Source organism: Leucopleurus acutus (genome assembly GCF_964270905.1).
Source record: "Leucopleurus acutus genome assembly, chromosome: 3".
In the NCBI taxonomy this organism is placed as follows: domain Eukaryota; kingdom Metazoa; phylum Chordata; class Mammalia; order Artiodactyla; family Delphinidae; genus Leucopleurus; species Leucopleurus acutus.
Window position 1 is genome coordinate 38466229 of NC_139145.1, and position 144179 is coordinate 38610407.

The window sequence follows — 144179 nt, forward strand, 5'->3', positions numbered from 1 at the left end:
AATAGAGAGAGAGGGGAGGAGAGACAAAGAGAGGAAGAAAAGGAGAGGTTTACTGGAAGATTGATAGATGATATTCTTTCAAATTTGAAGAGTTCATTTAAATTGCAACAGTGTGTCAAAACTGCCCTTACAATCAGATTTCCTCGATCAAGAGTAAGCTTCAGTTGTAAAAATAGCTCATTTTTTCCCCCTTTGAGGTCAGCTTGTTAAAGATGGAACAGCACAGCACAATGTTTATGCTGAAATGGGTTTTTGAGCTGTGCAGGAGCAGAGGTGGTAATACATGGCATGATTACATTTAATTTACATTTCAATTCTATGTCTCTTGAGCCTGGGATCTGCTTTCTCATTTTCCTTTTTTGTGACAGTGGTGCATAGCGTGATAACTATAGATTTCCATGAGTAGCTCCCAAATCCCTCCTCTCATTGGTATGCTACAGCAACCTTCTCTCTAGAATGTTTCTTTTTCTTCTGTTTTGGAAATTTGGTGATTTTCTTTTTACCTTGTTCATCCCTCTCTGTTCCCAGAACACAAAATTATCTGAAATTTGGGCTGCCGTTATACTAACTTAACATATAAAGTTATTGAATTAATTTAAATCAGACTATATCAAAATTTATTAACATCCATGTCTTCCAATTAATTGCTGTCAAATTCCATGTGCAGAGGAAATTATTTCTATGTTCTCAGAAATGGGTAAAGAGCACTAATGTGTTTGTTACAGTTGGGGAAGAGAGAGAAGCTGAAATCTAAGCTTTGTAAAACTGCTGTCGGTACCAAACCTAAATTTTTAGGACATTTATGACAATTACTCTTACATGTCCACTTACCAAGGTTTGTTTTTTTTTTTTTTTTTTTTTTTCGGTACGCAGGCCTGTCACTGTTGTGGCCTCTCCCGTTGCGGAGCACAGGCTCTGGACGCGCAGGCCCAGTGGCCATGGCTCACGGGCCCAGCCGCTCTGTGGCATGTGGGATCTTCCCAGACCGGGGCACGAACCCACGTCCCCTGCATTGGCAGGTGGACTCTCAACCACTGCGCCACCAGGGAAGCCCTTACCAAGGTTTTATACCTTCTTAAATTTTAAGCAACACCTGCAAGTTTGGAAAGCTTTTTTTTTTTTCTTCTACATGTTCCCTTTTCTTCTCAGATGGAGATTCTCTTTGAAATGAAATAATTTCATTCTCCCTATGAACCACTGTGTACTACTTACAATTAGGCAGCAAAACTATAAAATTGTGGAATTGAGTCATACAATAAATGATGTGAAAAAGTTGAAAAAATTCAGATATTGTGATGCACAGAATATATACAAATGTCAAAATGTACTAAGCACCTTCTAAGCTAGATTTCTGCATTTAAGTCTTGTCAATAGATATTTGCTGAGCTCCTGCTTTGTTCATGGAAATATACTGGCTGCTGTGATACATATAGTATCCCCTTGCCCTTTTCATTCTACAGGACTCATATCTCTTAAACCAATTTTCTTTCCTCTGTCCCTTCTACGACCTCCTTTGTACAAATTTCCATCCATCATCTCACACCTGCATGTCTGCAGGCCTCCAGGAAGGTCCACCCCTTAGCCATCCTTCCTTGTACTTTTCCTTAAATACAGACCTGCTCAGAGCATTCTTCCATTCAGTGCCAATCCATTGCCCTCAGTTTAGCATTCAAATGTTTTATCATGACATAGGAGGCATTTCTTGAGTTTGTTGTACTTTATTGCTTACAGCTCCTTTGGCCAACATAGCACCCTCCTGTGCATATTTGTTTTGGCGTACACTGCCCCTCCCATTTCATAGTGTTCTATTAGAACAACCACCAACTGTGTCTCTCCAAGGAGTAAGTACCTGACCCAAACTAGACCAATCAAAATCTTCTAAGAATTGAGTCCAGAGTAGAGTGCCAAAAAGGAACTAAGGTGGTTGTAGTTGAACCAATGCAATGACTGTGCCTTAAAGAAAATACCATAAATTCCTGCTACTGAGTTCCCTGGGAATATTATAGTTCTTATATTTCTTGTATACTGGCTATATAGCTTTTCCATCAGTTTTGTGATTTAACCATTTCAATAAGTTCTTTCATTTTCTAAAAAGTTATCCATAGTTGATTTTGATTGCTTTCAAGGACATTTATTAGTAGACCCCTTCATAGACCTTCAACCTTATCTCTTAAAATGCCCCACCTTGCATCTGGGACTTACTGAATTCAGTGTTCTTCATTAATTTACCAGCCTTTTTGTCTTATTCTCACAATATACCATGGTTGTTTCTCATCTGGTTCTAGATATTTGCCCCTTATGCCCCCTTTCCATGGAAACCCCCTTCCTCATATCTATACTTCTCTAATTTCTACATACCCTCTAGAACTCAACATTATTTTCTGTATGAAAACTTCCTTCATGTCCCAGATGCTGCTACTGCTACTATGTGTGCCTATATCTTGTTTAACATCTTTTTCAGTTGTTGCTTATCTGCTGTGAAATAGGAAGTTTTATAAGTGTAGTCTATGTCTATCTTATTTATATTTTATTCATAGTACCTAGCTCAGCACCTAGTATGTAAAAACAAATTTGCAAATATTTGTTGAATAATGAGTAAATGAATGAACCTAAGAAAAACTTATTTAATTTTATAAAACATTGTATAATCATGCTCCAAATTAAATATAATCCAAGTTGAGGCAGTAAGGCTTCTGGCAAGATAGAAAGCAAGAAAGGAAGGAAGGAAAGGAGGGAAGGAGGAAGGAAGGACGGTAGGAAGGAAGGAAGGAAGGAAAGAAAGAAAGAAAGAAAGAAAGAAAGAAAGAAAGAAAGAAAGAAAGAAAGAAAGAAAGAAAGAAAAAGAAAGAAAGAAAGAAGGGAGATTGGTTCAAAATGGTGGAATAGAAGGACGTGTGCTCATTCCCTCTTGCAAGAGCACAGGAATCACAACTAACTGCTGAACAATCATCTACAGGAAGACACTGGAACTCACCCAAAAAGATACCCCATATCCAAAGACAAAGGAGAAGCTGCAGTAAGATGGTAGGAGGGGTACAATCACAATAAAATCAAATCCCATAACCACTGGGTGGGTGACTCACAAAATGGAGAACAGTTGTACCATAGAAGTCCACCCACTGAAGTGAAGGTTCTGAGGCCCACGTCAGGCCTCCCAACCTGGGGGTCTGGCAATGGGAGGAATACACAGATGTAGAGAACCAACTTATGGACACCAAGTGGGTAAAGCAAGGGGGGCGGGTGGTGGGATGAATTGGGAGATTGGGATTGACATATATACACTAATATGTATAAAATAGATAACTAATAAGAACCTGCTGTATAAAATAAATAATAAAATAAAATTCAAAAAAAGAAAGAAAGAAAAAGAAAGGAAAGAAAGAAAGAGAAAGAAAGAAAGAAAAGAAAGAAAGTAAGAAAAGAAAGAAAGAAAAAGAAAGAAAGAAGGAAAAGGTAACAGATGGAAGCAAGGAAGGAAGGAAGGCGAGGAAGGAATGAATTAGTGCTGGTGAGGTTACTAAGGAAGGATGCAGGAAAAACATGGGGCTTGATATGGTCCATGAAGACAGATAGCATCCAAGGAATTGAAAAAAATGAGAACAGTTTGTCCCCAGCATTGCAGACTTGGTACTTCAAAATGCTGTTTGTGAAACCTGCAGCACTTTTCTAGGGTAGCCTTTCATCACTGTGTAGATGTGTTGACAAATAAGTTTTATTTCACATGTCAATTCTGATTTTTAGTGGGATAATGTGGCCAGTGTTGGCATGAATGAGTATGGTGATTGAATGGCAATAGCTCTCTTGGAAGAGGAATGAGGGAGTTTGAACAGGAGTGACAGGTGTTTTCCATTCATGTGCTGGTATAATCCATTATCCTCTAGTTACCTTTTTGAATTAAAATTTCCCATAAATTTCCCACGGAGATGTAGAAAATGCTCATCTGAGAAATGTATTGAGGGCTCATATAAAATCATAGAAACATAGAATTGTTAAGATGTCTCAAACCTATCTATTCATTTTACAAATTTGGAAGTCAAGATTTGGAGAGGATAAGAGGGCTTGCCCAAGAATGCCCTTCCGTTGATCAGCAAGAAATTATTTTTTCTATTTCTTGGTTTGGAGTTTTCAGGTTATATAATCAAATTTAAGTTTTCTTTTAAATTCAAAGACTCTGAATTAACAAAGTTCACTTATTAGTTGTGATGACCTGCCCAATTTATTTTCACTCCTCCATGTTTAAGTAAGTAACAATTTGTCAACAGTTGGATCACACCATATCACATGTAAAGTTATTAGCCCGTACCTGGCACAGAGTAAGAAATTAAGTGCTAGCTGATACTTTCATTGTGATATTTCAGTTCAAACATAATATTTAAGTGACTCAACTTCCAAATTTCTTGAAAGAACTTGGTATCAATTTTCAAGTCTTGGTAAAATCAGCTGTGTTTAAAGGAGTAGGGCCCCATGTTATATATGTTTAAGGGAGTAGGGCTACCCATTCCACTATGACTTCGTTATGAAACCTTTTCCCCTACTTCTTAGAGCACAGTAATGAAGACAGTCTAGGAAAGTGTAGCTAGGACTTGGGTCACGAAAGCAAATGGTGAAGACAACTGGAGGATAGCAAGTCTGGAGAAAGAGGAAATGTGAAAGAGAAACCAGAGTTATGATATTTTAAGCCAGGTTTTCTCTAATTCCATCTCTTTTGTAACCTGGAGTTCCACCTTCAAGGTTAAGTTTTCCTTTTCTCACTATAAATTTTATGGATTATTATACTTTTATTTGTACAAGCAGAGGTGGTGACAGCAGCAGGCATGGCTTTGGAACTCTGTCTAACATTCTGAAGCCAAAGTTATTATCATTAATAAAATAGTCAGTGATAAGCAAAGCTAGCCAATACAGAGTCCTGGTTATAGGCCAGGCACTGAACTAATTGCTTATTTACATTATCATTGTTAATCACCATAGTAACTCTATGAGAAATACTGTCTCCATTTTACGGATAAGGAAAATGAGATTTGCAGCAGTTAACTTGCCCAGAGTCACAAAGGTGACAACCAAGTATAAAGATACAGAACCGCCGTGTCTCCAAAGTCCATGCTTTGAACCCTCACAGCAGATTGTATGAAGCACATTACCTCCCTCCTCGTTCCTTGTGATTTGTACACAGAAGGTAACATCTGAGCCTGCACCATCCCCACAGCAATCAGGGTGGAACAAAAGGCAGATCCTTGGGAAACCCTCCAGTCCCAGCTCCTGTCCTGCCTGGGTGTGCTCCAGGTGCGTCATTTGGCTGGGCCGTTATGAACCATGTGAAGCCTTGGCACCTGCTGTTCCTTCTGCCGGGAAGATCCCTCCTCCATCTTAACAGCTTGTTATTTCTGTATCTTGGAAATCTTACCTGACCTCCCAGGTATGAATCAGGTAAACTCTTCAACCCCTCAGCCCCAGGGGCTGCTTACTCCACCTCAGCAGATCCAGGGCCTTTGTACTTACTTCAGTCACACTATGCATGATATGGTACTGAATTTGTTAGCTAACTTCCCACTTTCTTCCATAGATAGTGAAATTAGAACAGGAACTCAATTTTATTATACCTTTTTTAAATTGAAATATGGTTGATTTACAATGTTGTGTTAGTTTCAGGTGTACAGCAAACTAATTCAGTTATTTATTTATATTTTCATTCTTTTCCCTTATAGGTTATTATAAAATATTGAGTATAGTTGTCTGTGCTATACAGTAGGTTCTTATTGGTTATCTATTTCATATATAGTAGTGTGTATATGTTAATTCCAAACTCCTAATTTATCCCTCCCCCCACCTTTTCCCCTTTGGTAACCATAAGTTTGTTTTCTATGTCTGTGGGTCTATTTCTGTTTTGAATGTAAGTTCATTTGTATCAGTTTTTTAGATTCCACATATAAGCAATAGAATATATTTGTCTTTCTCTGACTTACTTCACTTAGTATGATAATCTCTGGGTCCTCCCATGTCCCTGCAAATGGCATTATTTCATTTTTTATGGCTGAGTAATATTCCATTATGTATATTATATATAAATATATATATATTATACATATATATATAGTATGGTGGTGTGTAGATAGGTAGATAGATAGATAGATAGATACCACATCTTCTTTTTTCATTCATCTTTTGATGGACATTTAGTTTGCTTCCATGTCTTGGCTATTGTAAATAGTGCTGCAATGAACACTGGGGTGCATGTATCTTTCCGAATTATGGTTTTCTTCAGCTATATATTCAGGAGTGGGATTGCAGGATCATATGGTAATCCTACTTTTAGGTTTTTAAGGAACCTCAATACTATTCTCCAGAGTGGCTGCACCAATTTACATTCCCACCAGCAGTGCAGGAAGGTTCCTTTCTCTCCACACCCTCTCCAGCATTTATTATTAGTAGACATTTTGATGATGGCCATTCTGACTGGTGTGAGGTGATACCTCATTGTAGTTTTGATTTGCATTTTTCTAATAATTAGTGATGTTGAGCATCTTTTCATGTGCCTTTGGCCATTTTTATGTCTTCTTTAGAGAAATGTCTATTTAGATCTTCTGCCTATTTTTTGATTGGGTTGTTTGTTTTTTTGATATCGAGCTGCATGAACTGTTTGTATATTTTGGAGATTAATCCCTTGTCGGTCACATCATTTGCAAACATTTTTTTTTCCATTCTGTAGGTTGTCTTTTCATTCTATCCCTAGTGCCCAACACAACAAAGAGAACCTAATAGATTCTCAAAAAAAAGTATCGCATGATTGAAAAATTAATAATAATCATATAATTCCTGAATAATTCTGTGTGCTAAGCAATGTACTAAGTTCTTGCATGCATTAACTCATTCAATTTTTTCAGTCAATCTGGAAGCTAGATAATATTTCCACCCTAAATCAGAAAACGTAAGCCTAGGTAGGATATGGGGTTTACCTTTGTTCACACAGACAGAGGAAATTTGGATTTTGTTTTCTCTAAAGTAGAATCCATACTCATAAGCACTGCACTTTATTAGATCCCTTCATGAATGGAAATAACGCAAGCATCAAGACACATGACTTTAGAACATGGTCTTACAATGTAGGCTTCCACTCTTGCTTTCCCATTTTTCTCATCGTTCTCACAGTATGCCCAGGCTGTTTCTAACTTGGCACCTTTGTCCTTGTGCAGTCCTCTTCGTGATGCTCACAACTTCTGGTCTGCTTATTCACACCTAATCTAGCCACTTGGGAAGAAGGAGCATTCTTCCCTGATGTTTTGAGCTCGCATGGGTATACTCACCTCTGAACTCATAGTGCATTTTGTCTCTTCTATTTACTCTTTTTCTTGTGGTTTTAGTGAAATTCTGTTGAGGTTAAGAGGAGAGTCTTTGCAGTCAATCGAAGCTGAGTTTGTAGGTGACTCAAAGCAGACTAGCTTTGCCGTTGGGTTAATACTGATTTTACATGTCGGATCCCTCCATGGTCGGTCTCTGGGCCAGTAAGAGTCTCAGGATCCAGGGACAAGTGGAGGAGTGAGCGGCTAGTGAGGCTGTGGATGCCTGGCAAGGCAAATGAAGGTTGCATTGCTGGTGAAGAGAATAAGGAGAATAACAAAAGGCAGACCTGCAATTAAATGGGAGGAAATAAGAATTAGAAATTGATCTGAAACAAAATTCCTGCCATAGAGGTTAGAGAAGACTTTGGGGTGGTGGAGGTGTAACCCATAATGCACATATTTACAGGGAAGTTAGGTTTAGCCCAGGGACCTAACCAAGCCCATGCAGGAGGCAATCCTCTCCAGGGGAGGTAGAGGTGAAAACCACACATTCTATCTGTAATATCTGTAGAAATCTTTGGCTTTGTGGCTCTCTGCCCTTGTCTGCTTCTGACAAACAGGATCTTTTTTTTTTTTTTAATTTTTCCCCTTAGGTTTTTATTTATTTTTTTATTCTTACAAATAAAAAAAAAATGATATTGGACCTGTCCTTAAAAGCAGGTCCCTTTTGCTCCCAAGGACATTTGTACTGAACGAAGAGAAGCCAAATGGAACAGGTGGAAAGGGAGTATTCACTTATTTCTCCCACGTCATACCAGGATGCCCCAATCTCCATGCCACCTGCCTTGTTTAGCAGTCCTCATTAAAGAGAACAGGGCCTGGCAGTCTGTGAAGGCTGCTACCTGGCACTGCCTGGACTGCTGTGGGCTGGTAGCAGCCTTATGGTCTCCAGACAATCTGTCATTTCTGCTTTGTCCCAATAACCTTTGGCAAAACAAAAGCAAACAGGTACCTGAAAGCCAAGGATGCCAATACAGAGAATTTGCCCTTTCTTTATTTTAAAAAGTGCAGGTGTCATTGACCCCACAATAAGGCATTAGCTCTTCAGAAATTTCATTTAGAATCTAGATCACCTATGTGCTTGTTATATTTCTAGACCAAAAAAATCCCCACATTTGGTTACCATCTTTGTTATACTTTTTACCCTCTCTTCACCAGATTCTGCAAATAGGATGAAATATGTGGGGAGATAATAACTACATATGTATGTGTGTGTATGTATCTGCATGTGCCTATGTTTTTATCTGTCTACTTCTGTATTTTTCTCTCTACGTATGGAAAGAGAGAGAGAAAGAGAGGGAAAGATATAAATAGACACATACTGCATGACACATATATGTACACATACATAGTTATTATTTTCCCAAATATAAGAAAGAGAGAGAAAGTTATAAACTAAAATATATGGAGAAGGCATTGCATCAAAAAGTCTAACAGCTCTGTTTCCACTGAGATGTGCAGTGTTGTAGACTAGGTAGGGGCCTCCAAATGCCTACAAAACTGAAAAAAGATAATGTTAATGAGTGAAGCTGAGTCTCAATTTCCTACAACCCTCTGATAAGCCCCACTGGTTTTCAAACCAGCCACTCCTCACCCCTTAGGCAGGATTCTTTAGCCTGTGATATCCCGCCTCCTCTTTTGGGTCACCCACCAGGGGTGTGGGTCTAGACTAGACTGTGTCTCCTTCCCTCCTACCAGACTCTCTGTGGTTGTTTCTTTATAACCTTGGTTATAGAAGAGCTGTCGTAGTTCTCAGAGAAAGTGGCTCCATACATGGTGGTAGTTGTTTTTTGGGTTTTTTTTTTAGGGGGAAATGAGCTTTATTTGCTCCTTACAACAATGAAAAGTAGATAGGAAAATGTTAGGAATTACCTTTGTTTGATGGCAATATTTCTAATAGTTTTGATGTGTTTGTGGGGCGAGGTGAGCGCAGCATCTTTCTAGTCCAATATCTTGATCTCACCTCCACAACTGGCCCTTCCTAATTTACTGGTGGCAGTCTTCTTTACTAAAAAAGACAAAGCTTATAACAAATTCCAATCTGTACTTGCAATTTTCCATGTTTCCATTCCCCTCCCCACCACTTATACCACCCCCTGGCATTAGACAATCAATAGGAAATGAATAAAATTCACATGTTAAAACATACCTAAGCAGAAGACACACTGTTTAAATTATTGTTCCAGGAAAATTAGATTTCGTTGGCAGACCCAATAATCTCATTGTTGGGTTTTTTCAACTATTTTTCCACTTGGAAAAATAGGTTTTTTTCTCATATTTTTTTATTGGCATTCAAAAAATGTGCACTATAATCTTGAATCTACCTTTAACAGGGAGTTTATCCATGATGGCTTTCATTATTTTTTATTTATAAAGTAAAGGAATTAATTTAGAGAAAATTTAAGCCCATTTAAACTCACAAAAAGTGACCTCATTCCAATCCTGTTTCAAATTGTGGTTTGGCATTTTATAGCTACACAGCAGTGGGTTAGTTCATTCATCTTTTTAAACTTCAGTTTTCTCATCTGTAAAATGGGATTGTCATCACAACATCACAGGGATATGAGAATTAAACAATATATGAAAATGATACAGTGTAATCCCTGTCACTAAGAAAGCAGTACGTTACTGGGAGCTATAGATTAGTGATGATTATCCCTGTTATATCATACAGTGGTTTATTTTCCTATGGAAAGTTTTGTTTAGCATCCATAGAATACACAGACACTTTTCAAGGGTGCCCTGGCCAAAATTTGTCGGGGAGAAAAAGTCCCATTTCTTTGGGCCACATGGCACTTTAATCTTACCTTTGAATAATCCTTTGCTCAAGAAAAAGTTTTTGAATCACAAATGTTCCTGAGAATACTACCTAAGGCTTGAATTTAAAAACAGTTTTGATATTTCTGTTTCTTTCTATTTTTTGCGGTGGCCATGAAGGAAAAAAGCTGAATTTATGTGGACAACTGACCTACCTATGTGTGTATTCAGTTTCCACATGTTAATTCACCAACTCCCAGTGGTGGTCTGTGCAGAAATAGGGCTGCTGAGGAACAGAGACTCACCAATATTAATAAAAACAATTTTAAATGTTTACCTTTTAATAGTTGAATAACTTTGTTAAAGAAAAATACTCAACAACATTTTGAAGAGACCTTATTGCACCCTTCACCTTGAGATAATTGTGATGCCAGAAATCCAAATTACATTCAACAATGTCGTTTTGTAACCACGAGTGTTATAAACATCTAGGCAGTGTTTCATTATTTCATGCCAAGCTCTAAAACTAGATCATTCTGAGCATAAACTATACTTCATCTTTCAAGATTATAAAAATTTGTAATAATATCCACAGACTTCTCCCTGCTCTTATATTAGTTGAAAATTAGAGCTAGTGGGCAAAATAAGATAGCTACAAACAGCAGGAACGAATGTTTCTGCTTGACCTACAAATAGCTGTGCTATAATGTAGAGGGGAGAGTATAGTCTTATTTATGATGTCTGAAATTGAATTTCCTCTTTAAAGGACAAAACAATTTAATTTTCAAAAAATATTTGTGTTTTATTATGAAAGAAAAAACCCTCTGATTTAACAGTTCCGTCGAATTTTATTTTTCCATTGCATTTATACTCACTCTTCCATTTATGGAGGGAATTTATTATAGTTACTGGTTTTATACTGAATGAGACAAAATCTCCAAGATTTATTTTAATGAAACTTTGAATTCCTTGTCATTGACAGCAAACTGTATAGATTTTCCTTAGTAATGCCACACTTTATTGCTTAAATCCCCAGTCATCCCTCCTTCCTCACCCCCCAAGTAGTGTTACTTTAGTTTCTGAAATAAAACCAGTGAATCCGTAAACATAGGCTGTGGGTAATGTTGATACAATATGCAAATAATAAAATAAAATCTCAAATCTGCTTCTGAGCTCCTCTAGTAACTTAATCACTTAAATTATCCTTATTTCCAAGTCCAGATTCTCCCTTTAGATTTACTTTTTTAATGATTTCTTCTCTTTATTGAGATTCTGTATTTAATGTATAGCATTGCTATAATACTCTTCTTTATTATTTGAACATAACTTTTTCATCCTTTGAACATGCATATTATACTGATTTGAAATCAGCCCACTACAGATGACTTTTTTTCCTTATCCTCCTGTTAAATTTCCATTTCTGCCTCTTTTGCCAGTCTTTTGTTTGCTTCAATAAGGATTGTAACTTCTGGTTACCTTAAGTATTGGCTTTCCTATTCATTTGCCTACAAGATTACTACTATTTCCATGGGTATAGAATTTTTGCATACTTTGGTCCAATTTAAGTAAGAGCCCCCATCCCCCCAGTGGTGAAGATGCATATTTATACAGCTTGTGCTTCACTGGTAGCATTATTGCAAAAATGGAGCTGAAGGGGCCATGAGTGCAATTGCAAATTAAAATGTTACATATGAACATTCTTACAAAAGTTTCAGTAGTGCTTTTTTTTTTTTTTAAATAAATACCCCTTACATTGTTGTTGATTTCTAGAATCTGGAAAGTTTTGCTTTTAGAAAACCTGTCAAGTTTTATTATTGCTTTTGGGGAGAGGAATTGTTCAGGTCCTCACTGCGCCACTCTAGAAATGTCTACACTAACTACTATTATTCTTGTTTTCTGCATAAATGAGGCTCAGAAGGAACTGTGCAATGGGTCAAGTCAATATTTAAAGTGGGGTCTCTGACTCCAGTGGCCATGCTCTTTCTGCTTCAATGGATACCAGAGTGTTTGTGCTGGCCATCCCCATCATCTCTAGTTTGTTTAGGATGACTTTTCCTTTTGACCTGAAATGCCAATTTTTTTCATGTTCTCATACTTTATATGATGATTAAGTTTTCAAATAAAACATAGACCAAGGAGATCCAGTGTAAGATTTTTAAAGATGAGTTTTGAAAGTATCTTTATAATTAAGTACAAATTATTTTTTTAATCTGACAAAATCACTTACACAGTGTTGTAAACGAATCAATAGACCTATATGAATTTCTTCTTTTATAACTACTCTATGGTAAGATCAGAGAAGGTAATATGCATAAATTATACTTTGATGGACTATTAATTAGGACATGATCTTTTCTATAATAACATGTTACAGAGAAAGACAGGTGAATTATCAACGAAAACCAAAAAGAATCTTAATATTTTACAATCCTATGGAAACTTTGATCTCTTTTTAGACTATAAATGTTTTATTGAAAAATAATGTGGCTTTTGAAAATGTAGTAAATCAGCATTCTTTCAAATAGAGTTTTGATGTTTGCTAAGTAATACAGAGGACAACCTTCCCTTTCTCTGTGAAATAATCTTAACGCCAAACATAGTATAGCTATTCAATTAATGATTACCCAATGAATGTGTGGATTTGTATAGATATTCTGAAAAACAGAGATCACTAATCAGCTGTATTAGCCAAATTCAACTGGCTGATACATTACATGTGACAAACAATAGTTTCAAAATTGGAGTTAAAAAGAAATTCAGAATCAAGTGTTTGTTTTTTTTTGTCGTAACACTGTAATACATAGCAATATGAGGACCCTTTCCCCACATGGCACCAAATAGCTGGAGCTGAGGCTAAAGAGACTGGGGGCATGTACTGTTTTTCACAGTCCCCAGAGCTTCACTTGATGTGATATTGTCTGCTTTACATATACATGTTAGTTCCCTGGCAGTAGACTTTGTGACTGAGTTAAGTTTTAACGTGTTATTATCTTTGAATAAAAAATATGTCCCTTATCATCAGCAGCCTCCCCAACACTAAAGTGCCTGATAAATGTTGAATCATCTTTCAAAACGTAGCTCAGCCAACACTTTCATCTGAAGACCTCCCTCATACCACTTCCCAAGTATAAATGCCCTGTACTTTGTCCCTTTACATCTTTTTTACTGTTATAACTTTAGGTTCACTTGGATTGTCTATGAAATTATGATCTTTCCAAGAGCATACTGTTATCTTCATCTCTGTAATCTCAGTAACTACTATAATACCAGAAGGGTTCTAAGATGTCCCAACTGTTTAGTCAGTGGTTAAATGGCTAACACCTCATAGATTGGCCTTAAATCCCAAGGCCACTGTCCCATGGTGCAGGACTACTTCATTTCCTCTTATATTTCAAGTTTCATCTTAGACATTATTAGTTCCTACAGATTCAATAACCTAACCTTATGAAGAGTAGCAAGGAACCCCTGTTATGTGTTTCATAGCATCCTCTACTTTTCTTACAATATTTTTATCATTATTTTTGCCTAATTCTTTGTTTTCCTCCCCAATGATAGCATTGATTTCCAAATGGAAAAAGGCCATGAAATATTTATCTCTACATCCCTATTGACTAGCACAGTACTTAACACAGGGTAGAGACTCAGCAAATGTTAGTAGAATTTAGTTTAATTAAATTAACATTTGGAGTTAATTTATTTGACTGAATAATGGCTATAACATAATCAACTCAGATGACTGCTCTTGTTGGTCACAAGAGCTGGATGGATGTTAGAAAACTCCAACAGAAGAGATTAACGAACAGGTATAATTAAATTCAAACAGATGGTCGGTCATAATGCCAAGTCCATTCTTATTCTGATTCCTTTGATAATTGTTATGGTTAGCCTTGACATGGATATAGTTTGATAGCCAAAATAATCATTCACTACGTTCATTTTTATGAAAGCCAACAAATCAATGAATGTTATGGTTCACCTAGTTTTCACGGGTAGTTTTATTTGGCTTGAATAAGTCATTTCACTGGAGGATTTTAAAAGTATTAATTTTCCTAAGTCCTGAATCATTTTTTTAAGCAGATACATGTTGTATTGTAGAAATATAATTTACTTTGTTTTCACCTGGCAACCATTGACATAGAAAGATTTGGCCTCACATGGTCTTGTCTGTAGGAAGCAGGTACAGTTTTGTGCCTATTGTTGAAATTTCTCCGTTGTCTTTCAAGCAATTACAAGTATTTTGAACTTTTATTTTTTACAAAGGTAATTTTTATTTTTTTAACATCTTTATTGGAGTATAATTGCTTTAGAGTGGTGTGTTAGTTGCTGCTTTATAACAAAGTGAATCAGCTATACAGATACATATATCCCCATATTTCCTCCCTCTTGCATCTCCCTCCCACCCTCACTATCCCACCCCTCTAGGTGAACACAAAGCGCCGAGCTGATCTCCATGTGCTATGCGGCTGCTTTCCAATAGCTATCTACCTTACGTTTGGTAGTGTATATATGTCCATGCCACTCTCTCACTTCATCTCAGCTTCCCCTTCCCTGTCCCCGTGTGCTGAAGACCATTCTCTACATCTGCGTCTTTATTCCTTTCCTGCCCCTAGGTTCCTCAGAATCATTCGTTTTTGGTTTTTTTTTACATTCCATATATATGTGTTAGCATACAGTATTTGTTTTTCTCTTTCTGACTTACTTTGTATGACAGTGCCTAGGTCCATCCACCTCACTACAAATAACTCAAACTCGTTTCTTCTTATGACTGAGTAATATTCCATTGTATATATGTGCGACATCTTCTTTATCCATTCATCTGTCGATGGACCCTTAGGTTGCTTCCATGTCCTGGCTGTTATAAATAGAGCTGCAATGAACATTGTGGTACATGACTCTTTTTGAGTTATGGTTTTCTCAGGGTATATGCCCAGTAGTGGGATGGATGGGTTTTATGGTAGTACTATTTTTAGTTTTTTAAGGAACCTCCATATTGTTCTCCATGTGGCTATATCAATTTACGTTCCCACCAACAGTGCAAGAGGGTTCCCATTTCTCCACACCATCTCCAGCATTTATTGTTTGTAGATTTTTTGATGATGGCCATTGTGACTTGTGTGACGTGATACCTCATTGTAGTTTTGATTTTCATTTCTCTAATGATTAGTGATGTTGAGCATCCTTTCATGTGCTTGTTGGTAATCTGTATGTCTTCTTTGGAGAAATGTCTATTTAGGTCTTCTGCCCGTTTTTGGATTGGGATGTTTGTTTCTTAGATATTGAGCTGCATGAGCTACTTGTATATTTTGGAGATTAATCCTTTGTCTGTTGCTTCATTTGCAAATATTTTCTCCCATTCTGAGGGTTTTCTTTTCTTCTTGTTTATGGTCTCCTTTGCTATGCAAATGCTTTTAAGTCTCATTAGGTCCCATTTGTTTATTTTTGTTTTCATTTCCATTTCTCTAGGAGGTGGGTCAAAAAGGATCTTGCGGTGATTTATGTCATAGAATGTTCTGCCTATATTTTCCTCTAAGACTATTATAGTGTCTGGCCTTAGGTTTCTAATCCATTTTGAGTGTATTTTTGTGTATGCTGTTAGAAAGTGTTCTAATTTCATTCTTTTACATGTAGCTGTCCAGTTTTCCCAGCACCACATATTGAAGTGACTGTCTTCTCTCCATTGTATATTCTTACCTCCTTTATCAAAGATAAGGTGACCATATGTGTGTGAGTTTATTTCTGGGCTTTCTATCTTGTTCCATTTATCTATATTTCTGTTTTTGTGCCAGTACCATACTGTCTTGATTGCTGTAGCTTTGTAGTATAGTCTAAAGCCAGGCCTGAGACCTCCAGCTCCGCTTTTCTTTCTCAAGATTGCTTTGGCTATTCAGGGTCTTTTGTGTTTCCATACAAATTGTGAAATGTTTTGTTCTAGTTCTGTGAAAAATGCCAGTGGTAGTTTGATACGGATTATATTGAATCTGTAGATTGCCTTGGGTAGTATAGTCATTTTCACAATGTTGATTCTTCCAATCCAAGAACATGGTATATCCCTCCATCTGTTGGTATCATCTTTAATTTCTTTCATCAGTGTCTTATATTTTTCTGCATACAGGTCTTTTGTCTCCCTAGGTAGATCTATTCCTAGGTATTTTATTCTTTTGTTGCAATGGTAAATGGGAGTGTTTCCTTAATTTCTCTTTCAGATTTTTCATCATTAATGTTTAAGAATGCAAGAGATTTCTGTGCAATAATTTTGTATCCTGCTACTTTACCAAATTCATTGATTTGCTCTAGTAGCTTTCTGGTAGCATTTTTAGGATTCTCTATGTATAGTATCATTTCATCTGCAAACAGGGACAGTTTTACTTTTTCTTTGCCGATTTGGATTCCTTTTATTTCTTTTTCTTCTCTGATTGTTGTGGCTAAAACTTCCAAAACTATGTTGAATAATAGTGGTGGGAGTGGGCAACATTGTCTTGTTCCTGATCTTAGTGGAAATGGTTTCAGTTTTTCACCATTGAGAATGATGCTGGGGCTTCCCTGGTGGCACAGTGGTTGAGAGTCCACCTGCCGATGCAGGGTACATGGGTTCATGCCCCAGTCTGGGAAGATCCCACATGCCGCGGAGCGGCTAGGCCTGTGAGCCATGGCCGCTGAGCCTGCGAATTTGAATGTTGGTGTGTTTAATGTTGCCCTAGAGGTCTCTGAGGCTGTCCTCAATTCTTTTCATCCTTTTTGCTTTATTCTGCTTGCAGTAGTTATTTCCACTATTTTATCTTCCAGGTCACTTATCCGTTCTTTTGCCTCAGTTTTCTGCTATTGATTCCTTCTAGAGGACTTTTAATTTTATTTATTGTGTTGCTCATCATTGTTTGCTCTTTAATTCTTCTAGGTCCTTGTTAAACTTTTCTTGTATTTTCTCCATTGTATTTTCAAGATTTTGGATCACCTTTACTATCATTACTCTGAATTCTTTTTCAGGTAGACTGCCTATTTCCTCTTCATTTGTTTGGCCTTGTGGGTTTTTCCCTTGCTCCTTCATCTGCTGTGTATTTCTGTCTTCTCATTTTCCTTAACTTACTGTGTTTTAGGGTCTCATTTTCACAGGCTGCAGGTTCATAATTCCTGTTGTTTTTGCTCTCTGCCCCCAGTGGCTAAGTTTGGTTTAGTGGGTTGTGTAGGCTTCATGGTGGAGGGAACTGGGGCCTGTGTTCTGGTGAATAAGGCTGAATCTCGTCTTTTTTTGGCAGGATCGCATCTGGTAGTGTGTTGTGGGGTGACTGTGGACTTATTTTGATTTTAGGCAAACTCTCTGCTAATGGGTGAGGTTGTATTCCTGTCTTGCTAGTTTTTTTGGCGTAGGGTGTCCAGCACTGTAGCTTGCTGGTTATTGAGTGGAACTGGGTTTTAGCGTTGAGATGGAGATCTCTGGGAGAGCTTTCGCCATTTGTTATTACATGTCGCTGGGAGTTCTCTGGTGGACCAATGTCCTGAACTCGGCTCTCCCACCTCAGAGGCTCAGGCCTGACACCTGGCCAGAGCACCAAGACCCTGTCAGCCTCATAGCTCAGAACAAAAGGGAGAAAAAAAACAAAGAAAATAAATAAATAAAATAAAATAAAGTTTTTAAAATAAAAAATTTGTTAAAAATAGAAAAGTAATAAAAAGAAAAGAAGCAAAGAATGAAGGAAGAGAGCAACCAAACCAAAAACCAAATCCACCAATGATCACAAGCGCTAAAAACTATTTTTAAAAAAACCCCGAAAAACAGAAATGGACAGACAGAACCCTAGGACAAATGGTAAAAGCAAAGCCATACAGACAAAATCAAACAAGGAAGCCTACATGTGCATACTCACAGAAAGAGAAAAAGGAAAAAAAAAAAAAATATATATATATAATCATTTTACAAAGGAAGAGAACAACCAAATCAATAAACAAATCTACCAATGATAATAAGCTCTAAATTCTCAACTCAGATAAACATAAAACCAGAAGCAAATTAGATGCAGAAAGCAAACCCCAAGTCTACAGTTGCTCCCAAAGTCCACCACCTCAGATTTGGGATGATTCGTAGTCTATTCAGGTATTCCACAGATGCAGGGTACATCAAGTTGATTGTGGAGATTTAATCCTCTGCTCCTGAGACTGCTGGGAGAGAGTTCCCTTTCTCTTCTTTGTTCGCACAGCTCCTGCGGTTCAGCTTTGGATTTGGCCCCACCTCTGCGTTTAGGTTGCCTGAGGGCGTCTGTTCTTCACTTAGACACGACGGGGTTAAAGGAGCAGCTGATTAGGGGGCTCCGGCTCACTCAGGCCGGGGAGAGGGAGGGGTACGGAATGTGGGGTGAGCCTGCAGCGGCAGAGGCTGGCATGACGTTGCACCAGCCTGAGGCGCGTCGTGCGTTCTCCCGGGGAAGTTGTCCCTGGATCCTGGGACCCTGGCAGTGGTGGGCTGCACAGGCTCCCCGGAAGTGGGGTGTGGATAGTGACCTGTGCTCGCACACAGGCTTCTTGGTGGCTGCAGCTGCAGCCTTAGTGTTTCATGCCCATCTCTGGCATCCACGCTGATAGCCGCGGCTCATGCCTGTCTCTGGAGCTCGTTTAGGTGGTGCACTGAATCCCCTCTCCTCGTGCACCCCAAAACAATGGTCTGTTGCCTCTTAGGGAGTTCCAGACTTTTTCACGGACTCCCTCCCAGCTAGCTGTTGTGCTGTGTTCACGCAGCCAACCCCAGTCCTCTCCCTGGCATCTGACCTCCCAATCCTGAGCCTCAGCTCCCATCCCCCACCCACCCCGGCGGGTGAGCAGAGAAGCCTCTTGGGCTGGTTAGTGCTGGTCGGCAGCGAACTTCTGTGCGGGATTCTCTCTGCTTTGCCCTCTGCACCCCTGTTGCTGCGCTCTCCTCCGTGGCTCCAAAGCTTCCCCCCTGCCACCCACTGTCTCCACCAGTGAAGGGGCTTCCTAGTGTGTGGAAACCTTTCCTCCTTCACAGCTCCCTCCCAGAGGTGCAGGTTCCATCCCTATTCTTTTTTCTCTGTTTTTCCTTTTTTCTTTTGCCCTCTCCAGATATGTGGGAGTTTCTTGCCTTTTAGGAAGGCTGAGGTCTTCTGCCAGCGTTCAGTAGGTGTTCTGTAGGAGTTGTTCCACATGTAGATGTATTTTTGATGTATTTGTGGGGAGGAAGGTGATCTCCATGTCTTACCCTTCCACCATCTTGAAGGTCCCTCTCAGTGTTTTGTACTTTAACTTTGTGCTTATAGAAACGTTAAGGAATGTAATAGATCTGTGGGAGGTTTAAAAACTATAATGCTGAGACTCTTCCTCTAAAACAATTAAACCAGTCTCCCGGGAGTAGATCAGAAAACAAATCTACTGTATTAACAATAGATATGAACAAACTACTATTGTTTCAGTATGTTGACTCTTTTGTATTTATGCTTTACAAATTTTGCGTTGAGGTGCTACTGGCAGCACCAGATACCAGGTGTTTAACAATTCCTCTTTTTGAAAGTGATTCATTTAAAATCATAGTTTAGGATCATACTATTGATACATCTTCAAAACTCTTCTGAGTAGCCTAGATTCTTATTAGCACTCGGCACTTTTAGGTGCTCCTACTTAAAAATATTTTAAAACAAGGCAATGGTGGGTCATATTGATAACATGAAAAGAAAGTCAAGCATTCCATTTTTTACTGAATAATGTTAGCTTTATTATTAGAATAGAATACAGTATGACATAAAGTTAAGAGCTTTTGCTAAACTCTGTAAAGCAATACATGCATCTGCCATAAACAATCTCGATTCATGTTAGGTTTTATTGCCACTTCACTGCACTAAGGTGCAATAAACATTCAGTGTCATCTTTAAAAAATTTTTCCTGGGAGTTTACAGGAACTGTCCTCTATAAGAGTGTATCTTTATTTTCAAGGAAGACTTAACTAATATTACATGGTTTAGCAAAGCACTGTAGAAAAGCTACATAGAATCATTTGTCTTTGATAAGTTGTGCAATCAATTTATACAATAGAATACTGTCCACATATACTAACAAACTAAGAAATGATAGAAATGCAGTCATTGCATAGCAGAAAGCAGACTAATAAGAAATATTCACATCTAATGAGCAAAATACAGACCAAATGTTAGCTATGAGGAGTCTGGAAGATAAAATGCTCTTAATAAACACATTAGATTAACGCCCCAAAATAACAAGATTAACAGCAACACAGAAGTTAGAGCCATATTTTACTTTATTTCTATACATGATATCTACACATGATACCGAAGGATGAAATATCCTGGTTCACACTTTATTGGGCTAGCTCATTGAATTTAGGCAGGACCATATCAAACAATAAAGCACATTTAAAAACAAAACCAGAGTTTGTTTAGGAAAACACAAACTGTATTTTCCTGCATCATTGGATAGCAGCTTTTTGAGACAAACATTGCTCAAAACTTGGGTATGGATCCCAACTGTCTTATTTGGTAATTATGATGACAGGTTTATGTCATAGTATTCTAAATGTGGTTAGACCATAACCTGTGGATTCTGGACACTAATTTTAAATATCTCTGAAATTCTGTCAGACAAAAGGAGGCTTCAAAAATACCTTCTGCATAAATATTTATTTCTAAAACATCTGGGAAGTAATGAAACAGACTAGAATTTTCATAGGGAGTATTAATGGACCTCTTGTCATTAAAGCCCTTACGTAGTATGCCTACAAATATATTGCTACAGTATAAATGAAATGTAATATTACTCAATAAAAGCTATTTCCTGTACATTCTTTCATGTATTTTTATATTTAATGCTACATATGGTACAACACTTATTGAAATAGTTGGTATCAGCAAAGATAGCAATAATATACAGTTGATTTTCTAGCTCCCACTAGTGCTTTTCCATTTTCTTTCTATATTACAAGAGCTTAAAATAGGGAAATGTGGGATGACTTGAGCAGATAGCAACTGATTTACTGCTGTACACTGGACAATTACAAGCTTTCTCTCCATAAGTAGATTTTATACCCATATATTGGAACTTCCATCTGATTCCTTCAGGCTGTTCTGGTCTTAAATGCAGGCTCTAAAAGTATTTCCATAGCATTTAACAACATTCTAACAGCTAAGAGCGGTGAGTCCTACACAGTATTTTAAGAACACAACCTTTAAAAAAGTAAAAAAATTTACAATCTCATGCCGTATATTTACATATATAATTTATATATTCTATATTTGTTTACTAGTCATAAATTTCAATCTAAAGCTTTTAATGTGCTGTTATATAAAATAATACATTCAACAATTCTAGAGCTTGCAAAATATTTTTGCCCCTCTAAAAACATCTTCAGAATGAAAATCCAGTGATTATTGGATGCATGTGCTATCTGGATATAGACAGGATGGAAAATAAATCTTTTAAAATTGTTCTATTTAAATTTATTATTTCTTTTTTTAGTTTTATTGAGTGTGTATCTGTTAAAATGACTCCTCATTGAGTCTAGTGGTAAAAGCTCAGATGATAGTAAAGCAGCCTATTTAAAGCATTTGTCTCCATTGGATTAAATGTGCTCTACAGTGAGGAACTGCACATTTGCCAATGCAATTTCCATAAATTTTAAAATAGCATTTAACAACAAAATAATGCATTAGGCATTTCTTAAAAGGAGAAAGAGTGGGGATCTTTAGCTTTGGAAACAGAATGTTAAAGCTATACATCGGTTTAAAAAACAAAACAGAAATGTAAGAAGCACATTGTAGTTTGTGCAATAAAGACATAGATTTTTTAAAATGCTTCTTCTTTAAACATTTATAATTTATTCTTTTAAACACCTCCACATAAAAATATTTTTGACATATACAGTATCTTTTTCTCTAGAATATTTGGAAATATATATCTACAAATGACCCAGAGTTATAGAGTTAAGTTTGATTTTTCTTCTACTTTTCCTCATGTCTTTGGACCTACTTCCCCCACCTTTCCTCTCTCTTCCCTTCTGTCTCCTTCTGTCGTGATTTTTCTGTCTTGCTCACTCTTTCAGAATCCTGTCTCAGATGTATGCTCTGCTCTGGACTGCCAGACAGGGGTCTGTTGTTCTTATATGAATTATGGAAATAAGGAAATCTTCAAATTCTTTAAGATAGAGGCAATAAAGCAGATGGGAATTACTGCGTTGAGAACAGAAAGCAATTCCCAGCGCAGAGGACTGAACAACAGAATGTGAATGACAGGACCTATTGATGTGGGGTAGGGGCTTTTAGCTGAGGCTCTCTGTTTAAATATGTAGCCCAATAGACCAAGTTAAAGATTCCGAATAACAGCGGGAAGGCTATTCTTGACAGTCGGTCAATTTTGCTTACACTGTTAAAGGTTTTCTTCGGTTCTGGTGGTTTTGTTTCCGTCTTGACTTCTTTTGGTTCTATGGTTGCACTTTTAGCAATGGTGGCTAAGCCGGGGTCACCCCTGGCCAAATTAGGTGTGTAGCTTGTTGCTGTTGGAGCATAAGTGTTGTTTTTCTTAATGAGAGGATCCTTCATTTTCTTTGGCTGTAGAAGGAAAGAGTAAAAGTATTTTGTTTAGTAAACTGTGGGAAGCACGTTTATAAGTTGCTGAGCAAAGGGACCTTTAGAACTCAAACATGTGCTTTATTTAAAATCTAAGGAACGTAATTTACAACTGCATTTTGGGGAGAAATGAAAAACGCAGATACAAACGTCTAGTTATAAGATTGACAAGTGACCTTGCAGGACATTTGTTCCTGTCCAAAATGTCCATAAGACAGTTGGTCCATGAGACATTTGGTTTACGCCAAGTCCTTGAAATGTGGTCCTATCCAAAATGTCCATGAGCATATCGGGTCCATGCCAAATGGTTTTGGACAGGATGAAATAACAAAGTCCTTTGGTGTGGACCAAACATCTTATGGATGTTTTGGGCAGGACCAACTATGACCACGTATCAGGGACTTTTTGGCATGAGCCTAGGTCAGACTAATAGAAATACCGTCAGGTTTTTCCCAGCCCAAAATGCTTGGTCGTCGTTTTAGGTCACTAAATTTTGGGGTAGTTTGTTTTGCAGTGAAAAACTGCTGAGCTAATTATTATTTGTTCCTTCTCCCCATGTTTCCAATGGGCAAATGGCAAAGCAGGGGTAGTCAGGATATCCTGAATTCAATTCTTGCTCAGTGTTGGCTGCTTATCAACGTTATCTGTGCAGTAATTGACAAGTGCGGTATTTCTTAGAGTTTCTGTTTCTCAAAAATAAAGTGTATCATTGTTTAGAGCTATGTGCTCTGATAGAGTTGCCATCAGTAACTTGTGACTATTGAGCACTTGTAATGTGGCTAGTCTAATTTGAGATGTTCTGGAAGTATAAAGTACACATAGGATTTCGAAGGCTTAGTATGAAAAATAAAAAAAAGTACAGGGCTTCCCTGGTGGCGCAGTGGTTGCGAGTCCGCCTGCCGATGCAGGGGACATGGGTTTGTGCCCCGGTCTGGGAGGATCCCACATGCTGCGGAGCGGCTGGGCCCGTGAGCCATGGCCGCTGGGCCCGCGCGTCTGGAGCCTGTGCTCCGCGGTGGGAGAGGCTGCAGCGGTGAGAGGTCCGTGTACCGCAAAAAAAAAAAAAAAAAAAAGTACAATATTTCTCCTAAATAATGTTTAGAATTATTTATACGTAAAGAGGATATTTTTGACATATTGGCTAAAGTATATTATTAAACTTAATTTCACTGGTTTGTACTTTTTAAATAAGGCTACCAGAAATATGTTAATTATATATACGGCTCACATTTATGGCTCACTTATATTCCTGCTGGATATCACTAGTCTAGAAGAGTGAGCCTTTTTTTTTTTGTGCACACTAAATCACCAGTTAAATTTTTTTTAAGTGTAAATGTCTTGGGCACAATCTTGCATTTTGAATCAGAACTCCTAGGGAGTGAAGCCTGATTATTGACATTGTGAATAAACTACACAGAGAATGTTCATGAGCAGCTAAACTTGACCAACCAGACTCGATTGGTCTGTATTATTGGTAGATTTTGTCTCTCCTACTGCCAATTTATCATAATACCCTGATACTAAATTTTCTCAACTTAAGTGTTTTATTTCTTTCTTTCTTTCTGCAGCATCATGTTGAAAAGGATATTTAGAAATATCTGGTTGGTTTCTCAGGAAATAATATAGTTTTTTTCATTTCTGAAAATATTGAGCTCCCCCATATTCATTAAGAAGTTGGGGGCTTCCCTGGTGGCGCAGTGGTTGGGAGTCCGCCTGCCGATGCAGGGGACGCGGGTTTGTGCCCCGGTCCGGGAGGATCCCACATGCCACGGAGCGGCTGGGCCCATGAGCCATGGCCACTGAGCCTGCACGTCCGGAGCCTGTGCTCCGCAACGGGAGAGGCCACAGCAGTGAGAGGCCCGCGTACCACAAAAAAAAAAAAAAAAAAAAAAGAAGTTGGTATTTCTTTCAACAATTAAACATATAAGGATGGATCTTGAGAAGGCTACTGTATGCTTGCTTGAAAACATGATGCCCTATGTGGATTTTCTTTTTTTTTTTGAAGTTATACCATGTCAGAGATTGAAATTTTACCTCTCCTGAAAAAACTCACCTGGTCACAGGAAAAATATGTTATTTATTCTCTCTGAATGTCAAAATGAGACCTGGATCACACTGTGATCATGCTCCTTATTATAAGCTAATCAAACTGGCAAAGCCCTGGGGAAGATTTTTACAGAGACATAGATAAATTATAAAAAATATTCTCTTTCTCATTAGGATGACAGATATAGGCATTATGTATATGTATGTATCTATCTATCTATATATACATAAAATATATAGATATGACCATACTTATAGCTATATGTGTACACTGAATAACACGCACTGTAGATTGATAGAGATTGAAATATTTCATTTGAGACACAGCACTTGAAAGACTAACATACGGTCAGAAAGAGAGAAATATAAACTCAACTATGAGCTCACCAATGCCTCAACCCAAATTCTGTGCTTTCCAGATCCAGTTCAATTCATCTAACAAGTCATTAACCACTGATACTGATGAGCCACAATCAGAAAGACATTGGCCTCTTGCAGCATGCAAAGAAAGGATTAAGATAGAAAAGCAACTTTTCCCAGTGCTTGCATTTCATTTTTCAGTTGCATATCACCGATGTTTGCATATAATTAATTTTGAAGAACTTTAATAGAATATGCCAGTGATTCTAAGATGTGCATTTTTAAAATGTCCACATCTATGACTTTGGGCTATGTCTTACAATTGGTAGTGTCTTATGATCACTCATCTTCAGTTTTGGTGCTCTTTCCTTTGGGACTGCCTTTTTGTTCTAGGACAAATGGAGGCCATCAATGGCTAAGGTAAGTATTGGACACAAACTCTGTCTCCACTCTCTCACCCCTTTCTCCAACTGGTAAATGCAGTCCCTTTTGTCTTGTCTCCTCTTTACTGAACCTGAGCCTAGGTCCTTGATTTGAAAATTCAGAGATTTTTTTATACTGGGCAAGGATGTTTCAAGGCAAGGTGAATTTTGAGGACTGGTTCTGGCCCATTTTGGTTGTGATAGTGCATCTGATGCAGAACCTTCTATGCTGTTGCTTGTGTACAAGATCATTGAGGTGTTCAACTGATTCACCTGTGGCTGAAAGGTAAAGCTCAAAGAGCTTTTGCTTGGCAGCATATTTTCTTTCTTATGTATACGTGTATTAGTGGTACATCGTATAAGCAGTAACGCTTTAGATTCTATTAAATGCGGTAGATGTTTCCAACACAAAGGATCCTCTTTTCAAGTATATTTGTGGAGCTATGGGAAAAACATCATTAAATGGATTTCTTTACTATACACCCTCTCAGACTCTTTACTATACTGTGACTTGGTGACAGTATGCAGAATTATTCAGGTGTATTTGACCACAGAACTGTATTTTTAGGGACTGACTCAAGACATTAGAATTCTGTATTTGCTGTAGAGTGATTCCTCCTAGATTACTTCTAGATGTCTTAGAATCTCTGTGTCTCTGACTTTGCCCTTCTTTCCACCATCCCAAGGCTCCCTTGCATTTTGACATATTTTTCCTTCAAACCTCAGAAGTAGAAATATCCTCCCCAACTGTGCTTTATTTATTTACTTATTTATTTTGGCTGCATCCTGCAGCATGCAAGACCTTAGTTCCCTGACCAGGGATGGAACCCTCACCACATGAATTGGAAGGAAGAGTCTTAACCACCGGACCATGGGGGAAGTCCCTCCCAACTATGCTTTAAAATTCACTCTAAAGTAGGTTCTAATTGAGAAGAACAGTGATATTCTTGACTTGATAATTTTCTACAGTGAAGAATTTTTCTGTGAATTCTGTGTGTTATGATTCTTAAAGCAAACCTCTATTTTGGAAAAAGAAAATGTGTTTCCTACCCTTTAGTGAAAATTAGAGATAATGCATTTTGCAAGCTCAATTCAATTGAGCCATTAAAGTAATAACATTTCTGACCAAAGTTATTAGGCTTGGAAAACAACCAGAAGACTATAATTTTCAAGTTACAAAAATTATAATGGCATAATTGCTCCTAATGTAAGGTTTGTTAAAACAGTTCTCACGTCAATGGGGACCATAGGAAAGCATATTTGAGGAGACATGTTTACCTTTGTGTTTCTCCTTTATCTCATTCATTCTACTCTGAACATCTATCCACTGAAACAACCTTTGCTTAGCAATAACAAAATTCTCATAGCACGTAATCATTTGTGACATAAGAAACAAAGAATCCTCTTTACCCTTTCTCTGCATTCTTCATCCATTTCCCCAAGTCCAAACATGCCATCCTATATGTTTAAAAAGACATAATAGTGCTATATCACAGGAAATATTAAAGCATTTACCTTTTCTGGAACCACACTTTTGCCATCCCATGCATAACCTCTTTTGGTGAAATAGTTTACTGTGGCAAACTCAATTAGAGCTGAGAATACAAAGGCATAGCACACTGCAATAAACCAATCCATAGCAGTTGCATAAGCCACCTTAGGGAGGGAATTTCTGGCACTGATACTCAAAGTTGTCATGGTGAGCACAGTTGTTACTCCTGTAAAGAAAGAAAGTGAATTTGTAGGTTCATACTACAAACTTTCATCACTGAGGTCAGCCTACTTATGTAAAGGGAAACACAGACAGAGTGTGTTTTCAAGTTCATCCCATTTTGGTTTGGGATGGATGAGTTTTAATTTAACCCCAGTGCAGTTTGCAGTTCATGGTATGGCAGTATTGATGGAGAGCTCTTGGAGGGATAAACTCCTCTGCTATTGAGAAGCTGTTAATAAGATAGTGAACTCCCGTAAATAGGTGTCTTGAACATGGTGTCCTGGGTAGGAAAGGAAATAATATTCCTTCACTGTCCCCAACTGTAGGAAAAAGAAAGCAGGTATCTTCACTGTCCTTGAACCATAAGTAGTCTCTGGATCCTCAGCTCTGTTTAATATTCTACCTGTGTACTTTGAATATACAATCCAAGAAACCAATAACTTTTTGATAATTCATCATTGATAGATAATTAAATTATTTTAGGATAATATCTTGTTACATTATTAACTCTTTGGCCTTTATACTATATTTTCCTGATTCTTCAAATAGATACTCTTTTGAAGATGTTCCTGAAATAAGTTGCATGTAACTTGCTTGAGGTCACATAGCTCAGAAGTAGTAAAACCAAATTTGAACACATTCATCAGATTCAAATGTCCACAGTCTTACTCTCTCTGCTAATGCTGCCCTATCTTCCCTATTCTGTGAATCTATCCCTACTGATTAAAATCACCTACATTCAAAGCAATTTTCACATCAGTTGCTTTTAGTTTACTTAGATTATTATAAGTGTTGGTATGTGAATGATGACATCCATTAATGTTCATTTAACAAATTAATATTATCAACCTACTCTATGTAATGCACTAAACTAGTTAGAATACTGTAAGTTCCCTTTTAAGCCATTTGAAAATGTATGAAAAAAATCACAGGAACCCAGTGGGGGTGGCTTAGGTTGCATGATGTTGAAAAAATCTTAACCTCTTCCAGTAACTAGTTCCTCACTACTTAGCTCTATAGCCTTGAGGAAGCGAGTTAACTTCTAGGGCCCTCAGTCTCCATGACTTTAAAAGTGATGATTTAAACTTCATTCTCTTGATTGTTTACATCATTGTTGAAATTCTAAGAGAGGAAAAGTTCTGCATATTTACAAGATTATTTGAGGATTAAATATAATAATATGTGAAAGCATTTTAAAGATAAGTAAATTATTGCCACAGAAGATATTGTCATCCCATGTGTCTAAAACTCATACCTATTATTCACCCTTTTGATTAATTTTAGAGAATCAGCAGGGTTACACAGCTGGTCGGTGGCTAATTTTTCTAAGCTGCTTTAAACCGTACAATATTCCCTAGTTTCCATGATTTTCAAGATAGATGATCTTTAACTCTATTAGAAAGTGTTAGGACTAAGAAGAAACACTGAGATTTTTATTAACTCATATTTTTGATACATGGTCACAGTTGTAGGAAATAGACTTACTATGAACATTGGAGGTGTTGCAGAAAGTTCTGGGGCATTAACCATATTATGTAACCAACAAATGGTTTCAGGAATATTGGTGGGAAAATAGCCCCCAGATTTACATATCAATATTAACTTGAGCAAAGAGCAAGGTAATTAAATGTCAGTATTTGGAAAACAGAGCAACCCAGTCTCAAATCCCAGCTCTGTAACTGCTGAGTGACGCTGGGAAAATTGCCTCACAGTTCTGAGCTTCTGGATGTTTCGTAATTATTTCCTTATAAATTAATTTTACTAAGTCTAACTCAGAGGGCTATTGTGAGTATTAAATAAAATAATGTAATAAAGTGTTTAGCACTTAGCCTGATACTCACTAAGGACAAAGTTAATAACATTTTTTTTATTTTTTGGCTGTGTTGGGTCTTCATTGCTGCGTGCAGGCTTTCTCTAATTGTGGTGAGCAGGGCTACTCTTCGTTACGGTGCATGGGCTTCTCATTGCGGTGGCTTCTCTTGTTGCAGATTACGGGCTCTAGAGCGCCGGCTCAGTAGTTGTGGCACACGGGCTTAGTTGCTCCGTGGCATGTGGGATCTTCCCGAACCAGGGCTCGAACGCGTGTCCCCTGCATTGGCAGGCAGATTCTTAACCACTGTGCCACCAGGGAATCCCCAAAGTTAATAACTTATTATGATCAACTTCAGTCCTTTTGGATAAATCCCCACTAAAGTGAATTCCATTTTTTATTTGAATTTTGGCTTATGTGGGCCACCAACTGTTAAAAGTAATTGGGGAATGGGTGTTCTTAAAAAAAATGTATCCATAAATTAAAAACAGTTAACAATAACATAGAGAGAGGTGTGTGTGTGTGTGTGTGTGTGTGTGTGTGTGTGTGGTCTTACAATTCCTGCTATAGGGAAAGGGAAAAAACCAAAAATATGCTGAGTATCTATTAAGTTTCAAGTATTGAGCCCGACAATTTACAAATTTTATTTTATTTTTCTCACTTAATCTTTTAAATGGCACTATTTTATTTTAATTGTACTCTCATTTTATAGGCAACTGACACTTAGAAGACTGAAGATTGAACCTAAAACTTGGGTCTGTCTGGCAGCAAATTTACATGACCACAGCCTCCAAATGAGAAAGAGCATGGAAGGTTAAGAAGATGATGTTTTAAGACATGAAATGGCTCCAGCTTTGTTGCCTTTTGGATGCCATTTACTAAACTGTTATAAGGTACAACTTTTGCTTTATTTTTTCCCTCTGGTATTTTTTCTTTAAATACCCATGACCCTCTCAGGCATTCCCCACAGCTCAGAGGAATGTGCTGAGCACAGACTAGAAAGAATAGAGACGTGTACTAAATAAATGTTAGAAGGCTGAAGGTCTCAGAAAATTGTATTTGTGATTTTATTGAACTTAAAACATTCGAAATATATAACTTGGTACACAGAAACACTTGCCAGGGTTGAGTTTACAGATATGCAGTTATGTTTACCAGAAGGGCATGAGTCAGCTGAGATAGCAGACTGTTGAAAATGTTAAGAACAAGGTTTTTGACTTATAAAACATTCCAAAGTGCTTTAGAGGATTTCCAAAAAGGAAGGGTAGGATTTGTTGGGGACCAAGGCGGGGGAAGTGAGCATTTTAAAAAATCATTTTCACTACAGTGCTGGGCTCATTCTACAAAAATAAACATAAAACATAAAGCACATGTCTTTTGTTCTCATTTTAAAAAAATTCAAGTGAATAAAGGGCTCAAACTACCTACACATATAGAAGTGAGCATCTGACAAGAGTTCAATCTTCAGTTCTAATAAGTGGTGTAAACACTAATTAATATTTACAAATTGTGTTAAGGGAAAAATAGAGTTTTAAATGAACTACTCTTTTGCTCTGCAGGTGAAATCATTCTGGGTCTTGATTTAGCTGTTCTTAGGCTAATGTCACAGCAAAGATTTCGTGGTTTCCAACCCAGAAGCACCTTGCTAAGTTCAGAAGAAAAGATGTTTTTCTGTGCCCTTGTAACAGAGTCTTGCTTTTTTTCCTGAGATGACTGATGCCACAGGGGTCTCTGCATAAGAATAATCCTCAGTTTAGAATGTAAGCACCTGAAGGCTTCTGTTTTGTAGTAAAGGGTTTTAAACATAGCATGTGCCTAGTTGATATTTTTGGAATGAGCCTTGATAATTGTACCTTTCACCAATTAAATATGTGGTTATAATTTCCAGATAAATTATGTTGCCCACGACAACCCCGTTCCATGCCTTGTCATTGCAGCAGGAAGTACATGGGTAGTTGTACCTCATCATCATTAAGTGCAGACTCTAGAGCTAAGAGTCTGGGTCTTACTCCAGACTTCTTCACCTCATAGCTTCTGAACTTGGGCAAGTTACTTAATATCTCGCTCCTTAGCTTTCTTGTCTATACCACAGGGATAATATTACAGAGGATTCTTTTAGTGTTAAATAAGATAATATAGGGTTGTTTCATAGAACAAAGCCTGATATAAAAGCATTCAATAAGTATTCTGCATGATTTTATTGTTATTCAAATTTTAAGCTCCAGAATTTAACATTCATGAAAAGAATGGTTTATGTTAAGGTAACAGCTACATTCCATGCATAGAACATAGTAGGACCTCATAGTAGATTTCAAAGAAAAAGTCAGTTATTGAATGAGTGAATGAATGAATGAATCAGTAAGTTTTTGGTGATGAAATCTTGTTTTCATCAGCCTGAAAAGTACACTTAAGACAGTGTACTATGACACAGGCAGGAAATACCTCTTTATATGAAATACAAACTTCTAAAATTATAAATTAGGGAGTGAGTTTTCCTATTAGTAAAACGTTATTACCCTTTAAACATTTTTCCATTAGACTGACTTAAAGCATCTAAGGCATTTAAAATATTTTCATAGAAAAAAATATTTGTAACTCTTCAGAAGTGCACACATTGGGTAAAATGAGATATTCCTGTACTGGTGTCATGGTCATCAATGAGTTCTTTCTACATAAGGACCCCTTGCTTTCATATATGTAAGGAAGTAGTTCTGCTGATATTATATTTTCTCAGATTCTCAAAAAATACACTGACACATGATTCTAAATGTATGATTTAAGTATTAATGTTTTAGAATCATTAGATTCTAAATGATTCTAAATGTATGATTTAAGTATTAATGTTTCTATGTGTGTATTTTAATCACAGGCATTTCATACCTGCTTCATTCCATTTTTCCCCTAAAATAGCAAATCACGTGTTCATTAATCCCATCAATTAACATGCACTAAAACAGCTTGCTATTTTAAAAAAAGAATTTTTTTACAATCATGTCATAATGAGAATGGTAATTCCTTGAACATTCCTATTGTATTAACTTCAGATTTTAACGTATTATTACTTTTTTCATTCTATCTGCAATGTCACAGATATGATACAACTTGCCCTCCAGACCCTTGCATGTGCATCTTGATTGGCACTTACCAAAGACGGTCCTTGCTGGTACAGACTCTCTGTTGAGCCAGAACGAGACTTGGGAGAGAATAACCGTCATTATGCATGGCAGGTATGTTTGAATAACAAAATAGCCAATCTTTCTTTTCAGGTGGAAATGAGTGGTCATAACAACATATTCTCCTGGAGGGTAAAACAGACAGTAAGGTGAGCAATTTGACCTTGAAAATAAATTATCTGTGAGTTTTTCCATCAGCAGCAAGAACCTGGAGGTTAGACATAGCCTTTATCCATGTGACATCTGGTTCCTGGAGAGAAAAGCTTTTATCCAGGAAAGAAAAGAGACATTTAAAAAACACACCATAACACATTACTGTATATAAAATAGATAACTAATAAGAACCTGCTGTACAGCACAGGGAACTCTACTCAATACTCTGTAATGGCCTGTATGGGAAAAGAATCTAAAAAAAAAAAAAAGAGTGGATATATGTATAACTGATTCACTTTGCTGTACACCTGAAACTAACACAACATTGTAAATCAACTATACTCCAATAAAAATTTAAGAAAACCAAACAAACACCAAAATGGCACTGAGGTTGAGATTGATGTGCCAGAGATCTCATCGATTTTCGTATGTCCTAATCCCGGTACCTGATACATTTAAGAGACAAATCTGAGCATATGTTTACAGATTGGCTTTAATAACCCTGAAGGCAATGCGCTAGATCCTGATGATGTACACCAGTGGATTAGAAGACACCAGTTTGTCCTCTGCAGAAAAGAGTCAGGCTGTCTAATGGAGGAGCTTTGGTGTCCAAGTCAGGGGAGCTGAATTCCAGCTCTTGCACTTTCTTTCAGTAGCTCTCTGACCTTGGATTTGGCTTACCCTGATTATCAAGATGAGAAGAGTGTGATAGAACTCTCAAAATTTGTTTTGAGGAACACCTTCATCACCATCACCTGGGAAGGTTTCGAAACATGCAACTCTTCAGGTCCCACCTATTCACACAAACCATTCTTTAAGGTAAGGGCAGAAAAATCCTATTTGTCACTAGCTTTTGAACTTGTCTCAATTCCTAGACCAGTCTGGGAAATAATGGAGTAGCTAGGCACTCTCCATGGTCTTTATATATGTCAAAGTCTGATTTGATTAGAGGCCCAAAGAAATAAACACACAGCCCAAATTGTAGGAGGTGTTTTCTGTTTTTAGTTGATGTTATTTCTTAATTGCAAGTCTTAGAAGTTTTTAGCTTTACTCACTCTGAATATATACTTAGTTATCTGTGTGTGGGTAGGAGAAAAATAGGTATATTCTTACTAAGAAAATATTGCTGTCTTCGGTATTCACATTTCTCTATCTTCCTCCTTCCCTTCAACTTCAAACTTTTCCCTCCTCAACCTGTGATTTATGTCTCAGCTCATGGCCATCCAGCTTCAGCCCCTATAATGTGGTTAAAACTGCTCACGATCTCTTAATATCCATAACTGAACATCTCAGTCTTAAAGATCTCAATCTTCAAACCCACTGACCATCTTCTTTGTAGCACTAAAAATTAAGCAATGCTGACTGCCCCTACCATCCTGATAGCACTCTCTAGACTCACATTCTCCTTTTAGCTCTCATTTTCAGTTTCTTTTGCTAACTCACTGGATATTTCAGTCAGAGAGTTATGAGTTCTTCCTGTCTCCTGGGCACTAATCTTCATCTTTCTGCAAAGCAAATGCAGAGGTTCCTGTTATAGTTCTGTCTTTAGCTGTCATCATCTCTATTTTTTTTTTCTTGACTCTAATAAGGAATTTTCCTTCTCACCCCTGCTCTTAATGTCATTTTTATCCAGATGGCTGCGGGAATCTACATCTCTAAGTGACATTGCTCTCAAAAACCACTGTATTTCCAAATATCTACTAGACATCTCATAGATACTGATTTTTCATTGATATCACCAACTAAATATGTTCAAAAGTGATATTACTTAAACTTTTCCATAAAAAATAATGACTAGCATATAGCAGGGCTTCTTTTCCACTTAGCATCCATTTCTAAATTCATGGCACTCTCATCTGTCTGTTCACTCAGGCTATTGATAAAAACCTGGAATTAATCCTTGGTTGTTAGTAGGACTTCCAAAAGAGAGAGAAAGGCATCAGTTGATCATCACAATTTTAATTTCACCTGTGCAGTATCTTTCAGTCTATCTCTTATCTCATGGTCATTGCTCTTATCTCCTTTGCAGATTTACAATGTAAATCTACCATAATCTATGAACTGTCTTGTTGGTCTCCAGTCATGTCCTAAACTACACTTTTCCCTAAATTTGAGGTCAGAGTGATTGTTTTAAAGCATACGTACATACCTTAAAACACCTTAATGGATTCCCATTATCCACATCAGGGTTTGTCAACCTCAGTACTACTGACATTTCAGAACAGAGAATTGTTTATTGTGGGAGCTGTCTTGTGTAATGTAGGATATTTAGCCACATACCTTGCCTCTTGCCCGCTAGATGCCACTTGTAGCCACTCTCCCTTCCCACAATGTGATAATCAACAGTGTCTCCAGTGTTACATACTAACAAGCAAACTCCCTAACCAATACCCAACACTCTCCACATCCTAGCTCTGACACGTGTTTCAGTATCACATCTCATGTCTCACCACACATTTTCATATCTCAGTAATCTGATCAACAAAATTCCCTACTTGACCTCTTCTATAGCCGAATATTTTGTTCATATATGGGTTGGGCTCAGTCCATAGTAGAAGAGGAAGAAATGTACTGTATGGGGACACTTTATTAGCTTTAGAAGCAAATGAATTAGGGTTCAAAACCCAGATACGCTATTTTCTTGCTGTGTAGCCTTAAACTCTCTGATCCTCAGTTTCCTCATTATAAAATAGTGATAAGTATATTGTGGGGAGGATACAGAATAAGGGCTCTAGTGAAGATCATTCTACATAAGAGTTTTTAAATAAATTTTAGTTGCTTTCTCCATTTCTTTTCTTGTTTCTCCAGTCAGAATTGGTAGAATTATTGGTAGAAGAAATGCTCCCTGTACTCTCTATAGTAGGAAATCATCGATACATTCAGTTATGTTTTCATGATTGTTATTAATGATAACACCTGCCATTTACTGATCAATATTAAGTAACTTCAAATTTATTTACAGCTTCTGTTTACACTTATCAATATATTATATACTTTTAATTTTAGTTATTTATGTACTTATACACCTCCACCAAACCGAAAGCTAATTAAGAAGCGAGAGAGTTCTTTGAGTATAGCATGGCTTTACATATCCTCAATATTCAGCACCTACCTATGGCGAAAAGGAATGAATGAGGCTTAAGAATACTCATTGCAATTAACATCCACTAGCATCTCTTTTTTGAAAGGTAAATAAAATGTTATCTAATTTTTTTCTATTTTCTGTAGATAACTTGGATAATGTCTCCAAGGTCATCTGAAATAAACAAGTGATTCAAATTTGAGAAAAATGCAAAAAAACACATTTTTTTCCTGGGACTCTGCTAAAATGTAGCCTTGGGTAGATATAATCAGGTTACATCTCACCTCCCAGGAGTACGCATTATCATTCCTAACCATTCATTCAATTGTAGCCTGCAAAATGTCATCAGCTCAAAGAAAAAATTCCATCTGTCATATACTGCCAGAAAGGTGAATGTCTATATATATTCCATTATCATCTTTTGTTGTTCACAATGTGACATTTTGGGAAGATTCTGCAAAGATTATTTTTTTGGAGGAGCTATCATGTGACATTATATTTGTTTTATAAACCACTTCCTCACTAACAAATTAGAAAAAGTAGAGGAAAACTTCAAATCTTTTGACATCACCTTCCTCAATTAAACAAAATCTAAGAAGTTTTGGTACAAAATGTTGATGGAAGAAATTTTCACATGTTGAGGCATGGGGAAGTCATTCTGGCTTATACATGAATTGGTTGATACTTTTTGCTAACCAGAACAGCCTGTCTTGTGGCCTGTCAAGCATGTATTGTACATCGACTTTAACCATTAAAGAAAAGAATTCATTTAAAAATCTAAATGGAATAACTGAGGTTCAGGCATCCAAAATGGATCTGGGTGGCCACTGTGGATGTGGTTTCAGATATATTCCTGTATCACTGAGAATTTCAATTTTCTGAGCTCTACCAGACTCAAGGACACCACCAGCCATTCTCAAAATAATATCTGCTAGCAGCTGCCAGCTGCAACCTTATGGTCTCAATTTCTCCCCATGTAACTATGCATCCATTTCGGACCCCAACCAGCCCTTGCTTAATAAACATCCTTACTTCTTGCCAGCTCCATCTATAATTTCTGACAAACAGCTTATGTAATTTTGCAGTTTTTGCCTTTATAAGCCTTCCCTGTTGTTGTAGTCTGGTAGAGCACAATTTGAGCACTTCTGGAATCTGTGTCTGCCAGGCTATAATCCACAGATTGGCGCAAATAAAACTTTTATCTATTCTTATTATATATTATTTATTGATTATTTCCATCAATAACATTTAAATAAGGAGAGCAAAAGGCGGCAAAATCAGAATCACATTGTAATCATTTAAAAATGAAAGAAAAAAAAACAAAAAGTCATGTAAATTGGATTGAAAGAGTATCTCTAGACATCAAGTGCTTATGTGCTAAGCATGTCAAATTATTTCCCTCTGATTTAACAGTCTAGAAGAATTGTAATTCAAATATCCTTTCACATCATGTAACCCTGAGGGAAGCTTGTAAATTAGATGTGACAATATTTCTTATACATCACAATACAAAATTAAAGAGAGAGAAGAAAAGAAGCAGGAATATAATTTTGTAAAGCAGCATTGAGGGTTTCTTTAGATCTGGCTTCCATCCTTTACTTTCTTAAATGTTGGTTACTTAGAGTAAATTCCTTGCTTAACTTTATTTGACTTCAGTTTTCTCATTTATTCAGTAAAAATGATAATGTGCTACTTAACTGTTTCCTGGGATGCTGTGAGGATAATATGAAATAACAGATGTGAAAGTTCTAAAAAAGTCTGAGTCACATGCAGATTTACAGTGTAAAGGCAGAAAGGATAGAAATGGATTCTCTAGCTCCATTCATTTCTTTAACAAAATTGTAGTGGATACTTATTCCATGTAAAGCTATCACTTTCCTTTCAAGTATTCTAAATTTTATGTTTTCTAAGATGCTACCTTTTTCAAAGGAATGAGGAATAAAAAATGTCATTGAGAGAGGGGCTGGTATTTTAATATCTGCTTCAGAGAATACTGAAATAGAAATAAGGAAACAATGGTTATAGTTCTAGGCCACTTAACCCCTCTGGACCTATCTCCTCATCTGAAATATGATTAGGTTGACCAGATGACTATGCTTACATAGTCCCTCTCCATCTTCCCTCCTACAAATCTGTTTTCACGTCTTACAGTTATATTATTTCTCTGGAGATCATGTATTAGGCTGCAAAAATAGAAGTCCTGAGGCTCCTTTGGTGAATGTCGATCACCACTATTGCTCCCTGGTCAGTGAAAACTGTTGCTTTCCTCATTCATTTCAGCCCTGCAGAGTCACCTTTAACTCATCCAGAGAAGACTGTTTCTAGGAAAGAGGATCCTATAATTTTCCCTGGTCATCTGTTCTAAGGATAAACAAAAGTCATTCACAAAGAAGAGACATTCTTTTTTTTTTTTGCAGTACGCAGGCCTCTCACTGCTGTGGCCTCTCCCGTTGCAGAGCACAGGCTTCGGACGCGCAGGCTCAGCGGCCACGGCTCACGGGCCCAGCCGCTCTGCGGCATGTGGGATCTTCCCGGACCGGGGCACGAACCCGTGTCCCCTGCATCGGCAGGCGGACTCTCAACCACTGTGCCACCAGGGAAGCCCAAGAAGAGACATTCTTATTAGACAAAACTCACCTACGTTTCCTTTGATCACACCTGTCTATTGACTTAGGCAAATATGACGGCTTTCCAGTCATCATTGTGTTTTAAAAAAAGCATTTTATATTATATTCTTCTTATTTTATAGCCGTGATATTATTCTTATACCTAATGCCAAATTTAATAACTTTGCATTTCTGTATAAGTCACATTGTCATGTCCCTTAATTACAGTTATAATTTTTGTGTGGGCTTTCCTTAAAGAATTCCTTAGGAAGCATATTGTGGTATATTAGAATGAGTCAGGGGGCCATGGCTGGGGTCTAGTTTCAAACTGCCTTCCCTTATACTTCAAGAAGAAATGACGTCTTCTTAGGTGTCATCATGTAGCTTTCTTGTACTAACTTCATCATTACTATTAATAGTAATATCTAATATTTATTATATAATTTTTACATGTCAGATACTCTGGTAAGCAGTTTACATGCATTTTTCTCATTTCAATTTCACAGTAACTCATGAAGTAGATCCTCTGATCATCTCCAAGTAGTACAAGAGAAAAGATGAACAGAGAAAGGTCACACAGTTAATAAGTGGTAAAACCAACATTCAAAACCTCACAGTATAACTCCAGAATCCACCCCTTAAGCTCCATGCTATACCAGATTGTTGCATTTCCACATGTCTATCTTGCCTATTACTAGTGTGTCATGTGGTTGAGAGCACACACTCTATAGCTAGACTTCCCAAGTTCAAATCCCAGCTCTGCCACTGCCTAGCTGTGTGACCTTGGAATAATTATTAAACCTCTCTGGGCCTCAATTATGTCCCATCTGTAAAATGGAGATAATGATAATACTTACAACCTCGGCCTGTTGTAAGGATTAGAACAACGCAATGCATATTAGCTACTTACATCACTCAACCATGAGCTTCTCGAGTGCAGGAACTACGGGTCCTTCACCTCTCTTTTCCAGGCCCGATCACAGTGTCAAACAGAGTAAATGAGCAAATGGTTGAAGGAATAAATGAATGGATAACAGAGAATTGCATCGGATGTGAAAACTGACTAGACTCATCCTTCTGTGTCCTTGTAACAAGTTTGCTCTGCCAGGTGAATAAGTGCACTTCAAACTAAGTCTCCAACTCATTTTTTCCCCCAAACTGATGGCAGATTCCAATGAAGGGACTGTCCCTCTAATATGTTTGCACTGAGAAAAATCCAAGTATTGGATTGAGCCTCATATCTTCCCTCCTATGGCACTGAAGTGATCTAGAGGTATTTGACCTGAAAGAGGTCACTGGTAGTGTGTGTGAGTGAGTATTCACACGTGTGCTGGTTGCACGCAAGCGGGGAAACACCTTCTAACCTTCTAGAAGGTGACCTGAATTGCTTCTCTCCCCACAGAGAATTTTAAGGTAAGAGAAGATGCTTTTTATCTAATCATTCTCAATGTGTGTGTACTTTTCTGCCACCATTCCTAGTCTTCTGGCAGAAACAGGGAGATAATAGCACTCAATGTCATTTATCTTAATGTTTTCAAGGCTCTGTAGGAGTTGTGAAATATGGATTGAAGACCTTACAAAAGATCTTTGTTTCTTCTCATAGAAATGTAACAAGGTGGATTTTTGATGAGCTAAAGGAGACCCAGAGGAAGGGTAGTTCAGGGTTTTAGTGTGGAGAGGAAAACATACATCAAACTGAGCTCCCACATTTGAGAATTTGCTCTATTCTCCTCCCCACCTCCCCCCATATCCATTATTGGAATGACAAGGAAAAGCTCTTATTTTGTACAGATAAACTTGCAGCTCTAACACGAAATGATGACTTTTAATGAGCCTAACTTATGAGGTCTAGCCAGCTTGGTGGTGGTGGGTTGGACCACTCTTTCTCTCCTATTGCCCTTTTGGGACTGTATATCTTTTCTAAGTAACAAGAATGTAGGTAGGCTGACTTAGGAAACCAAAAGTGAAACAGGTCTCCAAGTTCATCAGACTAAGCCACTCATTTTGCAGACATGGGAACTAGAATATAAAGAGGGATACAGTGACACACCAAGTTCACTAGCGTTAGAAGAGAATGGAAGCACTCCTTCCTCCCAGCAACCATAATATATATTTGTCCTATTGCATGCATGCTATTGCACTTGAATTACTATTTCCCTGACATCCTCTAACCTCCATTCTAATGATAGTAGGGAGAGAATTTCTTGAGGGGAAGTTCTTTGTCTATTATTCTGAATGTCCTGGGCCTAGAATAGTGATTACTTGGATCCCAACAAATACAGATTGACAAAATGAAAGTCAACCCCTGCAGCAATCCTTCCTTGATTACCCAGGCTGGATTCATTTATTTTTTATTCATTAATTCAAAATATTTATTTAGTGCCTCCTGTTTCATCTACTGTAGTAAATCATAGGGATATGGAAGACGGACACGTACTTGCCCTCACAAAAATGTTAATCACAACACTTACCACCCATTTTGATAACTATAGTTTGTGTTTGTCTTTCTTCCTTTAGACTTCAGATTTCATGAGAGCGAGATATGTCTTGTCTATCATTGACTGTAGCACCTGCCACAATATCCAGTTTATAATAGCATTCAAGTTTTAAAAAGTAAGTACTGCTCATTTTAGTATCTTTTCCAACATAACTTGGTGAGGAAGAAAAATTTTCGGTATTTTTCACGTTTGGGGATATTTTCAGGACAATAACAACAGCTATTGCACACCATTTTGAGCATCTATTGTATAACACTCTGTTTAGCATTTTATACTATCTCATCTTTAATGCAAAATTACAGACTCGCCATTATTAGAAGAGAACAGAGTTTCTAATTGGATAAATGACCTTCCCAAAGTCACCAGGCTTCTAAGAGGCAGGACTAGGACTTGAGCCCACATCTTTCTCACTGCAAAGCCTAAGACATTCCCACTATGCCATGTGAATTTCTAAGGTAGGCAAAGCTGAGGGAAAATCTTCTCCATTTTTCAAAGCAAGAAACATAAATATTTCAACTTCTATAGTAGCCATGGATGCTATAAAGTAAGCAAAAGACAGATCCTGTTAAGCAGCAATTATCCAATAATCAAAGTAAGATATATTGACCTATTACTTGAATTTAGAATGGTCAGATTATAATGATCATGGTCCTAATATAAAGTCTGAAATGTAAGGAAGAAATTTTCCTGAGAAAAAGAGCAATTCTGCCTTTACATATCACTTAATTGTCTTTTTTTTAGGAATTACAAATCAAAGTGAATGAACTAATTTCAAATTTTAGATACAGTCATAAAATTATTGATCCTTGCTAAGCTTTCAGTAATTGAACATAATTAAAAATATTGGTATTAAGGGAGTATATTTTCCTAATTGTTAGAATCCAAATTTTATTTATAATTATCTGACCCTATGATCACATATCCCTTAGTCACAAAAGGGATACATGCATAACTAAACTCATCTTATTTCTTGAAGCAACTTCAAAAGTTTAAAATTTTAGATACAGCTGCTTCATAGTATCTGATCTAATTCTGAGTATTTCATTGGTAAAACAGTTACAGTACCAAGAAGGATGGTGGTCCATCTACTTTTAATTCCAGAATGGAGTGATCAGTGTAGATTTTAGCTGTAGAAGATCCCTGGCTAGAGTTACAAATGGATTTGTGGGGAAAAAAAGGCTTTTTGGTATCCTATGCATAATGATTGCCGCTAGAAATTTACCAAGATTTATTGAATCATGACAATAAATGGGGCCTAGATGATATTAATAGCTAACATTTATTAAGAGTTTTTTATGTGCCAGGAAGTGTGATGATTACTCTTCATGGATTTAATTCATTCCTTCCAACAACCCTGTGAGGTGACCACAATTAACTGGCAAGCTGGAGGAATAAGGATTTAACCTGTATATTCATCTCCAAAAGTTCACATGTCTAAATATAATGCTACCCTGATCACATGGAACTACTTCTTCATTTTGTGAACAAACAAACAACAACAAAACCTCCCAGAGACCAAAAGGCATTAAATGTCAAATTCAAGGTCACAGGTCTATAGAGTTTACACTAGTTCCCAGTCCAACTGTTCCCCAGTTTAGTGCAATTTTCACTCTCTCTACTTGTGTCATTGAGGGACTTAACTGAATTTGCACATTCTTACAAAAACTTTTTCTGGTCCTTCTCCCCTATCTAAAGTAACTAAATGGCACTCACCTGTGCTAGACTGAACAATTCCAGAGTCTACTGTTTGTCCAAGAAGATCGTACTGGTTTAGGCGTGACCCATCTTCTGCTACAACCACTGAGCGTGCCGGCTCTCTGGTCCACTCATAAACAACTTCTGCTCTCGTGTAAGCATCTAAAAGGAAAGAATGGAAGATGGTCCATGTGTTTTGCTGCTTTGCTTCTCCTAGTTAGTTGGTGTGTTCTATCAGTTTCATATTTTCTAACACATGGTTCCAGAGGTCAGCCTAGGAAAGGAGAGCCCATATCCCTTAGTTTAGGAAAACTGACACATTTTCCTGATTCATTCAGTTATCAGTTCACTCATAACAAATGGTATTTAAGCATCTACAAAGGACTGAGTACCTTGCTGAGGATACAGCAGTGAACATAACAAACACCTGATCTTGTGGAACATGCATTGCAGTAGTGGGGACAAAAGCAGAGAAGCTAATGAATACATAATTCAAGTAGTGTTAAATGCAGTAAAGCCATATACAACAGATATGAGGATAGAGAATGGAGGGGATGGGGCCTGTTCTAGGTAAGGGACTCAAAGAGGTTCACTGAGGAAATGACATTTATACAAATACATGACAGAAATGTGAGAGGGAGCAATGTCTTGGGGAAGGGTACTCTGGATAGATGAGCTAACAAGTTTCTTCCTCCAGGGCAGGTAAAAGCTTGACATATTTAACGAAGAACAAGAAGACTAATGTGGCCAGAATGAAGAGTTGAAATGAGGTTAGAGGCAATAGCCTGGGTCCAGATTATATCAGGCCAGGGGAAGGTCATGATAAATGTGATAACACTGGAAATTTTACTAAGCATCCTTTTTTTATTTTGACATCCTTATTGGAATATAATTGCTTTACAATGGTGTGTTAGTTTCTGCTTTATAACAAAGTAAATCAGATATACATGTACATATATCCCCATATCTCCTCCCTCTTGCGTCTCCCTCCCACCCTCCATATCCCACCTCTCTAGGTGGTCACAAAGCACTGAGCTGATCTCCCTGTGCTATGCGGCTGCTTCCCACTAGCTATCTATTTTACATTTGGTAGTGATATATGTCCATGCCACTCTCTCACTTCGTCCCAGCTTACCCTTCCCCCTCCCCATGTCCTCAAGTCCACTCTCTACATCTGTGTCTTTATTCCTGTCCTGCCCCTAGGTTCTTCAGAACCATTTTTATTTTTGATTCCATATATATGTGTTAGCATATGGTATTTGTTGGTTCTCTTTCTGACTTACTTCACTCTGTATGACAGACTCCAGGTCCATCCACCTCACTACAAATAACTCAATTTCATTCCTTTTTATGGCGGAGTAATATTCCATTGTATATATGTGCCACATAATTTTTATCCATTCATCTGTTGATGGACACTTAGGTTGTTTCCATCTCCGGGCTATTGTAAATAGAGCTGCAATGAACATTGTGGTATATGACTCTTTTTGAATTATGGTTTTCTCAGGGTATATGCCCAGTAGTGGGATTGCTGGGTCATATGGTAGTTCTATTTTTAGTTTTTTAAGGAACCTCCATACTGTTCTCCATAGTGGCGGTATCAATTTACATTCCCACCAACAGTGCAAGAGGGTTCCCTTTCCTCCACACCCTCTCCAGCATTTATTGTTTGTAGATTTTTTGATGATGGCCATGCTGACTGGTGTGAGGTGATATCTCCATTTTTAAAGTGTGTGATTTTACTTTCTTTTTAATTAATTATCCTTCTCATAGATATTTACTCTCATGATGCAGAGGAGGAGGAGGACCGTACAGCTCTTTCCACTTCTCAGTCATTCTTATTTGTCATGTAACACTTTAACCTAGTCATCCTCCTATAGGAGAAGTTAGGTCATAATCCTTATCTTTAATTCAGGAAGGTTAGACGAGGAGATGTACAGAGTGAGAGAGACAGAGAAGGAGAAAGAGAAAGAATTCCATAGCTTTTCTGATTTCTAGTCACAGAACACCCCCGTCATTTAGGTTGTAATGGTGGTACCTATTCTCCTCTGTTTAGATGTAGAGAGATAAACATTGAAGGGATATTGCAGTAGCAAAAACAGTTTCCAGGGCTTCTGAGTGTGAGATATGATAGCAAAAGTTAGCCTTATGGTGAAAGCTTTACCCCTTGGCCAACTTCTCCATTAGGGACAGTAGGCTCCATACCTAGGAGGCACAGACATGTTTCACTTTCTTTTAAAATCAGAAGAAAAAAATGAATATAATCAAACTTTTTATTAACATCGTCATAAAATATAAAAATTTAAAAGAGAAAATAAAAATTAAAATACATTTTGAATATATATGTTTGGAGGAATGGCCCTCAAAGGCAAACATGCCTTTGGCTCAGAAGTCTTAATGAGTCCCTGCTCGACACAACCCTCACCCCATGGTAACCTGGCTTGGATACTTTGTCCAAATTTGTATTTGTCCAAACTACAATACTATGAGATGTAAAATAATGGTGGCCTTTTCACACAAACATGAGGCTGCCTAAAACCAGATGTGAGCCCGTGCCCCTCATTCTCTGAACCACATTCTCTTTAGAGTGACCACTTGTTTCTGGGTGATTGATGTAGAAAAATGTAGCTAGTATTCCCCAGATTTTATGTGGGTATCCTATCTGCTCCAGCATCATTCCTGAACCAACTTGCAATCAGATAGCTTTTTAAACAATTTTTTTCAGAAGTTTGAGAGAATATACTAGGAATTAATTTAGTGGTTATGGCTTCTTTCAGAAACATGTAAGAGTGACAGTAGATAATTTTGGAGTTTATCATCATTGCCTTTTTTATTTTATTAATTGTGGTGGTCCTCACTGAAATTTTTTTAACTGCAGTAGTCTTTTATTTATTAATTTATTTTTAGCTTTATTGAGGTATAATTAACAAATAAAACTGTAAGATATTTGAAGTGTACAACATGAGGATTTATTATACATATACATTGTGAAAGGATTTCTCCCATTGACTTAACACATCTCATTGACTTAAAAAAAAAATTAAGCATTTCAGAATTGTATATAGTGGCATGATTGCATTTGTTAGGAGGGTCTAAAACTTTATTTATTAAAAAAAAAATCCCTTTGGAGAGGCCAGAGCACACATTTGAAAAGAACCATATCACTTAAAATTTGTAGGTACCTATATTCAGTAAAATGTTTTTCTGGTCATGATAAACTCTTGTTTGTCAAGTGGAAGGGTCTTACCAAAGAGGACATACTGGGTTTATGGTGACCTGGAATCACTGAATGTTAATGGGGAAGAACTTTTAGAGTCACATAGTTTATTTCATTTTACAAATGGCAAGCTGGGGCACAGGTACATTAAATGACTTGTTTAAGGGTGCATAGTTACTTAGTGGGAAAAACAAGATAAGAACATAGAATGGCATTCATTCTACTCCACTGCTGTTAGTAAGAATTTTCTAGGCAAAGACTCTCTAATATATGCTCAAAAGCCAAGCAAAGGTAACTGGTGGTCATGTAACTATTGATGAAACCAATTCTAAACCTTGTGTCATTTCGTAAAAATTAGAGTTCTTGCTACTTTATCACACTGTCATTAGCAACAGTGGCTGGACCCTATCTTTTTTTTTTTTTTTTTTTTGCGGTACGCGGGCCTCTCACTATTGTGGCCTCTCCCGTTGCGGAGCACAGGCTCTGGACGCGCAGGCTCAGCAGCCATGGCTCATGGGCCCAGCCGCTCCGCGGCATGTGGGATCTTCCCAGACCGGGGCACGAACCCGTGTCCCCTGCATCGGCAGGCGGACTCTCAACCACTGCACCACCGGGGAAGCCCTGGACCCTATCTTTTTATACCTTGTTATGTGTTGCCAATGGGCTGCTAATTTACTTGTAGAGGGAAAAGAAAAATGTGTTACCATCGACTTCTCATTTCATATAATTCAGTGTCTCATTTCTTGCAATTTTTAGAAACTCCATTGTGTATGAAATCTATAAATATGCTATTGTTGTGAAGGTAGAGATTACTCATTGTTTACATCTCTCAATAGAAATCTTCCAAAATGAAGAGTAAATTCATATGATGAAATTTGCTGTTTTAAATATAGAAGACAGATACACCTAAAAGCTCAACCTAAAGCTCCACAATAGGTGATATATCTTATTATTTCTTTGTTTCCATATCTGGAAAGTAGGTCCTATGAAAACTTTTTTGATTTGACAGTATTTAGCATAAAGAAAAGAAGGTTAGAAAGAGTCTTCAGCTATGTAGTCAAAAACGTTAAGCTCAGATTTCAAATAAATCAGTGGATTACTTAAGAAAAAAATTTTCTAAAAGACGGCATAGACAGTATCAGAAGAGCATCTGTCACTTCGGTTTTATGGGCCTTTGTTTTTCCATTTGTATGAGGCAGGTACACCAAATAATTTCTAGAATTATTTATTGTTCAGAATTCTTTTGAATTTCTATTTATCCCTTTCTCCTTGTTTATAAGACACTGCTTGATAATCAGTCAGGAAATGATCATTTATTATGTCCTGACTACGTCTAGCACTTGCCTAGACCTTATTGTCAGAATATAATCTGAATCTCTTCTTCTAGAATCAAAGCCTTATTTTGTAAATTCCTCAGAAAGCAGTTAAAAGATGTCAGCTGCCTTATGTATATATACTGTGTTTGAGTTATCTGGCCTTATACAGAGGGTGTTATCCCTAACAAGCAGAAAGTATAATGTAGCACTGACAATCAGAATCTAATGGCGAGTGGTAAGGAAAACATCTGCTTTTCCAGGTTTGGTTCTTATCAACATATGGATGAAGTTGCTTCTGCACCTCATGAACATTTATTACATAGTACTTTACTAAATTATTGCAAAATCATCTTGCTTATGTTTTCCTTATTTTCTCTGATACTTTGGCAAGGTGTTTGCTTTAGAAGTTGGGTCAAAGCATTTTTATCTCACTTTTGCCTCAGTTTCTTTATCTCTGAAATATGCTAGTAAGGCCACGTTGGAGAAATGACTATACAATAAATGGACCACTGCTGCATCTTCCCATGCTACTGGCAGGCAACAGTAATTCTCCATGGTGTTCCCTTCCACTGAGCATGTGCCTTCTGAGCCTATTCTTCAATATTAAGTCTTTGATGTTGAGGTTTCATTCCCCACAGTCCTTAAACCCTCTTTTCTGAGGCCATCATTTCTGAGGCTTAAACACTGAAGGGGCATTTAAAACCTGATTATTATCATCTTTATCCATTCAATAAATATTTATTGAGTGCCTACATTGTATTAGGCTCTGTGCTAGGAAATGTAGAACAAAATAGATTCTGCTGTCATGGTGTTTGCAGTCTCCAGACAATAACAATGTTAACAGAACTAATAATTATTTCTGTGATAAATAGTATAAAATAAATGTGTATTGTGATCAAGAAGACTGATGGGAGCACCTACAAGTTTTGATAAGGGCTTCAAGAAAGGCCCTAGGAACCGATATTTATGCTGAGATGTAGGGGATAAATAAAACCAGCCACGGGGAATTCCCTGGCGGTCCAGTGGTTAGGACTCGGCACTTTCAGTGCCGAGGGCCAGGGTTCGATCCCTGGTTGGGGAACTAAGATCCCACAAGCTGTGAGGCATGGCCAAAAAAATAAATAAATAAAAATCCTATATTTAAAAAATAAAACCAGCTATGCTAAAAACCAAGGGGAGAGTAACCCAGGCAGAAAAAAGAGCATGTGCAAAGGCTCTGAGGTGGAAAACAGCTTACTTGTTTTTCTTTAAATTTCAGTTTTCTTATATGAGACATTATTTGTTTTCTCCTCACTGTTGATTTTCTTCAGGATGACAATGTGCCTAGTTAAAAATATTTTTCCCCAGCCTCCTTTGCAGTTAGCATTGGTCATGTGACACAGCTTTAATTAATAAGATGTGAGAAGATACCTGTTAGGTCTTTAGGGAAAGATATTACTTTTTTGACACAGGCACTACTCTTTTCTTCTTTTCCCACTATTCCTCTTCATCTTGAAAGCAGAGGCAATGGCTGGAGTTGCAACAACCATTCTGTCATCAGGAAGAATTTCTAAGGACGTCTTAAGACAGCATCCTTGTTAAGATGCTGAACTAACCAGCAATTAACCAACAGTCACTTACCTTCACATATCTTGTATAAAAAGATAAACTCCTCTTTTTTAAGCTATACTCACTGCTTAAAAGTGAGTGAGCTAACTAATATACTAAACATAAAATTAATTGTCTAAAACAATATATTTTTGAAGCCAAAAGGAGGTACTACTAGTTATACCAGGATTTAGTCATGAATCAGTACTGTTTCAGGCAAACTATGATGTATGATGTCCCTAACTATAAGATTATTTTGTGGATTAGATGAGCTGATGCATATACAAATATTTAGTACACTGCCTGGCATACAAGTAACACATAATACATAATATTATCGTTAAAAATGGAACCGGTAATCAGAAAAAAATAATAGTTCATGGTATAGAACATACATTAAATTGGGGAAGAAAATGGATAGGAGGGAGTTATCATCAAAGGCCTGTTTAGCTGACAGTTTTTGAAGTAGTTTACCCTTGGGTTTCAGTATAGAATGAGATTTATAAATAGAGAAAGTTGTCTTTCCATGACTAGCGCTGCTAGGAACCCGAAGGCCCTTTGCTATTTTCTTTGCTTGCTGTCTTCCTACACTACCACTATTTTTCTTCTGTGAATCATACCTTCACCAAAATAGTTGCTCAGATTGCCTGTCTAGTGAGAACAGAAAGCTGGTTAGGTTAGTCAAGAGGTTGACTCAGTCCTTATACGTAACTCCCCTGCAGGAAACCAGGAATACATTATTCCTCCTCACTTTATGCATGCACACTATAATCAAAAGCAGAAAAGCAGAGGAAGACAAGAGAACCTAACTCTGCTGACCACCGTTCTCTGGGCTCCTCTAACGTGTGCACCTGCATATTTTCAAGTAGCAGAAACCCTGAAAGTTATCATAAAGGTGATTTATCTAAGATAGCTTCAAAAGCATTCATATATACATGAACTTCATGAGATATCCAAACATATCTAGAACTGTTTTAAGACTATAGAGTAAATTCTTTTCTAGCATCATCTTTGGGTGTAGGCTTCATTATTAAGAGGACCTAATTATTGTCCTTTGCCACCTACCAATATTTCCATTTGATAAACAAGTCAAATTATTCTTAAGAACAAACCAATGTCAGTAATGATATAAAATAAACACAGTGATCTCCATTTATTGGAAAGAAGATATTATCTATGAGGTATAAGCATCCAAACTCCATTTGGTTTTTTATGAATACTACTTGAACAAAAATAGAATTTTTCCACTAAATAGTTAAATCCCTTCCTTCTAGTTCAACAGATAGGGAATAACCCCTTCCTGAAAAAATATTAAAAAGTGAAGTCAAAGATTATTACTTATAGAAAGCACTTGCAGTAAATCACTGTTTAAATATTCTTGATGTTCTTTATCTGTCTCTTGAACATTCATAACTAACTGGAGGTTTCTTGCTTAAAGACATGCCTCTCATAAAAATAAAAATAAAATAAATTTACTCACAGCTCCCAAATTTTAGTGGGCAGGCATGGGCATCCATAGGGAAATCCTCCAAATGCATTGGACATTCAGCTCTCACCGTCAGCCTTATCGATTAAGGGAAATATGGGATACAAACAAAAGTCCTATAGATTAGATACTTTCTGATAAATACAAGTGGGATGTTATTAACTATAGCAAATATATTAAGAAAGCAGGAGAGACAAACACAAATGGCAATGCTATACCGAGCTGTTAATAATCAAACAATCTAAAAAGAATTATTGGACTTCCCTGGTGGCGCAGTGGTTAAGAATCCACCTGCCAATGCAGGGGACATAGGTTCGAGCCCTGGTCCGGGAAGATCCCACATGCCGCGGAGCAACTAAGCCTGTGCACCACAACTACTGAGCCTGCGCTCTAGAGCCCACGAGCCACAACTATGGAGCCCATGAGCCACAACTACTGAAGCCCACGCGCCTAGAGCCCATGCTCCACAACAAAGACAAGCCACCACAATGAGAAGCCTGAGCACCACAACGAAGAGTAGCCCCTGCTCACCGCGACTAGAGAAAGCCTGTGCGCAGCAACGAAGACCCAATGCAGCCAAAAATAAATAAATAAATTTTAAAAAATAAAATAAAAAATATAAAGAATTATTTACAACAATGACTGGATTCTATCCATTTTTTTGTCTGTTTTGAGAAAACAGGTGACACCTGATTTTGTATGATGGGCCAAAGATTACCAAAGATTACCAAAAGATAATTACCAAAGATTACCAAAGTTTTCCAAAATAGGCATCATCAACTAATCCACCTACCAGAGCAAATCCTTTGAGAATAAAATGGGATGTAAGCAAATAAATACTTGCAATAATACTAATTCATCCTTGGTTGAGAAGACATGGATAACAAGGAAGAGAGGCAAATTTCTCCATTCCTAAGTGCATCTCTCCCCACCTCCTTCCCTAATATAGCACCCAATGCATAAGACAACAAAGGAATAGGTGAGGGAGGAACTGTCCTCAGGTTCTGTGAAGCTGACATTCACTTAAAGTCTCCTTTATAAGTGATTTCACTATATTCCAACCATTTAGTTTTACCTACAAATCTACTGCCTAATTGAAGCCAGTACTCTGCTGAGCTTCTTTTTAGTCCCTATGTTATGGGAATGGGAATGTGAATTCTATTTATGTTTTAAAAAGGGTAGTCAAGAAAGGAATTCACTGAAATATATTTGATGTCATTTGGTGGAACTATGGAAAATTTACACCCAAATTCCTCACATAATTTTCAGGAGATATATTTACCCATATTATTAAGTAACTCTAATGTGGCAAGATGGCTTTACAACCAGTAAAATCATAAAGTGATTACAATATTAATTAAAGTAAATATGAAATGTGTAAATTAATGATTACACTCTTATACTTAAGTCAAACTATTCAGGGAAGTGGTAACACATTAGCAAAGGTGATGAGAAATTTAGGAGAAGGGGGATATAGGTTAGTTACTGATGAAGAATATTATACATATCAGGAACTATTAACTGATAAACTGTTCAGTATACACAAATCCCTCCTTAGATAATTAGCAGCTGGCAGGAAAGGATACTAGATTTAGGCTCAAAAACAAGTGTAGGGTATTTTACAAGGGGAGAATATTTCAAATTTCAAATATAAATAGATCCTGCTTAGATGATCTGGAAAGTTCTCAACACATCTGTCCACTGATCCTCTACTTTCTCTCTTTTCTGGAATTTTCATTCTTTCAGTCCTATTACACTTTTACTAGTTGAGTCCAACATCTATCTAAAGTGGCTCTTAAAGCAGTTTTTCTTTCATTTGGGTATAAAAAGCTAGGAATTCTGGCAGCTTTCTCCAAAGTCAAAATATCACTCTACTCCCACTCGAAACACAATCCGCCAAGTCTAGGGGTTGCCTTTATTACCTTTTCATACCAAAGGAATAATTGGATGGTCTAAATTACCAAGTGCTGGCCAGATCTATAAAAACAACATTCCAACAAGTCATCTGGATATGAAAAAACTGCATCTCTTCAGAATGAGTCCTAGATAATTTTTTTAATATTTTATTTATTTATGTATTTATTTTATATTTTGGCTGTGTCAGGTCTTAGTTGTGGTACACAGCATCTTCATTGCGGCATGTGGGATCTTTCGCTGCAGTTCGTGGGCTTCTCTCTAGTTGTGGTGTGCGGGCTTTGTAGTTTGCGACACACAGGCTCTCTAGCTGAGGTGTGCGAGCTCAGTAGTTGTGGCGCACTGGTTTAGTGGTCCCGCAGCATGTGCGATGTTAGTTCTCCGACCAGGGATTGAACCCATGTCCCCTGCATTGGAAGGTGGATTCTCTACCACTGGACCACCAGGGAAGTCGCAAGTCCTGGATAATTCTTAATTTCTCATAAAATAGGAATGTTTTTAAACAACTTTTTTTCTAAAAATATTCAAACCTTTATTCAATTCATGTTTCTTTCATTCATCCATAAATGAATGATTGGTATCCAGATTCTGGGCTTACAGTAATCTCAAAATGGGGGAAATGTTTATGGAGCAAAAATATATATGTAGTCTTCAATTTAAGCAAAATTAAGAATATTTATATTCTCAGTCTAATTAACATCATTGTGAATTAATATACTTCTTCAAAATGTATACTTCCACATGAATTTATATATAAAAATTTTGAACTTTTTCTATTTTCTGGGTTTTTTCTCCTTTTTAAATAGAAACATTTTCAGATATATACCATGAGATAGCTTCTAGAAATTTAATCTAGACCTTACTGGAATGCAGGAATCCACAAGGTTAATAGTAGGGAGAAATTCGTCTATTGAATTAGAACATAGTAAACATTTTTTTCATTTTGGCTAATCATTTTACTTAACGCTTTAATACTTGCATAATATTTCAGCCAGTTTAGTTTTCATAGTAGAATAATTATTAAAGTTGAAAAACGGAAAACAGGAAACCAGATGCTCTACAATGGCCCATCAGCTTGTTGACTGCCTACACATGGAAGAGAAGGTCTAGAAAAACTTACGAACGGAAGCACAGTCATCCTTACCTCATGGTGTACAACAAGGTCCCATCCTCTGTGATCCGTAGGAGCTTGTTGGGCATGGTCATGTTGTGTGCCACTGATTTCTTTCCATTGTGGAAAAAGGTATCCGGAGTCCAGATTTTACTTGCCATTAGGTTATTTAACCGTAGTACCGTCATGGGTCCTTTAAATTTTAACCTTTCATCCTTCCAGCTTTGACGGAAGAATACATCTATTGTATATTCCTAGGTAATTTTGGAAAATGGCAAAGAGTTCACTGTGCTGTATTTTGCAATGCAAATGGCTTACATAGACGATGCATAATTTTTGCAACTTCAGAAGCAAAATATGACCTAGATGATATTCCTAGAAGTAAACTTGTGGTGGCCTGTACATATTGGTATCAGGTGAATCATTGGTTGACATAATCACTTGAAAAATATCTAAATGCCTGAATTACTTTTTGGTGAGAAAACTTCTGCTGAGTATCTCCTCAGACATGTGAAAGGAAACTAGCACCCTATTCCCACCACCACCTGCACCACATCAGTACTCGAAGAGATAGAATATATTGCAAGTGAAAACAAAACTCATGTTACAGATTATTACATGCAGGAAAATGTTTAAGTTAGGCAATCCTAGTTATAAAAATAAAGCATTTGGGGGGCCCTCTTATGGTTTCTGAAAACCCCACACCCAGTCCCAAGACATCCTTGGTGCTAATGTGAATGTGATAATCCCATCTTCTTTTTGGCTAAGTGAACATTTTTTTCCCACAAATAATGTATATAGATTTTCAGTTCTACACAGTGAAGAAGATTATGAAAATAAGAAATTGTTTCAGGTAATTTGCATACTTTCCAAGAAAAAAAGAAAAGAATGCAGAATATGCGGGTGTGTGTGAGTGTGTGCTTGTGAGTATATATATGTGTGTGTATGAGACACAGGAGAAATGTGTGAAGCTCATCATCATTCACAGCCAGGGAATCTATTTATTTGAATAAGCACAGCATTCCTCATGGCAATACCCAGAGACAAACATCTGCTAATCTGAAAACAAGCAATGTGATTTACCAACTCCTAAAATTGAAAGGGGTAATAATATCCATCTTCTTTGCAGGACTTGCTACACTGACACTAAAATTGGAAGTCAATGGTTTGAAATAAAGATTACCACATTCTCCATTAATCTTAGAATGCTCCAAACTGGAAGGAAGACTAACTTGAAAACATCATGCTCTGTTTTCTTAATCCCCTAAACCCTGATGCATCAGAAAGCTGTTTTTTAAAATCTTTTATATGTATCGTCTTTAGCACATGCACAATAGTGTCTGTGTTCAGGCTTTTTGTGCATGAATTTTACTACCTGTCTCTTTCCCAGGGTTAATGCAAGTTTGGGTAAAGACTGAATGAAGATTTTCAAAGCACACGTTTGACATTGCTGAGCCCTTACTGATTAGGTAACTAAGAATTATTATTGGTTAGTCTATAATGTACGAGGCATAGTGGTAAGTGCGATTGAGATAGAAAAAAAAAAAAGTGTAACAGGACACCAGTCTGTCTTTGCAGGCAGGAGAAGTTACTTTGTTTGTTTTCTCTGTCTGGAAGTGTCAGATGAGAGGCACTGGGATACCTGGCATAGGAATTTACTTAGACACATTTATTAAGCATCTGTTAAATTCGACAGAGGGAGAAACTGTTTGGACTTGGAAGCTATAGGAAAAACTTGTGGAGGAGTAGACTGGGTTTAGAATAGTATTTTTCTTGAGGAGAGAAATGAGGGGGGTGCCTGTGGATTATATCAGGAAAAGATCCAGAGTAGCAGTGCTTGCTAGGGAAGCAGAGCGTATGGGTTTACTCTGGGCTGTGCATGTTCTCTTCTCTGGACAATAGACAAGCTTCTGAGATAGGGCTATGATAATGATGCTATTTCTATTACTCAGGAATCAGCGCTCTATAGTTTATGCAACTGAACGACTTTAGCCTGGTCAGCAGTGGAGGCAACAGTCTCTCGTAAACCAAGGTTCCAAGGATGTCTAAACTGACCATATCCCCATGAATCTGAAACATTTGTTCACTTGTTGCTTGCTCCAAGGAGATTTTTGAATCTAAAGTAAATGTTACATATAAAAGAAACTTAAACTATATTTATCATCAAGTGTTTGACAAGATATATCCCAAAGGCAAAGATTCCAAAAAATTATGTCCAAACTTGCCAAGGTCCTAAGGTTTACAAGTTTATCATATTTACAGCTAGCTTTATTTACCTGTGATAATGGTGGACAATGAAATCCCCAAATTCATTTAAGATACTCTCTTTTCGAATACCTAGTTACACAAGCATGCGTGTGCACACACACACACACAGACACACACACACACACAAGTACAAGGGGCAAAATTAACTGGATTAGCTTTCATTTCCATGATTTCCTCTGTTAGAAGTGGAAATGAAAACTGATATAAAGCAGTTGATCATGATCACCTCTTGCCTAAAAAAGTGTATTTGGTCTCCCATATCCTGAGAATGGCCCCTGCAATATTGCCATGGTAGCAGCATGCAGCTCCCAGCAGCTACTTGTATAGTGTGACCTCTCCCCATGGTCGAAATTCATTAGACCAAGCTGGGCCAGAGCCCCTTCTTTATGAAGTTGGAACAAGAAGGAGAGGGTAGAGCCAGAGCATAATGGTTACACATATAAATTCTAAGTCTGCTAACTAGAACTGAATCGTCCCTCTGCCAGGTGAACGGCCTTAGGTCATTTTCTTATTTTCTCTAATGCCCTAGTTGCCAATTTATAAAGTGGGGATCATGGAAATACTTATTTCACTTTGCTGTTGTGAGAAGTGTCAACACAAGTGAACAGCTTACAAGAATGTCTAGAGCAGCGGTCTCCAACCTTTTTGGCACCCAGGGGCCGGTTTCGTGGAAGACGATGTTTCCATGGACCGGGGCGGTGGGCAGAGGGGTTGGTTCAGGAGGTAATGCGAGTGATGGTTCAGGCGGGAATGGGAGCGATGCGGAGCGGCAGATGAAGCTCCGCTCGCTTGCCCGCTGCTCACCTGTGCCGCTTGGTTCCTAACAGGCCACGGACTGGTAGTGGTCCATGGCCCGGGGGTTGGGGACCCCTAGTCTAGAACACAGAAGTTCTCAGTAAACATTAAAAGTTATTGTCTCTCTCTCTCTTTTTTTTTAATCAACACAAATTTATATTAGATTTCTAGGTAGCTGGGAATGGAAAAAGTGCAATTTCTTTGGAAGGGTGGTAGGACAGAAAACCTGAAGAAAGTGAGAAAGTGGTCATGACTAAGCAAAACAAAAAAAGGAGGCAAAACAGAAGACTCCACAGAAAAGTGCCTGAACAAATAAGAAGCTCTGGTGAACACTTTGTTCAGGGTTCAGTGTTCTAGCCCACACCACTTGAGTGAAAATTCTCTCCAAGTTACCCTGTTGAATAGAGTAGGACCCTAGACAATATGAGCCTTTTTCTGAAGACTGGGACAAAACATCCATTATATTCCTAAATAAATATTGTACTGTAGCGTTCCCGCTTGCACCGTTTATTACTGTCTGTGTGTGCTTTGATTTAATACATTTTAAGCGCTGTGGAAAACAGGGCTGTATGATTGTGCTGCCTGGATATTTCTGTCAGAACCTAGTGCCCTGGGAATGTGAGGTTTGATTGCCAATTAATGGTTTTTAAAATAAAGTTAAGGAGTTGTCCTAATTTTGTTTTCTATTCCAGATGAAGTCAAATGCCTTGGGAGCTATGGAGGCTCTAAGGACAGACAGGCTGAGTTCAAGTTGCTACCTAGCTGGGTCACTTTTCTCCTCTGGAAAATGTGGGTAATAATAACACTTAGCTAAAATGTTGGCAGGAGGATTAGAAGAAATATGATCTATAAAACCCTTAGCACAGTGCCTAACATATTGTAGCATTCAATAGTGTTGAATGTTGTTATGGTTATTATTATTAATTAGATATTTTATCAGCGCTCAGTTTAAAAACTACATTTCATGTCTTGAAAAATAGCTTTGTCATTCTGCCTTTTAATTTTGATAGCCTCTAAATCATACTGCTCTTTCTTACGGATAATTCCCCAGTAATGTAGTTTAAATGATTAATCTCAAAGTGGTAAGGTACAGTTTCTGCTTGTCACTTAGGAAACCAGTTGCAGGCCTGTGGCTAATTTGATCCCTTGATAGAACAATCCAGATATTGTCTTCTTCAAGAGTTTTAGGCAAAACGGTATCACTGGTTTAGACTCCGTTCCCTTCTTCCTACCTGATATTTGATCAAAGGCCATAAATAAAAAGTGATTCATGATAATCTTAGGGTTAATGGTGTATCCAAAATCCTAGAGTGCATCTTTTGTCTAAGACAAAAGACATCATTGGTTCCTAAGATCATACTTAATCTGAACCAGTAACTCAAAGGTATACCAAATATTTTTAAGAGAAAACTTTTTGATTGCATATGGCTTTATTTGGGCACTGTCCCTAACAACTTCTATCGAGCATCTACTCTTTGTGAGACATCATGCTAGGTGCCAGAGATAGAGAGAGAAAAGTTATTTATTATTATTATTAGGAATAATATCATTATCAGTATGTGCTCTTTGTAATGCTTCATCCCCTCTCTTAGTGTTTCCATCTATGAGAAGAGAGCTTCACCAGTGTAAAACTTCTGAAAGTTCTCCTTTATCTCACACTCTTCTATTTGGGGAGGGGAGAGAGGAGGAATAATTTAATTCGACAGGAGAATTTGGAAGGAGAAATCAGTCTTGCCTATCTCAGCCTCTTCCTCTTGTCTTCTGCATTTTGGATGCTGGCTGTCCATTAGACTCACAAATGCAGCTGTGTTCCTCTATGCTAGTAGTTTTACACGGACAGTCTACACCCTCGCAGAGGGAAACCAACTCTGCCTGCTGATGGGGTGGGTTAATTTGACTGGTGTTTGCTCTCTGGAAACTCACTTGTCTGCAGATATATATAAGCCACCTTTTGCAATACCATCATTATTAGTAATAAAGATGATATTCTCGTTTTCCATATCCCTTACACTGCAGTCTTATTTCTCAAAAGGCTCAAGATTCAGGTAAGAAAGAGGGTGTTATTTACTGAGTTTCAGAAGACCTTAATTTTTAAAAGATAATATAGACTCCTCAGCCTTTCACCAAATAAGTAGAAATTCAACACTTACTGTAAAACAGCAATGCACTGTTACTGTGAGGGATGCAAAACAAGAGTGCCTTTATGTTTTTTGGCGTCACTTTAGGAAAATAAGATATTTATGTAAGATAAATAACTTTACAAAGCAGTGTGCAAAAGCTAAACTGTACCTTACAGTCAATAAATGTGATTATAATGCAGAAAGGAAAAGTTAACTTGTTATTGGATTAATTAAAAAAAGAAGTTTTCATCAAGCATTTGTGTCCTGATTAGGGCTTTTGTGGAAATACAGAATTTAGATGGGTGGAGAGTAGAGGAAATTTCCACAAAGAGTGCATGGCTTGATAAAGGGTTCAGAGGCAAAATAATAATAGCTACCATTTATTGAGCACCATCAATAGACCATTATTTACATATCTCATTTAAAATTCCTAATAGTCTTACAAGGATAATTATAATAATATACTCACTTTAGAGACTTTGAGCCTTACAGCCTTAACTGATTTGCCCAAGGTCATGCTGCTGTTAGTGAGGAATTTGAATTCAGCCAGCCTGAATCCTAGAGCCAGTCCTGCTAAGCCCCAGTGTTATGCCTCACAGAAAGCAGTACTAACGTGAATGACTGAATAGTAAATATTGGGAACAAGCGAGGTCTAGTGGTAAATCGTGTATGGATTGTATGGGATACAGGCAGAGGAGTTTAAATTTGACCTTAAAGTTGACTAGGATCTATTAAATGTTCCTGATTCGAAAAGTAGCATGAGAGAATAGGGTGGTGGGAAGACTGGGTACCAATATGGGAGAATCACAATAGGTCCTCAGACCGCAATCAATTTAGCAAAAATAATTGTATCACACAGTATTTCAATAAAGTGGTCTACGGACTGACCACAATGACAAAATGAATTGCCAGAGGAATAAATCCACAATTATGGCTAACTTTTATATTTCTATTTCTTACATAGTAATAATGGCTGACATTTGTTGAGTGCTCATGATACGCCAATGATTTTTAAATGCTTTTCATGTATTAATTTGTTTAATACTTGTGATAACCCTATGAAGTATTATTATTATTACTCCCATTTTACACATGAAGAAACTGAGGCAGAGACATATTAAGCAACTTCCCCAAGGATACACTCTTATAAATGGAGGAGCTGGGATTATAAACCCAGGCATTCTGGTTCAGAGATCTGTATTCTTACCTAGCACTCTGCTGTCTCTCATATGCTCCACTGACTCTAATTTGTACAGTTGGTGCATTTCATAACCTCTCTTAGGCATAAAGTATCTAATTATCCTAAGCCAGCATTTCCCAACGTATGACTCACAGAATGTCAACAAGCATCACTTGAAGAAAAGGGTTTTGGACAAATATGATCGGAACACACTAGATTAAATGCAGTTAAACAGTTTACCTTACCTCAGGACTGGTCAGAGCTTTAACCCTGCCAAGCTGGGTGCCCTGTGAATTTCCACACTTTGGGAAATGCTGGTCTAAATTGATATTTTCTGTAACTTTTATTCTGAATCTTCTGAGTTACTATGAAACCAGAAGACTTTAATGTTAAGGTGGTATCAACAAAAAGGCATTTCAAAAATAGTATTTAATTAATATATCTTCAAAATATGCATAACGATGAATCTTCATGGCCTCTTTATGATTTTTTGCTTATACAGGAGCTTGGCTGTTATGAGTTCAGAAATATTATACAATATCTGCAGAGCTCTACGGATTTACCAACTCCCATCAGATAGAAGAGAAATTCATGTTAGTTCATTTGGGTTGGGAAAAGAGAGAACAGGTATGTATTCATTTTATTCTCACTCTTGGTAATAATTTAACGATTGCCTTTTGCAATGAAGCTGAACCTTTCCCACAGGTGTTATTTCATTCTCTGTCTAATTCTGGTCAAGTATTCACTCAGCTTTTAAACACATTTCTCCTTTTTAACCAAAAATAATTCAGCAATTGCAGTGTTTATGGCTGTTTTATAATAGCACTGGCTATCCAGAAACCTAGCATTCTTCAATCAGTATGTCCTCCTAACTAAAATATAAGGTAATTCACAGTACTTGTCTCGCAGAACATAAACCAAGGCAAAGGAATAATTTCAGGGATGGAACAAGAGAAGACTGCAGTGGTTGATAACCATAAATAGGCCTGGTCTGGAAAGTAAATGGGTATTTTCTACTACATAAATATTATATGTATTACATATTACATATTATGCATACAGAGAGACACGAAGATATAGCCAAGGCATTGCGAGCTGCTTCCTAAATACCTAATCTATATTTTTCTTTCAAAAGTTAAATTTAGAAAATAACCCAGGAAAACCAAAAATGCAGTCACTTACCATATCATGGTCTGAAACGGGTCCGAAACTGGTGACGAAGATGTCAGTCTTCACTTCAGTTACACGCTCTGATGAAGCAAGAAATTGGGACAGTGAATGTCTATCAACAGCCCTTATTAGATCTCACCACCACAAACTCACACCCAAATGGGAAATTTATAGACTTTGATTAGCAATTTCTAAAATTGGTCCACTGTGTAGTCCTGATAATTTACTGCTTACACATGAAATTTCACAGTGAATATCTTTCAGTGGAAAAACGGAGCCTAAATGTGCCACTTTGGGAGATAGATTTTATGGAGATGTCAGATGATGCTTAATGAATTCTTTAAGAATGGACACACTTTCCTGAGTGATACCAAGCCATTTCATATTATAATAAAAATATGTTAGCATATGGATATGGTTTGAACTTCAACAGTCTTATACAGCTCGTCAGATGCTCCAGGTACTTAGGCTACTCTTGGGAGGTATATAGTATACTGTAGTGAGCTTTATTAACTGTCTAAGGACTCAAGGGTATGTTTTATAAATGATTGCGTTCTGGCACTAAATCATAAGTTAATTATCCAGCTTACTCCCTGGGGAAAAAAATCTGACAACCTATATAAGTTTCTTCAGTTTTGAGGATAAGAAGAACATATGACGGTACAGCAAAAGTTCATTTAATAGATTCCATTTCAAGCTCAATGTGATTTTATGTTATTGGTCTCTGAGGCATATATTTCAACCAATAAAACATATGTATTATAGTTTGGTGACAACTCAACACAGATATTTTCAAGGAAATAGAGTCACTCACCAAAAAAAAAAAAAAAAAAAAGAGAAAAATGTTGCCTGTATAAAAGGAAACAGTTTGTTAAGAGGTGAAAATGAAAAAAAGATGACTCTGTAATTTTCAACTTTAGCTCTGAGAAATAACAGTCCAGTATTTTAAGCAATTCATTTCATTTATCAGGACATTTGTATCTTTGGTGTAGGACATTAAAAAGGTGATCCAATACATGCAATAAGAATTCTTCTGAAAATCAAAAATTGTATCCCTTAGCAATTCACTTGTAAACAGGTAATACTTTCAGTATAAATTTGGCTCAACAAATGATATAATAATTTTGAGGTGGAGAGAGTCGCCTCAATAACCAATCTAATATTTTTAGGCCATTTCCCCCCCAACAATTTGACTGGCTCCAAAATGCTTAAATGAGCCCCCTGACGTAAGAGTTATGTGGGGTACACTGTTTAACGCTTCAAAATAGAGGAGGTAGTTTGAGACAAAGAGAATAGAGATGTGTTTTTAGAACTCATTTCCAACCTCAGCTTTAACATCCAACATCCTGCCACAACTGCGTCGCTTAAGAAGAGCAGCTGGCAGCAATAAGTCTCAGCTGTATTAACCACTTGCCTCTCATACCAGTCCCCCTTCTCACCCCTTCCAGCAGTCACTTCTGCAATGTATACGTCTCTCTATTGCACACTCTCTTTCCATATATATATATATATATATATATATTTTTTTTTTTTTACTAGACTGATTCTTTTCTTTTTTTGTTGTTTTTGTTTTTTTTACGGTACGCGGGCCTCTCACTGTTGCGGCCTCTCCCATTGCGGAGCACAGGCTCCGGACGCGCAGGCTCCGTGGCCATGGCTCACGGGACTAGCCGCTCCGCGGCATGTGGGATCTTCCTGGACCGGGGCACGAACCCGTTTCCCCTGCATTGGCAGGCGGACTCTCAACCACTGCGCCACCAGGGAAACCCTGATTCTTTTCCTAGTTTGAATATCTGCTATTTCTTAAGACTCCATCAAGAGCTCATACCTTATTAGAATGTCAGGAATGACTTTCAATTAAAAACCATAATGAAAAGAAAATATATGCTATCTAGTCACAAAAGCTAGAATCTGTCTTATTAATTGAGCTCACTTTCATCTTTCTCTTTCAAGATTTCCCCTTCTAGATCAAGCAAAAAACCTCATTTTGTTCCCAAGTTTGAGTTTTGGTTCTCTCCAGATTATAAACTATAAGATTTATGGTGAATATCTTACAGATTTGAGTGACACTTATGGAATTAAAATTATGTCCTTTCTTTCATTTTTATTTTTACAGCAGACATCTGTCATTAAATGCATAAGCATTTGGGAAATATATACGAATCTCAGTTTGCACACTTGCAAGTGCTTGGTGGTGTGGGATGGTTCTCTTGGACTCCTTTATCACTATTATCCATTTCGGGGGTGTGAGGAGGGTATAATTTCTACACTTTAAGGTAACTCCCCAAGGTAGCTAGCTTTACGCAACTTGGCTTACCAGATATTTTAGGGGCAACCAATCTTTTCTTTTTTTTTTTTTAAATGCTGGAGAGGGTGTGAAGAAAAGGGAACCCTCCTACACTGTTGGTGGGAATGTAAATTGGTACAGCCACTATGGAGAACAGTATGGAGGTTCCTTAAAAAAACTAAAAATAGAGCTACCATGTGATCCAGCAGAGAAATCCATAATTCAAAAATATACATGCACCCCAATGTTCATAGCAGCACTATTTACAATAGCCAGGACATGGAAGCAACATAAATGTCCATCAGTAGAGGAATGGATAAAGAGGATGTGGTACATATATACAATGGAATATTACTCAGCCACGAAAAGAATGAAATAATGCCATTTGCAGCAACATGGATGGACCTACAGATTGTCATACTGAGTGAAGTCAGTCAGACAGAAAAAGACAAATACCATATATCACTTATATATGGAATCTAAAAAATAGGATTCAAACAAACTTATTTACAAAACAGAAATAGAGTTACAGATGTAGAAAACAAACTTATGGTTACCAGGGGGTAAGGTGGGGGAGGGATAAATTGGGAGATTGTGATTGACACATACACACCACAAATCTGTTTTATCTAGCATGATAAAATGGTCTGAAGAAGTGAGCTATCCACTTGCCAAATATATGGACTATTTCCCTCTGCTGATTTTAGATTGTTAGCAGATGATTCCATCTTCAACTTGGGGGGTGTAAGATAATCAGAAGAGAACACTCACTTTCTATATTTTCCCTTCTAATATATTTCCCTTGTCACACATCCAAACAGTTTTCTTTGATTTGTCATCAGCTGTTAGTAAGTATGCAGTGGAGCAAGAAGTTTCCATTGCTGTAAAACTCTGCTTATTATGTATGCCTCCGAAAGATTTGTCTTGCACATTAGCATGCTAATGTCTCTAAGAAACCATGTTTTAAATAAAAACGTGGTCAACATCATCTACCTCTGTGTTTCCCAAACTTACTTGGGAATGCTACTCTAAAACATTACAAAAGCTTTAGGGTAAGCATGAGGCCCATATAACATATTACGTTGTTTATAAAAATTTTTTAAAGTTCATAGTATAAGTTTAAAAACTTCAGAAAAATATTTTAAAAAATTTAAATTCCCTGGAATACCACCTTCCACATAAATCCACTGTTAATATCTTGATGTATTCCCTTACATATTTTTTTCTATTCAAATATACACTTAATGATTATCCTCAAACCACATTCTCACTCAGTTGAGTACCATCTCAGAGACAAGGAATAGGATCCTTTGACCAAAGTGTATCTTTCACCCCAGCTCACCAGGGAGTCCGTGAGTGGCATGTGAAGTCATTCTGCTTTAAGATAGAAAGTTTATAATCTGGAGTGCAAAGGTTCAAGACAGAAGGTTGTTGTGAATCAACTTCAGCCAAACTGTAAATAGAGGCATCGTTAACTTGCTTTTTTGACAAAGAAATGGTGGTTTGTAATCAAGTGCTCTTCAGGTGTACCAGGCTTAAATGGAAGATGAGCTCATACCTATGTGCTTTGGCTGAGAGCTAGGGCAACTGCTGAGGAACCTTATTTTTTCCCAATTCAAGAAAAACTTTGTCATCCCCCCCTCAACATGAAATCCCTGTTGTAGGGAGATATATATATATATATATATAAAATATACATATATAATTTATTATTTAAGGAACATTGAAACAGAATTTAAATCACGTGCTCTAATACTAGACTTTATTGACTTAGCGTTAGACTCTAAAGTGTTATTAGAAATACCTATAAAGTACTCAAGGCCTTTCTACGGGTCACATGAGGAAAAGTCAAAATATTTTTTTGCTTTGATATATTCTATTTAAGAGCATACAGCATGAGTCAGGAACTTCTGATGAAGTTCAGCTAGGAGGATTATACACCTAGCCAAAGTTAAACATGAATGAACCTCTTAGGTAATGAGGAAATTGTATGCAAGTGGAAATCAATTAAAATAACTCAGTTGAAAGAGATGTTCAGAGAGTAGATAATTCAGCAAATAATTTTTTTCAATCAAATATTTTCATCACAATAATCCTTCTCTGTCCAATGTAAAAAAATCAACAGATTCTTTCAAATTAGTATAACTGAATACACATGTTCAAGTTTTCAAAGGATAAAGATAGAATGGAATTATATAAAATGAGATTATGATGATGATGGTTGTTATTGCAGTGACTAAGAATATCTTAATATAGTACATCAATGTAAATGAAGTTTATGATGATAAATTAATTAAAATCAGTCTTTAAACAAGCACACTCTTCAAAGATATGTTTTACATACAACATATATATATAATTTATAAACATATATGAGCACACACATATATGTACACAAACACACACATATATGTATACACATATATATACACACTATATTATATCCCTCTATAACAGCTAGACAGCAGTAAATCTGTTTTTTACTGGGGATTTCCTACAATGTTGATATCCTGCTGATAAGTTTTGAAGTAACAGATGTTTTGAAGTGATAATTCAAAAAGATGATTAGTGCTTGAGGCAGAAATGAGAAAAGCAGTGCAGTATAGTGAGTAATAAGCACATTGGATTAAGAGTCAAAACACTTGGATTTTAACTCTGATTTTCCTAGAGAACAAGCTGTGTGACTTTAGGTACAATCCTTTAATGTCCCTGAGACTGTGTTATCACTTCTTTAATGAAGAAATAATACCCGCACAGTCAACTCCATTGCGTTAGAGTGAGGGTCAAATAAGATTTTAATGCCGAAAACACTTTGAGATGTATTTACTGGGTACATTAATTTAGTCAACGAATGTTTACTGAGCATTTTCTATGTGCCAGGAAGGCACTGTTCTAGGTAATAGTAATATCGATACATTGATGAGCAAAAGTGCAATTGCTCCTTTTCTTCTGTAGCATATCTCACAATCTTAGGTAAAACATATTTTAGGTAAATAGGTTAGAAACATAGGTAGGTAGATAGATAGGAAGAATTACATACGTAGTTGTGTATGAACATATATGCACAAATTATACTAGTTAATGTCAGATCATTATAAATGTTCTGAAAGAGTGTCTTTGAAGAGATGACATTTGAACTGCAACCTAAAAGGTGAGAAAAATTCAAGGATGAACAGAGACAGGGAAAGACATTTCAGGGAAAGGAAAGAATAAGGCAAAGAACTGAGGTGAGAATAGATGCGCTTGACTTAAGAAACAGAAAGTCCAGTACATCTGGAGCTTGGTGAAGCTGATGATCACGGTACAAGATGACACTCTAGAGGAAAGAGGGCCACACCTAACGAGCTTCTTACAGAAGCAGCTGACCTTTGTTCTAATGCAATGTCTTTGGGTAATGAAGTGAAGGAATGTTACTTGCAGTTTAAGAAGACAGCTGATGTGTGAAGAGTGGATTTTAAGAGTGACTGTAATTTTAAAAATAATGGAAGAGGGAATCAATAGTGAAGAATTGTAGGTGCTGTTTCCTTAGGAATCCCTATTACAACAATTTATTTAATATGGCATTGGCCCTATTTTCACTGGAAATGCTGTCTATTGAGGAACTCAGAATAATATTCACTGGGCCCAGTTCTGTGTACTCATAACTTAATGAAGGAGGTTTATTGCCTCCTTCAAGCTACTTTGCTTCTATTAATTCACAGAGGCAGTCACTATGTGGAGAATGAATTGGCTAACATTAGTCATCATAATAAAGTATGTCTTAAAACCCCACTTTGAAATGGTCCTGTTTGGAAATTGAAAGTATCCTGAGCTCCCTACATAACCATCAATTTATACTCCTGGATTGGACAATGTTTCAGCTCCCTGCCAATCTGCCTGGGGCAACATTTTTGCTCCTTGTCCTTCACTTCCATTCCCTTAATTCTTTAGAATAGTTGGCAATTTTCCCCTCCCTGATAACGTAGAGCAACTTAATGTTGGTGATATTCAGCTACTAAACCTGGATATGGGGTAGAAAATCACATTTCGAGGTGTCTAACCAATACCTGGTCCTTTGCGTTTTCAGATTCCAAGAACTCAGATGATACAAGAATCTCCCAGGGAAAAAAAGGTAAAGTTTATTACAGGAGACATTTATTTCTTCTCGACTGAGAATTTGCCTCCTTCCCTCCTTACATCATGGCATTTTCTATTGGGAGAGAGCAAAGCTGTAGAGAAGAATGTGATTGTTGTGTTGGAGGAATAGGTTTCTTTTGGTTTGTAGAAGTCTTGATCAAAATTGCCTAACCTGCAGTAGCTTTGAGGTATCCTACTTTCTGTTCCTATTATTGAATTTTAATTATATGAGAATAATAATATAATATCATTATATATTATATATATTATGGAGGGATATGGCGTCCACTTAGGACTTGGTTTTAAGTTCTTCAAAATGGCAGAGTCCATGACTATTAACAATAAGATTCTTACTTCAAAAACACTACAAACACTATTTTTCAAATATGGGATTCTTACCTCAGAAACACTACAAACACTATTTTTCAAATAAAGAACTCAAGTTCAGGCTGCAAAAAAAAATCATATACAGAAAAAAAATATGTATATTTTTTAATATTTCACATTGGTTCTAGAATCAAGATAGGAAATGGAAACTATATAAAAAGTCCAAAAGTAACTGCACAAAATATAAACTGCAGCTGTTTACTAATAATTTGGCCGTTATAACTTTAGCAAAATCCAAGTGGCTACATTTTATCTTAGGAAATGCTTGGCAAGATGATTTATATACAATAGGAAAAGATGGAAGCAGAAAGTTTCTAAATATGCTAGAACATTCCTCTGGGCATCTCAGTTGGATTCACTAGATGAGCTGGCTTCATGAGCTGACTGAATTTCTCAGCCAGTAAAAGTTAAAAGGTGTTCTCTGTTCATTTTAACAATTCCTCTTGGGTTTTTGGTAACTGCTTTTTCTCTAAAATTCAACTGAATTATAGAATGTCTAGATATAGTATTTCAGTGTAAATAGATTGCATTATGCCAAAGTCTGAGCATCTGTTCCACACCTTGCATTAAAAGCACCAGATACACCTATAGAAAATTCAAAAAGAATTCCAGAGTAGAATTTCAAAAGCTGATACAAAAAGCCATTATCTGGTAAAGAAAATGTAACAACAGCAATAAAAAAAAATTGGATAAATCTAACCTTTTTAAATTTGGGGGGGGGTATTGTCAGTAATTTAGAATCTTTTTATTTTATTGAAGGTGAACACATGTGACACGGATATCTTGCCCTCTAAATTTTAGAAATTCTGGCTTTTTAATATAAATACAAAATGTGTGTTTTAAGTTAGGTGAACATGAATAAAATGGTTGCCTCTGATCTCAACATCACACAGGATACAAAAACATAATAAAAGATCACATGAATATCAGATATCATCTTGAGATAGAACAAAGTCTAGTCACCTAAAGTTTAGAGTTGCACAAAATTTCACAAGTTAATCTGATTTTTTTTCTCCAGAACACTCTTAGTTTCCCACCTTTACTTATTTTGACCTAAAGAAACATAACCCAATATCCCAAGCTAATTCCCCAAGGAGCCCGTACCACCTTGCCAGTATCACTCATATCCAACCAGTCTCCTTGCCTTTTTGGAGATGCTTATACCTTAAAGCTAAGATCTCTGGCAATAATAGGGCTAAATGAAGTCTAAAAGGTCTCATACAGGTGTAAAAAATCAAAAATTGGGAAAATTAAGAAGATAAGGAGTAAGTCTGCTTTGAAGCATAGATTGTTAAATAGTATGTCGTGCTAAAATACCTTGAGGGAAAAATCCCAGCTACATTCCAGTCACAAATACTCACCTAACTGATAGCTTCAATTAAGTAAAATCTAAAACAAACAAAAAAATTCCCCCAAATTCTATAACACTTATAGGAAAAAGAAGAAAATCTTAACTAAATGTGTTAAGCATATAGTAGGAATAAAGCCCATTCTCTACCTCCATTCCTACCTACCTATTTACTTATTTACTTCTCCCCCCATCCATCTGGGTTTGTCACATGATGAGTACACACGTGTACTCTTTCAAAAGAAAGAGAGATGTAGCCTGTATATATGGTGTGGCAGAAAGGAAGGGAAAGCTGTCACTGGAAGGGCATTACTTCTTAAAAATCTGAAAACTTTCTTCAGAATGTAGTTTTGGATCTATGTTTCTGGATTGTTCTTACTCCCTCTCCCAGAGTGCAGGGAAAGCCAAAATGATGGTGGCTGAAATTTTACCCAGATAGCTGTAATTCAGGGGGAGCATCATTTAATTTTTTCGGAAGTGGGAGAGAATTCAGGCTTCTTTCGTTTATTAGATTCAGAGTCAATAAGGAGACACCTTGAGGAAATGAATTTTCTCAGAAGGTGATTGGTTTGGTCTTGATTTAAGGCAAAAAGAGGAATCTTGATTAACCAAGGAACACCTGAGCCTACCCATCCTCCTACCACACATGCCTTTTCCATTTTCTCTAAGTTGCTCTCCTTCGCCTTCTCCAGCCCTCTCACTTTTCCCTGTTCTTTCTTCTCCTTATTTTCAGTACCCTCTTTTGCTCTCCTTTCTTCTGTAACCCTTTCTTTCTTCTCTTGCCATTTTTTTTTTCCTGGATTTTACCTCCTCCCCTCCCTCAACCATTTTATTCTTCTCTAGTGACCATGCTTTAGGCAAGAGCTTTTCAAAAACATTCTTCAGGCCCTGATTGCAAGGAAGAACCAGCCCTCCACGTCTTGTCCTCAGAGAAAGAGATATTAAATGAGAATGAATCCAACAATCACTGACAGTTTCGATTTGTATTTTCTGACTACTGACTATTTCAATTCAAGTCTATTTAAAGCTTTCTTCATTAATTTTATACTTAAAATATGAACTTGCCAACATATTTTTCTCTTTACATCCTTGAATAGAGTATATTATTAGAATTCCACACAGTCTATCCTTTTTAGTTCTTTTATTTTATTTAAAAAGATACGTGTCTTCCAGGATATCTCTAGGTTGCCCTTTTCTTTCTACTTTCTCAGGATTGCTCTTGACCCTGAAAAGATAGCCTTTTGAAATAGTGTTACAAAATCTGCAACTGATTCCTATCATCTGGATGAACCGTGTTATATATCTGTTTTCTTAGTTATTGGATCCAGGGTGTACATCTCCAAAGAATAATGTTACACTTTTGGATTCTGTGTGTGTTTCTGAAAAACAGGTCATGATGAATCTGCATGTACAAGAGTTTCTTACATTAGTCTCAAGTCTTAGCTTATCACATTTCTATATTTTCTCAAGACATTCAGAAAAAAATATCCCTGCCTTCTGCACAATGTTGTTATTTTTATAAAACCAGACTTTTATCATAATAAAGAAGAGGGTGGGCTCCTATCTCTTGCGAGAGAAGATTATCCTAGCTGTGATCATGAACCTACTAAGAGGAAATTTTTACCACCTTATAAGCTAATGATAATCTTTCAAGTATTGCCTCTACATAGTTTTTACATCTGAAAGCAAATGGATCATGTAAAAAAATCCATTTTTATAATGGCAAGAGAGCTACTGGAATGCATGTCATACTTAGCTTACCAGAAATCTATGATAAAGAAATAAAATTAAATAATTTTGCAGAAGTATATATATTAGATAATTTCAATTTATAGCATCCAAAAATCATGGTGTTAACATTTTTCTCTATTCTGTAGCTGATTATGTTTTATAAAATATCTAAAATCTGTGTTTAATATTTAAGATGTTTTCTGAAGACAGATAAAGATTCTCAAAATGTACTTAAACATGTTAAGATGTTTTCTAAAGACAGATAAACATTCTCAAAATGTATTTAAACGTGTTAATGATTCTGCAGATATATGTAGTAAACACATGCTATATATGTAATAAACACATGCCATTATATCCCTTAAGACTGAAAAAGCATGACAAAAAAATGACAAAAATTTAGTTAGTATTAAAGTTTTTTCATAAATCTCAAATCCATCAGATTTAATTGCAGTATGCTCCAGGATGATAGATAAAATAGAAATAGAGGAAACTATTTGGGCTACTTTTTAATTTGTTTTCATGTCTATCATAATCTCAAAATCACTGTTTCCAGAAATCATAAATATCAGAAAAATCATCTTTAGCAAAAATTAAAGCATATCCATTCTTTTTGATTTTCCTGAGCCCTTGAATTCTCTATTACTGTAACATATTATATCCATTTCAATTAAAAAGAATATATCTTGTCTATATTTAGCCAACTACTATTTCTTTTCTTTAAATATCTATTTTTGTTATTTTGAGGGGATTAAGTAGGTAATAAAGTAGATTCCACCAAAACTGCAGCCTGAATTAATGTAGTTGTTTCTGTTAATAAATCCACCATTATCTTGAGTCTTGAAAATTAGCTTTTGACCCATTCTTAGTCTATATTATACATCCTCAAGGTCTGTGGCTCTCCAAGACTCAGGTATACATATGAGGAGTAGGTGAAATGCTTCCTGCTTATACTATATTTGATTAAAGAGTTATTACACATAATTAAATGTAAATGAGCAGTCATGGGCTTGTTATTTGTACTCCAAATAACAATACGACCAAACAGCTGATTATTAAAGAAGGGGTGTGTGTGTGTGTATGTGTAAAATTGTTTAACAAACTGAAAACTATGCACAGAACTTATAGAGGATACTCACATTCACAAGGTAAAATATTAAATGGGATTTCCTAAACTAGAATGAAGATAAGATTTTCTAGATGTGTTATAAAATTCTGCTGATTTTCTAAGGAGATATCATGGAGAAGGAAGAATAAGAAGTAAAGAAATCAGATACATGCCCATTAGTACTTTAAAAGTCTTCTTTTTAAAAGTTATTATCACTGTCCTGAATTTCTTCTTTTTGTACATTCCTCCCCCACCTGCAGTCTTTGTAATTTATTTCAAATTTTATGAACCAAGAACAATTTTCCTGAAACCACTCCAGAGGTTTAGATATACACAGACCTTATATTAATACATCACATACACATTTATGCACTCCATTTTGTGACCAATGCATTTTGTTCCTTAATATTTTTTCAAAGAACTTAGTAAAAGGAAACCAAGTGGAGTACAAACCTGGAGAAATTTGTATGGTGTGTCCTAGAACGAATGCTTGAGATTGATAGGAAAGGACACCTGGTAAGACCTTTGACATATATCCGAGTCATGTCTTCGATAAAGGAGTTTTCCTTAAACCTCTGAGACACTAATGACATTTGGCAGCCTCAAAACAGACCTATGATCCATATCTGTGTCATTACACTGCCCAGAGTATTAACAGGAAGACTAAATCCATGTTACCATTCTGTTTTAAAATCAAAAATTGAATTCTTAACCTTCTTATTCTTTGCATAACTTTGCTGTCTAGATGAAGAGGAGATGAAATTCTTAATATTGTCATTTCATTGTAATTTAAATATTGCTATTAAATAGTTTCAACAAATGCTCTGGAGAGAGTGCAGCATAAGTTATAGTTGGGAGTCATAGATTCTATCCTTGGTTTCCTATGTGACTTTGAACAATAATTTATTTCCTTGCTTCACTTGTTTTACTCTGAGATCAATATTTTGTTTTGGCTTCATTAGTCTTTGTTTAACTAAATAAGATAGGTTGATTATCTTACTCAAGGACTATTTAAATAAGTGTGTAATGCCTTGCACTATTTACTCTTATTGTTATAAATACTGTATTATTAAGTGCTAACTTCTTCCTGAGTAGAAATTCATTAGTAAAACCAATGAACTGGTATACAAAAAAAAAAAAAAACATTTTAACTATAGAAAATTAGGGTTTAAGTTTAAATTCACAGTCAAAACAAAACACACACTATCATCTATCTCATTCACCTTTTATCCTAGAGGTGGGGTAATCTAACACAAAATAGTGGATCAATATGTAATATTCCCAAATAAATGTTTAGAGCAATAGATTCAGAGATACTCTACTTGAATTCAATGCAAACATAGCTATGCCTAATGAAACAGAGATGCAGTATTTGAGCTGGAAGAGATGATATTACCCCCCTTTTTCCCTTGTAAAATCAAATCATACATGGAAAAGATTGATTGTCAAGTAAATGTAACATTTATTTCATGACATTATGAGAAGTTTGAATCTGCCTTCTACTACGTACGGGTATGTGCATGGGATGACCGTGGAAAATTGAATTAATATTGAGCAATATACTAAAAATAGGATGTCATTACACTACGTGCTTCCATTCTTATTACTTTAACATGTAGAGGGAAGCAATAATTTAATAGTAAATGTTTAATATTGTTCTGTAAAATAAAAACACGATAATGCTACCCACCTCCCAATCCTGGTCTCAGGCGATTGTCATAACCATCAAGGAGTCGGTCCAAAATCCTAGTGAAGACAGTGGTGTTGTCTTTAAGTTCATCTTGTAATGAGGGTTGTCCATAGCTGAAAAAAATGTAAAGGGAGGCAATATCTAAATTATACATTTCTACTAAAACCTTTTTCCAAATAAAACCTTCCGCAATTTTCCAACTTCCTTTCTATTGAATCTTAATTTGAAAATTTCTTCTGGTAAAGTAAAAAGATGTCATAGTTTAATTCTTACCATTTTCTCATATTTGTTCTCATAGATGATACGCTCTTTATTCTAATATTTCTAACTATGGAAGGAAAATTACAGGAAATGAGTTGTGTCTTTACATTTATAATTCTCAGCATGTATACAATGTTGTAATGAATGTTTTCTCTGGGCAAGCAAGAACACTAATGCACTTTAGTAAAAAACCTAGATCTGGGAAACTTCTTCCCAAATTAAAAAAAAATGTATTTCTGAGCTACCAAATTACGTAATAGCTTTGTTTTCATTTAATTTAACATGTAGCATAATCCTAAGATTTCACCTACCAACAACCGTCCCTTTATCCACTTCATATATATCTATGTTTTGTGTTTTTGTTGTTCTTTCTGGTATTTAGATGAGAAAAATAGATAAAACTTGTTAGGATAATTACATGTTCACATCAGTGTGTAATTTCCATTCTTCTTAAGGTTTATGAACCAATTTTTATAATTTGTCTATTCAAACCTCTAATTAATTGAATTTTGTCATTTCTGGTCTTAGAAGTAAAAGATAGCTTGGAAAAGATATGGTCCAGTATTCTTAATTTATGGTTTTACTAAACTAATGCAGGATTAGCGTTTTAGGAAAACACAGCCATTTGTAGAGTTTGAACTAGAATCCAGCTTTCTTTAACTTTTAGTCTAAAACTTTATTTTCATTCTTCTATATCAGAGTAATTGTTCCTATTTAAGTCTTTCTATGTGAAGGTCTAGTTTTTATCCCTTACCAGTCATTACTAGTCTTTGAATTTTGACCACATAATGACTGCAGTTCACATATTATTTATTTATTACATCAATCACATTACTATCTATGCTCCTTGAATCATATTTTACGTAATGATTAGAATGACACCTCCAAAATCCTTTGAGAGAAGAGTATTCTATGTTAGGAGGGATCACACTTACTGATATATTTCAATGATAGCTCTGACCTTGAGCAAAAAGAAAAACAAAAAAAGAATATAGAGTGTGAACTAAAAAACGGACACAAACATATCACTTTCAATTTAATATGCTTTTGGCATCTCTCTTGTGTGTTTATATTACTGATCAATCTAAGAAAAATAATAACATTTGAAACCAGGGTTCACTGATTTGACAGAAGCAAGAAATATAATCAAAGTGTCAATTCAAAAACAAACACTATTATTTGGGTAATAATGTTATACTGGCAAAATGCAAAACTTTTCTGATAAAATTTTAATTTAATAAGCTATTATAACTAAAAGTTATTCATGATATGAAATATATGAAATGTACCTCTATGAAACAGTTCTCCATTCTCCTAAATTCAACATTAATACTGTGCAGATTGAGGGTTTACTCTCCTTTGGCAGAATTAAAGATCTTACTAGTTTTTGAAATCAAATTTTCAACAAGCGCTGTGTCTTCCAGGATGTCTTGCTAGCAGATGACAGCAGTAAAGCAAAAATAGTTTTCTGAATACAATTATTTATAAAAACTCATTGTCACAAAACCTACTGCCATGCATGCATCTTTCAAGGATACTGGAAGGTCATCTTGATAAAGGTGGAAAAGAAATGCTAACACACTTTGAGTTGTGACGAGAGCCTGACCAAGTAGTCTAAGGAAGAATCACTAAAATAAGAAGGGAGAAAAAGATGAGATGGTGTGATATGACAGAGCAAATTAGATTGTTAATATGATTCCCAAAATATGGGGTGATCTACTACCTATACCTGCATTCTCTTTGTTTTCATAGCTTATGTCAAATTCAGGAAATGCTTTTTTACCCCCTGGTTTTATTTTATAAATGTTGTACTCACCAATTGTTTGCATTGGAGTACAAATGCCAAAAGAGACTTTTCCCTCCCTCCCAAAGAACCAGTTCTGCTCTGCCAATTGGAATGATAATCTTTCTTTTATGTGCTTTTCTTAATCAGGTTATGCTTCATTTTTAATTCTAATTTACTATGTAATTGTCAGACAATGACCCTAGGATAAAGATCAAGATTATTTATTTGCTATTAAATACTCATGCCAATGTAATGTTTCCTAAACTGAATATATAATTTGTAGAGAAATGTCAGTTACAGTACGTGATTTTGATTCCATATGAACCACTATATGATAAAACATTGTGCACTAACTCCATCTACAGGTCATTACAATAGCAACACTTCATACAATTTTTCGAGAGCGGTGAAGAACATTTAACTCCTCAGATTAAGAGTATCTGGCAATAATGCACTTTCTGTTCATCTGGCGGTCATTATTTATCATACACAATAACAAACAATAAAAATAGACAACTTCTCAATTTAAAAAATCCTCCTTAGTCCTTATCTTTCCAGTCTATTCCATCTCTCTGCCTTAACTCATAAGGGTTCACTTTTCATTACATTATGGAGAATCTTAGATTTTTGTAATATGTCTAAGACTTTCTTTGGGGCCACAGGAGTGGACTACACAAAAAAATATAAAAGCAGATAAAGGAGAATCTGAAATATTTGGTCATTTGTATCTTTGTTAGTATAATATGTCTATGCATTTGATGGGATCATTAGCAAATATTTTGAATATGGTTAATCATATGATTACATTTTTTTCTCATAACTTGTCTCCACAGTAGTTAAACTTAAATAGAGAAGTTCAGTTTTGTCTAACGTTCTTAAATATGTGTGTAGTATATTCTACTTCTATTGGTTACATAAATAACAGTTTCAAAACATAATGCACATGCATTTATAAAAACTTATGACTTTCAAATTACAAATGTTATTCTAACCTTTCCACTTCCACATAGTTAGAAGTTACTCTATGATCTTTGCAACTGGTTAGAAATTTTCTTGTTGGAAAATCAACTCACATAGTATGCTGACATTAATTGGGGTAAGTTTTTCTGTGAATTAGGAAACCACATGTTTTGTTCAGTTACAACTGAGCAGTGAAAAGTTCAATTTAAGAATTAAATGTTGAATTAATACGTTCCTTAACAGAAGCGTGTTAAGCGTATTCTAACCAACATGCAAATAAGTTGATTATTTTTTCATATTGTTCTTCTTTATTAGCTGGAATTTTATTGCAGTTAAGTTTTTTGAATTCCCTTAGTCATGAATTCATCCAAGGACAATTTTCTTCCCCCTGAAAGAATAAATGAAAAGTTACAGAAATTCTCATGCAGATTTAAAATAAAGGGTCCCCACCTTCTTCCAGTCAATGTGCTCAGAAGGAGGGTCCAGCCCCAAATGTAGTCAGAGAGACCCGGACTTTTCTTCATTGCGGGCTTGTGCAGCTGAAAAGTAGAACAAGTAGAGATCAATGTCTCTTGCAAGAAACATCAGGTTATAACCACTAGGGCTGACTGAGGCAGTTCAGATAAATGCTTTTAAGTCAGGAAATGACCTCACTGGGCTATGACACCTCACTGGAAGCAATGGAAACCTGGACCATCCATTCTCCACTTTCACTCCCATTTCTCCATTCAGAAATATCAGTGTCTAAATTTCTCCTGTAAAAGAATACAAGTTGAAATTCTCTCAGGTGACAATATTGCTTAACATAAAAACTGTGAGTTGTTTTTCCTCTAGGTTTTATATTTACAATGTAGTTTGCATTACTCTCTTCTTGTTATCATCTGAAAAATTTGACCTTTCTTATTTGAGTTCCCACAACTGAACTGTGCACTGACAATTTTCAGCTGGTGTCTACAACAGGGAGAGCATGTTTGGAGGCTGTGATGGGGTAGGTTCATATGCTTTGATGACTGAATTTATCTTTGGATTCTGGGTGCACCTTGATTTCAGAAGCAACTGCTATTTATCTTTTAAAAAAAAAAAATAAAATCGTAGGAAACACTCAGTTGAATGCCGAAATCATGCTTGTAATTCTCTGCCTGTGATTGCCTCGTTAAATATGCTCGCTAATGCTTCTGTGAGGCTAAAGGACATACTTTATAGTCAAGCCATGTGCTGATCTCTCACATACAAACCACACTCACATAAATGCACACAAGCATGCCCTCACATGTCTTTTAAGCCCTCTCAGATTCTGCCAGGTTGCTGCTAGAAAATGTTTCATCTAAAACAGATGGAAGCTGGAGTGCTTTGCTTTGCATGAAAAAGGGAATCTTTTTTCCCTCTTAGGTAAAGTGCAATCAATCACCCTCTGTTGAATTTAGACTTGGTAGTGGGATGTTGGAGGAATGGAGGAGCATGGAAAGCTTAGAGGATTTTTAAAATTATAATCTATTTGTGTAATTCTTAAAAATCAGAGCACTACCTGGTGAATGAGCAGACATGGTAACACTATTTGAATGTGCTATAACTGAATCCAGTCATAATATGAGAAATGTTCAAGGTAAAATTTGTTAGCACTTCCCTGAATCTGTGCTCCTTAGCAGGATCAGTGATTAATGGATTGCAAGTCTTTTAAAGCATATTTTCCATTAGGCACTCTATAGTTTAATGTGGTATGCCTTTAAATACATCTACACAAATGCTTTCTGCACTCTCCAGGATCATTTATATCAGTAAAAACCATTCCAAACAGGCATGTAAGCAATGAAACATAATTAAAGTGTTTAGGGTGAAATGGTCTAGACCTAGAGGTAAGAACTGTGAGCTTCATAGTTTTTCCCTAATTGAGTGACTGCTTTTGACATAGATGAGTTGAATACGACAAGAAATATTGGGTAAATATCCTTATGTTAAAATATTGCACCTAAATTGCATAATTATAATTCACCCTTTTATTAACCTTCAACATCCGTTATGAAGGAAAAACAACTTCTCGTACCCTTTTAATATTTGTTGGTCTTTATAAAAAAGGGTAATTCCCAAAGGGGTAAGTGAAACAAAACAAAACCCCAAAGCAAGAGAGCATAGCTTTCTGTCCTCCTCTGACATTTTGAAAAGAGAAAAACAAACCTATCATGGCACTTGAGTTGTTGAGTAAGAAAGTTTCTTGCAAATGCAAACCTAATAGTTTAAAAGAAACGCTAAGCTGTCTCCTTACCCCTTTCCACCTTCAACCTCGCCCCATCAAACACACACTCTGAACACCCATATCTATGCCACCCACAGCAAATGATAACTTGAGTTTTTCGTGTTCGGAATGAGGGAGACCCCTACACCAGACGGCATTACGGCAGCGTCCACTGGAAAGGAGAAAAGCATTTTTGCAGCCAGAAAGAGAGAGTGCCTTCCCTACGATGGAACATTGAGATAGGTTTTCTATCCCAGCGTCTTAACTTTAGACGATGCACCCAACGCCCCTCCCCACCTCACCCCAGCTCCGTCTTGCAAAAAAACAAAAACCCCCCAAAAAAGACCAAAACAACATGTCACCACCCACCCCGCGGAATACATTCAACTCTGCCTAAGAAAGAGGGAAAGAAAAGAAGAGAGACGGAGAAAATAATAATAATAATAATGCTCCTAGATCGCTGCGATTTTCACCCTGAAAGAAAAACATTCGTTCTTTCTACCTGCTGCGGGATCAGGCTCTTGTCCTGTTCCCTCCTTCTCTGTTTTCTATTGCATTCCTGTCACTCCAGCAAGGAAAAGGCACGTTCAAAGCTTGTGTGTAGCGGTCCGATGCCGCACTTACCTCGGGCCCCCTCTGGGCAGAGGATCGCTCAAGACCCGAGAAAAGTCTGCGAGAGAAAATCGTGGAGAGCTGGGAGCCAGCGCGAGTCCGCGAGTCCCGGCGCGCCGGCAGCGCAGGGGCGTCCTCGCTCTGCCGCTCACTCACTCGCTCTGAGCGGTCAGAGCCATCATGGACTCTGCGTGCTCCTTTGCTGAAGATTTCACACCCAAATTTGCTTCCCAGTATCCAATCTGCAGCTATACAACAAAAGATTTTTCTTTACCAAGACAGTAGTAATACGTCCCAGGGCAAACCGGATGTGAAATAGGCGGTGACTTCATGCCAGAGAGATTTTATTTTAGAAAGGAAGGTGGTACCAGCCTCTGGATCTGGAGACCAATCCGCCCATTTTTTATAGGCAGCACAATTTAACTTGCACCGCTCTGGCCCTAATCCCCTTCTCTCTAGCTGCAGACTCAAATCCTTCTACAATCTGCTGCAAGCTTTCCTTTTTTGGGGGGAGTAGACATGGGGGAGGGAAGAGTAGAAAGGGTTAGAGACATAGGGACGATACTCAGAATCTTTTCACACTTTCAGTTTATGAACCCTCTATTTTAAGGCGTGCCTATTAAAAATACAACTGATGAGTATAACTATTCCACCTTTGATCAAATATTTAACCACTGCATGCATATGAACGGACGCAAGCTATGAGACAGGGAGATGCAGGGTTCCACATGTGGAAAGCGCACTCTCCTGTCGCCTGTCTCCCTCACACGCACTCCCACACACGTCTGAGTCCCTGTGTCTTGCAGAGTCACGAATGATGAGGGCTGGTGGGGAAGAGTTCTGGCCGGTGGGGAATTGGCCACCGGGTTGAGAGAGTCCTCCGCACTTTCACAGGTTGTGAGCGCTCTCCACCGGCCCTCAGTCTGCAGCTTAGAGGACAGCAAGAACACGCTCCGGCACCGGGTTTTTCATCTTTGGAGGCAACTGTTTGTTTATGTCATGATGGAGAAAACACGGCCTCCTTTAAATATGAATTGTGCTGGGTTCCTAGCACGAGGAGTATTTAACTTTAAATAAATCGCCCAGATCATTTCTAGGTTTGAGAGTCATATCTGCATTTCCGGAATCATTCCCTTGCCTATAACTCCATCATTCTCGGGATTAGGAAAATGAGAGAGGGGGACGAGAGATTAACAGAAAGCCTTTTAGAAGTCAGGTCAAAACCCGCTTCTACTTTTTTTTCCCCTCTTTCCTCTTCTGTTACCCTCCCTGGTGGCTCTTCACCCACGAATAATTATACACTGAGGGAAGGAGGGTGTGTTTCTACATCAGTCTAACTAAATTTCCAAGGAATCAGGGACGACTGTAGTTCTCTCCTCAGATTTTGTGAATGGGTGTTTGTAGCAGAGATGAGATGGGTGTTGTGTTCCTGGGAGCGCTTACTGAAATGACCTGAGGCTCTGGGAATTGTCCCTTTAGCACTTCCCCCTGGACTAGGTAGCAGGTGCTGAAAAGAAAAGGTGGGTGCCTCTGGTGCAGTGCTTCTGGTGAATAAGGGCTGAACTTTGGTGAGCTCCCTAGTCATTTTCCGTGGATTTCTACCAGAGGAGACATTTCAGATAGGGTCAGATCTTGGCTAAGGGAAGAAAAAAATCCAAAATGGCCAGTCCATACCACTCATGCGTTTTTGATTCTGCAAGTGTTCATTGACTTTGTGCTGCAATGCAGTCAGCTAACATGAATAAAACTTAAGACAGGTGAATGAAATAATAAGGAATATATAATTGAAGACCACATTTAGAATTGGACTTGTTTCTTAGTTTTGAAAGGGAAGTGTCATTGGGAAGTTATTTTAGAAATAAATCTTCAAGGAAGGGAGATTTGAAGATCATTTTATAATATCCTTGTTTAGTTGCCTACTCTATTCAGACACAACAAATGTAATGTATTTTTTAAAATAAATTTATTTATTTGTTTTTATATTTGGCTGTGTTGGGTCTTTATTGCTGTGTGCGGGCTTTCTCTTCGTTGGCGAGCGGGGGCTACTCTTCTTTGCGGTGCGTGGGCTTCTCATTGCTATGGCTTCTCTTGTTGTGGAGCATGGGCTCTAGGCGCGCGGGCTGCAGTAGTTGTGGCTCGCAAGCTCTAGAGTGCAGGCTCAGTAGTTGTGGCACCCGGGCTTAGTTGCTCCGGGGCATGTGGAATCTTCCCGGACCAGGGCTTGAACCCACGTCCCCTGCACTGGCAGGCAGATTCCCAACCGCTGCGCCACCAGGGAAGCCCATGTAATGTATTCTTAACAATAACCATTGAAGGAACATCAGAGCTTCCTTATGTGACATTACCCAATTTTTATTTATTTATGTGCTTATCCATTAATTTATTTATTTATTGAGCAGTTCTGAGAATAAAGCTCACATTGGTAAGGTTTTGAAACCCTGAGTTAATTAGAAAACATTATTTTCTTACCTGGCAATATAAAATGCAATTCCATAGTTTTGTTTTGATTCAACAAAGACTAATAGTCCTAAAAGTGACCTTTTAGACTTTTTTTTTCCTCCTGACTAAATTGTCACAGCTCATTTTACTTCCCTTTACAAATTGAGACTGACTTTATATCCTATACCTAATGACATACAACAAAATCACTCTACTGATTGTTTTTTTGAGCACAATTGCTGAAACTTTATCATTTGAACAATAATCTCTGAAAACAATGCCAGTCACATTTTACTTGAGACTAAAAGTGTTATGTGACTATCCAACAGGATACAATTGCACAGCATTTCCATACATTTTAAAACAAATGAATATTTATAAATAGCTATGGGTTTATCTTAAAGCTATGGTACAAATATGGAAATGGAAATTCCATATTCTGATTCTCTGTTTAAGATACAATATTCACAAGGTAGTTTTTGCTAGATGATGTACCTATAATTTGTTTTGGGACATGTATGTTTTTAATAAATAAATATAATAAATTGTGGGTGTTTAAAATATGGTAATTTGACTATTCCAAAAACAGCAATTGCAAATCTAAATTATGAGTATGCTTACTATTTTCCATCTAAGGTATCATTAACATATGCACATAACACTTGGGAGTAAACCATAAGAAATTAATGGCAAGGAAATCACTTTTTTATATTGTCTTATTAAATTGACTCTTTTATATAATTGTTGAAATTCTTGATAAATCTCTTCAAAGTAAGTATGCATCTGATTGAATTAAGTTCTTGAAATCACAATAACCATGATGTTTAATATTCTTAAAATATTTACTGAGTGCCAAGTAATGTGCTAACAATTTGCATAAATCATTCCATTTAATTCTCAAAACCAGTCTGTGATAGTCTTATATCCCTCTTTTACAAATCACTCAATAATTTGTGGATTAGAGAGAGCGAGAGATTTGGTCAAGGTTACACAGCAAGTGAGTGTTTATGCTAGAATGCAAACTCAGATCTTCCAACTTCAAAGCTTATTCTCTTAACCATGTTTCTACATTACTTTATTTCCTTGCTATGTGGTTGTGAGCTCATGTTAAGATCTGTTTTATTCGTCTTATATCTATGTTCGACTATCTTAATAGCAGTCACATAAAACCTACCTCCGAGAATTTAAAAAAGGTATTTATTCATGATGAGATTCTTCCATTTGATGATCTAGTGCATCCAACTGCAACAGGGTGTCAGGCTGACTTTAGTATTTTGGAGTTTCCTGCTGTTCTCCTTCAGTCTCATGAGGCCAGTTTTGAAGGCCCTTTGAACAGTCACTAGTTTTGGGCAGAAGGGATTTGAGGTCAAACCTAGGACCAGGGATCCTGGGGAGGCCTAACAGCTCTATTTCCAGTGTTGCAGACTGGTACATTTTGCTTTTTCTGTCGATTTTGAATGGCAGGAAGCCCTGACCTAATTGAAGAAGTGTACTGATTCTTTTCAGCAGAAATGTTTTTACTTCATCCAACTAAATGTGAACCAAATGAGAAAAAAATAGCAAGCATGTTCTCATTAATTCAGTGTAGCTTTTTAACATTTACAAAATAATTTGAGATGAGGGAGAAGAGATAAGTAAAATGATAAAATACCAAATAAGCTTCAGCTGAAATCTAGGATAAAGTGGTCTTTTTAAATGGGTTTGCATGGCTCAGATATATACACTGAAAATATATTTTAATGCTAACATTTTAATGGTTATCAATCTGTAACAAGAAATGTACACGTGGCAGTTAAATACGATTTCACCCCCATTTATGTATATATATATATATATATATTTGGATATTTATAGGGAATATTTTCACCCACTAAACTAGCTCCCCTTTTTCTAATTTCCCTGTATATAATACAGACCATCTTGTTAATGAACTATACACGTGTCCAGAGGGCTAGCCCTTCTCTTATAATTGATATTGAACTACTAGTTCAGTTCATAAAAAGAAAAGAACTGTGATAAGTAATAGAGTAATTTTTGTTCCTGAAGCGAGACTTCTTTGTCATCAGGTTAGTTAGACAAATTCTTTTTCCCAGGCTGGAAGGCTAGTTTGCCATCTCAGCATAGTGAGAGACTTAGTGAGTACAGTAAAAAGAAAACCAAACTTTTCTCATACTTAAGTCATAAATGTTTGACATTCTAAAGGAATGTAGAGATTGTTTGTTCCAACCTCTTTGACAAATCCAAAAGATTATGTAACTTCCCCCAAGAGTTTTGCAGAAGAAGAACCCAGTTTAGGATGGCACTGTGAGCCCTCATACATGGATATAGATCTGAAGTCACTGACCCCTAATAGATGTGTGACCATTGGTATGTTACTCAACTTTTCTGAATCTCATTTTCTGAAGTTTCAAAATGAGGTACTATTATTAGCTGGTTGTGGGATAATATGTGAAAACAAATGCAAATCATATAGTCCTCTTGCATAGCACCTAGTAGGTATCCAGTGAATGCCAGTTTCCTTCTCTCTTTTTTATCTCAACACAAATTCATTATTTATCAAACATTTTAGCGGATTATCTACAGCATGTTCATATAACTCGCCATACTGATTATTTTATCCACATTTTCCATAAGCTTTAACTGAACCATAAAATTCTCAGTTATCAGACAAGCTACTATGGCAAGTAGCTCACATGCCACCTTAAATCCTAGGCGCATATTCTTAATTCTAAGGTATCCTGAGAAAAAGAATGCTTCTCACTACTCCTGCCCTAGGCATAGAGTATTTTATACACAATCCAAACCATACATCTCAGTTCTTCTTATTTTCTAACTCTCTGTTAAAAACTTCTGACTTCCCGCTCTATGCATCCATTCTCCTCTCATGTTCTTTGATCATTTTTGCTATCATTACTCTGAACTCTTTCTCCGTAGATTGCCTGTCTCCCCATCACTTAGTTCATTTTTAAAAATTAATTAATTAATTTATTTTTAGCTGCATTGGGTCTTCGTTGCTGTGCGTAGGCCGGGGCTACTCTTCATTGCGGTGCTGGCTTCTCATTGTGGTGGCTTCTCTTGTTACGGAGCATGGGCTCTAGAGCACGGGCTCTGTAGTTGTGGCTCGTGGGCTTCAGGGCGCAGGCTCAGTAGTTGTGGCGCACGGGCTTAGTTGCTCCGCGGCATGTGGGATCTTCCCGGACTAGGGCTCGAACCTGTGTCCCCTTCATTGGCAGGCGGACTCTTAATCACTGCGCCAACAGGGAAGTCTCTCACTTAGTTCTGCTTCTGGGGTTTTATCTTATTCCTTCATCTGGAACATGTTCCTCTGCCACCTCATGTTTTCTAAGTTGCTATTTGTATTTTTATGTCTGTGGTAGGTTAGATATGTTTCTCGGCCTTGGAAAAGTGGCCCTCTATAGGAGGCGTTCTATGAGTCCCAGCAGTCACCCAAGCTATATGTTCTGGGGGTTCCCCCTAAGAGGGCTGCACGAGTGCTTCTATTGTGGTGGCTGACTATGTGGGCTGTCTGGTAGGCTTGGTTGGCCCCTAGTCTGGTTCGCTGCCAGGCCCTGCCTTGTGTGGCTGCTGTTTAGTGGGGCCTGGTCACAAGGGGGCCGGTTGAGGAACCCTAGGAGTCCAGGGCTAGTGCTTGCTCACTGGTGGGCAGAGTTAAGGTCCTGAAGACTCAGGCTGTTGCACACCTAGTAGCAGGTGAAGCCAGGTCCGGGGTTACTGCCAGTCTACTGGCAGGCAGAGCTGGTTCCTGGAGTCTGGCTGCGGGCTCAGGGATCCCAGAGCTCGATTCAGATAATTGGTGGTGGGAGATGGTTCTCGCACAGTTGGGTAAGGGGTAGGGGGTGTCCCGAAGGTTGCGTTGGTCTGATCGTGGACAGAGCCAGGGCCGAAGGTGGTCCCAGGGTAGGGTCTGACCTGGGTTGCTGATCCTAGTTTTCTTGCTTCTGGTGTCTGCCGCCTGGTGGGTGAGGCTGCTTTAGAGGTTTGTGTGGGCTTCCGGGTGGGAGGGGCCGGAGTCTGCCCCCGGTGGGTGGAGCCGGGCCCTGGCATCACGTGGGCTGGGCCGTGTCTAGGGTCGACTGTAGAAAGAGCGGAGGGCTCTTCAGTCTTTAAGCAGCCTGCCTGCTCATGCGGAGGGCTCTGTTCCCGCGTTACTTGTTTGGCCCCGAGGCTTCCCAGCTCCGGCACGTGTAGGCTGTTGGGTGGGACCAGGTGCCGAATCGGTGCTAACGAGGCAAACACGCAGCCGCCATGTTCACGTGGATGAACGGCCCCAGGGTGAGGGGCAGCCACCCTGCCTCTCCAGGGACCTCTCCAAGACCGGCAGGTAGGCCTGGCCCAGGCTCCTATCAAATTACTGCTTTTGCCCTGGGATTTTATGTGTGCCTTTAAGAGTGAAGTGTGTTTCCCTCAGTCCTGTGGGCTCCTGCAATGAAGCCCCGCTGGCCTTCAAAGCCAAATGCTCTGGGAGCTCGTCTTCCCGGTGCAGGACCCCCGGGTTGGGGAGCATGACATGGGGCTCAGAACTGTCACTCCTGTGGGAGAACTTCTGCAAAATAATTATTCTCCAGCGCTTGTGTCGCCCGCCTGAGGGGCGGGGGATGGGATTTGATTACTTCGCGCGTCTGCTCCTCCTACCTTCTCATTGTGGTTCCTTCTTTATGTTGGAGGTCTTTTCTGGTAGGTTCCAGTCTTTTTCATAGATGGTGTTCTGCAGATAGTTGTGATTTTGGTGTGCCTGTGAGAGGAGGTGAGCTCAGAGTCTTTCCCCATCATCCTGGCTGCTCTCCCCCAAACCAGAAAGATTTGAGGAGAATATGGTCCAAGATAGAACCGACCACACACACTCTGCAAACACGGGCTACTACAGTCAGCCGTAGTTTTGCCCAAAGGTACAGTTTACAACATTATTTTTCCACAAGATTGAAGAAGGACCCAACCAATAACCGTCAGGAATAAAATACACATGTGAGAGTCAGATTCTATTTAATAGTCATATAAGTAGGACAGTATCCAGTTCTCTTCTGTGGCAGTTTCCAGTTATCAGCAACTCATGTGTAACTTAGGTTCACCCATTTTCTTTGAGTCTTTTCTTTGCATAGATGTCAATCCCATCAATCCAAGCAGGAAGCTGCAGTTTTATTCAAAGTTAAGAGGGATTATAGTATATGCTGATCGTTGAAAGAAATGATTTTCAAATACCATATAAATACCGATAATTTCTAAAACTTTGAACAAGGGTTTTGGACTCTGTAGATTCCATTTGCAACTTGAAGATTGCAGTGTAAGCCAGGAGGGAGGTAAGGAAACAAACATAGTTTGTTAAAATACTGTCACAACCCTAGATTCGATATTTTTAAATGTTATATCCTATGTGACTTGCGTGAGGAAACATGCATTCTCTATTTTTATGGCAAAATTAAGGCATTCGCGATGTCTGTGTGTCTCCTTCAGTAAGCTTTGAACGTGTGCATGTGTGCATATAGTCTCTGTGTAATGTCCTATAAACCATTAGTATGTTCATATATTCCTATTTTTGTTTAAGATAAACATAATGAATAGATAATCAGTATCATTTATTAACAGCATGGAAAATTAAGTTCTGAGTCAGGGATCAATTTTCAGATATTAGTTATCAGAAATAATAAAAAAAACATTAGATATGTTGGTGCCAAGAAACTGCATTTAGTTTATGCAGAATCTTCTGGCAGGATTAGGATATGCCTAGTTTGGAATATTCAAAGATTTTTAATGTGTCCTCATTATCCTGTTTGATCACCTGTGTTTACATATTTGTTTGAAATAGTAAAACACAAAAAGTGACATGAACATTAAAGCAGCATTTAAAAAATCATTCATCATGCCCTGAATGGCCATAGGATTTGTGCAAAGGATATGAAATGGAAGGATTTACTAGACCAAAGATCAAGAATTAAGACACTAATGCCCCATCTGTTCAATAGCTCCCAATTCTTGATGTTTATAATAATTGTGTTCTGTACAATGAAATGAAAACGAGTCTGTAGATATGAACGCATTTTTATTAGGTTGTTAATAAATGTATCCAAATGTAACTTATGTCCTTGTATTAAATATAGAAAATAGAACTAATTAGACTTTTTTTCTATCGTTTACAACTAAAGAATCTCAACCTAACCCATTTCCGTTTTGCTTATAATAACATTCACCAAGCTTTTTCTAAGAGAATATTTCAAAACCTCCTTTAATTATATGTATTCTTGTAATATAATATATATTCAGTTATATATATTGTGTTATACATATATTCTTATATATATATTCAATTATATGTATGTATATACACATGTATACATATGAGCTTGGGCAGGGGTAGGGAGGAACTAAAGAGTTTTAAAGGAGAATGATAAACACTTTTGAGTAATTGTATTTATGAAACAAAAAACCCATGCAAATCTTGGAAGTGTAGGCTGTTCACCATGAGAACTAGATACTTGGCCCAGTGAGCATTACTCATGATGAGTAAAAAGATACATCAGAAATCATCAAGTCCAATACCAACTTAAAGACTCAAGATGACAAATGAAGAAATATTTATCTGTCCTACACTTCAACTGCTTATAAAGATGACAGCTCCTAATTGCCTTTGAAAGAGGTAAAGTGCGATTCTGAAAGCAGTTGAGTGGGCTTACTGTTTGTTACTACTCATATTCAGTGTTAGAATTTCGACATAAAGTAGACCTTTCATAAATTTCATTTAAGGAGATGAGAGAATGAGCTCCACAATACTATTCTCTCCCCTCACAATAGAGATTATCAACTATTTAATAGCTATAATATACAAGACACCCTCAACATAATCTTTGCAACTGCATTTTCACAGTAATGCTGTTTACAGATAGAGAACCTAGGTTCAAAAAGAATAAGGGACTTTCCCAGAGACACCTGGGGTATAAATCAGAGCCTGGATTTGAACCGAGGCATAGATTTTGTGGCTTCCAAAAATTCATAATTATAAGGTAATGAAGGTAGGTCCCTTCTGTGTAGCCTGGGGGTAGAACTGTCATGAGAGGCTGATGAAAATATTTCTGATCACAAATGTTTGTGATAGTGAAATGTAGTTCTTATGAAGTAAAATGTTTAAATGTTTGATACAGAGAAGCAGAATAATATATTTAAGAAAGTAGAATTTGGAGTCAGACATTTTCATTCCCTGTCAATGACTTACTGTTTGGTCACCTAACTTCTCTAAACTTCAGTTTCTTTATTTGTTTTGTATTAACAATTAATAACTTTATTTTACATGGAACATCCATGATATAATACCTACAAAATATTTTCAACAATTGGTAGTTGTAGTTAACACAGTCTTTGCAATGTAATAATCTGTGATAACATATGACTTTTCCAGTAACTTAGTTTTTCAAATATTGAAATTAAGGTTTTGCACATGGCAAACAATTAAGTTGAAGCTTTGCAGTTGAACCAATACAGCCAAAGTGTATCAAATACCAGATTGATCATTCAGGCTTTTTCCTCATATAGTTGGAGGCTGTAGTAAGAAACCATTGGCCTTTGCAAGGAAAGTGAATTCATTATTTCAGAGAAATTAGACTCAGCAGGTGGTAGGACATGAGACATAAAATGCTTAAGGCTGAAGCATCTGCAAGACTCAGCCATAACCCCACAACAGGAGATGAAAGATTCTTCCCCATCCAACTTCTGCTCAACTATTTTGCCAGTAAGACAATGTACGTTTAGTGAAAATATAAGATGGCTTAATATTGAAATTAGATGAAACGGAATACAAAATAAATGGGATGAAAATTAATGAATAAAAGGTTGAGGAAAATTATCTATTCTTGCTATGCTTTACTCTTTTCTGATAACTGGAGTAGATGCTGCTGAGGTAGGAAGCAGTTCAGAAACTCTAGAAGGAAACATTGAAGGACAAGCCATTTATTATGGATTCAGCAGATTCTGAAATTGAAAAGCAACCTTTGCTAGACAAATAAGGAATCTGGGAAAACTCTTATGAAGATCTATTTTTATACCATGCTTTTTCTTCTATTTATGTGTGTGGGAATCTTTTAGCAGGGAAGTTCATTCCTTGATGAACCAAGCAAATCATATCGATGTTCTGAAATTCAAGTTAAACACAAATATCAGCTATTATTGAATTGAAAATCATGCAAAACATTTTGTTTTGTTTCACAATTTTCAGTAGATCCATCTGAATTAAAAGGGTGCTTATATTTCTTCTAAACGAGCCAAGTGCTATAAAGCCAGAACTTAGAAACAGTGTCTGAAAAGCAACTTACTAGACAGAAGTTCTGTTCTTATCCTTCATTATTAGTTCGGTGAACCCGGTTAAAATACTGTAGTTACACTTTAGGTGCCCTTGAGAGACTCCATACCTCTAGGAAAACTAGCTATTTCAGGGACTGAACTGTCCTAAGTTAGTCTGACAGCCATATGTTTAAATCATGATTTCATTGCCTGGAGAAATTTTTGTCAGGCTCCCAAGCAAGTCAGCGAATTCAGAACTGCCCTGTGGCATTGGAAGAACAGGGCCGGGGAAGGTCAGTCAGGGTTCAGAAAGCCTTTCTCAAAGGCTTAAGGAGGATGCAAATACAAGCCCTGTTCTCAGACAGAGCAGCATCTATAGCCCATATATATGCTCATGGGAGGCCCCATAAATTGTGAAAAAAATTCCATTACAAACTGTGGCCTTCTCCCCTCACATTTCTGCAAATCAGTGTATAACTTGGCCCTGAGCAATATATAAGAGCAAAGGAAAATAAAAACAGGAGACAGGCTAATACCTTCCTTGAGAAGAGCTTGTGAGGTACCAGGAAGATGTAAGATGAAAAAAAACCAAACAGTTTAGGACTACATTTGTTTAAACCTTATAGTAGCTCCTCTACTATAATGCAGGGATACAGGTAGAGAAAATGTTTGTAAAATTTGAAAATGTAGCCCTTTCAAATATCATTCTTACTCTAAAGTTGCTAAAATCCCTTCTCTTTTGAAACATTGATTAAGACATAAAGATAGGTAAGGTCTTCAGAGCTCAGCACATCAAATATATGGAAAAATAAAATTTTATATAAAAATTTAAAAAATGACACCTGGACACTATTAAGTAGCGATTTGTTCATGTCATTTTTATTTGAAGAGGCCTCAGTAACCACCCTTTTACAAATCATAATTTCTATTTAGTTTCCAAATTCGAATTTGAGATTTCTTTATTTAACAGCATACTCTGTTGAAGGACACACCTGCTTAGGACTACTAGTTTCACTCTCTCATGCCCATTTGCAGAATTCAATCTATATATATTACTGCCTTGGACGTTCCAGAGTTTATTTCATATAAAATCTTCACAGATGTACTAAATAGTTAGTCAGATTATTTTTAGAACTGGTGAAGTCAATTCACAAGTTCTTCTGAAGGAGTATATGTGAACAAAATCATCAAGAATTTTTTGGGGGAGAAAAAGTCTAGGCATAGAGATTGTTCTACCACATAGAAAAATATACATGAAAAGCTATAGTAAATAAACTCAAAATTTCTGGCCCAGAAACAGATTCATGCACATATGAGAAATTTTATATGAAAAGGTAGTATTCCTAATCAGTAAAATAATTTATTATTTAATACGTGAACAGGATTATGAATCATACATTAAAATCAAACAAAAACCTTTAAATTAGATTTACACCTCCAACTGTAAATAAAAATGGATTCCTGGTGAAGGAAGGAATCTACAAATCCTCTATATCAATTAAATCAATAATAAAAGACAAACAACTCAGAAAAATGAGTACGGAGGATGAAATGATACATCAGTATGGAAATTCTGCTAATAGAAACATGACAGCAGATATTTAACTGCAATTGTGATCAAGAAAATACAAACTAAAGCAAGATAATGTCTTGGTTATCAGATTAATAAAAATGTTTTAAAGAATTTGATGTTCTTATTTAATGTTCATCTGAAATGTTGCTGATAATAAAATTGGAAGCATTCTGTTAGTATATATCAAATGATAAATACATATATACAAAATTTAAATAAGTAATACTATTTCTAGGAATTCATTCTTTAGATATTTTAGTGCAAGTGGGAAAGGGTGTATGTAGATGGAGGTTTAATGTAGAATCATCTGTAAATACCTCTGAAATTAGAAGCATCTTAAAAGTTCAAAAATAAGGGAATGGTTGAATAAATTTTGGTGTATTCGCATCATGAAATTATATGCAATGTTTAAAAAGACCTAAGTAAATCTTTACCCATTGACACAGAAAGATACTTGCAATGTATAGCTGAATCAAAAAGCAAACATGTAAATAGTATGATTTCTGTTTTGCAAAATACATATAAAAACAAGATAAAATATAGGTCTGAAATGGCACACATTTCAGATACACAAAACCATCAACAGAGATCACACCTTTTTATTTTTTCCTTTCCACATAGTACAATTTTTAAGTAAGTGTGTACATCTTCTGTAAAAGTTTTAATAAAACAATAACCAAAAGAAAAAGGTTAAGACAAATGCCTGGATACAGAAAAAATAAATCAACAACACCTGAGTTCACTTAAAACCCCAGAAGTCTGACTCTTATGTGTTTACAGAGACAGGTTTGTTATTATAATTGTCACTCAGAAAGAGTTGGATTCTCAGAATGGCTGAGGTTTCATTCACTTCTCTTAGAAGTGGAGGAGGAAGTGGCAGCCTAGTGCTAGAAGCTCAAACTCACTTTTTCCTAATTACCTAGTTATCCAGGAGTAACACTTCCCTTCAGAAATAAGATAACCTGTTCAGAATCTTAGGCACTGCTTCAAATAATGTGCTTATAGGTTTACTGTAAACTCCATAACAAATGATGGAAAGATAGAGGCTGTCAAACAACTGAACAGACATGGTTGAGTAGGAAAGATGCTGGGGTTCACGCTATAAATACCAGATCAGTTTACAGTATCACCAGTATGGAGACTTACAGCCCCCCAGCCTTTCTTTCTTTTTTTTTTGTTTCAGGGTTACAGGCAGAATTTATTTTGTGCTTGCCTCCTACCCTAGAGAGCATTATGTTTAAATATGTTAGCATCACATTGATGGGAACCAGAGTTCTTTGCCTAGTTCTCTGTCTGCAGACTTTGGAACTCTTCACTAGTATGTGATTCTCATAGGCTTATTGTTAAATAAATCCCCTTTTATCCCTTACTTTGAAAGATGTTTAAGTTTGGTTCTGTGGCTTTGCATAACAGGTATATAAGTAAACAACTCCAAATCCCTATCAAGCATGTTCTTTTCTCTCATATGGAAGGTTTTATTTTTGTTTTTGTTGTTTTTATTTTCACATAGCCTCAGCAAAGAGAGTAAGCTTTAAAACAGAGAGTAAATTTAAATGTCTCAAGTTTCTTTGTTTTCACTCCTAAAATATGTACCATCATAGTTCATTTCTTATGGAAATCTAAAAAAAGTTAACCTCATGGTCAAGAGAAAAGTATAATTCTGCTTTGCATCTTTGTACAGGGAAAGAAAACAATTCTTCCATAATGAATATACATTACATTTTGGGCATCTATTTTGTATGGATTGAAAGCATAGCTTTCTGTCTAAAGGATGAAAGGATCAGGCTTAATCATTGATAAATATATTTGCAGGATTTTATTGAAACACTTCTAAGTTAATGAGGATATGGGGAGGGGGAAGGGTGAGCTGTGACAAAGCGAGAGAGAGGCATGGACATATATACACTACCAAACGTAAGGTAGATAGCTAGTGGGAAGCAGCCACATAACACAGGGAGATCAGCTTGGTACTTTGTGACCGCCTGGAGGGATGGGATAGGGAGGGTGGGAGGGAGGGAGACGCAAGAGGGAAGAGATATGGGAACATATGTATATGTATGACTGATTCACTTTGTTATAAAGCAGAAACTAACACACCATTGTAAAGCAATTATACACCAATAAAGATGTTAAAAAAAAAGATGTTAAAAAAATAAATTGAAAACAAAAAAACCCAAAACTCTGTTACATTTTACTATTGCATTGTGGTAGATGAGATTAGCATTTCTTATTTCCCACCCAACTTAAATAAATTTGCATTTCAAAAGAGTTTAAGTGAGTAAAGCTTAGCTTGATAGTCAACGTAGCATGATCCAGGAAAGTAAGGCATGTATCAGTCTCCAGACTGGTTATAAAGAGGACTTCCCTTCTGCTCTTAGATGAAGATAGAGTAGAGTTTGCAGGTAGGGGCTAGATGTCCAATCTTGGAAGGGCATAAAGGTGGCTTAGAGGTTTTGTTCAAAACAAACTGCATGAAATAAATGTCCAAGTAGAGGTACAGCAGAGCAGTTTCAGGGAAACAGGGGTCATGTCTTGGCTCAGCTAATTACTGAGCTAAATCACTTAACATTTCTGTGTCTCTGATTATTTGCCTGATAATTAGGAATAAGAGCCACTTCAAATTTTTTCCTATGAGGCCTAGATTGGATAGGTAAAGTGCTTAGCACAGTGCCTAGCACATAATAAATGCTCAATAAACATTTTAAAAAAGGTAACTGATATTATTTCTATTCTTATTAATATTATTATTATCACTACTATAAGAAACCTTTCTGAGACTCAGTTTCTCTATAGACTGAGATTAATATTTGTTCCTCACAGTGAGGTTAGAAATCAATAGTCTGAGGGAAATTTCACCATAGGTACCATTACTGGAGACAGTGACACTAATAAGATTTTTATTTAGGGAACACAGCTGTGTCACCATCACTTGAGAATTTACAAAATAAGCATGCAAATGCCACACATCAATGAACACATGTCTCTGAATGCACTGTACAATTTAGGATTTAATTGATGAATTCAAGATGCCTAGAAGAAGTGATGCTAATGTATATCAGCATGGTCAGTCATTATAGGCTTTAGATAACCCTATTTTAAAGACTACACTCTAGTGATAAATGTTTAGAAAGATCAAGATCATACGAACACTGGTTAGATCAGTCAGAATGCACAATTACTTCTCCTTGGCTCCATGAATCTGTGCATAAGTAAAAGTATGTTAATGTTGCAGTTTTCAAATTATATATGCCCCCATACCCTTCTCTACTTTTTGAATTCTAAAGGCTATGTCCCTCATTGCAATTATTAGGCAAGAAGATTGTTTTCCTGTATATCAGCCCATGTATCCCTTATGTATAAGGCAAAAGACCTTACTGAGCATTTTCAAAAACTTGACACTCCGGTATTGGTGCGTAGGCTTCTACTGGACTAAAAACTTCCCTCCCCTAATCCTGTCCTTACAAATATAGACAGATTACATTGCAAACTATGACAGGCATGTTTCCAGCTCCAAAGTATTGGAGCCATGCTGATTAGGGATATTCTGATTATTACAAATATCAACAATTCACATGAGGGGATTTTTCTCAGTGCAGTCATTTTTATTTTTTTTAATGAAGCGGTTCGTTTTTGTCGTTGTTGTTGTTGTTTTGGATGTGGACCATTCTTAAAGGCTTTATTTAATTTGTTACAATATTGCTTCTGTTTTGGTTTTTTGGCCACAAGGCATGTGGGGTCTTAGCTCCCCAACCAGGGATTGAACCCACACCCCCTGCATTGGAAGGCAAAGTCCCAACCACTGGACTGCCAGGGAATTCCCTCAGTGCAATCATTCTTAAACTTCTACTGCCGAGTTTAATATTTCTAAGTGCTTCAGAAGATAGCCAGCCTTCTATTCTCACTGAAAAGCATTACATGACTACTTTTTGTCTAGTATACCTAGGGAGATAGCCCTGAGAAACAGTGGCCGCCACTTCAACTATTTAGGGGGCTGTACTCACGGGGTGGGGTAGGTAATACTGGTTTTGGAGCTGGAAAACCTGGGTTTCTCACTAATATTAGACTATTCTGCAAAGATGCTTCTGAGAACCAGAAGCATTCAGAGTAAACAAATGGATTGAACAAGTCATATATAAGGTAGAAGCTAGAAGAGCAAAATAGACATTGGGGTGAAATGTGAGTAAGAGTTAGAGGGACTTGTTGGGAGACAATCCTCTGTTGTTTTCTAGCATTTCTGCACATCTTATGAGCAGAGGACAATCGTTGCTTTATTCCAAATTATTTTTTCCTGGATGTTTCTTTAGTAAACATCCTTATAAGAGAGTGTCTCTCTTCAGAGCAAAAAGCATATTTTCTTATAGCCTTGGAAGGTAGAGATATTGTTCCCATCTGGAACAGAGGGGAGGCATGCTCACTTCTCATAGTAAGAGATGTGGGTTCCCTAAGTTGAAAATTCTTCTCCTATAATGCACCCCATTCAATTTGCAGATGTTACCTGGCCCTATGCGTGTCACCCTGTGGAAATTGGGGCATGGAGCACTGATGCAAACGTGATGCTCGTGCTGCTTGCTGTGCCTGGAATAATAAAGTCCTTCATCTTTGATTTAGGAGTCTTATGTCTTCTGCCAGCATCCATGAAACTGCAGCAGAATAAAGTGTTAGCTTACAAGTACGATAAAGTATTAGATACTTCATGGTTCTTGACAGAACATAGAAAAATAAAGAGATACGGCATATAAAAGAACTGGATAAAAGAGCAAGGATAAAAGAGCAAACAGTACCCTGTGATTCCCTTTCTTCATGCTTAATAAATGTTTACTTAGCATTAATTCATTGATTCAAGCGTATATCAAGCACATTGCAGGTGACAGGTATTATTCTGGGTACCAGGAATAGAGCACTAGCCATGACTAACAATTTCCCTCCTCTCGCTGCATGCCTACTAGTGAACAGGGACAAATATAAGTAGGTGAATAAATAGATTTTAAAATCCCAGATGGTTATAAATGTTATGAAGCTAAATGAAAAGAATAATGTCACTAGGACAGCTTCTTTAATTAGGGAGGTCAGGGAAGGCCTTTCTGAAGTGATAGCATTTAGGATAAGATCTGCCATGTAGAGTTTTGGGGAAAGAACATTCCGGGAGGACAGGGAGAAGGAGGGGGAGAGAGCGAGAAGCAGCAAGAGTAAACACTGAAGCTTGAAAAAGAGATAGAAAGGCAGTGTGGCTGGAATATAATGAGTGATTAGAAAAGGGATACAGGATGAATTTAGCCGTTTGTGCAGGAGCCAGATCTTGTTGAAAATTATAGAGTACAGTAGGCAGTCAGGTGGGATAGATGCTGTCTCTGTTCCTTTGTGAAGTTAAATTGGCTCACATTCCTCATTATTATTATTATTATTATTTTGCGGTACGCGGGCCTCTCACTGTCGTGGCCTCTCCCGTTGCGGAGCACAGGCTCCGGACGCGCAGGCTCAGTGGCCATGGCTTACGGGCCCAGCCGTTCCGCGGCATGTGGGATCTTCCTGGACCGGGGCACGAACCCATGCCCCCTGCATCGGCAGGCAGACTCTCAACCACTGCGCCACCAGGGAAGCCCCCTCATTACTTTTAAAAAGACACAAAGTCTATTGATGCCATGAGTTTTCTGAAAATAAGGAATACATTTGCACAGTGGAATGCAGGTGTATGGACTGTGAAAAAAATGAGAAAAAACATGCCTTTACCTGAAAATGTTTGTAGAACAGGATGAAGTATATTTGCAACTAACTTTCTATTACTACTAAAACACTAATACTTCTACTGCTACTAAAAATAGCAATCTAAAAATGAGGAAAAGGATGACGAGGGGTAGGGAAGGAATAAGAAGATAAGGAAAACAGCAAATTATGGAGGAACACGTGTGCCAAGAACCATGCTCAACACTTTACTGGCTTTTTTGGAAACCTTGAAATTACTCTACAAAATGCTTTGATGCTCCTTTCAGAGATGGAAATTCAGGCTCGTAGAGGTAAAGCTCTTTGACTGAGATTTTTCCATCTACCCAGTGCCTGAGCCAGGATTTGAACCTTTGAACAATTTGGCTCCAGAGCCAGGATCTTTGCAGAATAAGCAGCCTGTATTTTCATGCAGCATCTTTTATGCTGCAGATGTTTCTTCCCTTATAAAGCAGGCAGCTTTGTCATCAGTTGATAGAGAATTGTAGTATCCCAACGATTGTTAGGTTCAGTCATGGGACAAGATGATTGGTGGTTTTTATCTGCATTGTTTGAAAAGCCTGGCTCTATACAGCAGCTGAAATACAGCACATAACAGTTTTTCTTCTAGTGGATGCCATAGCAGACAACAGATTGTCTACATAATAAGATGGGCAGAAGTGCCAAAACTGATCATCTAGCATGAGAAAATAGCTGACCCATGCTTTATTCCAGGTGCTTCTAGACTATGGTCCTTTGGAAGAAAGATGATGCGTTTCTGGAAAATATCTCTAAAGAGAAAAGATCATTATCATCCTAGAGAAATGCTTCACAAATGCACAGAGCCAAAGGGAACACAAAAATTTATCTTAACTAAAAAGGCAGGTTTTGATCTAATAGAAGAGTAGAATATCAAATCTGAGGGGATCTGAAATTCACTCCTTGGGTAACTAGTAATTAACGACATGTTTTTACACTGGGAAAAATGTTTAAAAGAGATTATCTAGACCATTGTTTCCAAAACTGTGTTGCAAAGAATGCATGTTTCTAGAAATGCTAATGTTTTATGAAATTAGGGTTTCATAGTTTGAAACACCTCTAGCAGAATTTATTTATCCACATCTCTTCCTTCTTAGTAACAGAACACTGTTTTTTATGTTTTATTTGGAGAAGGAGTAGAACTAGGGTAATATATATATATATATATATATATATATATATATATAATAACCAGGTTACTATATTTCCCAGCCTCTATTTCATTGAGGAGGCCAATGAAATGTAAATCTAATTTCGGATTGTGTTATGAGAAAAGTTCTTTAGAGAGGGCTGTAAGTGAGATTGGAAGGGATCCATTTTGCCATTTTCTTGTTTTACTTTTCTGGTTGGTAGTTATATGTGAAGGCTGGAGTTCGAGTAGTTCACACTTTTGTGACATTGGGTTGTTTTTAGGATAAAATCCAAGAAGTTAGCATGATACCACTGTTTTGTGCCAGTCTCAGCCTACTGATAACCAGGGTTGTGGCTGGACCAGCCCTTGTGGTTCTTATTATGACTGCAAGTGTGCGGGAGGAAAAAACTTTCCTCTGCCCTTCCAGGTTCTTCTGGCTGGTCTAAGAATTTATTTAATTTTTTTTTTTTGGTGGGGGGGTGTACGCGGGCCTCTCATTGTCGTGGCCTCTCCCGTTGTGGAGCACAGGCTCCGGACGCACAGGCTCAGCGGCCATGGCTCACGGGCCCAGCCGCTCCGCGGCATGTGGGATCTTCCCAGACCGGGGCATGAACCCGTGTCCCCTGCATCAGCAGGAGGACTCTCAACCACTGCGCCACCAGGGAAGCCCCTTATAAGAATTAAATTGGCATGAGACAGATTAACAGGAGAAAAATGAGCAAAAAATTTAATAATTTTAATTTAATTTCCTGGGTCTCTCACATGCAAGAGACCCAGGAAAAACAAGTAACTCACTAAAATGGCCAAAACCCTCACCTTAAGAGTCTGTCATTCAGAGTGAAGTAAGTCAGAAAGAAAAAGACAAATACCGTATGCTAACACATATATATGGAATTTAAGAAAAAAAATGTCATGAAGAACCTAGGGGTAAAGCAGGAATAAAGATGCAGACCTCCTAGAGAACGGACTTGAGGTTATGGGGAGGGGGAAGGGTGAGCTGTGACAGAGCGAGAGAGAGTCATGGGCATATACACACTAACAAACGTAGTAAGGTAGATAGCTAGTGGGAAGCAGCCGCATGGCACAGGGATATTGGCTCCGGTGCTTTGTGACAGCCTGGAGGGGTGGGATAGGGAGGGTGGGAGGGAGGGAGACGCAACAGGGAAGACATATGGGAACATATTTTATGTATGACTGATTCACTTTGTTATAAAGCAGAAACTAACACACCATTGTAAAGCAATTATACCCCAATAAAGATGTTTAAAAAAAAAAAAAAAAAGACAAAAGGGAACTTTGCCGGTATTGGATTGGGACTTCAAAGGGAAGGAAGGCGATTCACATGGAGATGGAAAAACAAATGTTTGATAAACAAATGTTTGCTGGGCCACGCAGAGACAATGGGACACAGACAGGACTTTACCAAGGACTCTCCAGGCCCTGCCAAGTTCCTTCTCCCCACGTAGCCCGGTTCTTGGTAGATACCTTTGGTGATAGTTCCATTCCTGTTGCAGCCGCTTTTATCTAATTCTTTAGGCAGCTTAGGGGGAAGTTAAAAGAAAGACTTCCTGAGTCTTCTTTCTCTTAAAAATAGTCAACCTAAAATAATCCTTATGTCAAAGAGACACACATTGGGGTGCAAATTTTGCTTTCCTACACAAGACACCCCCAGCAATAACCATCAGGAAACTTTAGGGGGAAAAAAAAGGTTTGTTACTTACAAGTCCTGGAAATTACTTGGCACATTTAGGGCCCCATGGCAGGTCTCAGAGAGAGAGAGAGAGAGAGCCAGCGCACTTGGAGTTCAGCTTGATTGGGGTCTAGGGTGAGGGCCTATGGTTTCAAAGGCTCATTCTGTATTGGTGAATTTAAAACCTAAGTGTGGAAATTTAAGGCACAGGAAGAGAAAAACAATGTCCCAAATAGTCGGTTATTGAAATTAACCAAGATCTCTAAAACAAAGCGGGTAGGGGGGCATGGCCTGGCTCTTTATCTGGCCCTGTGGTTGGCACTGTGTTTATTCCAGACAGCCATCATTGAAGTGGATGCCTAGGCAGATTTTAAATCACGCACTTGCATTACAAAAAGAAAAACTGTCAGAGTTTTTTCTTTTCTACAAAACACTATAAATGAAACTTCAGTTTACTCTGTGGCATTACCACATCAGCCCTACCTCTTATCTTGATTTCAGTGAGAATATAAAACCCTAATGTGTTTAAGCCATTCCAGCCAGGTCTGTTACCAGCAATTGGATGCAATTCCTGATACACCCTGTACGTTCCACACTCCTCTTATAGGATTGCAGGCACATTTGTTCATTAAAGATCCTGAAAATTACTGTCATAAACATTACATACATAAATAAAACAACCATTAAGAAATTACCATGTACTGGCTACTGTGCGAATGTTGAGGATGTGGGAAAAGAGAGAATGTTTGAGTATGTCGTGGAAGTTTTTCCAGAAGAAGCTCACTTAAGTTTTGAGGGTTGAATAGGAATTTTGCAAGTAGAGAAGAAATGGAAATACAAGATGGGTACAAAATGTAGTAAATGAAAAGAGACAGCAGTATGGTGTCTCCCAAGAACTTAAGCTTCTTTGCTATAGCTAGAGAATAAAAGTGAGTTGGCTTTTGAGTAGATACATGGTCCTGGGACAGAAGTACACATTTAGAGAGGTAGACAGAGGCAAAACTGTGAAAGACTTTTAATGCAAATCTAAGGAACTTAGGCTTTATATTCTAGGCAATGTGGCACTCTTAAGCAATTTTAGGCAAAAAGAAACATGATCAAATTTGTGTTCTTCAAAGACCTCTCTGACGTCACTGTGAAGAATGCATAAGAGAGGCTGATTTGAGGAGGTGAGTGAGGTGGGGCACGAAACTAGATATTAGAAAGCCAAGTTGGAATCTACTGGAATGATCCAGAGCAGATATCAAGAGGGGACAAACTGCTGCAGTAGTAACTTCTTTGATGGGCTAGTAACAGGCCACTAGTATTTATTCATGGAGCAATGCCAATTCCATGAACCTAACCAACAGTCATAGAAAAAGGCATGCTGACTCATTTTACCAATAGAAATTCCATGTTTGAGGAAACTGATTCTATGAAATAAAAGTTTTTTAAAAAAAATTCCAGGGCTTCCCTGGTGGCACAGTGGTTGAGAGTCCACCTGCCGATGCAGGGGACGCGGGTCCGTGCCCCGGTCCGGAAAGATCCCATATGCCGTGGAGTGGCTAGGCCTGTGAGCCATGGCCGCTGAGCCTGCGCATCCGGAGGCTGTGCTCCGCAACGGGAGAGGCCACAACAGTGAGAGGCCCGCGTACCGCAAAAAAAAAAAAAAAAAAAATCCATTCTCCAATTTTTTTAAAGAACCACTTTTTTAAGAGCATAAAATGCTGATGCTTATTTGATCTAAACTGGTTCTCCCACTAACACTCAGCTTGCTCCATGCTGAAGATGGGTTTGATTTCTCTGCCACTTTGCAGACTTCCCATGATCCCAGGATAGGAGCACAGAATCTACGCATCTCTTCATATCTGTAGTCAAGGAGACTTCCATTTTTCCAGGGCTCACCATTCCTGGTATTGAGAAGATGCTGAGAAACAGGCCACTGTGGCATTTGAGCATTGTGACTGAAGCCAGGGTTCTTTTCACTGAAGTAGTACCATTTAAGCTAATGAACCAGTGACCACAGCATCAACAAAAATCTGCACAATCCCAATTTCAGAGAAAATGATTATTTCCTTGGGAGACAATAACATTTTTAGGATCCCTTAGCCTTTCTAAAATTAAAACAACGATGTTGCAATTATTTATATCCCATCCACAACTCTCATCACCTCCATCCACCTTGCCAGCTAGATTTTTGGGAGAAATCAGTCAGCATATGAAGAAGTAGAACTCAAGTTCATCAACGCTGCTTTCGCCTACCATCTATCTTCCTTTAAAAAGAGTTCTACCTCTGACATTATTCCCTTAGGAAACTTTTTCCTTTTGAGTTCATGAAATACATAGCCTTATGCAAGAGAATGTATCCAAGAACCACTACTCACAAAGCTTTTGGCAGAAAGCAACACTACCTCCATCAGATTATGGCAGAGGCTGAGTGAGTGGAAAATTGCGTCATGCTGTTGCATACCCAGTGGACTTAATAAATAAATAAATAGTTTAACTACAAAATAATGATTAGGTAGATTAGACATATATTTCAAGAAAGTAGCCTACTTACTGAACATAATGTAAGAACATAGTCTACTTATGTTTTGTTTATTTTTATATGGACTCCACCTAGTTCTCAAAGAGAATATGGCATGGCTTGTGGCATTCACTACCTCTGTTTTATTATCATTATTCTATTAAAAGTTTTACTGATGTCCTAGAGCACAAATTCAGAAGAAGAGGACATTATTGCACACGGTAGAACCTTCTCTTTTATATCAGTTAAATTCATCTGTTTATTTCCATAAGAGAAATATATTCAATGAGAAAAAAAGGCAATAATATTTCGATAATTTGGAAATTAGGAAGATAAAGAGCCAGGAAGCTTAGTGTTTGTTTTTCACAAATGGAAAAGAAAACAGTGAGATAAAAATCATGGAACTGAGCCTTTAAAACATTTATAAAACAAGAATTTTCAAGGCTTAAAAGCATTTCCCTGTGTCTGGAAAACATCCTGACTACAGTCTTATAAAATTAGTAAAAATCATGAAATCCCACAGGTCTTGAGATGAATCAGCTTATGCAATGATGATTCTTAGAGAGCATTTAATCCAGTGCCTGAACTTCACAATAAGGAAACAAAGATCCCAGGGCAGTTAAGCAAATTTTCCAATGTCACACAGTAACAGAGGCTAACTGGGGCTTCCTGAACCTTACTTCAAATTTCTTACTATGTGAAGTGCTCCCGGCAACTTATTCTAGGGGGAAAGCCCTGGTCCAGGACTCTAGTTTTGCCCCTTCTACCATGTAGACAGGTGTATGTATGAACTAGGATACATTTATTTTCCTGAAATTTTGATAGGAGGTACAATCCTGGTTTAAAAAAAGAAAAAAAAAAAAAACTAACAAAAACCAACTAAAGAAACAACATTTGAACCAATGTCAGAGATCAAAGACTGAAGTGTCCTCTGTTTAGAAACTAAATGTGACATATTTCAAATCAGATTTTAAAAACCAGGTAGAACACTGTATGTAATTACTTCCCTTAAAGAAGGGAGACATGAGAACACATTCCTTCAAAAAAAAGGCCTTTATTATATTCAGTTAAGCTTCCACCAGTTAAAAGGTTAAAGAGTCTTCCCTAGGTTTCTAGAAGTACTTGGTAATCCAGTTTCATAAGATTCCATTACATCACAGCAGGGTGCATGTTTGAGAGCTCTTGGATGTAAAAGTTTAGCCTAGGGGAAAAGAAAAGCCAATCTAGTGGAAGGAAAGTACTCTCTTTTCTTGAATTTCACCTTTAGTAATTAAATTAATCAAATAGATATTTTTCACTTTCCTTCCATAAAATACCTATTTAGGTACCATTCAAATATAAATTGCTCTCATAATCATGCTAATTGGCTCTCTGGTAATTCAGGAGATGACTTCTTGATGAAGATAATAATGATAAACTCTCAAAGGAATTTAAGAAAATTCAATTTTTAAGAGCAATCCTACTCATATTTTTTTCAAGTTGTAAATAAGAGGAAACACTTCAGAATAGAAGCTTGAGAAGGGTTCCTTAAAGGTGTAGTAACATTGATATTCATTATCTCTAATCCTCAGGGTAAAAAAAAGGAAATCTCTAAATTTCAATCTCATAAATTGAGTAAGAATCACAGACTCTCAGATAATAGGATGAAAGTGTGTGTTCTACTTAGCTCCACCATTATGATTTTCCCAAAATGTAAAAACTTTGCAATTGCTTATAGCCTATTATTCTATATGGAAGAGAAAGACCATTTTCCTCCTTTGCAATGAAAAAAAAAAAGTTTAAAATTTATAAAGCAGAGAAGTAGAAATGTTCCTGGAATCCAGGAGCCTGGCAGTCTCAATTGGTTGCCCCATCTGCCTATTTCTTTGCTGCAGAATCTCCATTTGATTGGATGTTCCCCTTCATATGACTCAGAAAAGAAAATAGAGGGGAAGAATTCTGATAGGTCTTCTACCCCTTGACAGTCATTAATTAGGCATGAATGAGCGACCCAATCTTGACCAAAAGAACAGGCAAGTAAATCTGTCAATGTGGCCTCACCATTAAAAGAGAAGCAAGAGTAGAAACATCTCTTTTTCACTAGATCAGGCCAGACATCAATATGATACCAAGAAACTGCTGTAAACATCTTACAACCATGAGTAAAAACATCAACTTGCTAAGGATAACAGAGAACCAAAGTTCTCTGGACCACTGGGTCCATGATGCTATTGCTGACTTGCTAAAGCCATCCTGGAATCAACCTGAAGCTAAGCCTTGAGAGACAATTTCCCATGGGTCTTCTGCATTTCTGCCTATCTTGCAAGCAGTGGTACTGACAGCCTTTGTTTCTTATTAATTTTTCAAGGATGTTTGTATAATGAACAGGCTTGGAATATAGAAATTGCATCTCCTTCTGCAACAAAGAGCTGGTTTGTTTACTTTTCAGTATGATGAAGATAATATTTACCTGTAAGATAAAGCTTAGGCAAGATTACAGCCTGTTAAAAAAGATTCTGGTTTCCTAAGCTTAGAATTTCTCTCCTGTAATGCAACCAACTTTATGAACAGGCATCACCCAGCCCTTTGATTTTCCCTGTGGGAATGGGACTCATGGGAGTGGTGCAAAAGCTGATACTGTGGCCCATGTTATTGCTGTGATTAATAAAGCCTTCTATTTCTGACCCAGAGTCTTGTGTTCACTTGCATTCATGAAACTTACAGGCCAGTTTTTTTTACAGGTAGAGTAAAATCTCAGACCCTTTACAGTTATTGACAGTAAGCTTCCTGTTGTGTGAAGTAGTATAATCCCCCAATGATTACTCCTTATTGTGAAGTTCAGGCATTGGATTAAATGCTCTCTAAGAATCATCATTCCATAAACTGATTCATCTCAGGATCTGTGAGATTTCATGATTCTTACTAATTTTGTAGGTCTGTAGTCAGGATGTTTTCTAGACATGGGATATTTTATTGTTTATGGCTCAAGTCATCCATCAAGATATTATCACAATACTGTGTATTTTTGGAAGAGAGGAGCAGAATACTCTAAGTGTAATTTTATGTTGTCTTAAAGTCAGTTGCGTGGTATAGTGAAAGTGGAAGAATTTGATACTTCTGAGAACTTCTAAAACTATTGTTGAATAGTGACAGTAAATATGACCTACCTACATATGGTCTTATATAAGGGCTGTACTTTGCATATAATATATATAGTTGCCTTTATTGAATTAAAATCATAAGATTTTATGTGAGTATTCTCTATAAAGAAACTTAGAATTGTTTATATAATTAGTGTTGCACCACAACCTTTTTTATTCTAATTTCAGGGTTTACAAGTGATAGAGTTCTTGAATTATAAAATAAACACCTTTTAATTTAGTTTAATTTTTTCCTCTGGGGATAGAACTGCAAAGGGACAGAGTCTTAGGTACCATTGTAGAATTATTTTTTTAGTTGACTCAAATTTACATATATAACCCCAAAAGCAAACAGAGCTATGTATTTTTCCCTCTTCTTTCCTTTCTCTTTCTGTTGGTATTCTAGGAGTGTACAGTGTGAACTATGATGAATCTTTTGTGAAGTACTCATCAATGGACAAAAATGCTATTAAAAATTCATGTGTAGTTTTTCTTTTCCTTCTCTTCCCTGTGTAAAGGACAACATATGTCACCTAGCATGTGAGGTGGTGAGGGGACAGGGAGGTGCATAACTGCATGGAGCTGTGGGATTGTAGGATTGATGGTGACCAGGAAGGCAGGGCACTGGAAAAGGGCTAGAAATACACATTGCTCAGCAGACTGGAAGACTTGATGACCAAGAATGGGAGTGATGTGAGAAGGTTGGAGATGACAGAAGAGATGACCTGCATTGCTAGAGTGTGGTTACATTGAGCAAATAAATACATGCATTGAGAATAATATGAAGCCTCTGGAAGCAAAAGAAGATATTAACAAAGAAAAGTAAAGGATGAAAAGAAGCATGAAGTGTTAGACTAAAACTGGAGATTTCAATATGGACTCATGATTTTGTAACATATACATACAACTATACATATAAGTAATTGTAGTTGTATATGGAGTCATATACATATATTTCCAAGCTCTGCCCATTAATTAATAGGGCAACAGCAATCTTATAACAATGAGTACAGTGAGTGCCAAGACATCTAAATGATGTCTTCACTAAAAGGAACCAGGGCTTCCTGGAGAACTAACTATTCCTAGACTAGGCAGGGAAAGGATGAGATAAGCCTTGAACATCATATTGTACCTGAAATTAATGTAATGCTCAGTGAATTTTGGGACTCCTAAAGCACATAGGAGACAGTTTGGGATGATTTTGGTATCAAAATAAGTAACAATGATAGATTGCAACCCCAATGAATAAGATGTTAACTCATGATATTATACTGATAGAATATATGAACAAATGAATGAATGAATAGAATTGTGGGTTCTATTATAGATAGCCTATATATTATGTTATAGCTATATAAATAAACCTATGTAGAAATAAAATTCTTCCTTACAATAGATTGCCAACAAATTTTGTAGGGATAATGGAAATAGAGAATTGCCATTTGGCAAACATCAGAAATCATGGTTAATTAAGAAGATGCTGTTAATGGATACCAAAATTATTTGGTGGTGGTTTGATAAGGAATGGGTTTATGGAATTATTTTTAAATACTTTCCTACAATATAATACTAATCAATTAAACTGGGGAAATGATGACTGTAAAGGGGAAGAACTTGGCAGAGGCCAGTATTACTAGGTAGTTAAAGTTAAAGTGACCAAAGGAAGGATTGTTCACATCAAGTGTCCCCTCAAGTGATGCTCCAAGAAGTGTGTAACATCATTTCTGTGGAATTCCTACCAAAAATGCATGACCTCCATCAGGACAAGAAGAATCATCAGATGGACCCAGGTTGAGCGTCATGCTATAGAGTTTAAGATCTGCCCCCTTTAAACCCATGAAAGACAAAAAGACATGAAAATACTGAGGAACTGATTCAGGATGGAGGTATCAGAAGAGACCTGACAATTTAGTGCACTATGTTGTCTTGGATAAGAATGAGAACCAGAATGGGAAAGGAGTCATAATTGTGGCGGCTGACAAAATTTGAATGGGAATGTGGGCTTGAATTTTGTACCAATTTTAGGTTCCTGATTGAGGAACTTAAATTGAGGGAGGGTTATATGATTTTTATTCGAGAAAGTATCCTTGTTTGGGGAACATAAATACTGTATTGTTTGGAGTGGGGACATTCTGCGTACATCTTACTCTTGAAAAGTTTAGGAGAAGATGAAAGATAATGGCTATATATTTATATATAGATTGGGCGATAGAACAAATGTGGCAAAACTTAACAATCAGAGGATTGGGTAAGAGAAATATCAGAGCTATTTTCAATAAAAACACTCTCTCAGCAGTAGGAAGAAAATGTTCAGTTGGAGGACCTACAGTGGAGACATGATGAGTTACGAAGAAGGTAGCAATGGAAATGGGAAGACACAGTCAAGATTTGGTGACAAAGTAGATGTCAGGGATGAGATAAGAACCATTCAACTGATGGGGGGGATGGACTGGGAGTTTGGAATTAGCAGATGCAAACTATTATAAGTATATAGCATGGATAAACAACAAGGTCATACTGTATAGCACAGGGAGTTCTATTCAATATCTTGTGATAAACCTTAATGGAAAAGAATATGAAAAATAATGTATAAATATATATATAACTGAATCACTTTGCTGTACAGTATAAATTAAGACAACATTGTAAATTAGCTATACTTCAATAAAATAAATTTAAAAAACAAAACAAAAAAATCTTTTAAAAAAATATATGTGTACATATATATGTATATATTTGCATGACCATTGGAAAGAATAGAGTTATCTCCATTTATATTTAAGTTGGGTGTTCAATATATCATTCATTAGTCCAACAAATACTGAGATTCCACTGTGTTTGTTCCACTATTTTAGGTACAGGATCTGCAGGGGGAACAAGATATAAACAAAGATCCCACCCACAAATATCTAGAATCTAGTGGAATTCACATAACCATGTGAGGTCTGTGATTCTTTTTCTGAAGTAATTAATTCATTAGAACATTATTTTTATTTATATTATTTTTAGACATTCCAGTGGCCTTGTGAAAGGAGGCGAGGAAATCTGAGGAAGAAATAACATTCAGCAGAAAACTATATCCACCTAAACCTCTTCTTTATGGCAAATGTATTCTCTTTTTTAATTTCTGGGATCTTGAGTCTAGAAAGTATGTTATATTCTATTATTATTACCAGGATTATGGATGGATGAGGTTTTTTGTTTGTTTGTTTGGTTTGGTTGTTTTTTTAACTTTTCCTGTACCTTCACAAGCTCTGATCTCTTTTGTCAGAGTGAAAATCAGCCTGGTTATGCACTGCCACCTCAAATAATAAATAATGATTCCCTCCCAGTTCCTTGAATTTCAAAGGTCAGCAGCATTCTGAACAAAAGAGTAAAGACCAGAAACCTTTATAAATTGTGGTAGAGGCCTTCAGTGGAAACATTATTTTTAAAGTGCTTTAAATCAAAACCATAAAAAGGTGGTATCCACAGTATATTGACATATTTCTTCCAAGTTCAGGTTTTTTAAACAGTAAAGCTTGTTTTGGACTTTTAATTTATCCATTATTCTTCATTATCTCTTTCATAAATATAGACTTCCAACACCACAAAGAAAAAAAATGCCTAAGAATGTTTGCAATCTCACTAAGAATTTATGTTGTGTTTCCTTTTGTCAAGTTGCAATACTTTTTTGCAAGGGGGACTGGACAAATGACTAATAATAATTATCCTGGTTTCCACTTTTACTTCATAATCTGAATTTACTTTATTTGCACATGCATAGTAGTTATTCAGAGTATCTGTATAGATGAAAAGTAGAATTCAATCTAGAACATATTCCTTGAATGGCCAAACTGCCTCAAGCCCAATGCTACTAGACACAAGAAGCATAGAACAAATGAAAAGTAATCCCTTAACAGGAAATTCATTCTGGTAATAAATAAATACCAATTTGACAAGTGAATTCATTAATATATCCATAAATAAGGTGTAGAGAAAATTTAGAGAAAAGTATAACTGCCTCCAGTTAAAGGAGTACCAGGGATGGCTTTCTGGGAATATGACAGCAACTGAGCTTTTAAGATTGAATACAAGTTTGTCGAATCAAAAAGCAAACATCCCGAAAGCATGGGAAAAACCATAGAATGCAATGACTATATTCATTACTGCTTCAGCACAAAGTGTGTGTGTATGCATGTTTGTATGTGTGTGGTGGATGAACGGGAATTGCTTATAAAGGTGAGAATAGAGAAAGATACAGGGACCAGATCATGAGGAACTTTTTTTGAAAATTTATTTTACCGAAGTATAGTTGATTTTTAATGTGTTAATTTCTGCTGTACAGCAAAGTGATTTAGTTATACATATACATATCATTGTTCATATCTTTTCCATTATGGTTTATGACAGGATATTGAATATAGTTTCCTGTGCTACACAGTAGGACCTTGTTGTTTCTCAATTCTAAATATAATAGTTTGCATCTGCTAATCCCAAATTCCCAGTCCGTCCCTTCCCCGCCCACTCCACCCCTTGGCAAACACAAGTCTATTCTCTTCATCTATGAGTCTGTTTCTGTTTTGTAGATAAGTTCATTAGTGTCATATTCTAGATTCTACATATAAGTGATATCATATAGTATTTGTCTTTCTCTGAATTACTTCACTTAGTATGATAATCTCTAGGTCCATCCATGTAGCTGCAGATGGCATATTTCATTCTTTTTTATGGCTGAATATTATTCCATTGTATATATGTACCACATCTTCTTTATCCATTCATCTGTTGATGGACATTTAGGTTGCTTCCATGTCTCGGCTGTTGTGAATAGTGCTGCTATGAACATTGGGATGCATGTATCTTTTTGAATTATAGTTTTCTCTGGATATATGCTCAGGGGTGGGATTGCTGGGTCGTATGGTAGCTCTATTTTTAGTTTCTTAAGGAACCTCCATACTGTTCTCCATAGTGGCTGCACCAATTTCACATTCCCAGCAACCATGTAGGAAGGTTGCCTTTTCCATGAGCAACTTTAAATGCCTGAATTTTATCCTAGAAAATAAAAGAAAACAGAGAGCTGGTTAAAAAAAAAAAAAAAAAATTAGAGGTAAGAATTACCTGGCCATAGAAAAAAATTAAAGAAAACCGTTGTTAACAATTGGACAGAATTCAGGAATAAAATGCACCTTAACAATAGAAAACATGTAAGATGTTACACGCTGAATGTTTTGCATATGAAATTATGTCTAGTTTAGTGTTCCATTCATATCAGAGTTGCCATCTGTAGGGTAGGGTCCCATTCCCCGTGAGGTTTCTCATACTGCTGCAGAGGGCAGGCAGCTTGGACAGCAAGGGAGACACACCTATATCTGGTGTTCAGAGACGTGGAATGCTATCAATAAACTCCACTGTCACCATGTACCTAATGCTGTGCAAAACACTCTCTTTCCCCATCCTTTACCCGCTTCCACAGGTGACATGTGGGGTGTGAAGGTGTGGTGTATGTATGTAGATTTTTCCCATTCTTAGTTCTTTCTCCGTGCAATAGCCAGAGTGACTGTTCAAAATTTCACATTAGATCATGTCACTCTTTAACTTAAAACCAGTGGCTTCCTGCTGTGCTTAGAATAAATTCCTTTATATAACCTACAGGACCATGTAGGATCTAGACTTTGCCTACCCTTTAGTCTCATTTCAAACACTTTCCTTGTCAGTCACTCAAATTCCAAATATGTTGGCCTTTTGTCAGTTTCTAGAATAATCTGTACTCTTCCCTGACATATGGGCCCTTGAACTTACTGATTCTTCTGCATAACTTAGCCGCCTACCTATTAGCAGAGTGACTCCTTTATATACTTCATGTTATAGATTAAATGGCACTCAACTCAGAAAGGAAATTCCATATGGCTCAAACTACTACTACATTATGCTGCTCTCCACGGACATGGTGACATTAACTGCTGGAAGCAAGATGGAAACAGTTGGCGCAGTGGAATGCGCACAGGGTTTGGGCTGAAATCTGTAGTTAAAATTCTGGTTGTACGACTTATACGTTGTGAGTCTCTGGATAAATTCCTTAAACATATGTTTCTCTTCGCCTCCTTTATTCTGTTTTGCACAGGTTCCTTCATTCATTCAGGCACTGTTCTAAACACTGGGGTTTAAGCAGTGCCTGAGACAGACAATACCTCCACATTATTAACGATGGTAGTTACCGTTTATAAATATATATTACAGTTTCCGGGAGTGATATAACTTAGGTGGAGCCTGTTTTCCACAGTTTGATCAAGAAAATTCTGTCTTTCTTAAGCAATGGCATTTTAGCAAAGTGGCAATGCCATGTTTCTCTTTACACTAGGTGTAAAGTAAAATTAGGGGCAGACAGAATGTCAGCAAGCACCAATCCAGAAACAATACTGGAGTGCTTCCGGATTAAAATGTGTAGTTACTGAGACCATTTTACAACATTGCTGTTTTGGAAGTCAAGCAGAGTGTATCATTTGGTCTGCTATTCATTCCTTCTAGTGTGTTTTTTATTTCAGCTATTGAATTCTTCATTTCTGATTGGGTCTTTTTTATTTTCTAGTTTCTTGTTAAAGTATTCACTGATTACATCACTTATTTCCCCTAAGTTGGTTAACATTTTAATTCCCAATGCTTTGAATTATTTATCTGGTAAATTGTTTATTTCTGTTTCATTATTTATTTTTTCCAGGAGTTTTCTCATGCTTATTCAATTGAGAGTAGTTCCTCTGCCTTTTCATTTTGCTTAACTTTCTCTGCATCTATCAATTTGAGTGAAACAGCTACTTACTCTGGTCTTGAATGTGTGTCCTATGTGGGAGTGTCCCTGTACAGACCGTGTGTGCCCAGTGCCTTTGGTGGGAGAGCTGGATTTGATGTGGATGCAAGTCATATCTTGCCTCAGGGTGTGCTAGAGCTATCACCTTGGTAGGAGGTGACGTTGGAGGTGGAGGGGTTAGAGCTGGAGCCAGGTGTGAGGTGGAACTTCCTCTCTGCTCAGTGACAATCACCACCCTATGAGGGTGCGGTCTGAAGCCCAAGCAGCCTCTGTTCCCTTGAACTGTGTGTTTTTCTCTCTCCCAGCACCGGGACCTTTGCCCCAGAGAGGGTAGTGCTGAAGTAACTGGGGCCCCTGCAGGTCCTCGGCTTGTGTCAGACACAGACAGAGGTTCAGTGTGCAGGCACCGGTGCTTTCTCTCAAATGTATCCTTGGATGCAAGTCCCCTTTGTCCAGCACAGCTGATCGCTCACCCCAGCCTCTGCTGCCCCTGCCCCATTGTAGAGCTGCTTTTCAGTGTGGACAGGGTCCACGTGGACTCTCAGCATGTCTCAGGAGGGGAGCTGTGGTTGTGCGGCCGCCGTCAGAGACCTGGGCTGCTTCTGAGACACTGCTTGAATAAGCACCGACCATGGCCACTGTCCCACTCAGGCTCTATCTCAGGACCGGGTCACCTCTGCGTTCCATGGTCCAGCCTTTTCCCCTGTCATAGCCACCCCAGATATAGTGCTGCTCTGTGATGTGGAGTAAGTGGGGCCGAAGTGTTTGCTCAGCTCAGACTGGGATACACAGAGAAGTAGTTGCTGGAAATACAGTAGCCTTCAGAATAGACCTCTCTCCACCCTGCCTCGGGGGCAAGCTAGCATGTAGGCACCTCATGAGTGGTGTCCAGGCTTCCCACAGCCCTTCTGTTATGTCCAGTGGTCCACCAGCCAACGGGGATAGTCTCCCTCTCATGGGACCCCAGGATCCGGGTGCCCAGTCTGTGGCTCAAACTGTACACTACCCAGGGTGGGAGTCCGCCCTTGTTATCTCCTTTTTCCTCTGTGTCCCTTCCCAAGGGCACAGGTCCTGACCCCATTGCCTTTCTTCCCTTCCTACTCAATTAGGTGTGTATCTTTCTTACAGCCTTGGTTGTACAGAAGCCCTTCTGACAGATTCCAGTTAGATTTCAGTGAGGATTGTTCCACCTGTAGATGCATTTTTGTTGTGTTCATGGGGGAAAGTGAGCACCATGCTCCTTTAGCTCCACCATCCTGATCTGAACTGCCTACTACATGTGTATAGTAAAACTTGAGGTCACGTAGTATCAGTCCTCCAACTTTGTTCTTCTCCTTCAGTATTGTGTTGACTATTCTGGGTCTTTTGCCACTCCATATAAAGTTTAGAATCAGTTTGTTGATATCCACAAAATGACTTGCTGAGCCTTTGATGCAGATTGCATTGATCCATGTTAGTATTATGATAAATAGTCTTTACATGTTTTTAAGTGCCATTTCTATCCTGAAGTGTGAAACAAACATCTTTAGATTTGGTTTTAGTCTAGACCTAAGAGTAGGAGTGCCATCTGCTGAGTTTTTGCCTATGTTTTCTAGCTGGCCCAGATTAAAATGTGGAGACAGCGAACTCTAGAGTAAGATCATGTGGTACATCCATATTCCATAAAAGTCAAAGGCATGGCGGATCACTGCCGTTTTTTGAGTGTACAGTTAAGCCACTAAATTAGTCATCTTCACCAAATGTTTCAGTACTTATGGATTTTTAATTATTTTGTGGTGTTTTTCTCTTACAAGTTATCCTCAGACCTTTTCTATCTGGTTCTATATTACCTATAGGTAAAAAAAAATCTACCAAAGAATCTTTTTTTTGTACTGTATTTTATATACAGCAGGTTCTTATTAGTTATCTATTTTATACATATTAGTGTATATATGTCAATCCCAGTCTCCCAATTCATCCTGCCACCACCCCCACCACTTTCCCCACCAAGGAATCTTATGAGAAATCACTTGCTTTAGTTTTGTTGTTGTTTTGTCTGTTTTTAAGTCGTGGTTGTTTTTTCCAAATGATAGGTACAATACATACTAAACCAAAAATAGTGAAAAATTTAGAAATTTAAAACATAGAAAAATGTGACGATAATCTCATTGTTCAAGTATGTCTACCATTAATATTTTACTTCTCATTCTCTTTAACTTCTGTTGTCCATGGAAAAATAAATACCCACACATAAACATTAGTCTCTTTTCCTCTTCCTAAATGCTGTAAAATAATGAACACTTTGGGAAAGCCAGATTCAAGTTAGTGAACAGTATTAACCTGGCACTAAAGTTAATCCAATATTCCATAAATGGGATGGATTTATGTTTAGGATGGCAGCAATTTAAAGATTTTATTTAATTAATATTTTCATAATGCCTCTAGATTTTAAGCACATTTTACCAGAACTAGAGTCTTTCAAAAATTTAGTTACTATCATTCATATTCCAAATTCATAACATTTTTTCAAGTATGTAAATTTATTTGATTAGTTAACTGTCCCATTTAATACTTTTCAAATGGTGTTTTCAATTCAGTTTAATCACTAATTTCTAACTAATTGCCAAGGAAAATACAAATCATTAAGTATTTTTTGATGATGGCCATTCTGACTGATGTGAGATGATATCTCATTGTAGTTTTGATTTGCATTTCTCTAATAATGATGTTGAGCATTCTTTCGTGTGTTTGTTGGCAGTCTGTATATCTTCTTTGGAGAAATGTCTATTTAGGTCTTGCCCATTTTGGGATTGGGTTGCTTGTTTCTTCTGTTATTGAGCTGCATGAGCTGCTTATAAAGTTTGGAGATTAATCCTTTGTCAGTTGCTTCATTTGCAAATATTTTCTCCCATTCTGAAGGTTGTCTTTTGGTCTTGTTTATGGTTTCCTTCGCTGTGCAAAAGCTTTGAAGTTTCATTAGGTCCCATTTGTTTATTTTTGTTTTTATTTCCATTTCTCTAGGAGGTGGGTCAAAAAGGATCTTGCTGTGATTTATGTCATAGAGTGTTCGGCCTATGTTTTCCTCTAAGAGTTTGATAGTTTCTGGCCTTACATTTAGGTCTTTAATCCATTTTGAGCTTATTTTTGTGTATGGTGGTAGGGAGTGATCTAATCTCATACTTTTATATGTACCTGTCCAGTTTTCCCAGCACCACTTATTGAAGAGGCTGTCCTTTCTCCACTGTACATTGCTGCCTCCTTTATCAAAGATAAGGTGACCATATGTGCGTGGGTCTATCTCTGGGCTTTCTATCCTGTTCCATTGATCTATCTTTCTGTTTTTGTGCCAGTACCACACTGTCTTGATTACTGTAGCTTTGTAGTATAGTCTGAAGTCAGGGAGCCTGATTCCTCCAGCTCCATTTTTCGTACTCAAGATTGCTTTGGCTATTTGGGGTCTTTTGTGTTTCTGTACAAATTGGGAAATTTTTTGTAGAACATCATTTTTTTGTATGCTTATCACATTGTGGCTAAAATATATTATTTATATATTAGCCACATATATATATTTATATACGTGTATATTATATATATATATATATATATAAAGGGTATATAAGGTCACTGTACCATTACCCTTAAATTCCTGTGCTTACAGAATATGAGCACTCTCAACTTTTACAAATATAGGTAAATGTAAATTCAAGATTCAGTGGCTATTTATGTAAAGGCTTTAGAACAGATCTTTTTTTAAAAATTTAAAAGATAATTTAAATTGTGTTTAATTTTACAAGCATTTTTTCAATTTTAAGTAAAGAGTATTTAAATGAAATTGTTTTTACCGGTAGAGCCACCATGCCGGGAAGAAGGTGGGAGTGAAATCAGAAATGGAACCCACACTGAGGCCATACACTTTCTAATTTATGTTCTGCTGAGGAAACTTTTCCAACTCTAATTCTTTTAGTCGCAGTAGACTTAAAGGATTTAAAGAAATTCCTAGTTTTGTTAGAAAGAGTTTTTCACAAATAACATATAAATCCGCTTCAGTATTGCTGTGACATAGTATTTCTGCTATGGTCACAGTTTTTTTAAAAGCATGAGAAGAAACTAAAAAATATAGAATCTTAAGTTTAAGTGCATTTAGTTAAGGAAAACTGTACAAAGTTGTTTTTTAATTGTTTTCTTCCCTGAAGTAGATTTTTAACACATGATCTTATCCAAAAAGTCTTCCATACTATATCACCTTACAATTCCCTTAATATTTGATCCAAGACCACTTCAATAATCAAGAGATTGAGAGAAAGATGAGTTTCATTGAAAAAAGTAAAGGAAAATTCTAAATTGAAAATAATATCTAATAGTAAGTAACAGCTAATAAATGCGATTAGAATTCCATACCGCATTTAACTAGCTCTGTAACTTTGGGCCTGTCACTTCCTCTCTCTGAGCTTCAGTTTCCTGACCAATAAAACAAAGATATTGAACTAGAAGTGATCTGTAAAATATTTTCTATTTCTTATGTCCAGTTACTCGTAACAGTCTAATTAAGTCAAGTAATCTTCCTGACTTTGGAAGAAATCACATTATACCATTTGCAGCTCCTGCCACCCCCTTCCCACCCTCCAGTCTTTGAGGCAGAATTAACTACTCCCATGACACAATGATTACACCTCCTGAAGAGCACTTATGCTCTCCTGCCTTATTCGATAAAATTGTTTCCATCACATCCTACACTTTCAAACCTTATGACCACTTGTGCACTTCACAGTCCTAGGGATCCCCACGGAGGGAGCAATACTACGAAGGCTCCCAGGGGAGTCGTCAGGGTATCGCCACACACAGCTTGGATTTTCAAGTTGTTATCTCCCATAGCATGTAAGTTGCTTGAAGACCAAGATTGTGTTTTGTTCTTCTTGCAGGTAGCACAAAGCCTAATGTTTTGTACATAGTGGGCTTTTGCTAAATACACACACACATACATGCATACTGAATGAATAAATACAGGATGAATTAATATGTAATCCTTTATTTGGCAATTAATTCCTAGTCAGGTTTAACATGGAAAACAAACTCATACATCAGGTTTGATTGCTAATGTCTCTTTGAAAACAGATCTTATGAAGCTGGACCCACCACCAGTAAATGCAGGCAGATAAACACAGGTGGGAGAGACTGTGCTAAGAGAAAAAAAAGTCCATGGTATGTGAGATTGCAATGTTGTTATTTTCTCAGGATGTAACTTTTGTTTTGTTTTGCTTTTGGTCTTTCTTGTTTTAGTAGTTTTCAGTTAATGATTGAAATTAGGTAAAACTCTATTATAATTTCTTATGGACCCTTTTAAAATGTAAGGGAAAAAGTTCCTCTTTTGTTACTGGGAAAATATTTTGAAAGCAATAATATCCTTTAGGCTAAAATATACCTTGCAAAACAAATTTTGAAAGATTTCAGGAACTGATGCCTAAATCCATGATAAATTATTCCTTTTAAAATTAATGCAGCCTTCTTAATTTTTAAATAATTCCCTCAATATGGAATCATAGTATTATAAGTATTTAGACAAGTATCCTTGATTATTGCTTCTATTAGAGTCCCTGATTACGTGTAGTTTACTAAAATGAATCTAAGATTATGTAGTTATATTTATATATTGTTCAAAGTTTCTTGTATTAATAACTTTTACTTAATGCTATATTTGTATATATACAAATATGTGTATATTAGATGTAAGACAGTGTTCTAAGTTCTGATTAGTATTAGTAAAAAAGCAGCTGAAAACCTCTGCCCACATGGAGCTTTCATCCTTGTGGATGGAGATCACGTAAACAACGTAAAAATTATATACTTTCCTATAAGGTGTTAAGTTCTGGAGAGAAAAGTAAAGCAAGGAAGGGGAACAGGAAATATCGATATGGAGGTGACACTTTGAATAGAGTGACCATGGAAGACCTCACTGAGCAGATGATATCTGAACAACATTGTGAAGAAAGGGAGAAAGACCTGAGCTGGTTTGAAGACGTGTTCTGGACAAACGGCACAGCAGGGGCCAAGTTCTAACGCACGGTGCCGCACAGGTTGAAGATGCTAGGCTGGCTTGTGAGCAATAAGTGACTTTAAAAATAATTTTAAAGATTATTTACAAATAAGGAAAAAACCTTTCTCTTAAAAGTCTCATACATTGCACTAATATAAAATCAATAAAGCACATGTCTCTCCCCAAATTTTATATCAGAATACCATAGGAACAGAGAACAGTTACTTTCTAATTATAACCACTAATGAAATAGAGCTAGGATAAAGCTCACAGAACCTGTTTGAGAGAAAGCTTGTAAATCAAGGACCAACAAGTTTTTTGCTTCAATCTTCCTTCCCTCCATCTATACTGCATAAAATAATGTGTCTTTATATTAACCCACATAGAAACCAGCCACAGAAATCATATTTGATCCCACATTTTTTCCTGAAACTTCCCCAAAGGCAGTATCCCTGCTTGAAAAATAAAGCCTACCATTATGATGTGATGGGGTTCAGGGGAGGCTGCCCCAGAATGTGCCACTTTGGTAAGTGAGTTATTTCTAGCTGAAGACAATCAGGGCCCAACAGACTCAAGAAGAGGCTAGATCTTTTTTTTTTTTTTTTTTTTTTTTACAGAAGATGTTGGGGGTAGGAGTTTATTAATTTACTTTTGTTGTGCTGGGTCTTTGTTTCTATGCGAGGGCTTTCTCTAGTTGTGGCAAGCGGAGGCCACTCTTCATCGTGGTGCGCGGGCCTCTCATTATCGCGGCCTCTCTTTTTGCGGAGCACAGGCTCCAGACGCACAGGCTCAGTAGTTGTGGCTCACGGGCCTAGTCGCTCCGTGGCATGTGGGATCCTCCCAGACCAGGGCTCGAACCCGTGTCCCCTACATTAGCAGGCAGACTCTCAACCACTGCGCCACCAGGGAAGCCCCCGAAGCTAGATCTTATAGTAAGTGCTGTGATCACAAAAAGGGAAAACATATAAACAAACAAGCAAAAAACACAAGGGGGGCAAGAGGAAACTTTTGTAAGTGATGGATACATTGGTTTCAAGAGTGTATACCTATCTCCAAACATCAAGTTGTATAAATTAAATATTTACAGCTTTTTATTTGTTACTCATACCTCAGTAAAGCAGTTAAAATTGTAATTGTTTGCAATTCAAATTTTACAAGGGAAAATGGTATTTTAAATAATATGTCATACTATCCACACATATCATTTAAAACAGCATATCTTGCTTTTGCCCTCAACAAAGAGCAAAATGTATGAATTAAAAAGGAGCAGCTCTTGGGACTTCACTTGTGGCGCAGTGGTTAAGAATCCACCTGCCAGTGCATGGGACATGGGTTCAATCCCTGGTCGGGGAAGATCCCACATGCCAGGGAGCAACTAAGCCCTTGCACCACAACTACTGAGCTTGTGCTCTAGAACCCGTGAGCCACAGCTACTGAAGCCTGCATGCCTAGAGCCCGTGCTCTGCAACAAGAGAAGACACTGCAATGAGAAGCCCGAGCACCGCAATGAAGAGTAGCCCCTGCTTGCTGCAACTAGAGAAAGCCCACGCACAGCAACAAAGACTCAATGCAGCCATAAATAAATAAATAAATAAATAAATAAATATATTAAAAAAAAAAGGAACAGCTCTTAAAGGTACAAATCCCTAAAATGGAGTTAAACAATCTTACCATCAAATAGTTTCTTTCCAATGTCTATAGCACCAACTAGAGAGATGCAGATGTTGCTAAGATCAGGAAACATGTGAGTGCTATTGTGTGGACTTGTTCCCAAGGGGGTTATTCAGAGGACACTCAGCCTGGTGAACATGGCACACATATGTCCTGTTTTCTTAATCTGTTGCAACACTTAAAATGCATTTGGCAGTCTAAGCACATTGATTCTTTCTGAAGGAGGTTTTCTGCTGAAGGTTATGCCATGCTTTCCTCTAAAATGTAAATCCGTTGGCTGTTTGTTAAGCCTCCTGTTCAGTGAAATCAAAGCAATCATCAGTGGATATGGTTCACTGGAAAATGTAAACTGGCTTCTCTACCCAAGAGAAATGGATTAAGCAATGCAGGAGATCTTGCACACACACTCTCTACACACAGCATCTCTCTTTGTAGGGAAATTTTTACTGCAGTGCTTCTCATTGCACCTGCCAACTCCCTCTCTTCTCCTGGAAACACAAATTCCCATTCCACATCGAAGAATGAGTAATGCCTCTAAGTGCCCCAAATACGTTTATAATAATTGATATTTCACCCTTTGGTGCCAGGGCTAGACAAATGAAGGGCTTTATGTAAAAGCTCAGGAATGTGCTTTTGTCCCTTTGGTGTCCTGCCCAGATTAAATGTGCCCACAATCCACACAGGACTAATGGAATGAAGTCCGTAAGAGACAGCATCTCACAGAAAGAGGAGCACTGGAAGCTTGCATTATATGTCAGAGATATCAAAGTTTTCTTTGGGGAGATAAAAATATGATACAGGAAAATAGGATACAGGAAAACAAGCACTCAGTTTTTCTAAGGAAATCAGATCTTTATTTATAGAGATAACAGGGCAAGAAATTTAGACTCCGAAGCTTATTACACCTCTAAACTTTGTTTAAATCAAGTATTTCTATTCATTGTTATAAACTGTCTCTGCTCTTTACTCAAGGAAAAACATTTACCATCACATGAATCTCATCTATTATCTAATGAATATAGTCTTTAATAATTTGAATAAATTTTATTCAGTCATTTAGCTTTCTCTTGGATATTTTTTTAATTGAAATATAGTTGATTTACAATGTTGTGCCAATCTCTGCTGTATAGCAAAATGACTCAGTCATAGACATATAGACATTCTTTTTTTAATATTCTTTTCCATTACGATTTATCCCAGGAGATTGAATATAATTCCCCGTGCTATACAGTAGAACTTTGTTGTTTATCCCTTCTAAATGTAATAGTTTGCATCTACCAACCCCAAATTTGTGAACCATCCCTCTCCCTCCCCTCCTTGGCAAGTCTGGGCATTTTTCACAGAAATAGAAAAATATTCTAAAATTTGTGTGGAAGCACAGAAGGCCTCTACTAGCCAAAGCAATCCTAAGAAAGAAGAACAAAGCTGGAGGCATCATATTTCCTGATTTCAAACTTATTACAAAGCTATAGTAATTAAAACAGTATGGTACTGGCAAAAAAAAATACACAATGAAGCAATTGAACAGAATAGAGAGCCTAGAAATGAACACTTCAACTGATATTTGACAAAGAAGTCAAGAATACTTAATGGAGAAATGATAGTCTGTTCAATAAATGTTGTTGGAAAAACTGGACTACCACCTGCAAAAAATAAATTGGACTCCTATCTTGCACCACTCACAAAAATTATCTCAAAATGAATTAAAGACAAACATAGGATTTGAAACTGTAAAACTCCTTGAAGAAAACAGGGGAAAAATATTCCTTGACATTGGTCTTGGCAGCAATTTCTGGATATGACACAAAAAGTACAAGCAATAAAAGCAAAACTCGATAAGTGGGACTACATCAAACTAAGAAGCTTCTGCAGTTTTTAGTTCTGCAAACTAAAAAGTAAAAGGAACAATCAATACAATATAAGGCAACATACAGAATGGGAGAAAATATTGGCAAACTGCCTATCTAATAACAGGTTAATACCCCAAATATATAAGGAACACATACAACTCAATAGCAACAAATGAAACAATCGAACTAAAAATGGGCAGAGGACCTGAAAAGACATTTTTCCAAAGAAGACATACAAATGGCCAATAGGTATATGAAAAGATGCTCAATATCACTAATCATCAGGGAAATAGAAATCAAAACCACAATGAGATATCACCTCACACCTGTTTGTTATCAGAAAGTTAAAAAATAAGTGTTGGTAAGGATATGGAGAAAAAGGGCCCAGTTGGTAGGAATGTAAATTGGTGCAGCCACTGTGGAAAACAGTATGAAGGTTCCTCAGAAAATTAAAAATAGAACTGCCGTGTGAGCCAGCAATCCTGCTTCTGTATATATATTCAAAGGGAATGAAATCAGGTTTTCAAAGAGATATCTGCCCCCTCATGTTCATTGCAGAATTATTAACAACAGACCAGATATGGAAACAACCTAAGTGACTGTCTGCATATGAATGGATAAAGAAGATGTGATATATATACTCCATTATATTCAGCCATTAAAGAGAAGGAAATCCTGCCATTTGTGACAACATGGATAGAGCTTGAGGGCATTATACTAAGTGAAATAAGTCAGTGAAAGACAAATACTGTATGATCTCACATGTGGAATCTAAAAAAGCCAAACTCACAGAAACAGAGAGTAGAATAGTTGCCAGGGGCTGAGGGTTAGGGGAAATGGGGAGATGGTGGTGCTATCAGAGAGGGATGGGCATGAAGTTGCAGTCACATCAGATGATATGAAAAATGATGGCCAACATGGGGTACCAGGAAATGTCCTTTAAGATAGGCAGAACATGGCAATGGGAGAATTTGAGAACAAGCATTATATAGATATTAGGACTGGTTTTATTCATCATAAAATTCAATAATTAGATATGTCATTATTGAAGTATTTTTTTTGAGAAACATCTTAACAAATGATCACCATCCCATATTTCACACAATTGTGCCCTTTGGAATAGCAATGCTGCTGTCACCAGACCAGCAGTGCCATCTACCACAGGAAATTTTACCCTGCAAATTTCAACCAAAAAGTCTGGTTTTTCCATCAGTCTAGATTTTACATAATTTCAGTGGACAAAACTAGCATTGCTTGAAATATTACTGCTCTTACAAGTAATTTTAAATATTAATAGTATTTATTCTTTATTCATTTCAATACAATGACTGATGTTAGCTTTGGGCTATTATTTTATTCATTCATTTTTAAAAATTCATTGTAGGAACAAATATTTGTCAGTTGCTCATTATGTGTCAGGTTTATGCTAGTCACTGGTGATATAAAGGTGAATCAAGTTGGTGAGGTTTCTGCTCTCAGGATTCTAACAGTCTAATAAGGGAAACCTTAATCAAATAGACCTTAATCAAATAATCATAGAAAACTTGTGACTGAAAAATTTGCTAAGTCCTATGAATACTAATAATTAACACTGAGGGCTTTTTCTGTGCCAGACATGGGTGTAATATTTAATTACATTTAATGTTAATATTAACTCATTTAATCCTGACCACCACCTTATGAGATATATACTAGTATTATCTCCATTTCACAAGTAAAGTAACAGAAGCCAAAGACATTAAATAATGTGATATCTTAGAACACAAAATACCAAGTGGCAGAATGGACATCGAATATAGGAGTTTGAATTTAGAGCCTGTCTAATACTACCATGCTCTACTTCCTCTTATTTATAAAAAAAAAAAAAGTAAACTATGACAGTGAACTACTCAGCTTTCATTACATTATATTCAAATAACATATCCCAAGTCTCTGTGACCTACAACCATAAAGGTTTAATTACTTATTTATTACTCATATTAATGTCCCTTGTGGGTCAGCTGCAACTCTGCTCCATGTCCTATTTTTCTGGAATCCAAGAGAAAAGATCATCTCTTATCTTAGCTATATCAGCCTTGAAGCCGCTTCATGAACATGCCATCAGCACTTTCACTCTCATTTCATTGTATAAAGCAAGCCTCATCGTAAAATCATGCATCAGTGGGAAAGGAAATACACTCCTGCTATAAAAAGCAACACCAGAGAAGGGTCCCACCGAGAATATTTTAAACAAATAATGCAACCCACAATAGACATGTGAAAGTGATCCTCAGCCTAGTTGAGGAGGCAAGGAAAGCCTGAGGGTAGCACTGTCTCAGTGCTGTTCTAACGGATGAGATGTAATTAACTGCAAACTGTGGTCCACAGAGAACATTCCATGCAGTACAAACAGCAAATGGAAATGTTATGAGGTGCAAGTAAGCATGACCTTTTGGAAAAATGAAAGAAATAAAGCTGAAGTAAAGGCAGAGATGGGGAGGTTATCCTGAGATGAGTATGTAGCAGTGAGTAAGGCATTTGTAGCCTCTTTAGAATTTAAACATTTATCTTAATGGGGAGCCACTGAAGTATTTTAAGCAAGGGAGTGATTTCTCTGGTAATATTGGCTGCTTTACAAAAGAATCATTCTAGGTGAGCTTCATTAACCTGGAGATCTCCCCATCCCCCAGATCTTCCTAAGAGTATTGTTTTAACTCTTTAAGAAGAGAAAGTGAGCTATATTTTCTCTGAAGTTACCCTAGCAGAGCTCACTATCAGGTACATCCAAATATAGTGATTCAGAAGGAAGTCAGTAACTTCCTCCCTTCCCCTCACAGGGAGCAGTTTATACCTTATCACCTTTATGGTTCACGTTCTCCCCAGTCACAGGAATCCTTCTGTATTCCCATCTAGTCTTCCTAATGAGCTGAAAAGGGAGTGAACAGTGACATGGCAAATGTGTGCTGAGGCTTTTTGCCCTTTATAGTAAGGAGTGGAGCTCAGCAGGGAATTGTAGCAGTTTAGGGTACGGAATCTGGGCAGATAACTTCAAAGTAGAGCGTTCAATTTGGAAAAGGTGCTGAATGTGCTTCAGATATTTTCAACAGAAATAAATGCTACCACCCTGTTGCCGTGGCAACATTACATTCTGATGTGAACTCAGGTCTGCCTCAAGCATTCCATAGAGAATTGTGCCACCCCCAAAAGGATGTACTGCTCATCGTAGCCTTTCTTCCTGCTATTAGTTATATAGGGTCATTTTATTTGTCTCTTCAACTGCTACCATCAACTTCCGGAAGCTGGTCAATTAAGAGGAAAACAAACAAACAAAAGAAAAAGCACCCATCGTATGTTTTGCTAGTTTAGTACTTGGAAAACCTATCAGTCAATATTTGCATCTGCTTTGGAGAGCACATAGTATTTGTTAGGGTAATACCAGGTTCTATATCTGTGACCATCAAACTTCCAAATTCCACTCCACATTAAGTGATGGCATTAAATGCTCCATTGTGTCAGTTCACTTTCCAAGATCATTCAGGAAACCAGCATCCTTTCCTCTTGTGAGTTTACAATCCTCTGTGGCCTTTTAGTCCTTTCATTCAACCACTAGATGAGGAAAAAGCATGGAGGAACTCTGGACGGAAGTATTTTATAGAGAAAGTGTGGAAGAGAAGCATGTTAGCTTCCACTCACACCCCGTATTCCATGGGCTACCATCCAGCCATATGGCCACACTGAACTAATAGCACAGCTGGGAAATAAATGATAGCACTAAGTACAAGAAATAGAAGAAACAGATTTGGAGAACAGCGAAGTAGTCTCTACCATGTACATTACATCTTTATTTAACCTTAAAATTTGGGGATAAAATGGTAAATTTTATTTTATATATTTTGCCATAACCACAACAAAAAGTATTGGGGGAATGGGATCTTCAGAAATAGTCAATTTCTGGTTCATTGAAATTTACTAAAAAAAATCCTTTGGGTGGTCCCAATCTCATTGTTGAAAGTAACATTCAATTATTTTATTTTCGTGATTGTTTAGTATAACATGGTTTGCAATTTCTGACATCCAGATTGAGGGTCCAGAGTCTGATTAAAACTTTTAGTCATCAAAAATGGAATAATTATAGATAACCACCCAGGACCTACTATATAGCACAGAGAACTATACTCAATATTTTGTAATTACCTATAAGGGAAAAGAATCTGAAGAAGAATATATGTATATCTGAATTACTTTGCTGTATACCTGAAACTAACACAACATTGTAAATAAACTATACTTTAATTAAAAATAAAAAAATAAAAGGTCAACCAAGAAAAAAAATATTATTCAGTATTAAAATTCTGAAGTTGCAAATATTTAATTCTGGAAATTTATATGAGGTTATATAATCCTATATAATATAATGGACAAAACCTGTGATTGTGTTACATTTAGTGGAGATGGATGCCAATACTGTTAAGTTAAAATTGGTTCTTTACTTAACATTGAACCTTAAAAGATCATTAACTTGAGAACATTGAGAACTTCATTTAATCAAAATTTCATTTTCCTAACTTTCTTACCACAATATTGACCATCAGACTTGCATGTGTGGGAGACTGAAAAAGAATTGGATTTTTTTTCTCTGCACTATGACCCCAGATACTCATCCTTGAAAATCACTTAAAATTGTACTAATTATGAGTGGCTTATAGCATATTTTTTCCTCAAAAACCATCATTTCATTTATTTTTCCAATAAATATTTATTGTGTTTATTATGTTCAGGGACAATGGGAACATAGAGATAAGCAAATGGATAAATCCATGACCTTGTGGAATGTATATCCTGTAGAGGAAGAAGAATATACCACAAGGAAAAAAAAGTTTATTAACAACTATATGATATTCGTTACAAAGAACACGGCCTGTCATGAACATGTAGAACTAGGAAGATAACTGTGATTTGTGTAGCCAGCACCAGCTAGTTGCAAGAGGGGAAGTGGATTAGAAAAAGCATTTCTGTCACTGCTAGTACATAGACTCTAGTTGAGAAGAGGTAACAACAGTAGAACAACATGGTTAGGGAGAGAGAAAGGGACATGAGATAATAATGGGGAGTTAGGTAAAGGCAGATTAAGCATGGACTTAAAAAAATTATAGGACTTTGGACTTGCTCCTGAGAGCAATGTGGACCCATTATATTTTTAGAGCAGGACATCAACTACAATTTGGAAAGATGACACTGGTGGTTCTTTAGATAATATAATAGAAAGAGGGAAGACCTTCAGGATGGTGGAGGAGTAAGATGTGGAGATCATCTTCCTTCCCACAAATATATCAGAAATACATCTACATGTGGAACAACTCCTACAGAACACCTACTGAACTCTGGCAGAAGACCTCAGACTTCCCAAAAGGCAAGAAACTCCCCACGTACCTGGGTAGGGCAAAAGAAAAAAGAAAAAATAGAGACAAAAGAATAGGGAGAGGACCTACACCTCAGGGAAGGAGCTGTGAAAGAGGAAAAGTTTCCACACACTAGGAAGTCCCTTCACTGGCGGAGATGGGTGGTGGGGTGGTGGTGGGGGGAAGCTTCGGAGCCACAGAGGAGAGCACAGCAACAAGGGTGCGGAGGGCACAGTGGAGAGATTCCTGCACAGAGGATTAGTGCCGACCAGCACTCACCAGTCTGAGGGACTTGTCTGCTCACCCTCCAGGGTGGGTTGTGGCTGAGAGCTGAGGCTCCAACTGGGGTTGGCTGCGTGAACACAGCCTGAAGGGGGTAGTGCGCCACAGCTAGCCAGGAGGGAGTCCGGGAAAAAGTCTGGAACTGCCTAAGAGGCAAGAGACCATGGTTTTGGGGTGCATGAGGAGAGGGGATTCAGAGTACCATCTAAACGAGCTGCAGAGATGGGCACGAGCCATGGCTGTCAACATGGACACCAGAGACGGGCATGAAATGCTAAGGCTGCTGCTGCAACCACCAAGAAGCCTGTGTGCAAGCACAGGTCACTATCCACACCTCCCCTCCTGGGAGCCTGTGCAGCCCAGCACTGCCAGGGTCCCATGATCCAGGGACAACTTCCCTGGAAGAACACAGGGTATGCCTCAGGCTGTTGCAACGTCATGTGGGCCTCTGCAGTTACAGGCTCGCCCTGCATTCCGTACCACTCCGTCCCTCTGGCCTGAGTGAGCCAGAGCCCCTGAATCAGCTGCTCCTTTAACCCCATCCTCTCTGGGTGGGGAAGAGACACCCTCAGGTGACCTACACACAGAGGCGGGGCCAAATCCAAACCTGAACCTAGGGAGCTGTGCGAACAAAGAAGAGAAAGAGAAATCTCTCCCAGCAGCCTCAGGAGCAATGGCTTAAATCTCCACAATCAACTTTATGTACCTTGCATCTAGAATACCTGAATAGACTATGAATCACCCCAAAATTGAGGCAGTGGATTTTAGGAGCAAATATAGACTTGGGGTTTGCTTTCTGCATCTAATTTGTTTCTGGTTTAATGTTTATCTTACTTTAGTATTTAGAGTTTATCATAATAGGTAGATTTGTCTACTGATTTGGTTGCTCTCTTCATTTTTTTTCAATATACATATATTTTTTCCTTCTTTTTCTCTTTTTGTGATTGTGTATGTGTATGCTTCTTTGTGTGAATTTGTCTGTATAGCTTTGATTTTACCATTTGTCCTAGGGTTCTGTGTCTGATTTTTTTGTTTTGTATTGTTTTAGTATAGTTTTTAGTGCATGTTATCATTGGTGGATTTGTTTTTTGGTTTGGTTGCTCTCTTCTTTCTTTCTTTAATTACTTAAAATTGTTTTGTTATTTCTAATAATTTTTGATTTTAATTATTTTATTTTTTTCTTTTTTTTTTCCTCCCTTTTCTTCTAAGCCATGTGGCTGACAGGGTTTTGGTACTCTGGTCAGGTGTCAGGCCTGTGCCTCTGAGGTGGGAGGGCCGAGTTCAGGACAGTGGTCCACCAGAAACCTCCTGGCTCCATGTAATATCGAACAGTGAAAGCTTTCCCAGAGATCTCCATCTCAATGCTAAGACCCAGCTCCACTCAATGACCAGCAAGCTACAGTGCTGGACACCCTATGCCAAACAACTAGCAAGACAGGAACACAACCCCACCCATTAGCAGAGAGGCTGCCTAAAATCATAATAAGATCTCAGACACCCCAAAACACACTACCAGACATGGTCCTGCCCACCAAAAAGAAAAGATCAGCCTCATCCACCTGAACACTGGCATCAGTCCCCTCCACCAGGAAACTACACAACACAGTGAACCAACCTTAGCCATTGGGAGCAGACACCAAAAACAACAGGAACTGCAAACGTGCAGCCTGCAAAAAGGAGACCCCAAACACAGTAAGGTAAGCAAAATGAGAAGACAGAGAAATACACAGCAGATGAAGGAGCAAGGCAAACCCCACCAGACCAATCAAATGAAGAGGAAATAGGCAGTCTACCTGAAAAATAATTCAGAGTAATGATAGTAAAGATGATCCAAAATCTTGGAAAGAGAATGGAGAAAATACAAGAAATGTTTAACAAGGACCTAGAAGAGTGAAAGAGCAAACAAACAGTGATGAACAACACAATAAATGAAATTGAAAATTCTCTAGAAGGAATCAATAACAGAATAACTAGGGCAGAAGAATGGATAAATGACCTGGAGGATAAAATAGAGGAAATAACTACTGCAGAGCACAATAAAGAAAAAAAGAATGAAAAGAATTGAGGACAGTCTCAGAGACCTCTGGAACAACATTAAACACACCAACATTTGAATTATAGGGGTCCCAGATTAAGAGAAAAAAAAAAAGGGACTGAAAAAATATTTGAAGAGATTAGAGTTGAAAACTTCCCTTTTATGGGAAAGGAAATAATCAAGTCCAGGAAGCGCAGAGAGTCCCATGCAGGATAAATCCAAGGAGAAACAGAGCAAGACACATATAAATCAAACTATCAAAAATTAAATACAAAGAAAAAATATTAAAAGCAGCAAGGGAAAAACAACAAATAACATACAAGGGGATCCCCATAAGGTTAACAGCTGAACTTTCAGCAGAAACTCTGCAAGCCAAAAGGGAGTGGAAAGACGTACTTAAAGTGATGAAAGGGAGAAAACTACAACTAAGATTACCCTACCCAGCAAGGATCTCATTCAGATTCAATGGAGAAATTAAAACCTTTATAGAAAAGCAAAAGCTAAGAGAATTAAGCACCACAAAACCAGCTTTACAACAAATGCTAAAGGAACTTCTCTAGGCAGGAAACACAAGAAAAGGAAAAGACCTACAATAAGAACCCAAAATCAATTAAGAAAATGGTAATAGGAACATACATATTGATAATTACCTTAAATGTAAATGGATTAAATGCTCCAACCAAAAGACATAGACTGGCTGAATGGATCCAAAAACAAGAACTGTAAATTTGCTGTCTACAAGAGTCCCACTTCAGACCTAGGGACACATGCCCACTGAAAGTGAGGGTATGGAAAAAGAAATTCTATGCAAATGGAAATTGAAAGGAAGCTGGATTCTCATATCAGACAAAGTAGACTTTAAAATAAAGACTATCATAACAGACAAAGAAGGAAACTACATAATGATCAAGGGATCAACCCAAGAAGAAGATATAGCAATTGTGAATATTTATGCATCCAACATAGGAGCACCTCAATACATAAGGCAAATGCTAACAGCCATAAAAGGGGAAATCGACAGTAACACAATCATAGTAGGGGACTTTAACACCCCCCTTTCACCAATGGACAGATCATTCAAAATGAAAATAAATAAGGAAACACATGCTTTAAATGACACATTAAATGAGATGGATTTAATTGATATTTATAGGACATTCCATCCAAAAAAACCAGAATACACTTTCTTCTCAAGTGCTCATGGAACACTCTCTGGGATAGATCATATCTTGGGTCATAAATCAAGCCTTCATAAATTTATGAAAATTGAAATCTTATCAAGTGTTTTTCTGACCACTACACTATAAGACTAGATATCAATTACAGGAAAAAATTCTGTAAAAAATACAAACACGTGGAGGCTAAGCAATACACTACTAAATAACAAAGAGATCACTGAAGAAATCAAAGAGGAAATAGAAAAATACCTAGAAACAAATGACAATGAAAACACGATGACCCAAAACCTATGGGATGCAGCAAAAGCAGTTCTAAGAGGCAAGTTTATAGCAACACAATCCTACCTCAAGAAACGAGAAACATCTCAAACAACCGAAATTACACCTAAAGCAATTAAAGAAAGAAGAAGAAAAAAAAAACAACCCAAAGTTAACAGAAGGAAAGAAATCATAAAGATCAGATCATAAATAAATGAAAAAGAAATGAAGGAAACAATAGCAAAGATCAATAAAACTATAAGTTGGTTCTTTGAGAAGATAAAAATATTGATAAACCATCAGCCAGACTGATCAAGAATAAAAGGGAGAAGACTCAAATCAATAGAATTAGAAACAAAAAAAGAGAAGTAACAGCTGACACTGCAGAAATACAAAGGATCATGAGAGATTACTACAAGCAACTCTATGCCAATAAAATGGACCACCTGGAAGAAATGGACAAATTCTTAGAAAAGCACAACTTTCTGAGACTGAACCAAGAAGAAATAGAAAATAGAAACAGACCAATCACAAGCACTGAAACTGAGACTGTGATTAAAAATCTTCCAACAAACAAAAGCCCAGGAACAGATGGCTTCACAGGCGAGTTTATCACACATTTAGAGAAGAGCTAACGCCTATCCTTCTCAAACTCTTCCAAAATATAGCACAGGAGGAATACTCCCAAACCCATTGCAGAAGGCCACCATCACCCTGATAGCAAAACCAGACAAAGATGTCACAAAGAAAGAAAACTACAGGCCAATATCACTGATGAACATAGATGTAAAAATCCTCAGCCACACACGAGCAAACAGAATCCAACAGCACATTAAAAGGATCATACACCATGATCAAGTGGGATTTATCCCAGGATGCAAGGATTCTTCAATATACAAAAATCAATCAATGTGATACACCATATTAACAAATTGTAGGAGAAAAACCATATGACCATCTCAATAGATGCAGAAAAAGTTTTCAACAAAATTGATCACCCATTTATGATAAAAACTCTCCAGAAAGTAGGCATATAGGGAACTTGCCTCAACATAATAAAGGCCATATATGACAAATCCACAACCAACATCATTCTCAATGGTGAAAAACTGAAACCATTTCCTCTACAATCAGGAACAAGAAAAGGTTGTCCACTCTCACCTCTATTATTCAACATAGTTTTGGAAGTTATAGCCACAGCAGTCAGAGAAGATAAAGAAATAAAAGGAATCCAAATCAGAAAAGAAGTAGTAAAGCTGTCCCTGTTTGCAGATGACATGATACTATACATAGAGAATACTAAAGAAGCAACCGGAAAACTACTAGGACTAACCAGTGAATCTGGTAAAGTAGCAGGATACAAAATTAATGCACAGAAATCTCTTGCATTCCTATACACTAATGATGAAAAATCTGAAAGAGAATTTAAGGAAACACTCCCATTTACCATTGCAACCAAAAGAATAAAATACCTAGGCATAAACCTAACTTAATAGACAAAAGACCTGTATGCAGAAAACTATAAGACACTCATGTAAGAAATTAAAGATGATACAAACAGATGGAGAGATATACCATGTTCTTGGATTGGAATAATCAACATTGTGAAAATGAGAAAACTACCGAAAGCAATCTGCGGATTTAATGCAATCCCTATCAAACTACCACTGGCATTTTTCACAGAACTAGAACAAAAAAATTCACAATTTGTATGGAAACACAAAAGACCCCGAATAGCCAAAGCAATCTTGAGAAAGAAAAACGAAGCTGGAGCCATCAGGCTCCCTGACTTCAGACTATACTACAAAGCTACAGTTTTCAAGACAGTATGGTACTACCACAAAAACAGAAATATAGATCAATGGAATAGAATAGAAAGCCCAGGGATAAACCCACACACTTATGGTCACCTTATTTTTGATAAAGGAGGCAAGAATATACAATGGAGAAAAGACAGCCTCTTCAGTAAATAGTGCTGGGAAAATTGGACAGCTACATGTAAAAGAATGAAATTAGAACACTCCCTAACATCATACACAAAAATAAACTCCAAATGGATTAAAGACCTAAATGTAAGGCCAGACACTATAAAACTCTTGGAGGAAATCATAGGCAGAACACTCTATTGCATAAATCACAGCAAGATGCTTTCTGACCCATCTCCTAGAGAATTGGAAATAAAAACAAAAATAAACAAATGGGACATAATGAAACTTAAAACTTTTGCACAGCAAAGGAAACCATAAAAAAGATGAGAAGAGGACCCTCAGCATGGGAGAAATTATTTGCAAATGAAGCAACTGACAAAGGATTAATCTCCAAAATTTACAAGCAACTCATGCAGCTCAATATCAAAAAAAACCCAACCCAATCCAAAAATGGACAGAAGACCTAAATAGACATTTCTCCAAAGAAGATATACAGATTGCCAACAAACACATGAAAGGATGCTCAACAACATTAATCATTAGAGAAATGCAAATCAAACTACAATGCCATATCATCTCACACCGGTCAGAATGGCCATCATTAAAAAATGTACAAACAGTAAATGCTGGAGAGGGTATGGAGACAAGGGAACCCTCATACACTGTTGGTGGGAGTTAAATTGATACAGCCACTATGGAGAACAGTATGGAGGTTCCTTAAAAAACTACAAATAGAACTACCATACGACCCAGAAATCCCACTACTGGGCATATACCCTGAGAAAACCATAATTCAAAAAAAGACATGTACCACAATGTTCATTGCATCTCTATTTACAATAGCCAGGACATGGAAGCAACTTAAGTGTCCATTGACAGATGAATGGATAAAGATGTGGCACATATATACAATGGAATATTACTCAGCTATAGAAAGAAACGAAATTGAGTTATTTGTAATGAGGTGGATGGACCATAGTGTCTCTCATACAGAGTGAAGTAAGTCAGAAAGAGAAAAACAAATACTGTATTTTAACACATATATATGGAATCTAAAAAAAAAAAAAAAGATCATCTAGATCTAGGGCAAGACAGGAATAAAGACGCAGACGTACCAGAGAATTGAGTTGAGGACGCGGGGAGTGGGAAGGGTAAGCTGGGACAAAGTGAGAGAGTGGTAGTGTATATATATGGACATATATACACTACCAAATGTAAAATAGATAGCTAGTGGGAAGCAGTTGCATAGCATAGGGTGGTCAGCTCGGTGCTTTGTGACCAGCTAGAACGGTGGGATAGGGAGTGTGGGATGGAGAGAGATGCAAGAGCGAAGAGATATGGGGATATATGTATATGAATAACTGATTCACTTTGTTATAAAGCAGAAGCAAACACACCATTGTAAAGCAATTATACTCCAATAAAAATGTTATTAAAAAAAAAGATATACAGATCAGCAACAAACACATGAAAGGATGCTCAACATCTGTAATCATTAGAGAAATGCACATGAAAACTGCAATGAGGTATCACCTCACACCAGTCAGAATGGCCATCATCAAAAAATCAACAAACAATAAATGCTGGAAAGGGTGTGGAGAAAAGGAAACCCTCTTGCACTGTTGGTGGGAATGTAAATTGATACAGTCACTATGGAGAACAGTATGGAGATTCCTTAAAAAGGTAAAAATAGAACTACCGTACGAGCCAGCAATCCCACTGGTGGGCATATACCCCGAGAAAACCGTAATTCGAAAAGAGTCATGTACCACAATGTTCATTGCAGCTCTGTTTACAATAGCCAGGACATGGAAGCAACCTAAGTGTCCATTGACAAATGACTGGATAAAGAAGATGTGACACATATATACAATGGAATATTACTCAGCCATAAAAAGCAACGAAATTAAGTTATTTGTAATGAGGTGGATGGACATAGAGACTGTCATACAGAGTGAAGTTAAGTCGGAAAGAGAAAAACAAATACCGTATGCTAACACATATATATATATGGAATGTGAAAAAAAAAAGGTTCTGAAGAACCTAAGAGCAGGATAGGATTAAAGACACAGACATAGAAATGGACTTGAGGCCACGGAGAGGGGGAAGGGTAAGCTGGGACAAAGTGAGAGAGTGGCATGGACATATATACACTACCAAATGTAAAATTGATAGCTAGTGGGAAGCAGCCACATAGCACAAGGAGATCAGCTTGGTGCTTTGTGACCACCTAGTGGGTGTGTGATAGGGAGGGTGGGAGGGAGACACAAGAGGGAGGAGATATGGGGATATATGTATATGTATGGCTGATTCACTTTGTTATAAAGCAGAAACTAACACACCATCGTAAAACAATTATACTCCAATAAAGATGTTAAAAAAAATAGAGAGATACCATCTAGGTGGCTGTTATTTTCCTTCAGTTAAAAATAGCCAAAATAAATGCTAAAAGTTTACTATTAAGGAAGGAAGGAAGAAAATTAGGGAGAGAAAATGAGGGGGTGTTAGATTTATGATTTTAGAAAATGTAGGAAACACATATAGGAAAGCAGAGGAAGCAGGTGAGTTTAGACAAATATGAAAGGATATTTATCTTTTCTCCTGTATCAGTTTGCTTTTAGAAATCAACTATGCGGTCAACACCTGTAAATGTGTGTCCAGTTCTCTGCTAAGTTACACAAATGGATGACAAAATAAATCAGTTTTCAATGGCTTCAATAATCTCCACAGTCTGATGCTCCCAAAACTCACCTACACTGTAAAATGCACTGTATTATGTCTGGTATGTACCAGGAACTGTGTTACGTCCTGAAGATAACTTAAATGAAGAAGATAGTTTCTCCACTCATAGATTCAGTAGTCTATTGGGTTTCCTGGCTGCACCTACTTAGATAATTTTACCCAACTGAATAGTATGCCTTTCTATGGTTTATTTATTTATTTACTTGTTTGTTTGTTTATTGGTGAAATGTCTTTCTACATTTTATTCTAGGCCATGGCCATAGCATTTGAAATTAACAAAGTTCACATTAATGGAATCTGTCAAATGCTTTGGACACACTGACTCTGGTGACAAGTTGAAATCCAGAGGTTTATATCTTTGAATTGGGAATACTCAGTTTATAAACTAAATGTACAATATGAGTACTTAAATTCAACTATATAAAATTTTAAACACATATAGCTGCCAAGATATGGGAGGAACCTAAGTGTCCATGAATGAAGATGCATATGTATATGTAGACACACAAACACACACACACACACACACAATGGAATACTCCTCAGCTGTGAAAAGGAACACAATTTTGCCATTTGCAGCAACACAGATGGACTTGGAGGACATTATGCCAAGTGAAATCAGTCAGAGAAAGACAAATACTGTATGATATCACTTATACGTAGAATCCTAAAAAATACAACACACTAGTGAATATAACAGTAAAGAAGATATAGAGAATTCACAGATATAGAGAACAAACTAGTTATCAGTGGGGAGAGAAGAGGAGGGGCAGTATAGGGGTGTGGGTGTGGGAGATACAAACCATTGGATGTAAGATAGGCTCAAGGATGTATTATACAACACGGGGAATATAGCCAATATTTTGTAATAAGCGTAAATGAAAAGTAATCTTTAAAAATATTTTAAATTATTTAAAACATATAGCTGTAATATTGAATCAAAATATACTCTAACTTTTGTCATTTTAAGTTAAAGCATTGGGTCTTCAGACTTGCTAGCCTATTTTCATCACTAAATATCCTCTTTCTTCCTTTATCTTCAAACTCTCCATCCTCAGAGACTTTGCTAATCCATAATTTCATTCCACTATGAAATCTCTTATAACTATGATTATATATAGTCTTTACATCACCATCAAATTTTTGAGACAGTAGTTTATATTTTATCTAATTCTCACCTACCATTCTCGACTTTTTATACTACAATGTGATTTATACCTCCACAAAAGCCACTGTAAATGGCTCAGGTCAGCAGTGACCTCCCATTACAAAGTATGTTGGGTAATTTTAGCTCTCATTTTACCCAATCTGTCTGCTGTGCTTGACAAAGTTGGCCATTCCCTCTTTTCTGTGCTTCTGAAACACTTATTCTCTTCTAGAATAGCACTGAGTCTCACTGACTCTCGGTCTCCTTTAGCTGCTCCTTTCTTCTGTACGATTGTAAAAACACTCATTGTTCCTAGGGTTCCATTTTATACCCTATATTCTTCTTACCCTTTATACTCTCCCCTGCTGATAATTTCAAATACGATTTATGATCTATGTGCTATTTACTCTCAAATTTTAATCATTGTTTTCCACTTCTCTATAGAATTCCAGATTTATATACACAAATTCATATTTTTCATTCACTTCAAACTTAGTAAAGCCCAAACTGACTCTGACTCTGCATTGTATCCACAGATCCACCATGTACTAATCAACACACTAAGACAACTCTGCTTCCAGTTTTCTGAAATCCACATCTGATTGGTTGATAAACATCGTTGACTCTCTCTCTCAAATATTGCCAGGTCTCTTCACTGCTTCCCAGGGACTGCAGTATCAGCAACACTTAATCTTTCCCTGGATCACTCCAACAACCTCCAATCTGCTCTAGCCTTCAGTGGCTTGTTCTTGCTTTCAAGATAAATTCCGAACTGTTTGATAGAAACTTCACTATCTGGCCAAATCTCTTCTTTTTTCTCTTCTCCAACTACAATCTTAACCAGTTTGCGTTTGCCTAGTATTTCAGTATTAATATCAAAGTATTATCATTTTCCCTGTGAAGCCTCCCTTGCTTGTCTCTTGTGGCAGAGTTAGCCACCTCTTCCTCGTGGGTCCCGTAGCTCTGTGTATATTCTTATATCATATCACTTAAAACATTGCATTGTAATAGGTTGTTTCCATGTCTTTCTACCACCTTGGGATTTGGGGATATGGAAAAACATTTTATTCATATTTGTTTCCCTAGTACCTAGCACAACCTAAGCTTACAGTTGACGTCTGACGTTTACTGAGAATAAAAAAAATAAATGAACAAATAAATGAATTAATTTTAAAATGTGGGGAATTGGGCTTCCCTGGTGGCGCAGTGGTTGAGAGTCCGCCTGCCGATGCAGGGGACACGGGTTCGTGCCCCGGTCCGGGAAGATCCCACATGCCGCGGAGCGGCTGGGCCCGTGAGCCATGGCCGCTGAGCCTGCGCGTCCGGAGCCTGTGCTCTGCAACGGGGGAGGCCACAGCAGTGAGGCCCATGTACCGCCAAAAAAACCCCCACAAAACAAACAAAAAAAAGTGGGGAGTTATATTGATGGTCTGTGTTCTAATATCCTATGTTATTAAAATTTTAAGAGAATTTTGATTATGTAGTTTGCCTAGACTATTACAAATCTGAAAGCAACTCCAAAAGAGGAAATATATTCTCATTTGATTAGATTTCAATACTTCAAGCATTAACAACCCACTCTTCCATTATTTAGAAATCCTGTCTTTGAACTTTATAGGAACAGTCATTAGCCCCATGCTTGGGATAATTAATGAGGATTAAATGATAGCTTCTTACACAATTACTGAGAGTAAAAGTAAACAAACTTTTCTGAAAGCAATTTGGCAATATATTTCAATAGCCTTTAAAAAGTTCATGACAAGTTATCCAGTAATTTTATTTCTGGGAATCTATCTTAGGGACCTATTCAGAGTATATAGAGACATTTAGATAAAAGGATATTTGCCACAGGTTATTCTGTCTACAAGTCTCTTGGCAGGAGTTGGGGGCAGGGAGAGTAAAAGATGAGTTTCTAAGAGAGAATATTATATAGTCATCTAAATCAATTATTTTTCCTAAGAGGAGTAAGTAGTATAAATAAGCAGCTAGAAATGGGAGATCTACCAAAATACAGAGTGAGATCCCACATCTTTTTTAAAAAAATGTATACAGTACACAATATTGGAAATATATGCATGAAAATAGACTGAGGAAAATATATTAGAATACATGTAATGTTTCAGTGTTTTAAAGATAACCATGAGTTATCTTTAATTATATATTGATTTATAATCTGAAAAAGTAGCCAATAAGTAAATGTTTGCACTAGATCTCTTTTATGCCTGTCCACTTTTCCATGGTTTCTTCTCAGAAATTTGTAATTATTTACACCCCTGAAGAAAGATCAGCATGCTACATGACCCTGAGCCACAAATTGCCCTAAATTTAGTCTATATATTGGGTGGCTAGTTACTTATTGTCTGAACAGAAGATAGAAGCTTGTCAAAGGAGACATTTCACTTGACATTTAAAAAATAGGCTATCAAGGTGTTAATCAGTTATCATTTGGAACAAAATTACAAATGTTATAATAAACAGTCAACAGAACCCAAGGAGGTAGAAGAAAACTACAGTTATGGTATACAAAAAGCACAAGGAAGCAGAGGCAGTGATTTGACATTGAGAGAGAATTTGACTGGGTAAGATTAGCAAGGCTGGACCACCCATCATTCAGCTCCCAAGAGGGACAGAAAGAGCAAGGTCTAGTTCTATGCTTCCCGGCTATATTGTAGAGTCATTTCTGTACTTCAATACCCAATGAAATATGTCATATTAAATAAATTCCTTCTTCCTCCTTCCTTGAGATTACTTTTATCACTGCTCCTTGCAATTGAAATAATCCTAAATAAAATGAAGTTTTCCTGTTCATATAGGCAGGATATATAGGAGTATTGGTCATTAAAAGATTTAATGATTCCTCATTTCTATTGATTTCACCTGTTATTACTTTCACTTGTCACATAGGACTTTAATCATTCCTTAGAACACTTAGGATATTTGATCCTGCAAGACAACTGTTTCTATACCATCACCCCCAGTAGAGGGCAAGGTTCATGCCATTCTTTACTACTATTTAGTTTATTTATTCAGTCAACAGTTATTTATCCAGTGCCTACTCTTTCTCCAGCACTGTACTAGGCTCTGGGGATACAATAATCAATAAGAAAAACATTGTCTCTGATATTGTGGTACTTAGAGTCCAGTGCAGGGAGGTCAATTCTAGGTGTGACAGTTAATGAAGCCTAAATTAAACATCACTCAGTTAATTGGGAAAGTTAGATGTTCTTCAAATGTTTCAAAGCCAATTCCATCATATTTTATCTAAAATGAATTACTGGGAAGAAATGTTGGTCTCAGTTGGATTTTTATGACTTTTTAAAAATTTTTTTTAAATTTAATTTTATTTATTTTTATACAGCAGGTTCTTATTAGTCATCAATTTTGTACACATCAGTGTATACATGTCAATCCCAATCGCCCAATTCATCACACCACCACCAACACCCCTCCACGGCTTTCCCCCCTTGATGTCCATATGTTTGTTCTCTACATCTGTGTCTCAATTTCTGCCCTGCAAACAGGTTCATCTGTACCATCTCTCTAGGTTCCACACATATGCGTTAATATACGATATTTGTTTGTCTCTTTCTGACTACTTCACTCTGTATGACAGTCTCCAGATCCATCCACGTCTCAACAAATGACACAATTTCGTTCCTTTTTATGGCTGAGTAATATTCCACTGTATATACGTACCACATCTTCTTTATCCATTTGTCTGTCGATGGGCATTTAGGTTGCTTCCATGACCTGGCTATGGTAAATAGTACTGCAGTGAACATTGGGGTGCATGTGACTTTCTGAATCATGGATTTCTCTGGGTATATGCCCAGTAGTGGGATTGCTGGGTCATATGGTAATTCTGTTTTTAGTTTTTTAAGGAACCTCCATACTGTTCTCCATAGTGGCTGTATCAATTTACATTCCCACCAACAGTGCAAGAGGGTTCCCTTTTCTCCACACCCTCTCCAGCATTTGTTATTTGTAAATTTTCTGATGATTTCCATTCTACCTGGTGTGAGGTGATACTTCATTGTAGTTTTGATTTACATTTCTCTAATAATTAGTGATGTTGAACAGCTTTTCATGTGCTTCTTGGCCATCTGTATGTCTTCTTTGGAGAAATGTCTATTTAGGTCTTCTGCTATTTTTGGATTGGGTTGTTTGTTTCTTTAATATTGAGCTGCATGAGCTGTTTATATATTTTGGAGATTAATCCTTTGTCCGTTGATTCATTTGCAAATATTCTCTCCCATTCTGAGGGTTGTCTTTTCATCTTGTTTATTGTTTCCTTTGCTGTGCAAAAGCTTTTAAGTTTCATTAGGTCCCATTTGTTTATTATTGTTTTTATTTTCATTACTCTAGGAGGTGGATCAAAAAAGATCTTGCTGTGATTTTTGTCAAAGAGTGTTCTTCCTATGTTTTCCTCTAAGAGTTTTATAGTGTCCGGTCTTACATTTAGGTCTCTAATCCATTTTGAGTTTATTTCTGTGTATGGTGTTAGGGAGTGTTCTAATTTCATTCTTTTACATGTAGCTGTCCAGTTTTCCCAGCACCACTTATTGAAGAGACTGTCTTTTCTCCATTGTATATCCTTGCCTCCTTTGTCATAGATTAGTTGACCATAGGTACGTGGGTTTATCTCTGGGCTTTCTATCTCGTTCCATTGATCTATGTATTTGTTTTTGTGCCAGTACCATATTGTCTTGATTACTGTAGCTTTGTAGTAGAGTCTGAAGTCAGGGAGCCTAATTCCTCCAGCTCCATTTTTTTCCCCTCAAGACTGCTTTGGCTATTTGGGGTCTTTCGTGTCTCCATACAAATTTTAAGAGTTTTTGTTCTCATTCCATAAAAAATGCCATTGGTAATTTGATAGGGATTGCATTGAATCTGTACATTGCTTTGGGTAGTATAGTCATTTTCACAGTGTTGATTCTTCCCATCCAAGAACATGGTATATCTCTCCACCTGTTGGTATCATCTTTAATTTCTTTTATCAGTGTCTTATTGTTTTCTGCATACAGGTCTTTTGTCTCCCTAGGTAGGTTTATTCCTAGGTATTTTATTCTTTTTGTTGCAATGGTAAATGGGAGTGTTTCCTTAATTTCTCTTTCAGATTTTTCATCATTAGTGTATAGGAATGCAAGAGAGTTCTGTGCATGAATTTTGTATCCTGCAACTTTACCTTGATTGGCTCTAGTAGTTTTCTGGTGGCATCTTTAGGATTCTCTGTGTATAGTATCATGTCATCTGCAAACAGTGACAGTTTTACTTCTTCTTTTCCAATTTGTATTCTTTTTATTTCTTTTTCTTCTCTGATTGACGAGGCTAGGACTTCCAAAACTATTTTGAATAAGAATAGTGACAGTGGACACCCTTGTCTTGTTCCTGATCTTAGAGGAAATGGTTTCAGTTTTTCACCATTGAGAATTATGTTTGCTGTGGGTTCGTGGTATATGGCCTTTATTATGTTGAGGTAGGTTCCCTCTATGCCCACTTTCTGGAGAGTTTTTATCATAAATGGGTGTTGAGTTTTGTCAAAAGCTTTTTCTGCATCTATTGAGATGATCATATGGTTTTTATTCTTCAATTTGTTAATATGGTTTATCACATTGATTTATGTATATTGAAGAATCCTTGCATGCCTGGGATAAATCCCACTTGATCATGGTGTATGATCCTTTTAATGTGCTGTTGGATTCTGTTTGCTAGCATTTTGTTGAGGATTTTTGCATCTATGTTCATCAGTGATATGGGTCTGTAATTTTCTTTTTATATAGTATCTTTGTCTGGTTTTGGTATCAGGGTGATGGTGGCCTCTTCGAATGAGTTTGGGAGTGTTCCTTCCTCCGCGAATTTTTGGAAGATTTTGAGAAGGATGGATGTTAGCTCTTCTCTAAATGTTTGATAGAATTCACCTGTGAAGCCATGTGGTCCTGGACTTTTGTTTGTTGGAAGATGTTTAATCACAGTTTCAATTTCAGTGCTTGTGATTGGTCTGTTCATATTTTCTATTTCTTCCTGGTTCACTGTTGGAAGGTTATATCTTTCTAAGAATTTGTCCATTTCTTCCAGGTTGTCCATTTTATTGGCATAGAGTTGCTTGTAGTAGTCTCTAGGATGCTTTGTATTTCTGCAGTGTCTGTTGTAATTTCTCCTTTTTCATTTCTAATTTTATTGACTTGAGTCCTCTCCCTCTTTTTCTTGATGAGTCTGGCGAATGGTTTATCAATTTTGTTTATCTTCTCAAAACCCAGCTTTTGGTTTTATTGATCTTTGCTATTGTTTTCTTTGTTTCTATTTTGTTTACTTCTACTCCGATCTTTATGATTTCTTTTCTTGTACAAAATTTAGGGTTTGTTTGTTCTTCTTTCTCTAGTTCCTTTATGTGTAAGGTTAGATTGTTTATTTGAGATGTTTGTTGTTTGTTAAGGTAGGATTGTATTGCTATAAACTTTCCTCTTAGAACTGCTTTTGCTGTATCCCATAGGTTTTGGATCGTCTTGTTTTCATTGTCATTTGTCTCTAGGTATTTTTTGATTTCCTCTTTGATTTTTTCAGTGTACTCTTGGTTATTTAGTAACGTATTGTTTAGCCTCCATGTGTTTGTGTTTTTTGCATTTTTTTCCCTGTAATTCATTTCTAATCTCATAGCGTTGTGGTCAGAAAAGATGCTTGATATGATTTCAAATTCTTAAATTTACTGAGGGTTGATTTGTGACCCAAGATGTGATCTATCCTGGAGAATGTTCTGTGTGCACTTGAGAAGAAAGTGTAATCTGCTGTTTTTGGGTGAAATGTCCTATAAATATGTATTAAATCTATCTGGTCTATTGTGTCATTTAAAGCTTCTGTTTCCTTATTTCGTTTAGGATGATCTGTCCTTTGGTGTAAGTGAGGTGTTAAAGTCCCCCAGTATTACTGTTTTACTGTCGATTTCCTCTTTTATAGCTGTTAGCAGTTGCCTTATGTATTGAGGTGCTCCTGTGTTCAGTTTATATATATTTATAATTCTTATATCTTCTTCTTGGATTGATCCATTGATCATTATGTAGTGTCCTTCCTTGTCTCTCATAACATTCTTTATTTTAAAGTCTATTTTATCTGATATGAGTATTTCTACTCCAGCTTTCTTTTTTTTTTTTTTTTGCATTTCACAGGCCTCTCACTGTTGTGGCCTCTCCTGCTGCGGAGCACAGGCTCCAGACGTGCAGGCTCAGTGGCCATGGCTCACGGGCCCAACCGCTCCATGGCATGTGGGATCTTCCCAGACTGGGACACGAACCTGTGTCCTCTGCATCGGCAGGTGGACTCTCAACCACTGTACCACCAGGGAAGCCCTCCAGCTTTGTTTTGATTTCCATTTGCATGGAATATCTTTTTCGATCCCCTCACTTTCAGTCTGTATGTGTCCCTAGGTGTGAAGTGGGTCTCTTGTAGACAGCATATGTATGGGTCTTGTTTTTGTATCCATTCAGCAAGCCTTTCTCTCTTGGTTGGAGCATTTAATGTCACAGGACCAGGCATATTAAACTC

At 37.2% G+C, this 144179-nt stretch overlaps 1 protein-coding gene across 1 annotated transcript; it reads right to left on the reverse strand.

Annotated features, from left to right (window-relative positions):
* Positions 1 to 22333: 22333 nt before the first annotated feature.
* On the reverse strand, positions 22334 to 76584 carry GABRA1 (gamma-aminobutyric acid type A receptor subunit alpha1; the record flags this gene model as incomplete). Its single annotated transcript, XM_082837487.1, has 9 exons — positions 22334 to 22645; positions 27007 to 27209; positions 32161 to 32313; positions 42241 to 42384; positions 49823 to 49905; positions 52887 to 53107; positions 60399 to 60466; positions 73054 to 73166; positions 76511 to 76584. The coding sequence occupies 9 exons, from the start codon at positions 76582 to 76584 to the stop codon at positions 22334 to 22336; spliced, it is 1371 nt and encodes a 456-aa protein (XP_082693613.1).
* Positions 76585 to 144179: the final 67595 nt, after the last annotated feature.